The sequence below is a fragment of the Protopterus annectens genome, chromosome 1.part2 (genome assembly GCF_019279795.1).
Source record: "Protopterus annectens isolate FY-2018-M chromosome 1.part2, PAN1.0, whole genome shotgun sequence".
Lineage (NCBI taxonomy): Eukaryota > Metazoa > Chordata > Ceratodontiformes > Protopteridae > Protopterus > Protopterus annectens.
In genome coordinates, this window is record NC_056727.1 from 282659382 (window position 1) to 282803560 (window position 144179).

The 144179-nt window shown below is 39.6% G+C and overlaps 1 protein-coding gene across 1 annotated transcript; it reads left to right on the top strand.

Moving 5' to 3' along the window:
• The first annotated feature begins 6774 nt into the window (after positions 1 to 6774).
• Positions 6775 to 117102, top strand: OTOR (otoraplin). The gene is made up of 4 exons (XM_044060146.1): positions 6775 to 6974; positions 44755 to 44894; positions 104919 to 105033; positions 117026 to 117102. Exons 1-4 carry the CDS (start codon positions 6851 to 6853, stop codon positions 117100 to 117102), a joined length of 456 nt encoding a protein of 151 aa, XP_043916081.1. The 5' UTR covers positions 6775 to 6850.
• The last annotated feature ends 27077 nt before the right edge of the window (positions 117103 to 144179 follow it).

A 144179-nucleotide genomic window follows, 5' to 3' on the forward strand; every position in this document is an offset into this window, starting at 1 on the left:
TGGGCATGTCTTGACCACATGCAGGTGAACCGGGACATATTTTGACTATTGCCCTCTTAAACCTTTGGTGAGTTGAACAATGACAGGTTTGTTTTCATTGACATTTTCCAAATATGTACAGGTCTGACAGTCAGTTATATGACATGAAATGCTGCCTACATGTTAACTGGACATTCTGGACAATTGTGTACACTTGTGGAGTATGATTCTGCATGCAGCTTACTACCACTCCCAGGATTCAAACCATGGCTGTGTCTGCTAAAAATAAAACAGTGTCCATCACAGTTGAGTGTGCTATATAGATATTTCTGTGTATCTCTTCTCTGATTTCTGTCTATAAGTCTCCTGTGGTTTTACAATCTGATCTTTCAATTACAACACTCTTATACAGGATTTCCTAGACAGTTTTATTGTGTAGCACAGTGTGGGTGACAGTGATGAGTAATACCTTATTATTCAGAGCAACTGCAACACTAACAATGCCATACAATACCAGAGTAAATGGTGCCAGTACAGGATATCAATCTTTTATTTCTAGGCACATTTTTCATATCTGACAGACCTGTGGGGGCAATGTTTGTTAGCACTACCTAAATGTTGCCACACATAGTACCAGATCCCACATCAGTATTATGCACATACGTCTCACTCTGTTACTGCATACACTCTGGTCACAGCTTCACAACATGGGGGTGAAAATAAGACATACTTGGCTTATTACTGTCATAACATTTTGGGGAGTTACTAGAGTGACAGGTTTGTTCTTATAGATGTCTGACAATCAGTTGCATTTCTTATTTGCTGCCTAAATGTCTGGGATCATCCCACTGATTTTCCAGGGGGACAGGGTGACAGGCAGCGGATATGGGCCAATTAACTGGACATTCTGGACATATCTGTACAGTTATGGTGTTGATTCTGCATACAGCCTACTACCACTCTCAGGATTCAAACCATGGCTGTGTGTGCTAAAAATACAACAGTTCATGTCTCAATTGAGTATGCTATTTGGATTATGTTGTTTATCTTTTCACTGTTTTCTGTTTAAGTCTCTCTCAGTTGGACTATATGACCTCTTGTGATTGCAACAGTCATATATAGACATTCCTACACATTTTATTGATGTAGCACAGTGTGAGTAACAATGCTTAATACAAAAGTACTATTAAGAGATCGCAACTCTACATTACCATATGATAAAAGAGTAAACACATGCCGTCCAGCAGTTAGACATTTATTGTCAGGCTATTATGCTTTTATTTACATACGACCTATATGAGACTCTTCCTGCCATATTGTCTGTGTATGCAGTACATGCATTAAACAATACAGGTTTTATACAGGTGATTAACTTACTACTACTTTTAAATTTATTTTGTATGACAGTACATGCAAGAGTATTACTAATCTGCCTCATGACACAACCGCTGCAATCTACAGGCATGGGCTTTCTGGTTTGCAGCCCGCTCATCTGCCACTGTGAAAGACATAAGAGGAATATTTAGCCATACCTCTCCATAATATACATGAGTTGACAATTATTAAAAAGGTAGTGGACTGATACTTACACACAGCTGGGACATCCCCCATCCTCCTAGCCTCTTGGATCCACTGATACAAGAGATCCCTCTTTCTCTGATTCAGGTCGGCATAGTGATACCTGACCTGCTCACCAGTTTGAGGTATGCCAGTGGCACTGGTGAGGTCATGAGCAAGATGGTCCCAGGCATCTGCTTTGTATTGGGAACCCTGGTACTGGCCCTGCAGCAGTCTCTGGTCATGGTCTTTCACAAGGAGTCCTGCCATGACTCTGGACTCCTGGATGCCCCAGTGCTGCACCCGAAAGTGCACACCCTCTCTCATACCAGTCATAGTGCCTACAAGAGAAAGCTGTAACCAGTTATGAGATGTATTTCAGCCTGTTGGGTTTAAATAGGGCTGATTTCCAACACTTTGCCATGATTGGACAGTTTTGAAAATACTAAGCTACGGGCAAACCTGCTTACTTAAGGTTGACATTGCTTAAAGGGGTATACCAATGGGCAAAATGATTTAGCTGGCCTACACATTGCTTACACCTACTAAGCTGGACTGTGCAATGCTTAGCGTTGCTTAATATTTAATTTGCATACTATTTGCTGTTTGGCATTGCTTTCTTATTCATTATATGTTATATATGTGTTTGGTATCCATGATTCATGTGTACATACACTGTATGGGGTCCTGGTGTTTATTAGGGGATTTCAACACTTTATTACAATGACACCTCACATCTGGGCTTAATGCAGTACTCCAGTTCACATATTTATGTTATGTAGTGGACTATACAAAACAAAAACTGTATATAGATTCTTTTCACATGTTAAGTTTGATTTTCCTATAGTGAGGATCTGTTTGGGGATACCTTAATCTTATGAACTGTTGTGATGGCTTAGTGGTTAACTAATGTGACTATAGTGTACAGGGTCCTGGGTCCAAGACCTACAAAGGTTATTTATTTTGTTTCTGGCCAGAACAGTTGCATACAGAGTGATTAAGGCACTTTTAAGCAATTGTAAGCGGGTTTGCGCAAGTTTGTGCAAAGGTAATCAACGCTAACTTCCGGTTAAATATGCTTACAGAGAGTTAGCTTCAATATTGCTTAACTTGTGTGCACATTGCTTACCCCTGCAAAAACAGGCTTAAACCCACTTACTACTGCTTGAATATGCTTACTCATGCTTAATAATGCTTACTCCCGCTTATCCCCGCTCTAATTTAGACTAATGTAAAATGGTTCTTGGGGGAATGTGGTGGATTTGGACACTCTATGGATTCATCATTCATTACACATTTTATTTTCGATTTGTATCCCTGATTCCTGTTTACATATACTGTATGAGGCACTTGTGATTATCTGTGGATTTTACAACATTATGGCAATAACACCTCACATCTGCATTTAATGCAGTACTCCAGTTCACAAATATATGTTATTTAGTAGGTTATGCAACAAAAAGTATTGTTCATAAAGTGATTTGACATGAAAAATGGAATGTACTGGAGTAAGACTTGAACCAGGAATGACTGCTTGTAAGGCGAATGCTCTGCCCACTACACTATTGCAGTACTGCTTCATTTGCATATATATTGATTTTTATCCACTTATGCCATTTAAGCTGCAGTAAACCTAGCTAAGCAATGGACAAACCCACGCACCTACGGTTGCATTTTATCTGTTTGATAAAAAAAAGGTTGTTTATATTTTATATTTTAACTGTTGCTCTTATAAACTTGAGGGGATGTTGCTGGGGGTATGTGAACACCTATGAGCAGTCTCACTCATTCATATTGCTAATCTGCTATTTTTGCTTGTAGGGGTGTGTATATTCTGAGAGCTCTGCTCTCAGACATGCCCCCCCTGCACTCGTACATGTTCCGTGTCCATTTAGTAGCTCAGGCAGCGTGCCTTCATTAATATGCCTGGCACGCTGCTATTTTGCTCCTAAACGGCTGCTTCCGTGCATGACTAAGCTAGTCCTGCATGTATGAATAGTGAATCCAGAGGAGAGCTAATTACAGCAGTACAAAGTATAATTGTAAATAATATTTTTATTATTTATTTATTTGATTATCAAGGTAGTAGACTGATTTAGTAGACCAGTTTTAGCCAGTGGCTATAAGATAATGGATTTGACATAAATAATAAGAGAACAGTAATATTAGATTTAAATAATGATATAAAAATCATTATATCTGTATGGCCAAGAAATCAGCATAAACTTTGCTTAATTCATTATTGGACAGTAGAATGTGGCAAGGAATACAACACATAAGGATAGACAAATCAAGGAGATTCATGTGTCATCTTTTGGAGATGCACATACTAGGTATATGATAGTACAGCCCCCTTTTATAAGAAAGAAGATGTTCTCTGTATTTATAAAAGACTATTTACAAGTAGTCTGGAGTTTGAGTAATGACTAGGTTGTGTTTTGCACTAATTATTAGAGACTTTAATGAATCTTTGTGAGTGTGTGTGTGTGTGTGTGTGTGTGTGTGTGTGTGTGTGTGTGTGTGTTCGTGTATGCATGCGTTTTCTTATTCTATGCCTCCACGTGCCTACCTGATGTGTTTGTTAACAAGGCTGTTGTACATGGAACATAGCACAGGGCTGCAGGATGAAGCTTAGGATGAAGCTTAGCAGCATTTCATAAATAATGCACCATGTCTGCACAGAAATATATAAATATATATATATATATATATATATATATATGTGTGTGTGTGTGTGTGTGTGTGTGTGTGTGTGTGTGTGTGTGTGTGTGTGTGTAGATAGATACGGTTCCCCTGCATTTGGCTGAATACTGTTTCTTCGACAAATACAGGGTGTGTGATTAAATGTCAATGGTATGGCTAGTCAAGCTGTGGAAATGATGATGTGAAATGTCAAAACAGGTCATTGGGGTTGGAGGGGTAAGAGTGTTTGTACATATGTATTTGAGTTAAGGTTAGGGTCAGGTATGGATGAAAGACAAGTGTTGTATGCTTGTGTGCAAGGTTGTGTAATTTGGGGTTAGGATCAGGGTTTGGTTGGGGGATAGATGTAGTTTTATTTGTGTTTTTGTGAATGTTTGTGTGTCTGAGTGTGTCTTGTGTAATGGCAGTGTTACAGAAAGCTTTTTAAGAAGGTAAGGTGTAGGGTTCAGGTTGAGGGAAGCGGCAGAATTAGGCTTAGGATTAGTACCCATTACTAAGGTGGTGCAGGATGTCAGAGCCTCCCTTTCCCTTTTTAGTAATGGATGCTAACTCTAACACTAATGCTGCCACTTTCCTCAACCATAATCCTACCCCTTACCTTATTAAAAAGCTTCCCATAACACTGCCACTATTCAGATGAATTTGAGGCTAGTGTTATCGGGGGGTTTAGTGTTAATACTAGGAGAGGAAATAGTCTTCCTTTTTTGATATCATTGCACTCAGTGAATTTGCTTTTTGGTATTTTGCATGTTCAAATTATTTTGGTTAGCATTTTTAATTCGACATTAAAGTAGTTTGATCACACACAATAGAACCATATATATATATATATATATATATATATATATATATATATATATATATACACACACACACACACACACACACACACACATATATATATATATATATATATATATATATATATATATATATATGTAGATACACACACACACACACACACACACACACACACACACACACACACACACACACGCGCCCAACCTCAGCCTGACAATTATATGACACTATCTCAACATAATATACCAGGGTTCAATCCTGCTGGTGGTGCATAACAGCTGTGCTGTTGCTGTGCCAGGCAGTCATAAGAAGTTCTTCTTTGTGCACAACAAAAAGGCTGTGTAACAGTGGCACATCAGTCACTACAAAACAAAATTTTAATGAGATTGGTGAGAGGCTAATTCGGAGTATGTGTTCTATGTGCAGGGAGACTGCACCAAATGTTATTCTTCCACAGAACCCACACCATGCTGTCGCAGCTACACAGGATGCCATGCTGTCTAACCTTATTGCTATGTGGACTTGTTTCACTTCACTTAAAGTGCTGGTAGCAGTACTGGAGGTGTAGCATGGCATGTGTGCAGCAGAGGTATCAGTGTTTGTGGTTTATCGATATATTAGCTGCCTATTAGTGTGACCCTGTTCTGTGGGCACCCCTATCTGTGCATTCCAAAGGGAGGGATATATACCTATCAGATATGTGCCTGTGTTTGTTACTCATGCTGCCCAGGGAGCACACTGCTGCTGTAGCAGTTTCAGTGCTATATCACTATACAGTGCACAGGCTACCATGCTGTTTTCCCTTGCATATACTTCGATGCCTGCCACAGTCAGACTCACTGTTCTGCACTGGTGGTCCATTTGGTGCTGAGGACATGGAAAGTATACTGTCCTTACTACTTCAGTGTAGCACAACTTTGCAGGAGTGCTCTAACTGAATGATGACACAAGGTTCATTCTGCGATTCCTGTTTATCATGGTGTGAACTGGGCAGACCTTGCACTGCTTATGGCATACAGTGTGGATGTGTTTTTTACATCTTACTCAGTGCTCTTGGTTTAACCTTTTCTTCAAAGTGTTTGCTTTTGTTCCAGGACTGCTTTGATGAATTGTTGCTGTTACTATTACTCTTAGTGATTTTTGATGTTTCTCTGATTTCTTTATGTGCTGCTTTTATTACTGCTACTACTGATGTGCTGTTATTATGACCATCTCCAGTAATTATATTACTATTACTGCTATGTTACTGTTAGTATTGCTTTAGATAAAACTAGTTTTATTACAATATAAATCAAACCACAGAGTTGAGACAGCTATATTAAAATAGAAGTACTTATGCCATTACAACTGCTACTGCTTCATGTGACAGACTTTAACACAAACTAGTATAAGCATTCTGCTAGTAATCCTTTAAAAATGTTACTAGGAAGGCACCATAGAACCAAATATGTGTATAAACACTAAAGACAGATGTCTAATTCATGAATCTGATATGTTTACCATGTGTCAGATATATTCTGAATATGAAAAAAAAAGCTTCATACACAGTGATGTGCTATTTGTCTGCTTAGTTTATCAAAGTGCACTGGTGAAAGTTAGAATACCTCTTAGTCCATAAAGTAAACATTGTTCAGCCTTTTCAGTCCCTGGAGTCTGTGTGAAAAAATAACTACAAAGCCTTCTTTATCTTTTTCTATTGGCTTGTGATGTGTTCCCAGATGTTAGGCTTCTACATAAAAGACTGAGTACTGCAGGGGCTAGCAGACATTTGAAAAATCACAGAAGCTAAATCCATTGCAGAAAAGTAAAAATGGGACATCTTACCTTTCATATTGTGTGTCTTTTGATCCTAGCTTCTGCATTTCATGTCATTTATGGGAATTTTATGGACAAACTTGCTCAAAAGAAACTTTGTGTTGATGACGAATGCTCCTGTAAGTAAAAAAAAAAAAAGACTTTGCTTTTCCAATATATCACAAGGGTAGTGACTTTATATGCCTGTTTAATCATTTTGAGGAAATGAATTTGGCTCTTTTAAAAGTATGTATTGTGCAGCATAATATTTGTAAAGCTCTAAGCATCTAGAATGCTTAGATAATGTTGATTTAAAACAGTGCAGGCATTCACTGCAATTTGCACCCAAAGCATTTTTGTATTTTAAAACTGCTGTTTCTCCTGCATGTCAAATATTTTTATTTTAAGTTTCTTTTTTTCTCAGATTAATATAAGGATTGTTCCTTGAATTACTGTTTTCTCATGTTTTTGTCAGGGTATTACAAAGATTCAAAATCTGGTTAATTCCTTGCTGAATGCTTGCTTTTCTTAGACAGGGAACAGAACTTTGAGTCAGTTTTTAAGCTCTCTGTATTTAAACTACTGTTCATTAATGACTTGAAAATTGTAAAAAGATATAGTGGAACTGAATATGAAAGTGGGTAAGGATGCCACTTTTTCAAATAACAAAACGTAGTGTGTTACTATGTAAGTAAACAAAGACAATCTTAAGCAACACAAATATTTCCAGAGTAGGCATTACACTTATAACTTAACAGGTTATATGTTTTTTTTTTTTTTTTTTTGACAAAGCACAAAGGGACAACCTACATATCCTTTACTCAGTCTAATATGGTGGGGGGGTTCTTATGGCAAACTGGATAAATCTACCCTAGTCTGGTTGAGCAAGTAGCATTTTTGTGAACTGGAATATATGGACAGGTCATTGAAAACATCTGAAAATGAACATGTACCATACTTGACAGTAGAAAAGGCAGTAGTGATTTCATTTCTATGCATTTTATGCAGTACAGACCACTATGAAATACAAATACTCTTGAAAATGCATGTAGGCATTAATGTTTGGGGTAAAGATTGAGCCTTGGTATGGAGACTTAAGGTCACAACATTGTGGTTTAGGTGTGCACATTTAGATATGGATGTTCTTTTCCTAGAAAGTGTTTTGTATCTACAATTATGTGCTACAGATTTCTTCTGTCATCTTGTGATGTTTAGATTATGATGCCATTTTCACCAGAGTGGCTCATAACATAGTTTTGGAGCCATTTGTCAATACTGATATGCAGTGTGCCTCTGCATATAGTTTACTTGTGAAGAACAGCCTAAGCAATGTAATCAGCCTCCTCATTACAGACAGAATTCTCATTTTCTAGAATTTTCAACTTAGACAAAGTCTGTCCTACTTTGACAAATTGTCATTATTAGTGTTTCCTACATGAGACATTAGCAAGTCAGCAGAATAGCTATATAGTATGTGATATGATAAAGGTGAATGTGCCAAAAATACAAGGCCATGTACAAAGCTGTTATTACATGTTCTTATTGGTATGTTGCCTTTGGCCTGGATCATCACGGACAAAATGCTCAGTAGGATGCAACCACTTAATGATCAACAAGACAGTTGAAATAAAGAACCTTAGTGACATTCACCTATTGGCCTAGATTTCAAGGTACTTTTACACTGGCTTTTTGTCTACATCTTTTTTTAATCCAAATGCTCCTTAGCCACTTGGCCATTTAGATTTCAGTCCTTCATATGTCGGAGCTGGAGTTTTCTGGGGCTCCACTTCTCTGTGTTGTGGAACTGGTCCTAGTCGCACAGTGGCCTAAAATCTGGTATATGTAATCATGGTGCTTGAGAGTTTAATACACAAATCTTTGAGGTAATACGGCCCCATAGAAAAAAGAGGGCAGCATATGTTATATCCAACAATCAGCTTAACACAGAACAGTTCCAATTTGCAGACATCTGCTGTTACGACTGAAATGACAGAAAACAAGAAGGGTGAGTCAGATAAAGCCTGTCAGTCTTTCTCTGGGTCACTGATAAGCAACAAGTAGTCATCTCTAAATAATAGCAAGACAGGGAAGATTATATTCACCTGCCATCCACATACCATAGTATCTCCCTTATAATGATGTTTATGGAGTCCATATTATCATGATTAAAAGATGGAAAGGAGCATATAGCATTGCTTGATATCATTGGACAAGATAAAAGACTTGAGAGTCACACAATCACAGTCTTGCTTGGGAGCACTGTTTTGTAAACATTGTATGAACATTGTATAGTCCTATGTGTTCCAGTAGTCCCACTCTATCAAGCTGAAAGCCTTTCCAGGTCAATAAACATGCTCATGGATGTCTACTTTGCTTTCAGTCTATGCCAATGTAATAAGTTTGTCAAAAGTCTTATGTACTATGGGTTAAACCTACTATTAACAAATCCAGATTAAGACTGATGTTTAAGTAATGGGATAGGAAGCTAACATCTGACTAGTGAAGCTTTGAAAAAATGATTGACTTCACTGCTACCCAAAGAGATGTGTCTGTAGCTGCTTATAGGTTCATAGGTTCATAGGTAGATACTAGGCTATCTGCCCTAGGGCATTTATAAGCCTAGCCAGAGTGTATTTGGCTTCCGCCTCCCTATTAGATTAGCCTACTGTGCCTCTGTAAAGTAGGTCACAGAAGGTACCCTTTTAAGTTTAGTTTACTGTGCCTCTGTCTAGCAGGGACACAGAAGAGATCCCAGGGGTGAATTTGCGATTTCCCATCCACGCGCCCAGATTTCGCTTGAAGAGGGTCAGCGAGGGGCTATGTCTAACATGAATTGGGATTCTATTCCAGAGTGAGGGGAGCCTCTGGGAAATGAATCTGTCCCTCCAGCATGTCCTATTTATTTTTGAGCTGAGGTTTAGGTCCCTGGAGCATGTAGCTCTAAGGGACTTGGATTTTTTGAGGTGGAGCATGTCCATTAATTCTGGGTTTGACATGGCTTTGTACGTCAGGCATAGATCGCCTCTGAGTAGGCGGTAAGCAACTGAGTAGAGCTGGAGTTTCTTTAGTCGAGCTGCATAGGACATCTGTTTGTAGCCCATGATCCTCTTGGTGAGGTACTTTTGGGGTCTCTCCAGTTGCTGCAGGTGTCAGGTAAGGTACATCCCAAAAGGGGCATTGTATTCAATTATGGGCCTGATGAGTGACGAGTAGAGGGGCGCAATGACTTCTCTTGATCTAGATGCGAACCCTTACGTGATAAGGTGGGCTATATAGAAGGTCTTTCTAACCACTTTGGCAACGTGATTATCAAAGGAGAGATTACTATCTACGTTGGTCCCTAAATCTCTAATTACTTCTTCCAGATTAATGGATTACCACCTATGTGGTAATTTGTGGGCACCTTGTTTTTCCCAAAGGGGATGACTATGCACTTTTTAGCATTTAGCTTGAGGCCGTGGCTCTGCCACCAAGCATCTGTCTCTGTGAGACCCTTTTGGAGGATGCTTGTGTCAGCTGGCGATTCGATTATGGCCCCCAGTTTGCTGTCATCTGCGAACTTTGTCAGCCATAATCCCCCCGTGTTAGCCTGAACCTCAGAGAAGTATATACCGAACAAGAGAGGTCCCAGAACTGAGCCCTGTGGGACCCACTTGTAACTGGTTTGGATTCGGACATGGCACCTGCGATTCTGACCATGTGGGTTCTATCTCTGAGCCAGTTTGCAACCCATCTTGTGATATAGGGGTTGATATTTAAGCTGAGGGTGAGATCCTTCTTACTGTCAGGCAGAACCCTTGTAAGCAAAGGATTAAATATTGGTGAGACATGTTTTGAACATATTATTTTTGTGACCAAAGAAAGAAGTGCTAAGACAGGAGTCATTTTATAACTTCACTAGTACATCAAAACATTTTCTAATCCTCTGAGTGATATAATTGGATCTTATACAATGTTTACTACTTGTAAAATTTGCTAGGAAAGGTTCAGCTGTTGATGTTGACATGAGAACTGCTTATGCAAGGAGCTGAAGAAGTTCTACCGTAACAGGCGCTCACTGTTAGCAATATACAGTTTCTCATAGTGCTTCACAAAAACCTTACTAGCCTGTTCCCTGGAGTGTGCCTCAGAACTCCTTCAGAATCTCAGTGTTCCAGGATGTCAATATTCTTTTTCATTTGTATTATGCCAAAGGCAAGCAAGTAGCTAATATTTTCATCCCAAGACCATGCCTTCATTGCTATCTTTTAAAGGTATGTTAAGGCTCTGTCCTTCAGTCGCCTGCTAACATCTGGCCTAAGCTGTTTGTATTCCATCAGCCTTCTGATATTTAAATCTAATTGCTCTGTACCTGTGTAACGCTGACCAGACTTGGTCCTCAGCAGACAAATCTCTAGTTCTCTGGGCTTGCCTCCTTCTAGCAGTTGCTACCATGCAAATGAATAGGATCTCTACTTTTGGAAAGTCTCAACAAATGCAATGAGCACATAAGGTTAAACACTGGGAATTTTGTTACAGTGTTTTTTTGTGAAATGGACACTTTCCTCATTGAAGTCGAGGCGATGAGCTCTCCAGTGTGCAGGTTTGAAGTTTAGGTAAAGTAACTTTATCTATTAGGACCAATGTATAGTCTGAATATTTTAATTGATAAATTACTTAATTTAGCACTCAAGAAGAGGATCTGAAAGATATTTAACACAGCTGAGGCCTTTACCTTCAAGGGGTAAGAGTAATAGCATGTATGGGCCTTAATCAGACATAATCTTCTCACTCACATTTTCCTTTCATCCTATTAACAATTGAGAGAGACTGACAAGTGGTTGAAATAAATTCCCATTTATGGGAAGGCTGGATCAGGTGGTCTTCGTCTCACATTTGTCAGTGTTGTCAGTGCAAACAGCATATTCATTACCCATCTACTTAGTTCCTTGAACATGGAGGGCTGTCATCATAGCTGTCTTACCTATTATATTAGAACCATTTGTCAAGATTGCATCTAATAAACCAATCACACTTCATCTTACCAAAGTGCTTGAAAAGCTGCAGTTTCCAGTTCAGAAGGCATGTAGAAACACAGGATTCCTTTGCAAGTTCCAGCACAGATTAAGTAAGGGATATAGCACCACCACCACAGCATTGATGTCTCTCTTTAGTATGATTTGTAGACATATAGAGGTAGAGCAATTCAGTTGTGCTACTTTCATTAAGTTGACTAAAACCTTTAACTGCAGCAAATCACATATTTTTCACTGAATTTTGTCTTTATGGCCTTAAGTAAAATGGGGCAATGTGGTTCACCAGCTGCTTGCAGTAGAATTTCTTTGGGGTGCAAGTAGACCAGTCAGTATCATGTCCCATCCCAGTAACATGCATCATCATCATCATCCTCAGGAACGTCTACTTGCTATTTTATAAATGCACTCTACATCTGTGTATCAAACATTATTTTTTTGTTTTACGGCAAGGATCTCACAGTCTGGTTTCTTAGCTACCCATCTCTTATCATCATTTAGTCTCTAACCTTCAGTATAACCTGCATTTTTAAATTTTTGAGGATAATTAGGCCTGGCTATTAACTTAAAAAAACACACACCATGCATTTCAGCAACCTGGCAGAAAAGTTCAGTGCAAACTTTTCCCCCACTTCCCCCCAAAAGAGCAAATGTCTATCCCAACAGAGTGTAGCCTTCCTGAGATCACAGATGCAAAGGTGAGAGCTGCCCTCTCCAAAGCAAAAAACGCAGCATCAATGGGACCAGACGGAGTCCTGGGCTGTGTCTTACATGAGCTCCAAGAAGAACTAAACCCTCATATAATGTCACTGTTCAATCTCAGCCTTACTGCAGGATATGTTCCCAAGGAATGGTGTACAGCAACAGTGGTCCCACTCCACAAAGGTGGTGCCACAACAGACCCCGGAAACTATTGCCCTATAAGCCTGACTAGCCTGGTCTGCAAAGCTATGGAATGTATCATCATGGAAATCATAAACAAAGACATTGGGAACCTCCAGACACTGGATACTACCCAATTCAGCTTCGTTAAGGGCAGATCTTGCCTCTTGAACTTGGTCGACTTCTTTGAAACAGTTACCAAAGCCATAGATGAAGGGAAGATAGTCCACACAGCCTACCTGGACCTCGCAAAGGCCTTTGACACAATACCCCACTCGGGCATCATAAATAAGCTCACAAGCTTAAATATCAACCCCTATGTCACAAGATGGGTTGCAAACTAGCTCAGGGATAGAACCCACATGGTCAGATTAGCAGGTGCCATGTCAGACTTTAAATCAGTTACAAGTGGTGTCCCACAAGGCTCAGTCCTGGGACCTCTCTTGTTCGGTATATATTTCTCCGAGGTACAGGCTAACACGGGCGGACTATGGCTGACCAAGTTCGCAGATGACTGCCAACTGGGTGCTATAATTGACTCTCCGACTGACACAAGCATCCTCCAAAAGGGTCTCACAAAGATGGATAACTGGTGCCAGAGCCATGGCCTAAAGCTAAATGCCAAAAAGTGCATAGTCATCCCCTTTGGAAAAAAACAAAGTGCCCACAAATTACCACATAGGTGGTAATCCATTAAGTACGGAAGAAGTAATTAGGGACTTGGGGACCCAAGTAGCCAGCAATCTCTCCTTTGACAATCACATTGCCAAAGTGGTTAGAAAGACCTTCTATATAGCCCACCTTATCATGAAAGGGTTCACATCTAGATCAAGAGAGGTCATTGTGCCCCTCTACTCATCACTTATCAGGCCCATAATTGAGTACAATGCTCCGTTTGGGATGTACCTTACCTGACACCTTCAGCAACTGGAAAGACCCCAAAAGTATCTCACCAAGAGGATCAAGGGGCTCAAACAGATGCCCTATGCAGTTCGGCTAAAGAAACTCCAGCACTACTCAGTTGCGTATCACCTACTCAGAGGCGATCTGTGTCTGATGTATAAAGCCATGTCCAACCCAGAATTAATGGACATGCTTCACCTCAGGAAATCTAAATCCCTTAGAGCTACACGCTCCAGGGACATGAACCTCAGCACAGAAATAAATAGGACATGCTGGAGGGACAGATTCATATCCCAGAGGCTCCCCTCACTCTGGAACAAAATCCCAATCCATGTCACGCAGAGCCCCTCACTGACCCTCTTCAAGAGAAATCTTGACGAATGGATGGGAGATCGTAAGTTTACCCCTGGGATCTCTTCTGTGTCACTGCTTGACAGAGGTACAGTAAACAAACCTTAAAAGGGCTACCTTCTGTACAGAGGCACAGTCAACTAATCTAAAAGGGTGGTGAAAGCCAAACATACTCTGGCTAGGCTTATAAATGCCCTAGGGCAGATAGCCTAGTATCAGCCTATGAACCTATGAACCTATGAACCTCATAATACTAAACATGATGTCAACAGACTTGTTCATAAGCAGCACCAGTTGTAATGGACTAGAAACACTCAAAGAATTCAGGTACCTTTGCCAGCGTACCTTCTAGATATCAGAAAGCAGACATTCTGGACTTTTCAATGCTTGAATTCTGAGAAGAGCCAAACCAGTCTTAATTTCAGTGCAACATATGTCCTGTAGCTGTGATCTTAAATATAGGAGCATTGTTTTGCCATCAGTGACACTGGATAGTGGCAGATTTCAAAAGACAAGTTTCTATCCTTCATGATTTTTCAAAGCCCAGTGATAATTGATGGTTCATTTCCCTCTATCAGAATGCATAACTCTATTCCTGATATTGTAGGATCACAAGACAAGGAGAACTGTTTTGATGATGGACATTTCTATAGGAGAGGCATATCACCTGTCAGGGGTCCAAACCTTTTATTCTCAAGGATTGAGAAGCTGTCACACAGGGGGCTCTTGTTCATTGTGAGAATATAGAATTCAGAAAGCTCTGCTTTCTCAGTGATCAGCTTAAGTTCCTGAAGCCTTAGTGAAACTGCATAAAAGTGCTGCTGATTTGTCAGTACTAGTCTGGTGACAGGATATGAGAGGTCCAGTTAAGGTTAGATAACAATATGTCAGAGGTCATTTTAAGGTTTTGATTTGTGCTTGATGGAGAAAGCTTTGAAGCCTTAGCCGGGCAACTAAAATACAAATCACAAAGTACTGAATTTTGTCCAGTGCACGACTATACCTTTTGTATTTTTATGGCCAGTGCAGTAGTGCACTTGAACGAACTGTAAATATTATTGAGACCACACAAGTACATATGTTTAAACAAACATTCTGTGGGAGAGAAAAGGTGAGCAGCCTGAGTGAATCTGGAAAGGAACTTCTGACATAAGAATTTGTTTACTTCTTCTACCACCCATTAGGAAGGGCTCCATGTCTCTAAAGTTAAAGTAATTAAAATATCTGCTAGGTGAGGGACTAAGGGTCTGTGGTCTCTTTAAATGCAAAGAGGTCTAGAAAAATTCAGTATGGTTATGTGTACCAATACCTGCTACAGAAAAAGAACATCAACAGTGCCTTCAGTCTTGTCACGGATAACCATAATCCTTAAGTTGTTGCATCTAGATGTGTTCTTGAAGTAGGTCATCCAGTTTTTGGCATTTTTGATTTTATCCTGCTGCCCTCTGGCTAACCCCTGCACCTTAACTGCTCTACATGTTTTAGTATGAAACTTGTCAATGAACTGTGAATTTTTAGGAGTAGCTACCTTTATGTTTTTTTATATATGGCTAGCACCATAAAATAGTCTTGTTTGGTCATAATGTAATCCAGAAACCAATTATTTGTTCTGCTAACCTCTAAACCAGAATGCTATAAACATGGCAGATGAATACAACATCTGCTACCATATTCTTGGGTACCTTGTAGATCATACTTTAGAATATTTGGAATTGTTAGTACTGTCAGTTACTGCTTATATTCTTTACAGGTTCATAGATACATACCAGTCTATGGATCTATGAGAATCTTAAGAATCCTAGCCTTACATTCTCATGGTAGATTTTTAGTCCTTATATTTTGTATATGATCACTCCAGAAGCAGGCAGAAAAAGGATATGGTGGGACATTTACTTGTTGCCCATATCTATGAGGGACAAGGGGTGCTAAATCACGTGTGAAATTATGGTTTTCCATCCATTCATTCAATTTATGTTTGACTAGAGTAAGAGAAGTACTTTGCTTTATGTGGAGTGGAAGATGGTTTCATAGAAGTTGTATTTTCTGTGATACTTACCTATCCCTCTGACATTTCATTGCCTTGTAGCTCAGGGGTTAGACCACTGCTCTAGTAAATCAAGGGTCATGAGTTCAAATCCCATCAAACCCTCTACTTGTCCTTTATTTTTGACAGCAGATTGATGCAGCAGAAGCATGCTTGACCTGTAACCCTGAGGTCAATAGACTGAAACCATCCTCTGCTATGCTAAGAAAACATTTAACACTAGTTAAGTTTTGGAAGTTGGGGTTTGGCATAATGGTTAAGGTGTTTACCTCATAGACACAAGGTACAGGATTTGATTCTTACCCTTAATGGAAATTAGCTAGATTTAAAAAGACCCACAAGAGCAGTAAACCCAGTACTTACCTATGGACCTAGGTTGCAAAAGAGGTTGGGATTCCTTCAGCTAATGCTCACATTATCATTGCACTTGCTAAGATGTAATAAATCTGACAATATAGGGTCATTTGAGGCTCTATATGAAGAGGTTGATTTTTAGCAGCCTGTATATTACCCAAAAGAGGAACAAGGCTTTGAGATGATCTACATAATTTTTATAATTTAAGTTCTTGATGAGAGCCTGGTACAGCAGAACGATTATATTCCTGGACCTGGATGCTATATATATATATAGATATATATATATATTATATATATATATATATATATATATATATATATATATATATATATATATATATATATATATATATATATATCCACAGAAACCAATGAATCCCACACAAATATCACAAAACCACCAAAAGGAAGTAACAAGTCCAAGTAAAACAATAGCCAGTAGTAGCTGTTATTGATAGATGCTCAAAATACCAATTAAAGTTACAAACTTTCTTTAATACAAAATGTAAAACGTAAGCGCTTTCGCTTTTTATAATATGGCTCTAACACATCAATTGTTTAGTTAATTGATCAATTGTTTAATTGAAGCAAGGTATATATTTTACTGTGATTGTTTTAGTTTCTATCGTCTGATGAAGCGGGGAGTTACTCCGCAAAAGCGCTTACGTTTTACTTTTGTATTAAAGAAAGTTTTTAACTTTAATTGGTATTTTGAGCATCTATCAATAACAGCTATTACTGGCTATTGTTTTACTTGGACTTGCTACTTCCTTTTGGTGGTTTTGTGATATATATATATATATATATATATATATATATATATATATATATATATATATATATATATATATATCAGCTTTTCAATGAAAAAGGATTTCCCTACAATAATGGCCATGTGATGATCAAACAATAGCTTGTTATTAGCACTGGTTCCCAGAGTTCTGACTATAGAATCAACTTTCAGGAGTGTGTTGTCAATATGATAGTTACAAGGGAAGTCTTACTTGTAAAAGAATACCATTATACATTTCTTGGTATTTAGTCTTGCCATGGTTTTGTCAAAGGTTTTCTTGGAGGATCTTGGTATCCTCTAAGGAGTTTATGACGGCAGCAAGTTTACAGTCATCTACAAATATGGCCAGCCACAAACCAGCCACAAACCCTTAACATTTGTTTAGACCTCTGAGAAGTAAATGCCAAAGAGGAGAGAACCATGGACTGAACCCTGGGGTATACCCCTAGTGAGAGATGTTTCAAAGGAAGCAGAGATGTCCACCCTGATGTCCTGGGTTCTGGAGTGAGACAGTTTGTTTTCTAATGAGTTACACAGGGATTTACATTTATTTACAGCTTATCTATGATACCTGAGTGTGGGATGATATTAAATACCTTTGCAAGGTCTAGATATGTAGTGCTTACTGATTTGCCTTCATCCGTTGCTTCCGTTGCTTCACTAACCTTCCCATAGAAGTCAAATAAGTAGGCAGGATCTGTTCTTGGCAAATCCACATTGACTTGGGTCAAGACTTTGTAGGTTGTCTATAAACTTATTTATTAATTTCACAATGATCCTTTCCAGCATTATACAGATAACACTGGTCAGACTTATAGGTCTTGTAATTACCTGGGCCCATTGACACCCCACCTTTGTACAAAGGGATGACTGCTACTGCTGCTGTCCTTCATTCATCCATAATGAAGCCTGTTTGGAGACTGATATTGAATATCCTTTTAGGGAGCCTGACAGTAGGCAGCCTGTTATGTTATTCTACCCCATGGAGGTAATATTCTTGACCTTGTAAAGTGCCTTGAAGACTTGTTCTTGGGAAATTTGAGGGGGAGATGTAGATGCACACATGTGATCTGGAAATATAGCAGCAGAGAGGGGGGGTGAAGTTTGAGCTAAATTTGTTTGCTACTGAATTGGTTATGTCCTCTTGGTCCAAGTATATGATATAAATTACTAATTGCTCTTCACAGTGCTGCACATCCTTAATGAAGCTTCTAGCACAATTAAAGATGGCTTTGGTTACTATTTTTGCCTCATATCTGACTTTGGTTGATTTGATCGTGGTCCAGAGTTCCATGTTTCTTGTTGTTTTAGCAATGGCATTGTTAGCATCTTGAGTGTTACAAGAAGTTGAAGCACTTTATATTTTAAAACTTGTGGTCATGCTGTAGTAGTTGTTGCCCACTGATGTAGTCTTCCCTGATATGTTACTTTTGTTGCCATCTTCTTAAGCAGCCAAGCCATTTCTCCCTCTCAAATATTAAATCACTCCTCAATGTAAAACAAGCTTTGCTTGGTATAGTAAGAAAACATGCCATATTTACCTTATGTTCTAGCACTACGTAAGCATTTCACATAGAATATCTACTCTGGAAACTCTGAAAGTATCATACTGCTCTGTTGTATTCGCATAAGAGTGGAACTCTTAAGAAACAAAATCTGTAGAAATTAACCTTGTCTAATCAGTGCTCGTGTCATAATTAGTACCATTCCACATCAAAAGCCTATACGTGGTGCATTCTTTCCTATGAGAAATAAAACAGACCTGAAATGCTTAGTGTGTGTGTTTGTGTGTGTGTGTGTGTGTGTGTGTGTGTGTGTGTGTGTGTGTGTGTGTGTGTGTGTGTGTGTGTGTGTGTGACACACTCACACACACACACACACAAATATATATATATATATATATATATATACATTTATCTATGTTATTAATATACACAGTTCTACATGAGCGGTACTAGTCACCCTTAAGGAGATTATAAAGAAATCTTCCACCAGAGTTATAAGACCAAAATCCTCTCCAAGGATTCATATAATCCCTGGCAGATCATCTCCAAAGTTTAGTGGCGTGTATGTGCTTCAGAGATAAAGAGTATTATGGTTTACCCACTCCTTGATACTTCAACCTAAACTACACCATCCTATGTAAGCAATACATTAAGCTGATGAATACCCAGAAATGAAATTATATATTGTATATATTAGATATAGACCACGCTCTTACATAAGCAAGGATTTCAGCTGATGCATACCTGGGACTGCAACTATACATTGTATATATTATATAAAGGCCACACTTAAATAAACAAGGTTTTCTGCTGATGCATACCTAGGACTGAATTATACATTGTATATATTGAATAGCTAAAAGCAAATCATAGGGTTTAGTTGTTCAAAGTTTCAGGTTTAAACTGTCATAACCACTTAACTAATTATTTCAGTTTTCTATCTATCAATATGTTTTCCTTTATCAATTCAGAATTTGCCCAATGTTAGTTTTGCCTTTGTTTATACTGTCTGCCTAAACTTTCCCCAGTGATTTTGCTGATGTTGTTTTATCTAATCTGATCTTAGCTGCAATTGTATTAAGTAATATTGTGTAACTTATGCAAATGTAAAACTGTTACTGCCAATATGAAATCTCTATATTCCTGCCATTAAATGCCAACGTCTTAAGTATGGGTCTTTAGAACACCTCACCTACTTGGTCAACAAACATAAATAAATAATAAATAAACAAATAATTAATTACATACATTTACTCTGTGCTTCATTCAGCTATTGTGATGTTAAACATGCAAAGCAAAAATATCCAGTTCCATCCAAAACTCATTCACTTTCGAGGTAAAGTATAATATCGAAGCAGTGACATAATAAAAAATTAGCATCTGTGAAACAGTTTCTCAGTAAATTCCACAAAGCCATGCTAGGTAGGGAGTACTGAAACTCACACTTACGTAAGGGCCATACAATGAATGCATTTTATGCAGGCGACAAGAACAGCAGGATCATTATATACAGTTTATTTCTGAGAGCTACACTGGGTTACTCCATTTTCAGTGCTTTCTTGAAAATGTCTGCCTAGGGAGGAATGGGTGTGACTTCTCATAGAATCAAGAAATTATACAGGTATATTAATGCTTTAAATGCAAAAAAAAAAAAAAAAACACAGGGAAAGTGTGCATTCTGGAATTTTTTTTCTACAGTTTACTAAGCATGCTTATGATATGTCATTGCTTGTTCATATGAGCAGGCAGGTTTCATATAGCTAAAGTATGACTTTGAGTACATTAGAACTGAAGAATTACTAGTGAGCCCAGCTTCACTGTAAGGCTTGTAGATAAGTAGATTCAGTTTCACTTCATAGATGATTACTCATCGATGACGAAATACAGCCATTCAGAAGACATTATTATTTATTTAAGCAATAACAAATGAGTGGGAGTGGTTATATGAAGATTTACCCCACACCTGGAGTGATTAAACAAAGCCAGCCATAGGTAAATCCTCATATATCCACACCCACAAGTTGGTTAATGTTATTATACAATGATATCATTTAAGAAAGAAATTGCACACTTTTATTAAATAATGTCTTTGTGTAAAGCACCATAGTGTTCTTCCATGTTGTTTTCTGTTCTTCTGCATTTCTTGATGTACTGCGCCTATGTATGAGACTTACACCCCACACTTGCACAGTACATCAATGCTGTTCAATAAAAGCAACAGAGAAAAAAAAATTTCTGTTGCTTTGTTTTTCTTACTATAAAATCCGGACAATTGATGGCAGTGCAGAAATACAAGTAAAAGTAGGTACATTTTTGTTTCTTTAGTTTTGCAAAACTTACTGATTTTTCTTGGATTTGGTCTGCCCTCCCTTAACATACTTCTTAATGTCTTGGCTCAAGAAATGTGGAGAAAGTATTAAATAGCAGGAGATAAATATCCCCAAATATGGACAGATTGTAAATGTTGCTTTTATAAATGTAGAAAGCTACTAGAATAACCAGATTAGTGTTAGCATGCATTCACTGAAGAATATGAAGTCTGAAACTCAAATGTATATCATTATTTAGTAACTTCACTCCTCGGATTTGCCAGGAACAGACAACAAATATGAAACAAAAATCTGGACAGTTGGACAGGTATGCCTCCACAGCATGTATCAATAGAAAAAGTCTGGCCGCTCAGTGGTAATTTACCAGCCAAACTTTTTTCTGTTGGTATATGCTCGATTTACAATGTTCAACCAGCCTGCATGTTTTTGAACAGCAATGACCCATTATTGTATATTTATTCATTTATTTATTGCCTTTATGGTCTGACTGGACACTCAATCCCATTTTCAGAGGAGGCCCAGGGAGAAAAGCTCCATTTAAGCTACAAAAATTACAAACAATTTACAGAGAGAAAAGAATTTAAATTTTTTAACAGTAGAAATACAGTTTTAGAATCATGCAATGGGTAATACAGTCAAAACAGAGATTAATACAATTTGATTTCTGTAGGCGTGTTATACAATAATAGGTTGTATTTACATATACAGCAATATACACATTTCATTTACATAGGAGTGATGAGAATCTGTATATAGTTATAAATGTAAATAGTATTCATTTACATTGCCTACAGGATAAGATAGGAGAGCTGGTAAGTTAGGGGTTTATGATAGTCTAGACATCTGAGCGAGAGAGAAAGTTAATCAGGGTATGAATAAGAACACAGCCAGGAGGAGTTTAGGTGCTGTTTTAGGTTGTGCTTAAAGCTAGATGCACATTTGTCCTTTTTTAGTGGGATAGGCAGGGAGTTCCACTGTCTGGTGACATAGGACTAGTACAGTGAGTCTCCAGCTGTATTACGGGATTTGGAAGTTATTAATAAGCTCTAATTACCTGAGCAAAGGCAGTGTGGTAGGGAGTACCTGTTCTGATGTTCATTTTTGTAAAAAAGTATGATGTTCTTCATAATGATCACTGCTGCAAGAGCTGTATGAGTTATATCCTGCCAAGGATATAACTGCCAGCCAGCTTCCAAAGCTTCAGGACACCTTTCATGCCCTCAAACTGTGAAGCAGCTCAAGTTGGGCTGAGTAAAAGACAAGTTTAGGTCTAAAGCTCTTCAGAGCTTTGCTGTTCTTGAAGACCACACTCTTCTGAGGCTTTTGAGGTTCAACGGTCGCTTGTGATTTTCTTTTCTGGGCTAATGAGCTCTTTTTGGGAAAAACGCACTTACATTTTCTTAAATTTTGTTACTGTTTTATTTACTTTCCTCTTCAGGGAAGTTATTGTAAAGCTAAGAGCAATGTTTTTAATACACTGTCTCTAGCCTGTAATGTTCATTTAAATGGAACATTCATTTCTTTCTGTCAGTTCATCTTTATTCTCCCTGTAACTGCCCTGGCTGCTGTGTGTCCCTGGTTGCAGAGGGTTAGTGCTTATCTCTCTACCTTCTATCCTATACTAAGGGACCTGCTTGATATTTCAGGACCCCTCTCTGCTTTTTTGTCACAGCCATCCCAACGTCTGGCCAAGGAAATCTGTTGCCCCTGCACATATATTGTGTTCCCAGCTTCCAAAAGGACTAAGAAACTCTCTACCTTCTATCCTATACTAAGGGACCTGCTTGATATTTCAGGACCCCTCTCTGCTTTTTTTGTCACAGCCATCCCAACGTCTGGCCAAGGAAATCTGTTGCCCCTGCACATATATTGTGTTCCCAGCTTCCAAAAAGACTAAGAAACTCTCTACCTTCTATCCTATACTAAGGGACCTGCTTGATATTTCAGGACCTCTCTCTGCTTTTTTTGTCACAGCCATCCCAACGTCTGGCCAAGGAAATCTGTTGCCCCTGCACATATATTGTGTTCCCAGCTTCCAAAAGGACTAAGAAACTCTCTACCCTCTATCCTATAATAAGGAACCTGCTTGATATTTCAGGACCCCTCTCTGCTTTTTTGTCACAGCCATCCCAACGTCTGGCCAAGGAAATCTGTTGCCCCTGCACATATATTGTGCTCCCAGCTTCCAAAAGGACTAAAAAACTCTCTACCTTCTATCCTATACTAAGGGACCTGCTTGATATTTCAGGACCCCTCTCTGCTTTTTTGGTCACAGCCATCCCAATGTCAGGCCAAGGAAATCTGTTGCCCCTGCACATATATTGTGTTCCCAGCTTCCAAAAGGACTAAGAAAGTATGCTCCACCTTGGACCTACCTATTAAACTACATTATATATTTATTTATAACTACCTAGCAACAAGAAAAACTAAGCTAGCGAGCAGGGAAACCAGCAGCAAATATTTTCTCCTCTACACCCCAATAGCAATTTGCCTTTTTTCACCCCCTTACCTACTTTTATCTGTAACACCTTTCTCTAGCTGTATCAAATACTGTTACCTTCGTCTACTATACTTTCTGCCCACTAGGTGGCACCAAATTCCAATCTAGAGTTACACCTTGTACTCCGCATTCCCAACTATCTATTCTTAATACTTTTATAGCTCTTATCCCTTGACGAGCTGAAAATCCTCTTGCTACTTTCACTCTATTAGTACCTTTTCTTCTCCCCACTATCTAGCTGTACTCTGTTTTTCTTCCCTTTATTCCACAATCACTCACTGCCTCTCTCCTGCATTACCACACTCTACTCACCCAGTGACACCGAAGGAGTCTGCGGCTCCCTGATTGTCTCTGTAGACTCTCACTTGCCTTCTGTAACCCACTCTGTTCGCCCTGTGGGCTCACTCCGCTCCCCTACCCTACCCCCAATTCCCACACACCCCCAGTGGTCCTACCTTTATACTTACCAAGCCACTCCCCCTCACTCCTATCAAATAATCTTTCACCACTCTTTACAGACCTACCACTTACACAGCCACTCACATACTGATAATCACTCTCCCTTACCTCTTTCACACCTATTTAGTCAACACCCTCATTTACTCCAACCTCCTAATTCCCTATTACATTTTATCATCTCCTTCACCATGCCCTTTACTTATTCACTCATTTACATTAAACTACCACTCCTACTTTTACTATTATCTATCCTCTCTATTCCCTATACTCTCACTCATTACGAAAACCTACAATTCTCATCTTCTCACCAATCCCTTAAACAAACATTAATAACAAATCTTGAAATCCTTAGCCATTCTAACATAACATCCACCTCATCCTATCTATCACCTAAATACCACAGAGTAGCCCATTTTACATTTACACATTTTAGGAAAGTGCAACTTAACCACACTAAACCACTGAAGCATCCATATAGTCCTCTCAAATATCCTCTCCTTCACGGGGACATTCATCCCAACCCAGGACCTTATAACAACACCCTAAGACAGCTCACCCCCCCTTCACTCCCACTAATTCACTACTCATAGCTCATCTCAATATAAGGAGTGTTAACAATAAAGTAAGCCAACTGCACGCTCTACTAGATACTCACTCTTTTGATATCCTATGCTTAATTGAAACCTGGCTTAAACCTGTTACAAAAGACAATAAAATACTCCCACCTGGTTATAACATCCTGAGGTTAGACCGAACTACCAAAAAGGGTGGTGGGGTAGCAATATTGCACAAATCTCATTTACAGGTCACATCCATACGGGTACAACCCCCTCTAGAAACCAATGTGGAAATTCTTATTGCCAAACTCCAGCTCAATAATACTAAATCTATTAACATAATATGCTCCTACCTACCCCCAGGCAATAACATTAGCATCATAGAAAGTATCCTCTGCTGGTTTTCTACATCCTTCCCTCAAGAAACCATAGTACTCTGTGATTTTAATATAGACTGGAACTCCTGTACCACTCTAGAACCCACAACCCATATAAACCTCTACGGCTTCTCTCAAACTATTACCACCCCACTAGAATCCATAAACCCACCAGCAAAGAAAGTATATTAGACTGGATCTTAATAAACTGCCACTCTCACTCTTACAAAGTAGGTGTCCTTCCTGATGATATTAGTGACCATTCACTAACCTACCTATCTAGACAAAAATCCTATATTCCAAATCAACCTACCTTTAAAATCACCCGCAACAAAAAAAAAATTAATCCAGTCAATTTTCAGGCTGAGCTTCAAGCCTGTGATTGGTCACCCTTAAGGCACCTGCCAATTGATGAAGCAGTATCCCATTTTAACTCCAAATTACTACAAATTTTAGAATTCCATGCCCCCTCACGCTCCATAAGAACTAGATGTAAAGCAGCCCCATGGCTCACTAAAGAAACCAGACAACAAATCCTACAAAGAAATAAAATCTGGTCCAAACGGAGAACCACCAAAGACCCAATTAATCAGCAGCACTTTAGACAACTAAGAAATGCCACCAAAAAATCAGTACTTCAGGATAAAAAAACTATTTCTTCAAACTCCAACAAAATCACCATAGTCAACCCCAAAGCTTCTGGTCAGGCATAAATAAAGTCTTACATCCAGGACACTCCAAAACACCCACCCCATCTGGTCTCTCCCAAAACTCTCCAAATGAGATTGCTGATGCTTTCAACAGCTTTTTTACTGAAACTGTCCAATCTCTAGCTAACCCCCTACCACCTCTCAGCCCTACCCTATCATCCTCCCCCACTACCTTACCACCTACCTTTCACATAAAACCTATTTCTACAGCCCTCATCCATACTCTGCTTCATAAACTCAAACCCTGTACACTCTCAGCCGATCTCCTACCACCTGAATACCTTCAAACTGCTGCTAAAGCTCTTGCCTACCCCATCTCTATTCTAATTAACAGAACCGTAACTGAAGGCTCCATTCCTTCACTATGGAAAATCTCTCACATAATCCCACTTCACAAAGGAGGGAACTCAACTGAACTCTCCAACTTTCGGCCCATAGCCCTACTATCACCACTGGCCAAAATTATGGAAAAATGTATCCACCAACAAATTCTTGACCACATTCTCCAATATAACCTTCTAGCTGACTGTCAACATGGTTTTAGACCATTCCACAGTACCACCACTGCTCTCCTATCCTTTACAGACTGTATTAATAAACATTGTAACAATAATATGCTCTCCTCTGCTCTGTTCATTGATCTCTCTAAAGATTTTGATATGGTGAACCATCAATTACTACTCAATACACTCAACTCATTCTCACTTGACACACAGGCATTACAGTGGTTCAGTTCCTATATGCACAATAGACAGCAAGCTGTCCTTTGGGATAATAACCTATCCAAACATCTCCCTATTACCCTTGGTGTCCCACAGGGCTCTATCCTGGGACCTCCACTCTTCTCCATATTCATTAACGACCTTTCTACTAATCTACCTCTACCTACCTGCATACAATACGCAGATGACTCCACTTTGATTTGTAAAGCAACCACTTTATCTGAACTCCATGCCATCACCCAATCAGTATTCAACCAAGTAGAAAACTGGTTCCAACAACATCATCTCCTCCTTAACACCAAAAAACCCAAACTATTACTATTTACTCCAACTAACAAATCCACCCCACTAGACTTCTCTATTACCTCCATCGATGGTACAATCATAGCTCCTGACCCAACTACAAAACTCTTAGGTGTTTTGATTGACCACAACCTCAACTTTGACGCTCATATTAATGCCACCATCAAAACTGTAAACAGAAAACTTGGATCCTTATATAGGATAAAACCTTTTCTTACGCCAGAAGCCAGAACTACTATTGCCCAGACCCATCTGATCTCCACTCTCTTCTATGCCTCCCCAGTTTATACTAATCTTTCCAAAATCAATCTAAACAAACTGTCTACTTCTTATAACAATATTGCCAGGTTTGCTACTGGGACCTCATTTAGAACACATCACTGCCTAAACCTAAAACTTCTAGGAGGGCTTGAACTAAATAACCAGCTAAAATTTCAACAACTCTCCATTACTCATAAAATACTATACCAGCCTAGTAATACTCCTATTCTCAGTAGCCTCATCTCCCCCTACACAAACCTTTCTAACCTTCGCTCAGCAAATAAACTACTGGTTACCACCCAGAAATCCCACAACAAAGCAGGTGATTCTCTTTTCTCTAATTCTGTGGGGAAGATTTGGAACAAACTTCCCACTAAACTTACATCTCTTTCATTACCTCTCTTTAAAAATCAACAAAAAATTCACTTAAAAACACAATGGCTTTGTCCTTGTACTAACCCTGACTAACCCCCCTCCCCACCATAACCTTTTCTATATATCTCCTCCTTAACCCACTTGGAAGTATTTAGCAATTTCATCACTTTTCCCCATCCTAGTATCTTATTCCCATCATGCTATAACTGAGCATGCTCCTTACTACATATTCCTTCCTCAGTGAACTCTTATCTTCCCACCTCATACATAAACCAATCTATTTATTTCACTATGACTATAATTACTTCCTCATGTACTTATCCTCCATAATTTCTCCTACTTCCCTGTCCTCCATAATTTCTCCTACTTCCCTGTATTATACACCTTTCATAACCTTCTTATACACCTTTCATAACCTTTTTATATCATTTCAAAGGCACATTCATACCCATTATACTAATATTGAATGATCTATCTCTTTCCCATGGTCATAATACTGTATTTTACCTTATTAAACCCAGTACTCAAAATCTGTATATTTTTAGTTCTGTATAACTTAAGTTGATGAAGAAATTCTTATTTACTTTATATATTGCATGTATCTTTTTTGTATTGTCTTGATTTTATCTAGTTTAAAAGTGGAGCTTTTCTTCCTGGGCCTCTACTGAAAATGGACATGTATCCAGTTAGACTAGCCCGGTCAACAAATGTAAAATAAATAAATAATTAATTAAAAATAAAAGTTTAAAAGCAGTGTAAACTAAAAGAAAACATTTAATGTGGATAAATTGTGTTTATTTTTCCATTGTGGGGCTGTCATAATGTTTTAATATGCTTTTTACTGTGTTTTTTTTCTGTCAAAAAGTAATTTTTGTGGACTGATAGTTTTACTGGTATTTACTGCTTGTCTTCCCCAGGAAAGAGGCACAGTTGTCATTCTTCCAGCCACACAAAAAAAAGTTAAGCAAACAACCTTTGCCACCACAGCAGACTAGCAATTTGCCTCTGACAGATGGGTGACTGTTGTGGCCATTTGTTGTACCTCAGACCACTTATCTTTTATCTCAGATCCCTTTAGTGTAGAACCTATAATCACTATGGACAGGGGCTTAGCCACTTCCTCTGCACATGTTGGAGTCCCCTCAGTGGGTAAGAGAGAGAGAGAGAGAGAGAGACAGTCCTGGGACAGGGAACATTGAAGATTTCCCTGTTGTGTCAGAATGTTGTGCTAATTCCTTGGGAAGCAATTGCTGCCATTATTAGCACTGTTGGCCCCATTTTATCTATCAAAGTAAACAGAAAACCAAGCATGTATCTATCCCTCCTCAAATTTCTTTGGATAGGAGTAGTCTATTGTGATTGGTGCAGGGTTTAATTCAGGCTATTGATCCTTATTGTAAAATAATTTCTGGTAAAAGAAAGGGGGATTTCTCTTTTCCTGAAGAGATTTAAGATTCTGAATCTGAAGAGGAAGGTGCGGGAATGGATTTTGGGTTTTGTCCTCAGATTTCTTATTCAAACTCAGAGGAGAGCTCAGTTTCTGATTCTCCCTGTGAGGGTTTCTCCTAGACTATTGCAATAATGTCCTAGTGTTTTCGGTGGGAGAACACTGACATTTCTCAGTCCCTCAGAAAATACTGAGTTGCTACAGAAGGATTTTCAGATCCTACACCCATTCCTTCTGTCCTGTCTGCTTTAGAGGATGTATGTCTGACTGCCAGCAATTTTCCTGACAGTCAGCCAGTTGCCACTAAAAAGACCAATAGGATATATACAGTTCTTTAGTCTTTTAGATTTTTATACACTATTCCCAAACCTGACCTAGCAACTATAGCCTTAGTTGATTCCACTACCGTTAAGCACTTTGTTAATTCCAATCCTACTATTTCCAATAAGGATGGGGAAATTATTTATAGGTATGAAAAAAGTATATACTTCTGCAACTTTGAATTTCAGAATTTTGAATTGTCAGGCTCATATGTCAAAGTTTGTTCTGACAAATTGTAAACGTATGAGATATGTTTTGCATATAGTTTTTTCTTGTGAAGAAAAGTCTGCATTAAATAACTTATTTTTTTTTCTATTTCACAGGTCATTACTCATTGTTTGCAGTGTGTGCATGACACTGTTGATAATTCTTCTAGGGCTATGGCCACTGGTACTGTTTTAAGGAAGTTTGCTTGGCTGCATTCACAGAACCTCCCAGATGATGAAAAAATGAGATTTTAAATTTTCCTGTGGATAGAGATTTAGTGTTTGGCCCCTCTGCTGCAGAAGTGATGAAAACTTGTGATAAAACGGGCAAGCTGAAACAGAGAATCTGTAAGATTTTTCAGCCTTCCCTTTCCAAATTGTCCAATGGATTTTCTTTCTCCTCATCCAGGTCTGGCAAAACAAGCACCCCCCCCCCCCACACACCCAGAATAAATAGCCTCAACAGTATTCAGGTAAATTATAAGAAGAAATGGCAAGAGGATCCAGTAAAGAAGTCTCAAACCTCCCAAAACCAGGGACAGTCCAACAAGTCTGAATAACTATTTAAGAGACCTTGTAGCCCCCAACCACCGTGGCCCCTTTTCTCCTCCAGAAATTCTGTATCTACATTTTTCTCTTTGTTAACAGATTATTTCAGACAAATGGGTTCTGAAAATCATTCATCAAGGTTACAGATGGCAATGAGAGGAAATTCCTCATTTTCAGGGGGTCATTCCTTATCCTGTACACCAGATTCTTTTTTTCACCTATGCTTCATCACATGCTGTCCAAAGGAGTAATAGAACCAGTTCCTCCTTCCCAGGTGGGGAAGAGGTTTAATTCAAGGATGCTCCTACTGCCAAAGAAAGAAAATGCTTGGAGATCAGTTCTGAATCTTTCTTTCCTACACCTATTTGTGATAATGCCCAGATTCAAAATGATGTAATTTCACAACATGTTTTTATTTTACTTATTTAGCATTTGTTTACTGGGAAAGTCTGACATGGAACAAGCCAGTTTTCAGTGGAGGTCTGGGGAGAAATGCTCCAGATGCATGTCTTTGTAATGTGAGAGGAAACCACAGCACCTGGAGGAAACCTACATGAATGCAGGGAGGACAAACAGACTCCGCACAGAAGGCACTCCAGTTGAGAATTGAACCGGAGAACCTCTTGCTGGGAGGCAACAATGCTACCACTGCACCACTACGCTGTCTCTTCTTCCTCTTTCAAGTTTCCTGGTAACACTAGACGTAAGCAATGCTTATCATCCCATACCCATTCATCCAGAATTCAGACATTTCTTAAGGTTTTTGAGTGTCTATATCACATTATCAGATAACTTTCTTACCCTTTGGACTTTGGACTATCTAAAGCACCAAGAGTATTCACAAAAATCTGATTATAACTCATTACAGGCTACAAGGTATCCACATTTCCATATCTAGACAACTATCTTATCTTTGCAGCGTTTTTTTCGAGGTGTCAGAAATCTGTGTTTTGGGTGAGAGATCTCTTGCAAAAACTGGGATTCCAAGAAAACATTCAAAAGTCTTTCTTGACTCACTCACACAGTATTGTGTTCCTGGGATATCAATTAGACAACTCAGTTCAAAGACCTTTTCTTCCACATGAAAAATTTTATCTAGACCTATTTCTATAGATTTCCACTCAGACTTTAGTCACCGTGAGGGAATACCTCAGAAATTTAGTTCTCATGGCATCTATGATTCTCACAATAGCCTTGGAAAGATTCCATGTGAGAAAGACACAGTGGTATATGAAAATTTTTTGGTCCCAACAACAACGCTCTTTATCTTTTCAGATACCAGTGCTGGGGTTTGTCAAAAGAGAAATCTTTTGGTGGAGAAAACAGATATCCTTAAATCCAAGTCTCCCTTTCTCCCTCCATGCTCCAAAGCAATTACCACAGACACTTCAGACTTTGCTTGGGGAACAGTTTTTGGAGGGATAAAAGTGCAGTGGATGTGGGACAAGGACAGACACAAGCACATAAATATCAAGGAGATGCTTGTCCTATCAAGGTACTCAACTCTCTCACCAATCTTTGGTCCCCAGGACCTCTTCAAGTGGTTGCAGACAATACCGCAGTCATATGGTACATCAACAAGTAAGGGAGAACCAGGTCTTAACTCCTTTGCAGACTAGCCATGTTAGCTTGGGATAAAGCTTCACAGAATAATCTCACTCTACAGGCATTCTACATTCTGTCAGAACAAAACTGCTTGGCAGACAAGTTGAGCAGGACCAGGGATTGCCTCATGAATGGAAACTAGATCACAGAGTCTTCCAAGATTTGATACATCTGTGGGAAGTTCCTCAAGCAGACCTCTTTCTCCTGTCTGAACACTCTACTGGCAAAATTCTGTTCCAGGACTCCATACAAGAAGGCTTGTAAGACAGATGCCTTTTTGTTTCTTTTCTTTGGATAGGAATGTTCCTGTAAGCCTTTCCACCCTTTCAACTAGTTTCCAGGGTACTTCTGAAGATGCAGAAGGAATCCTCCAAGATTATTGTAATGACTCTGTTCTGGCCCAGGCAACTGTGCTTCTCCCTTCTTTTGGAAATGGCCAGGGGCAATTACCACATGCATCCTCACAGACTAGATCTACTCACACAACACCAAGGGTGTTTGTTACATGCTGACATCAATCATCTTCAATTAATTGCCTGGCAGATATGGTCTTAATTCCTTTTAGGCACCTATTTTCTGGTATATGCAGCAGGTACTAATGGGGACAAGAAAGCTTGTGACGAGAAAATCATATATTAACAAATTGGAAAAGTTTTCTAGTTGGTGCCAACAACATCACTGGCACCCATTCAGGGCTAGCTGTTCTCTGGTGTTACAATATTTGTGTGAGTTACTATCCTATGGCCTTTCTTACTCCTCCCTCAAGCTTCATTTAACAGCCATTTCACCATGTCTATCCATGGAGCCACCTGTTTCACTGCAGTCTCATGTCAAAATATTCTTGAAAGGGATTTTACATAAGACATCTCCAAGAAAACCTGTGGCCCCTCCTTGGGATCTTAATTTTGTATTAGGGAAGCTAACACTTGCTCCATTTGAACCAGTTAATCTGGCTGACTTGAGGCCCTTAACATGGAAAACACTTTTACTGATTGCTCTGACCTCTGCAAGAAGGGAATCTGAGTTGTAAGCTCTTATGGTGAGTCAACCATATCTTATTTTCCACAGGGATAGGGTTTCTTTGAGAACTAATCCTTCTTTTATGCCTAAAGTGCTATCCAAATTGACTTTAAGCCTAACTGTCCATCTCCTTGTTTTCTTTTCTGATCCTAAAAATGAGGGAGAAAGGATACTGTCTGCAGACAACTTAGATGCTATCTTGATAGAACTTAATCTTTCGAATCTTCCAATCAATTTTTCAGTTCTTATGAAGGTAAAAAGAAGAGACAACCTGTGTCAAAATTTTCCATATGGTTAAATTAGGCTATTACCTTTTGTTATATTCACCATAACAAATCTATTCCATGCAGGGTCAAGACCCACTCTACCAGGGCCTTGGCTTTATCTATGGCTTTTTAGATACAGTTGGATTCTAGAAGTATTCCAGAAGCTGCTACTTTGCCTACTGTGCCTACTTTTACAAAGTACTGTAAGTTGGATTCCATCTCTAGGTCTAGATCATGCTTTGCTAAGACCATTCTCCATGGACTCCTGGGCCTTCTCCTTCCACCTCCGAAATATAGTTAGCTTTGGTAATCTACCCACATAGCTAAGGGTACTGCACCAGTGATCAGTATGAAGAACATAGTACAGTTGTGTAACATAAACTTACCATAACAGTAGATGTTTGAATGATCAGTGATGCAATAGTTGCTCCCTCCCTCCATCCCCTTGTTTTTTTTTGTGTGCTTTTTATGCCAGGGTGTAGACATTTATTTATTTTTTGTTGTTCCTAGCATTGTTCTTTCAGGCTCAGCCCCCCTTTCTCTAATGGCAGGAAAGCTCTGAAGGGCTTTGCTCCCAAACACACTCCACTATACATTGCAGCCCTTCCCTGAAACTGAATACTTTATATTGAGACTATGTATGTCAATTTACACTATAATCTAGGAATGCCATATGATATGCATACTTCATTTGAGGTAGCCACTTGTATGTAAGTACAAAGCACTAAATAATATGCAATCAGACTTTGCAATAATTAGCAATAGTCTTTGCTGTCACAACATGTAATAAAACAAGTTATTTAGATAACATTTTAATTGATTTATTATATCTAGTTGTGTTACAGTTACCATTAGGTAATGATGATGTCATATTAGACTCGAGGCACATCCAGTTGCTGGACATCTAATGCAGTAGCACTGTTCCTTCCTGTAGATGGTGTAGTTGATACTAAAGTGTTTGATAAACTCAGGATACTTTGAGTTGTAGTTAGCACAGCTGAGGTACTGATTGTCTTTGTAATGAATCAAATCAGCAGCTAATTTACTTCATGGTCACACAAGAATTTCATGGGTTATCATATTGTCTTTAGTGCTGCTCTTGTGAAATAGTTTCATATATTTGACAGTTTTTGAGCATAAGTTCTATCAGATGACACATTCTAGGCTAAAACATTATGTCACACACTCTTTTTTTTTACTTTTGGTAATGTCCAGATGTGTTTCTTGGAAGTTTTTGTATGTGTATTGTGTGTTTTAACATTTTTATATTAAAGCCTGGTGGTTTGAAGGTCCCTTTGGATTTTGCGGTGGTACAGCGGTTGCGTTGTTGTCTCACAGCAAGAGGTTCTCCCGTTCGATTCTCAGCTAGTGTGTGGGGAGTGCCTTCTGTGTGGAGTCTGCATGTCCTCCCCGCAGTCAAGTGGCCACCGAAAGACATGGGTGAATGGGCGTGCCTTCGCTGAAGGTTGGGCATCGGGCTGGCAACTCGGCAACATAAAAATCGACTGCCAATCATTAGCGGACCGGAGTTCCGCTGTGGTGACCCCTAACAGGGAAAAGCCGAAAAGACAAACAGTTGATTTGACACAATTGTACTACTGGATTTGCGTTTTAGTCTTTATGAATTTCATCATGAAACAAGCAATAGACTTAAACCCATAATATAACTTTCTTTTCTCATCTGTCCATTGTATCTCTAAGTCATTTTCAGCATTATAAGTAAAGTTGCAAATGTTTATTTAAAGCAGTAAATAAATCAAAATACTGTGCAAAAATGTTAAATGAAACATTTGAAATCTTATTTTTGCTTATTCTCTAAAATGCTGTACCACTGCACACTGCAGTGCAGTTCTCAGGCATAACAAACCATACTACATGAATCTGCAAACTACTGCCTCTGCAAAGATGCACATTATATACTTCACGAACACACAAATAATGTTCACTATCAATCTGCAAAGCATTGACTTTGAGTCAATGCACATCATCCTAAATGAATGGAGTGTGATCTCTTATGTCCTACACTTGCATTTATACACTGTGGATTTGCTTTACATTCATAGTTCATTGATAGGTAATAGTCTAGTTGCCCTAGTAGGCCATTTTAAGCCTAGCTAGTTTTCCTTGTAAAGGTGAGACACAAACCCTGTACTTGTGTGGTAAGAACCTTAACCATTATACCAAACCCAACACCTTGTATGCCCAGCTGTTCACAAGCAGATCTTTCCAATATAATGAGACAATGTTCTTGGATCATCCTTAAAAAGAGGATTTTACTTAGTGCGTTTATCCAGTTAACAAATGAATGAAATAAAAAAAAGCGTAATGATTGCTGAGCTGAATGTTTTTTTTTTGTTTTGTTTTTTTACTGTGCAATCAGACTCATGCATTAAGTAACTTTTTTGTTATCTTGGGCTTTGCCTTCACAATATTATTCAGAACTTTAGCTTCATTTTAATTTTGCACACATCTAACCTTTCAACAAACTTTTACATCAGTGTACTGGTTTAACTCTGCTACTGTCCACATATTCATTTTAAATGTTGACAGACATTTACTTTTTACTTTGTCTTTTTAATGCCTCAAACATTTCTATCTCTCAATGCTAAATCATGCACAGTAAACACACAGAGTGATACATGGTACATGACTGAGCAGGGATTGGATGTAGCATTAACCATATATCTCTACACAATTCACATACATCTTTTATTACACTCTGGATAAATGAATTGTACATAGAAATTAGGAATGCAAATTATACCTTTCAGCAAATGCTGTAATTCCCAAACATGTAAACCCTGGAGTAATGTTAGTTCAGTCTACCCCAGAGTTATGACAGTAAACATGCTGACAGACCAGAAAAAAATGTGAAGTCTCTAACTGCCTATGCCATATGATTTTGTGTAGAGCAGAACATGGCTAGATGACAGCATGAATAGAATAATAGCACACAAGAAATGTTAGAAAACATTTTAAAATTATGAGTTGAAACCAAATCTCCATAAGTAGACATACCATGAAGAGTAGCATTGCTACAGCTATTGCTGGCAAATTCCACCCAGCACTGTAACCACATAATTTTGCAGAATTTCAACCAAGTGGAATTCCATCACTTCCTGCAACATTATTATTAGCAGGATATTTTCAAGGACACTTTTAACTTTATTCTCCAAAGTGTCTAGATGTAGATCAGAGAACATACCATTATGAGTCCCAGTGATGTGGGTTCCTTGTTATATTATTCTTCTGTATGTAAATGCAACTTCTTCTTAATATGTTCTGCTTCTGTATGGTCCCCCCAAACTTTGTCTTTTATCATGACCATTTTTCTCTTGGCATAGATGACGAATGCCTAAAGCAGCTTGTGAGAAGAGATAGCGGTATCTCATACTCTGTCAGTCATACAAAAGTGTGAGACAAAAGCTAGGATAAAACAAAGATATATAACAGGGATAGGAAAATGAAGATAAAATGAGTGACAAGATGAGGATATCAGATTTTTATCTTTAGTAAACAGGCTAATTGTGTGGCTCTGTCTGCTGAAAGTGCATGTGTGTGTTATATTTGTAGAATGGTTCATGATAAACTAAAGATGGTTATCTTACCTATAACTGTAAGGCCATCAGAAAAAAAAATATTAAGCTTGCAGTTAGCCACACTGGAGCAGTCTGCACTAATGTGTATCATATCAAGTCCTGAAATGTTTACATATTCCAGGTATCTAGCATTACAGCAAGGCAAAGTTATATAATGCATACAGATACTGAAGAAGCTCTTGAATAGAAATCTTCCCCTTTAAGACTGATGTATTATTCTACCTTATTTAATATAAACATTTATTTTGATAAACGTGGTAATTTCTGCTGTGGTGAAAGCTTGTAAATAAGAACTGAATAATAATTTCCTTCAAATTGGCTACCAGTCTCTTTGCTGTGGTTACTTTTAGCAAAGGATGTAACAAATCCATTCAAGGGATCGTTCTCTTCTGCCATCCTAGTCGCATGCACCTCACCTCCACATAGCATGCAAGTGCTCTTGTGATTCTTTCAACCTAGAAGCACTATTTATTTATTTATTTATTTTTATTTTATTTATTTGGTTCATAGGTTAGTAGTAGGCTAACTGCCCTTACAGGCCATTTTAAGCCTAGCCAATTACCCCATGTCAGAATCAAACCCTGCACCTTGTGTTTCTAAAGTAAGCACCTTAACCATTACGCCAACCTCCCACCTGTTAACTGGGCTTGTCTAACTGGATACATGTCTATTTTCAGTAGAGGGCCGGGGAGATAAGCTCCAAAACTATGCTAATATAACAGTAGTACAAAAAACGAAAAGAAACATCAAAATAATACTTTAAATACATTATTGCTGTAGGCTAACATTGTAAAAACAGCATGAAAAGAACCATGTGTACACGGTTTAGCAATACAGTAGTTCTAGAAGCAAATATCAATGGTTAAGGGGTTGACATTTGACATGTAGAAGAGTAGGAAAAGATAGACTAAAATGAATTATTACGTTTGTTCAGAATTATACACTCAAGTAAAACAATTGGTATACATTCAAAGCTGAAATACAGGTGCCTGGAGCAGGGGTCGTTTTCCAATTGTATGTACTACAGGGTAGTTTGCAGACAATAGAAAGCTTGAAAAATAGAGTAAAATGAGGCTTTGTAATCCTACTTAGTGGTTGAAGGAGGGTGAAAAACAGTAATGCTGTACAATTAGTGTTAATCTGGGTTAATGCATGGGCATATCCATTGTGTTTTAAGGAGTAATTTTAGTTATTTTTGAAGAGTGGTAATGATGAAAGTAATTGTAGGTTGCTGGGAAGCCTGTTCCAAATTTTACCAACAGAATTAGAGAAAAGGGAGTCTCCTGCTTTATTATAGTATTTCTGGATGGTTACTAGTAATTTATTTGCTGAGCAAAGGGTAGTAAGATTTCTATAGGGGCAGATTAGGCTACTGAGAATAGGAGTATTGTTGGGCTGATAAAGTATCTTATGGGTGATAGTAAGGTGTTGAAGTTGTAGCTGGTTTTTCAGTTCTAGCTATCCTAGCTGTTTGAGATTTAGACAATGATGGGTTCTAAATGGTGAGCCAGTGGCAAATCTGGCAATGTTGTTATAGGAGGTTGCCAGTTTATTAAGGTTACTTTTGGAAAGATTAGTATAAATGGGTGAGGCATAGAGGAGGTTAGAGATTAGGTGGTTATGGGCAATGGTGGTTCTGGCTTCAGGGATAAGGAAAGATTTTATTCTGTAGAGAGAGCCAAGTTTTCTGTTAACAGTTTTGATAGTCGTGTTAATATATGAGTCAAACTTAAGATGTTGATCAATTGTTATGCCTAATACTTTAGTAGTCGGGTCTGGTGCAATGACAGTACCATTATTGGACTTGACAGTGAGATCAATAGGAGAGGGCTTTAGTGTTGGGGTAAAAAGCAATAATTTAGTTTTTTTGTCATTTAGTAGGAGGCAACGTTGTAGGAACCATTTTTCAACTGAGTTAAATACAGTTTGAGTAATGGTTTGAAGCTAGCTGGCGAGGAGGCAGTACACACTAGTGTAGAATCGTCTGCATATTGAATGCAGGTGGCTTGAGTTAATGAATATTGATAAAAGGAGAGGTCCCAGGATAGAGCCTTGTGGGACCCCTAGAGTAATAGGAAGATGAGTGGAAAGGTTATTGTCCCAGAGGACAGCTTGCTGTCTATTTTCTAAATAGGACTTGAACCATTGTAGTACCTGTGAGCTGAATGAGAGTGATTTTAGTATGTCTAGAAGTATTTGATGGTTCACCATATCAAAGGCTTTAGAAAGGTCAAAAAAAGAGTGCAGCAGAGAGCTTATTATTGTTACGATGTTTGTTAATGCAATCAGAGAAGGATAAGAGAGCAGTAGTAGTATTATGGAAAAGCCTAAAACCATGCTGACAGTCTGCTAGTAGGTTATTTTGGAGAAGGTGATCAAGTAGTTGTTGGTGGATGCATTTTTCCATTACTTTAGCTAGAGGAGACAGTAGGGATATGGGGCAAATGTTAGAAAGTTCTGTAGAGTTACCACCCTTGTGAAGTGGGATTATGTGAGAAATTTTCCAAAGAGATGGGATGGAGCTTTCGGTAATGGTTCTATTGATAAGTATGGAAATAGGGTAGGACAGTACTTTTGCTGCAATTTGCAGATATTCAGCTGGTAGGAGATTGGCTGATGGGGTACATGGTTTAAGTTTGGTTAAGTAGGGTAAAGATGAGGGATGTAGGAACTGGCTTTAAATGAAAGGTAGGGGGTGTGCTAGTCGGCGGGATGGGAGGGTTGAGTTAACAGGAGGCAAGGAGTTAGCAAGAGATTGTACAGTTTCTGTAAAGAAGGTATTGAGGGTGTCAGCAATCTCATTGGGAGAGTTTAAGGAGAGACCAGCAGGGGTTGGAGTCTTGGTGTGGCCTGGGTGTAAAAGTCTATTTATAGCTGACCAGAAAGTTTGTGGTTTTTTGTTGATGCTTGTGCTGGAGTTTAAAGTAGTAGTTATTTTTATCAAGGCGTATTAATTTTTTAGTGGCATTTCTCAAATGATTATAGTTCTGTGGTCAGTTGGATTTTTAGTGTGTCTCCATTTAGACCAGATCTTATTTCTTACTAGGATTTTTTTGTCTAGTCTCTTTAGTGAGCCATGGAGCAGCTTTACTTCTAGTTCTTATAGATCGAGTAGGGGTGTGGTATTCCAGGATTTGTAGGAATTTGGAGTTAAAATAGTATACTGCTTCCTCAAGGGGGAGTTGTTTTATGGGAGACCAGTCACAGGCTTGCAGCTCAGCTTAGAAGCTAACTGGATTAAAATATGTTTTTGTTCCATGTAGTTTTAAAGATAGTTTGGTTGGGAATGAAGGTTTTTATTGGCCTGATTATATAAGTAAGGAAGTGATCACTAATATCATCAGGAAGGGTATCCGCTTTATAAGAGAGAGGATGTGTATTTACTAGTATACAGTCTATGGTACTTTCTTTGCTACTAGGCTTATGGATTCTGGTTGGGGTGGTGATAATTTGTGAGAAGCTATAGAAATTTATATGGACTGTAGGTTTGGATGAGGTACAGCTACTCCAGTCAATATTAAAATCACCAAGTACAATTTTTTTTGTGGGAAGGATGAAGAAAGCCAGCAGATGATAGTTTCAAGGATGTTGATGTTATTGCCTTGAGGTAGGTAGGAGCATATTATATAAATTGACTTGTTATCATTGACCTGAAGCTTAGAGATAAGGATTTCTGCATTACTATCTAAAGGTAGTTGTATATCTGCTGTGGAAACCTGTAGCCCAGATTTAAACAGAATTGCTACCCCACCACCCTTTTTGGTTGTACGGTCTAATCTTATTATATTATAACCTGGTTTGATGACTTTATTGCCCTTTGTCACTGATTTGATCAAAGTTTCTGTTAGACATAGGACATCAAAAGAATGGGTGTGTAGTAGAGCATGCAGTTGGCTAATTTTATTATTTAAGCTCTGTATGTTAAGATGACCTATGAGTAAAGAGTTAGGGAGTTTTAGTGAGTGTGAAAGTGGTGGTGGGCTGGGGTTGGTGGGGCTTGAGTGGAGTGTTGTTGTATGGTCCTGGGTTGGGATAAATATCACCATGAAGTAAAGGGTGTTGTTGAAAAGTAAGTAAGAACTTTAGGAGTTTGTAGTGACTATTTTGTGACTTTCTGGCTTGCTGGAAGGTAATATGGGCTTACCTATGATACTTTGGGGAGACGTAAGTTGAGGTAGAGGTGATGTTAGCATGGCTATGGGAGCTAGGTTGACTCAGAGGCAATGTTTGTTTTAGGGGATGGAGGTATTCAGTATAATGTAGGTTTTCATACAAGGTAAGGACAAAGGATATAGATAGAATCGGTGTTACAGCAAGTAAGAGAACAGGATTTGTTAGTCTTGGTTGGTGTGATAAGGGCATTTTAAGAAAGAAAGATAGAGTGACACCAAGAAATAATGGTAGTTAATGAGATAGATTGTAGTCAGAATAATATATTTGGGTAGGTAATATGAAGAGTATTAAGAGTGTAGGTGTGTATGTATGTGATGTTTCAGGAGAAATTAGTTTGGTAATTGGATAATTAGGGGAGGGGTGTGGCTTGTGATGTATAAATGTAGGATCACTGGGGGTGGGTGGGAACTGGAGGTAGGGTAGGGGAGTGGAGTGAGCCCTCAGGGCGAATGGAGCGGGTAGAGCCAGAGAGGGGAAAAAAATGTCAAGGAGAAGAATCAGTAAAGTGTGAAGGTCAGAAGGTAAGTCTGTAGAGTTGAGGAGGAAAGTAAAGATGGTTGCAGGGAGAGACTTTGGCTATTAGAAGAGTGCTGTGTGGGATAAGAATCTACTGGGACATGAATTAGAGGGTGAAAATAGAATGCAGAAAAGGCTAGGAGCTCAAATTATGGAGAGTCACTAAAGAAAAGGTAAAGAAATGCAGGGCAGTTAGCTGTTAGTAGAGTGCCACCTGATGGCCAGTCACGTAATTGCAGCAAAAGAAAAAGGTCCCCTAAGGGGGATATGAAGCTGGGGTAGATGAGGGAGATATCCTAGTTAGGAGTAGGAGGGTATAAATGGGAAGTAAGGGTTATTTTAAGGCTAAAAAGGAGGAGATTTGGCTGCTGGCTAACCTGGCATTGATGCTTGTTTGAACTAGCAGTATTATTCAGCTAAGCAATAGCATCATTATAAGACATACTTTCACTGTTTTCCTTTCGGGGAAAATAACTCTCAGAGGACAGGTCGATTATGTCACTATTCAGGACTCTATTCTTTGGCTTCCAGTAGGGCACATTCAGGTAGGCTAGTGCTGGGACAAGTAGGAACACAAAGCTGGTACATGTAGGAAGAAAGAAAAAAAGTGGTGAGGCTAACAGTTCAGAAATTAGGGATACAGTTCAGGAATTAGGGATACAAACACTGAAATTCCATAGACACAGGCTCAAGTCACCTCAGCAGATGATTCATAAATCTTACAATTTCTCACGATAATACTGCTTCCAGTCCTATTAAGGTACTATAGCAGTTCACAACTTACTTACTGAAGGTTGGATTAATGCCATTTCTCTTGTCTGCCTAGGCAACACTCCTTACCAGGTTATGCACATTCCACATTCTTTCAGGAGCTGTCAGTTTCCTAGCAATTCAGCACACATAATTGTCTCTGCAAGCTGCTAATGAGCTTCAGCTTGTAGTCCGTGGTTTGATTTCCTCAGTCTTGTTATGGCTATTTGAGTAAATTTGAGCTTGTCTTTCAATCAGACAGTACTCCTAGGTTACCCCCCTCAAAATGCACTGATGTCTCATGCATTTATTTGATTAAACAATTAAAATAAATAAACAAATAAATGCTTATATAAGTAAAACAACATAAAATGCGGTTGAGAACATCAGTCAAAGAAAAAAAGGGTTGCAGAAGCGCTCAGTTAAATTCTCTTCACTTCATTTTCAACGACAGCAAAGCTTTCAGGTTTCCCTTTCTTCAGTGCTAACATAACAAATCAATTATTCATTCAAATAAATAGTAGCAGCAATAAAACACGTGACACAGCCCATCCAATGTAAAATAAACTAAAAGCAATAATTAGTTAAAACACAATTAACACAATACAAGTATTTCAATTGTATAGTTAATGCAACTTTTGTTGCTTTTTGCATAGAACTGGTTTAATACTTATCGCATTATTAATGCCAGGATATATGTCTGCTTGTAGCCTTGTAATCCAAGCATATTCTATATTTTCAAGCATGTTATTAACATTACCCCCTCTTATACTCTTATATACTAACTTAATCACCCTAAATTTAAAAATATGGTCACTACCTTTCTCATTTACATGTTTAGCCAGTGCATTAGTGGGTATATTTCTTCTGATATCAGAGCTATGCTCAATTATACGTTCTTTCAACCTTCTAGTACTTTTTCCCAGTAAATTCACTCATCATTACTTCCATCTGACTTTGGAAGGTAAATTCTGTTGTATTTAGTCTGCTGACTCTACTCGGCTGACTTTTCACAATCCCCCTAAAAACATGGGGGGCATGCATACTATGCCGATGTGTGTATCTATTTGCATGCACCTCCTTTTATAAACGCTTTGTCGATGACTGCTTCCTGATTTGGAGAGGGAATGTTAATGAGCTGTTAGCATTCATTGCATATTTGGACAACACCACTAGTTTCTTGAAGTTTAAGCTATTTTATTCAAACCAATCAATCGCTTATCTAGATATCAACCTGATGAGAGATGAAAATGGCTTACATACAAGTGTCCATAGAAAGGAGGTGCATGCAAACAGATACACACATCGATGTAGTATGCACGCTCCCTATGTTTTTAGGGGGATTATGAAAAGTCAGCTGAATGAATTTACTGATAGAGGCTTTGATGGTTTGGATTTAAATAGTATAGCGGATGAAGTTAGGGATGAAAGGCAGACCAGCCTGACCCCCTATTTTAGTAACAGGACTAATGTAAGGACTGACAGTGGGAGAGGTGCTAATAAATTTAGATATATAATGAATTTTAATACTAAGTCTAAGGAAGTGGAAGCTATAATATGTAGAAACTGGAATGTTTAATGTCCATGCCAGAATTGAAGCATGTTATTGGGGAATCCCCCTTTTTTGCCTATAAAAATGAAATGAAAGGAATTTGAAACAGAGGCTGTTCTATAAAGACCTACATTTAGGAAAAATCAGGAATGAGATTGTATACTTAGCCATGTGCCAAAAATGTTCCTATTTTTATGTGGGAAAAAGTACTAGAAGGTTGAAAGATCATATAATTGAGCATTGATCTGATATCAGAAGAAAAATACCTACTAAGCATGTAAATGAGAAAGGTAGTGACCATATTTTTAAATTTAGGGTGATTAAGTTAGTATATAAGAGTATAAGAGGGGTGATGTTAATAACATGCTTGAAAATAAAGAATATGCTTGAATCACAAGGCTGCAAGTAGACATATATCCTGGCATTAATAATGTGATAAGTATTAAACCAGTTCTATGCAAAAAGCAACAAAAGTTGCATTAACTATATAACTGAAATACTTGTATTGTGTTAATTGTGTTTTAACTAATTATTGCTTTTAGTTTATTTTACATTGGATGGGCTGTGTCACATGTTTTATTGCTGCTACTATTTATTTGAATGGATAATTGATTTGTTATGTTAGCACTGAAGAAAGGGAAATCTGAAAGCTTTGCTGTCGTTGAAAAAGTGAAGAGAATTTAACTGAGCGCTTCTGCTACCCTTTTTTTCTTTGGTCTTGTGGTTCGTATTGGATGCAGTTTGCCACAGTAAAGCTATTTTTTGCTGCTTGTTGAGAACATCAGTCAAATGAGAAGAAATACATTTGTTTTTGCTCTGAAATTGCTTTCACTTTGGGAAATGGGGAATTCCCCTACCATGACTAGTTTATGATTTTCACCAACTGTGCACAACAAGTCATTGTACCAAAGCATTCCTCTTAATGTAATGTCTGAATCTGCCAGTACAAATCAGTTGACTCTGATGAAAATACGGAATGCATTAGTTATGTCTGTCAGGGAAAGACCTTGTAGAGAATCAGAAAGCACTTACACTAAGATTAATCATGCCACTGTAAAAGGCTACTTTGTAGATAGGCATTAATCTCATTGTTTAGACTAACTGTTTTACAATGTATTGACACGGTATGGTGTTACTTTATACTAAAAAAAAGAAAATGTATTTTATATATATATATATATATATATACACATATATACACACACACACACACATATATATATATATATATATATATATATATATATATTGTGAAATCCAAAAAATGTCTTTTATTTACAAAGTCCAAAAGTGATATCAGGTCAGATTAATCACTTTGGCTTTTTCATAATAATTATGAAGTTATCACAGACCTACAGGACTGAAATAGTTTTATACAGTGCTAAACAAACATGTTTCTAGGCAGTATACCTATGGTTATCTGTAAACAAAAGTGTGATAACCTTCAACTAATTTCATTTTTTGATTTGTTTCAGTACCCATCTCCCTTGTCAAGGCAGAGGAAGATTACACTGCACCTGACTGCAGATTCATTAACTTTAAGAAAGGGCAAACTATTTATGTTTACTCCAAACTGGTGAAGGAGAAGGGGGCAGGAGAATTTTGGTCTGGAAGTGTAAGTATTATTCTGATACAGTTTCAAAAGAAAGGAAATCATGCTTAATATTGTCTGTGATATTAATATCTGCTAACTTCTGGATTTCTAAATTAAGGAACACCTGATCAGCACAGTACATAACACATTGCCACAGATCTGCCCGCCACCATTTTGTTAGAAAGGATCATTCATACTCATTTTGACCACCTAGAATCTGAAATCTGAATATGTCTGAACTGTTACTCAAACATTAATGTGATCAGACATGGTTTTGTGTTGATTAATCTTTTGAACCAGAAATTAAGCAATGCAAATGTGTGCATCTTTAACATAATTTCTCTTTTTGTTCTCACTGCAGCTGCCTGCCTTCAGCCATGTCCTGAAGTCCCTCCTTGGTCTTCTGCTCCACTGTCCTTGTTACCTGTTTTACTTATCCCTTATGACTAAAGCCCCAGGCAGAGAAATCCTTAATGTTAGCATTCACAGAAAGCATGTGGAAAGATCAAGGAGTCCTGGTACAGTGCCATACTGATAGCTGCCGAGGGTTTTTTGATAAGCTCTAATCGCTGTCTATCCGCAGGTCCCTATGCGCATTACCTCTGCACATGCCTCTGGACTAGTATCACTGGCCTCTAGAAATTACCACTAGCCCTTGGCTATAAATCATTCCCCATCACTCAAGACAGGAGAGATAGCAAAAAAAATACTGCTCTATCCTTTCACCAACCATCTTCTCAGTGATCATGTTCTCTTACTGAGCCCGAGTCACTGGGTGCAGTTAGAGTCCCATTGCTTATGTTATGAAGCTGGTCTTACATGTGCATCTTTTAAAACAGTAATTAGACACTCAAACATAAAAATGTAAATGAAGTATAACAAAGGTCTACAAATTCTATTCACTGACAAAACCTTCACTACTACTCCTTTTTTTCTCAGTCCTACTCCCTCCTAACCATTTGCTCTATTACTTGTTAAACTCATATGTTGTCCTACTCTGTATCACTTATTCTGTTAAATGATTATGTGAGCTTCTGCTGACTCACTCACTTACTCAACTCACTCACCAAAATAGTATTTTGTTGTGTCAGACTTAAGAAATGTTCTTCATTCAAATACCACTCGTTTTTTTTTTCTTAACTCCTGTCATGCGTTCTCAGATACATTCATATTACTTGTCATTTGAAAAGTCTGTTTCCATATCATTCCTTCTGTACTCCACTGTGGGCATGCCCAGCACAATCAGCCTTTCCTCATACTGTAGATCTGCTATCTTTACTTACTGTCTTGATTACTCACTCAACGGGTTTACATCCTTCTTCAGATATAAAATCCAAAAGCTTAACACAGATTTCAAAACTAGTCCTGTAGTGTTGGAAGTAAGAAAAATAACCCTTGTGTTTCAGTAATCAGTTCCTCTTACTATGTTCCTCAGCATTTTGATATCTGCAGCCACTCCCATCTCACAGCATGACAAGTAGAACAGCATCAGGGTGAAAATGGCTCTTATATCATTCCTCCCTTCCACCATTATAAGTGATAATGGTTCCCAGATCATTCAGCCCTTCTACCATTACAGGGTGGAAATGGCTCCAAGATCATTCATCCCTTCCACCATTATAAGTGATAATGGCTCCCAGATCATTCAGCCCTTCTACCATTACAGGGTGAAAATTGCTCCAAGATCATTCATCCCTTCCACCATTATAGGGTAAAAATGACTTTTAGATCATTCTTCCCTTCCATGAGTCCGTCATCTACCTCATGTAGCATGTATTTTCGTCTATGATTTTTATGAACTTAGATGCATTAGCTATTATTCCTATTAATTCCAGTTCTCTCTTTTGCCCATGCAACCAACCTTACCAGGTTGTGCCAGCAACTATCCCCCAACTCCACCTGCAATCAGTGACTGTCACACCAGTCCTTGCATCATTAGTGCAAGAGTCTATTTCATTCTTCAGCTGTCTTTTTGTACTTGACCCAAACAGACCAAATGATCCCATTTAAAAAAAACAAACTTTTGTGTCACCCCAAATTGTCGCCAATATGTCACTGAACATGCATTTATGTATTTATGGACTATTAATGTACTGTTAATAAAATGGAGTGCATCTAAAACAAAAGTTATATTTGCATCTGTGTCTGTCTTACCCAAATGTATGTAGCATATTTTTTTCTTCTAAGACATACTACTTAGATAGATCCCCCTTAACATCTCAAGCTCTGTACATCACACAATAATGTATTCATTTTGGGTGCCTACCACTTCCTGTCAGCTTGCAGTTACCATCTCACATCATGATGCATTATCTACTCTTCTTGGGATATTAGTCTCAGTATTGGAATAATGTTAATATTAATACTCTGTGCCTCAGATAAATAATTTATGTCTTGCTACATTTCTGTTATCCAAGTGTATCATTTTCTTTCAACACCCACTGCTAATTTTTAATTTATTAACACAAACATGGAAATGTTATTTTTGTAACCTTTTGCGATTGACTCAAACCCTATGCATCCCATAGTGGTTGAAAATCCTTTGTGCCAAAATGTAACATCTAAGAAAAGGGTGACTAAATGTGGGCAATGTGATAAAACCCTTACATACTAGAAGAAGACTTCATTATTCTGTATGAGAATAAAATGAGAATTAATTTGTCTGGTCCAAGCAATTGTCTTTCAGTGGGTGGTAGTATACATTGCTGTTTGCAACCCCTGTGGTGCATTCTATATAGACTGAGAAGTCATTGAACAAACAGATATATGAATATAACTATGATATTCAAAAGAAAAACTTGAATAATACACTATTTAAGCATACAATTGATTGTAAAAGACACCAGATATTTAAATTTGGGGCTTTAGAAAAAGTGACACTGAACCCAAGGGAGGTCCTTGGGATACTATTCTTGGAACAAAGGAATTGCATTGGCAGCTAGATTTAAATTCACTAGACACCCTGGGTTTGAATGAAAATGTCTGTATTGCAAGTATACTCAAGCTAAAGGCTATGGAATTATAAGCTTACTTAGTAGTCATGCAAAGATTTTGTTAGCCTTTTATTCATATATTTATAGATTTTAAGAAAGGAAAAAACTCTACAAGGTTTTAATTTTTTTACAAAACTTTGAATAATTCACATATTTATGTGCTTTACAAACTATTGATGGTGCATAATGTGTTATTTTATTTTATTATATATATATATATATATATGTTTTTGGTAGTGTGCCTTTAAGAGAATGGTATGATATCACCATAAGGTAGTTTTTAAAAAAGAGGGTGGTTCTGTTTTTTTTACATTTGGTTCAGAAGATGTCCTTAACACAACACAAGGACGAAAGTGCTTAACCATTTTTGAATAAAAGTTTATCTTCTGGTTACAGGACATGGGCAGCAGGTTGTTTTTTTATATATTTGCAGGTTTTGTCTGCCGTTTTGCTATGTTTAGATTTTATAATTAAATTGATTCTTTCATGCCATATAGCCCATATAACATAAAATAACTATGTACCTATTCTTTTAACTTATTCTTTACTTCTATTCTTATAATATTCATAATTAATCATATCCATGTATGACGCCCGTGCCCTGGCCCAGCAATCAAGGAACCTCAATCCTCATCACTAACACCAGAGAGGGCATCTCATATAAGAGGAAAAGATAACAAATATACACAGTAAAGTACAATTTCCCTTAAGTGCACACAGAGATCATAGTCATTCTGGGGCCGGTTGCTCCCTTGCTCCCCAGGTTCCCAATAAGACTCCCCACTGGCACAGCTATAGGGTCCAGATCTCAGCCTAGCTGGCAAGCTAACCTCCAGTACCCTCTCTTTCTAACCAGTGCTTCATTTCCCTGCCCAAGTAGCTGACACACACACACACACACACACACACACACACACACACACACACACACACACACACACACACACACACTTTGAGATAAGTATTTATACAACTTCACAGACACTCCTGAGAAAGGTTGACACAGATTCTCCAGCTGTGCCCCTTTACCCAGACTATATGGTAGTAATTACTGCCACCACCAGCTAATAATTATCAGCTACGCAAAGGCCATTAAAAGGGTGTCCAATTATTACTGTGCAATATTATTATCCAATAGTAGTGTCACTTAAGCAATCAAGGCTTATTGGAAGGGCTTATTACAGGATCACTTATAAGCATGCAATGTACTCTAGAGCTTAATTTATATCTACATAAACCATCCACAGTTAAAATGTTTTAAAATATTTAATAATAAATAATTAAAACCACAAGACAATACTACTACACCACGGTGCTAGTCAAGAGTTCAGAGATTACACAGAAACTTAAGACAATACAGTAGGAAAGTTCTGATATAACAGAAAAACATTTAGTCTAATCTTTTCTAATTTCCTAACTATTGCTACAAGAAAATACACTTCTAAGTTAACTTACTTAAGAGCATAGGCAGTGTTGAGCTGGATAGTCAAGATCAAAATGCTTAACAGTCTCTAGTTCTCACTGTTTAAATTGCTATTGCAGTTCTGATAAAACATTACATCATCTTTTTACACTTCCTGGAGTTCTCAGGCTGACACATTAACTACATTTATATTCTTAACATCTCCCTTTTGTTATCTTGCAGCTGGTCAGGAACAGAGCAAAAATACATTTGCATGTTTAAGTCTAGCAATTTAACTCTTGGTTAAAACAATAGAAAGAATTTCTTCATCTAGACTATTCGGCACCACTGTTCCCTTGAAAGGGTCACCACATGCTTTTACGGGGTCAGTAGAGAGCACTGTTGCCACATTTTTGTAAAATCATTTCTTTACATTTAAAACAACAAGCCTGTAGTTTACATTTATATTTACAAATGATAGAATTATGTATCAAATTCTATTTGACTAGGCTGGCAGCCTTCACCCATCTCTACCCAATCTTCACACCATGTTTATTTTATCCACTTCTTTTATATCTTTGAAAAAAATCTTCTTTACATAGTTTTCCCCATAACTTTTTTATTCTTTCTAACTTTTCAAAAACACATGTTCTGTAGTTTCTTCTTCTTGACAATGTAAACATATTCTACCACTTTTCTTTTTATATGATATATTTCCTTTTACTGGCAATTTATCTATTACCAGTCTCCACAAAAACTATTTATATTCTACTTTCTGATTACACTATTTGCTTTTTATTTTTATAGCTTTAATTGTTTTGTCTGTTAGATTTTCCCATGGTTTATATAGTAATATTTTATCATGATATACTTATACCATATGTTTCTATCTTTTTCTTTATCATCAATTTTTATTTTCCACAAAAAATATTATTTTCTGGTAATATTTTATTTCTTTATACACTTTTTTCTATTTTATTTTTTTTTACCATACCCCAACATTTATAATACTTACATTTATACAATTTTACTACTATTTTTTCATCTTTTTCATTTATCCAATTTAACACTTTGTACAAATTTAATGAAGCAGCATATGCAACTGGGTTAATTAACCCTGAACCTCCTTCTTCTTTATTTACATACAAAACTCCTCTTTTGACCTGGGTTTAATCTAGTACCCTATATAAATAACAACAAAAAAACTGCAATAATTCCTTTTCAAATACTGTTGGTGACATAAATACACTTGCTAAGTTTGCTATTTTTTGTATCAGTAATGAATTTATCAAATATGCAATTTTTCTGAATGATAGCTTACATGTTCTCCAGAAAAGACAGGTTTTATTTCTTCTATTGTTTTTTCCAATTGAATTCTACTTAGATCTTTATTTCCAAAATGTATACCTAACACAAAAATTTCACTCATTGCAAAATATAGAGCCCCTATCTTTATTACATCACCTAAGCTCTTGCTTTTCTCTTTATTTAAAGCCATCTGTTTCACCTGTAGACAGTCATTTGTGCGAATTATCACTTCTTTTATCCAAATTGTGTTTTTTTGCAATGATTATAATGTTGTCTGCATTTGTTAACAGACCTGGAATTCTTAACCCTTCAGGCATTATATACCTTGCCTCCTTCATTTTGTAATTTAGTTTACATAGTATCATATTCAAAGCTAATGCAAAGACTATACAACTCATTGGACATCCCTCTCTTATACCACTCTTAATATGTACCTCTTGGCTTAACCAGCCATCTACAAGTATTTTTACTTTCTTATTATCACGCACTGACATAAATAATTTCCTAACTATCTCACTTATATCATATTCTTTCATTACTACCAATAGGTTTTCATGTCAGATTGTGTCAAATGTCTTATTAAGGTCTCCTATCATGATTTTTGCTTTTTCTTTATTCTAATATCATCCATAGTATCTCTAGCTATCATTACTAAGTCATGATAACCCTTCCGCTTTATACTATACATACTATCTTCCATAATATTTTCCATTTTAGTTTCAAATCTCTTTCGTATTATGTTCATAAAGATCTTATAATCATTGTTATTCAATACTAGCAGTCTCCAGTTTTTTTATTGTTTTCTATCTTCCTTCTTCCATATGAATTTTAAGTATTCCACCACATAATTCTTTATACATAAAAACTTCAGTTAACCATTTATTCAAAATCTTTAAAAAATATTTTTTGGCCAATCCCTTAAATTTTTATACATTTAATACCCTATTCCATCTGGTCCTGCAACGGAATCGATATATACTTGTCCTAATACTTTATCTAGCTCATTTAAAGAAATTTCCTTTTCTGACTCTATATTCTCTTTTCTGTTAACTGTTGTACTTTCCATGGTTTTTTCCCACTGCCTTCTTTTTTCTTTAAAAATCTATTCTAAATATTGTACTACACTATTCATATTTTTTCCTGAGTTCCTTCTATTTCTCTTTTTACATTTGTATTTCTCTCATTACACTGCCATCTTCCTTTACTAATCTGCTGAAGTAACTCCATACTTCTCTTTTTCCTTGTAAAATATCTTTGATTATATAACAGTTCTTGTATTTTTTTATTTCTTTCATGTAATTATTTTTCTTTGTCAAAGTACTTTCTATCACTATGCTCTAATCTTCCAATACATCATTAAATCTTCTTTTATATTTTTCTATTTCTACTATTCTCATATCAAACTGTCACTGTAAAAAATATTTTTTTTATATTTTCCTTAGATATCATTCACCATTCAGACCATTTTTTATAAAATGTTCTCATAGTAATATGATATATCTATAACTGTATTACTAATCTCTTTCCTTCTTCATTCCATGCTTTATCATTTATCCTTGTTATTCCTTTACCTATTAATATATTCTTTGTTTTCCTTTACCTCTAGCCATATCACAAGATGATTAGAAAATCTTGTTTCAACTACCTCTTCTTCTACTATAACTAAATCTTCTGATACTATAAAATAATTTATGTCAGTTCTATACATACCCCTTTTGTAAGTCCATGAATATTTGTCCCAAAGTTTTAACTTACTACATCTTATATTATATAAGTTCTAAATTTTTTCTTATATCATTTCTGTTCTTTTTACGTTTGCCTCTTAAAACACATTTAAGGTGTCCTGTTATTATAATATTCATATTTATTACTACATAGTCTAAAATCTGATGAAATAAGCTTACCCTTTTTTACAATTAGTATAAGCATGAAACATTGTAATTATATATACTTGTTCTTTCCATTTTAAATCTACAAAGGTTAATCTTCCCATTTTGCTAAAGTTACATCTAATAACTTTATTGTATTTCTACAGAATATGGCTACTCCAGAACATCTGTTATTTCCCAAATTTCAGATTATCTTTTTTCCCCATAATTTTTCTGTTTGTAATCTTTCTTCATTTATTAAAAAATCATGTGTCTTCTAATATAATAACATCTGCATCACAATGTATTACACAACTCCAAAATCCTCATTCTTATTACTATATTTTTAATACTATTAGCAATTACAGAAAGTACTCCAAAATTTTCATTTTATCTTTTCTTTAAATTCATGGTTTTATAAGTTCAGAGCTAATTACTAGGCTAGCTTTTTAAATAGGCTCTTCTAAACTTAGACAATTTCCCTCTCAAAGGTGATAATCACACACTGTACCTTGTGTCTGTGAATCAAACACTTTAACCATTATAACAACCTCTATCATTAGCCATATATATTCTTTTTCATCAATTTCCTTTCTTATTTTGTACTTATTTCTTTAAATGTTCTTTTTCTATCTTTTATTGTTTTACCAATTGATTTTTTTTCTTTTACTACCTCCCAATTTATGTACTCTTATCGATTATTTCAGAACCTTCTTCTATGTCCTCTTTATTATTTTTTTCTCATCTGATTTTTCTTCTGTTTTTATTACTTCTTAAATTTCTTCTCTTTGTTTATTTTCTTCTCTTTTTTTTCTTTTTTCCTACTCATATTTTCATTTTTGAACTCCATCCATAATTGTCCAGTTTTGTTACATCAATTCACATTTTTGCATTGTGTCCCATTTCCTCACAAATATAATATTTTCTTTTGTTATAGTTACTTATGTTTTGGGTTGTCCCCAGTGTTTTCCAACATCCCTATTCCCCTCCACATTTATCATACTTGGTATAGGTATATTTTTTCCTTTCTATTTTTAGCACAACATTACTTCCAGCCACCAGCCCATAAAGCCATTTTGTCATAACCTTTTGCAATCTCTAGTACTTCTTTACATAAAGTTTTCAGATGTCCTTTCAAAATTTTCTCTTTCTACCCCTCTTCAAAATTGTACATTAATTTTCTTTTTTTGTTTCCCTGTTAAATGCTTGTATCACATAAAGATTCCATGGGTTACAATCTTTATTTTTTTTTTTTCGTATTTTAAAAAAAAAATTTGCCATTGAAAAAACAGTCTCAAATATAATGTCACAAAATGTTTCTCTGTTAATAAGAGTAAATGCTCTTACCACATGTGCTGTTATACCAAATAGAGCTATTAAATTGCCCCACACTTCATACCTGTCCATTTCTTTGTCTTCTTTTTTTTTAAATCTTTACCATGTACTTCTGTTTTTTATTTTGTTCTGCCTTCTTTTCTGCTAGTCCATGTTTGCCTTCTTTTACTTTCTCTGCATATGTTTTCTTTCCATCTCACCACTATTCTTCAGGATTGACTCTGCGTCCTCCTTTTGTATTTTCTTCATAATGTCCCCTCAGGAAACATCCCCTACATTTTCTGGCTCACTCTCTACCACTCTTTCTTTAAGTAAATCATGTCGCAACCCTCCCAACTAGAGGGTTGTAATTATACATCCATCATTTGCTGACTCATCTCCATCAAACAGATTTCTTTGAACCATTTCCTCTGAATTCTGCATACATTCTCCAGTCTTGATAGTTGCTTTCTCCTCCATTTGTTTCACCACTCCATCATCTCCTTCTTTCTCTCTTTCTCACTGATTCTCTGTTTTTCCAGGCCAACTCTGCCACTGGAACACAAACAGGAAGTGCTTCTCCAAAATATATCCCAATAACGAGTACAGAAAACTGTCTGATGCTTTGTCCAAATTTTCCCTAGTAGTATAAACACCACCTCAGGCCTCCTCTGAAAAGAGGCTAATAGCCCAGTGGCACTAACCTAGTTAACAAAGGATAAGCAAATAAATGTACTCTCCTCAGGAAACAATTTGACCTTACTGGAAAATTCCCTTTCCTGACTATGTAATATTATCTCGAATGAGTAAATAATACTAAGAGACATCAATAGTGGCGAACTTTTAGCTTAGACTTCCCTCTCTCCAGAAGCATGGTTCTCTCTGGTTTCATACAACAAATAACTACTCCCACTAGATATAACAAAAATAATGATAATGGCACAATACTAGATTGGATAATGTTATCTAATCCCACCAAATATATTTCTTATGGTACTCTAACTGATACCCACAGTGAACAGACTTATTACCCAGCAACCTAAACAACATTCTTACAAAGTAGTTTGTAACCTCTCAAAATTTAACACTGACGCATTTACATCCACCTTAAAATCTCGTAACAGGCCCATCCCTAAAGCCCTAACTTTAAATAAGGCCATTTAAGAATTTAATACAGTATTTCTAAATATTCTCAATTATCATGTACTATTAAGAAGGAATATAATAAAAGCTAACCATGCTCACTGACTAAGCAAAAATACTGAACTGCTCACGCAAAACAGACAAAGCCTGGAAAGCATGGTTAAGGGATAACACATGCCAAAATCTGCAAAATGTCAAAGAGCTATTTAATCTTACCAAAAACAGGTTAATAGCGATAAATAACAATACTATACCCATCATCAAAAAAACAGAAAAAAATAAATGCATTCTAGTCTTCTGTATGGGAAATATTACACCCTGGAATTAAAAGTCAGTCAAACCCTTCTCCCAAATTTTCTGCAGTAGAAATAGCATCCTAATTCAACTTGTATTTCATTGACAGCATAGCAAACCTTAGTAAGGTGAGTACCTCTATAACTCCTAATACACACCATCCCTACCCTACTAACTCATTCACTTTTACATTATAGCCTATCTCAACCTCTTCTATTAAAAAAAAAACTCTTGCTAAAACTAAAACACTGCTCACCATCAGCTGATACCATCTCAGAAGAACCTCAAAGCTGAAGCTGATGTTGATGCTCTAGTGGCATAGAGGGATAAAGTCCTAACTACTCCCCAGTTGACCTGCATTTGATTAGTGGCTTGGATGACTGATAGAGCAGCAGGGAAGGATGGGTGTGCCTGTCCCATGTGGGAAGTTATTCATTGATGATGCTCCCTTAGAGGAGGTATGGTCAAAAGTGTGTGAGGCAGGGCAAGGAGTGGGTAGAATATCTAAAGGACCCCCTCCCAGGAAAGAAGCAGAAATGTCCAAGCCCCCAAGACACCCTTAGAATTGACAACCATCATCAGTGATACCAAAATAAGTCCTAGGGGGTAGCAGACAAGCTGGTAGATCCAGCATGGAGATGGGGCACTGGGGGCTGGGATGATGAAAATGATGTGCCGTAGATGACGTTAAAAAAAAAAGAGTTGCAGCTGATGTTTTAGCCTCCCTCATCTCTATTCTTATAAACAGGGCAATATAAGAATCCTGTGTTCTGTCCTTTTTAGACTTATAGCTATGGTGTCCCTACTGTTAGAACACTGGAAAAAATGAATTCACAAGCAACCATTCCACGATCTCATTCATGAACAACTCCTCACTCCCACACAGGTGACTTTCATCCTGACCACTGCACAACCCCTATCCTACTAACCTTTACAAACACAGTCATTTAAGCCAAGGGCAGTGGAAAACACATCTCCTCTTTATTCCTTGACTTGTCAAAAGCCTTTGACACTGTTTCACATATCAAGCTCTTGCAACAAATTTCTTCTATGGGTAATTTAATTCAAATATACCAAATCCAGGACACCATGTTGCAATAAATATTTAATGAAAGAGTAACAAACTTTTCACTTTCACGTCATCAGGTTAGTGTGTATTCAAATGATTTATATACTTTAAATAGTATCGCAGTTTAAACGTAATGACATCATCCCTTCAATTTAATGACATAATTAAATAATATAATTAAATAATTCAATTAAATCAAGAAATTAATTTCTCAAGCCTCTATCTTTTAAAACTAGCTTTAAAAAGACCATATCATTTAAAGCCATAAAAGAGGGCACTAGGATGCACCAGATGAAAGGAGACACTACTTCCAAAGTTATAAAGTTGTAAAAACAATCCTTATTTATTATTTATTAAAAGATCGTTTTTACAACTTTATAACTCTGGAGGTGGTGTGTCCTTCCATCTGTTGCTTCTTATACAGTTATAGTGGTTGCTGTCTTTGGGCATTTCATTCCTTTTGTTTCTTCTTGCATTTTGGTGGACCATATCATTTAAACTAGGGTATTTATCTGCCCCAAGTTCTAAAATCTAATGCAACTCTTAAGACATCAGTGCATGCTATTAAATTATTTCCATGCTGATTTAATTTTGCCAATTGTAATACCTGAAATTTAAACCAATGCTCTTCAGTGGATCGTATCACATATCTTGCTAGGGCATTTGTTGTCTTTTTTTCTCTTTGTATTTTTGCTAATCTGAACTTTAAAATGGTGGATTATTTTCTGGGTGTTTGGTTACTCTAGGCATATCCCAGACTAATCTTTAGTGGCTCAGTAGCTACTTTTCCAACAGATATCAATTTGTAAAGTAGCAGAACACTCTCTTCCTTCGTCCCAGTAATTGCTGGGATACCCCAAGGCTCTGATCTTGGCCCTCTCCTCTTTAATGTTTTCATTAACAATTTGTATACATTTTGAAAGCAAGCCTTCTTAATCCATTATGCGAGTCATTCCTTACTAGTTCTACAGACAGCCTAAGCCATCTTAAAAATATGACACAAGAAGCTTTTACGTCCATCAAAATCTAGCTCCCTAATACACAACTCCTTTTAATCCCCCCAATAACTAAGTTACTCCTTTTCTCCCCTAAATCCCACAAACATCACAAAACTAACTTTAAAATTACCTCCTTAGAGAATACAGCAATAGAAGTGGTTCCACACACTAAACTAATAGGCATTAATGGATGACAACATTAAATTTAATCTTCACATTCAACACGCAATGAAAAAACTCACCAAAAACTAGAAATCTTATAACGAGCAAAAAAACTTTTTTACTAGCACTGCAAAACAACCCTGGCTACTACATTCCTCTTACCATCACTCTTATATGGGGTACAAGTCTTCACTAATCTTCAGGCTATACTAAGAATTAAACTAGATCAATCGTACAACAAAACTGCAAAACTCACTGCTTAGAAACCTTATAAAACCCACCTATGTCAAACCCTAAATCAATCACATTAGTCTAAATGACCCCATTATCTTACATAGCTCACTGTGACTCATAACATAATATATACATAAACAAACTGGAAACTAAAGACCACAGAGCAAAAGAAAACCAGACACCAAGCTAGGACTTTTTTTCACTTTAATATAAACTGAACTTCATCAGAAATGAACTTATCCATCCAAAAAGCCAGTATATATAGAAAAATGTAAGTGTCACATGACATAGAACCACTTATTAGAAATTAAAGAAACAACCAAAGTAAAAAATATGTATACACACAAACATATACGTGTCCAAACCATATATACATATATCAAAGATGAAACATTTGAAACATTTAAAACATTTAAAATGTACTTTCATCTAACAAAATATACTATATAAAATAAGAAAGTAATGGTTTTTAAGGTCTTTGTGCTTGTAAAAAGCACTTAATGTTAACCATCTTGTTAAGACCAGGTGGCTGATCTGCTGCCAAAAAAATCTGCCAAAGACATTCCCGACACACTAAAATAATCTTGTAATCTCCACTAAATGAACTTGTGTCAACCTGCTCTAATACAAAAAAAACATTTCTTAAAGTCTCCACAAACTACAGAGTATCTGGCTAAAGCATTGGAAACATAATTTTTCTTTATAGCTAAAGTGAGCTTGTAAATTCTCTGCTTGAGAGCCCTAATCATTTTACCAACATAAAACCTGGTGCAGGAATTACAAGTAGCCACATAAACTACAGTTTTTGTATTACAAGTGTAGTGGCCCCTTGCCAAAATATTCTGTTGATGTGTCTAAATTCTATAGAAGAGCAACCCATGATAAATCTGCATTGTTGGCACTGACCACAAGGAAATGTACCAAAATTGCTGGCCGTTCTCCTATAATCACTTCTGATACCCCTTTCTAAAATGATTTTAATGTTCACAGTCCTTTTGTAAGTGAAAAGTGGCCTATTACCAAGGACCTTAACCAATTCTGGATTCCCTAAGATAACTTTCCAATTGTCCAAAAGTGTACACCTAATCAAACTCATTTCATTAGAAATGGGAATAGGGAAAGCAAACCTGTAATTGATTGACTGTGCATCCTCCAAAATTGAGGAAGTGGTGGTCATGGCTGAGGTCGAAACACTGAGATCCAAAGATGCATTGCCCAAAATAGGAGGTGCAATGCCATTTCTAAGCCCCATGACTTCAAAAATAATGTTGTGTAACCACCCTGAGTCATAACTCCTCTGTATGAAAAAACTAAATAGTTTCCTGGCCTCCAAAAGAAAAACATCTTGGTCACTAGTCAACCTACTCAGTCTTATAAACTGACCCTTGTCTACACCACGTTTCATATGAGTGGGGTGTAGACTATCTTTGTGCAAATACTGGTTGACAAATCTAGATTTTCTAAAGATGTTACTTGTGAATCTATAGTTGGAAAAATCAATAACTAAATGAACATCCAAGAAATCAAGTTTGTTACCAAAATGCCCAATGGTAAACTTAAGAAAATCAGTAGAATTGTTCAAGTCAAGAACAAAAGATGAAAAAGAATCAAAATCATCACTCCATAAAAAGAACAGGTCATCAATATAATGTCTATAAAAGACTATTTTACCAGCCATAGCATGTGTGATAATGTATTTTGACTAAAAAATCAAGCGGAGCCAGCAAACTGTGATCTAAGATGCTATTTAATTCTTATAGTGGCATAAGAACAGATAACCAGACCGGTTTCGGCTGGCAACAATACACAGCCTTCTTCAGTGTAAAGCAAAACAGTCAAATGCTACAGTTTATATATATACAAATGTCATGCTATTGGCTCATCTTCAGAATTGCTCATTAAGACCAGGTGGGAACAATCCACCTAGCTTTACAATCCATTTCTTTTCTTTGGAGTCTAAAATATAGTGCCATCCGGTTTTATTAGATTTATTACCCTTGACCATGTCAATAACCATAAAAGTGAATTTAGCAGTTTTGTGTATCTGACTGTGTTTATACACAGCATTATTAATTTTCTTGTTTTTAATGTTGCTTACGTGTTCAGAAATTCTTAGCCTGAGAGGGCGAGACGTCTGTCCAATGTAAAAGGACCCACAACTGCATGTTGCCAAATAGACTAGCCAATCACTACTGCAGTTGGCAAAAAATTGAATGTCATACACCCTGGAACAATTCCTGATCGTGAATTGTTTAGATTTCATAATTTTGTCACAATTGATGCAATGGTCACAGGGGTAGCAGCCAACAAGAGGTTCCCCGGTCAAGGTGGTTTGTAATGAATTAATATACCCTGTGTCATGTGTGTGCTTATAGTGGTTAAAACATGATGCCAGATTTTTACCTTTACGAAATAAAAATAGGCATCTGTCCGGTATTAGGTTGACTAATTCTGGATCGCATTGTAAAATGTTCCAGTGTCTGTTAATGCTGTTGATTAGTAAATCAGAGTTCCTGGCGTAAGTTGTTACAAATCTGATGGGCTGTGGTTCGTCATGGTTACGTGATTTATAGGATAACAAATTCTCCCTCGGTAATGTATTAGCCCAATTGCTGGCTTGCAGAACATGTCCCATGTGATATCCCCTGGCTCTGAATCTGTTTGTAAGGTCCCTTCTGTGTTCTTGAAAAGTTTCTTCATGGGAACAAATACGCCTCATATGTATGAATTGAGATTTCGGGATGTTCCTGGTGATATGGGGAGGATGAAAGTTTGATGCATGGAGGACCGTGTTGTATTCGGGGTACTTCCTGAAGACCTGTGTACTTAAAGTGTGGTCAGGTTGTCTGTTGATCAAAACATCAAGAAAAGTGATTGTACTTACATGGTAGTTAACTGTAAACTGTAGACCCCATTTGTTGTCATTCAAATAGATGAATTTGATTAGATACTCAACATAGGCCCTCCATACCATCCAGCAGTCATCCAGATAATGTCTCCAGATGTCGATTTCTTCCAGATATATGTTGTGACTGCTGTTGTAAATAATTTGATCCGCAATAAAGGCCATAAAGAGATCAGCATATATGGGGGCAAAAGATGCCCCCATTGCTGCACCCTTGGTCTGACAAAAACAAGTATCCTGGTAAAAGAAGACATTATTAGTAAGAACATGTTCTGCAAGACCAACCAGAAAAGAATTGAAGTCTGGTTCATATAGATGTGCCATATTAAGCCAATGCGTCAAAGCTTCCAAACCTACCTTGTGTGGTATGTTGGTATATAGGGCACTGACATCAAGTGTACACATTTCTCCCTGGGCCTCTGCTGAAAATTGGCTCCTTCCAAGTCGGACTTTCCCAGTTAACAAATGTAAAATAAATAAATGTAATGAAACTGTCCTGATAGCCAGTTTGTCTAATCTAAAAATCTCATTTTTACAGCTGTTTAAATTATTGTTGAAACTCTCAGCATTTTGTGCACTTAATTGGGCATCAGATGAAACCCTCGTTTCCCCTTGAAAAGGGTTAGCAGCTTCTCCAAAAATACTGTGAACCAAATTGTTGTCCCCATTCACATTATTCTGGTTGAAAACTCCTTTGTTAGCATTGCTCAAAATGACTGCTGCCAGAGATTCATATGTAGAGGTTCCAGAGACATTAGAGTGACATGAAACATCATCATGTGGCCTCTCTTTACCGCCCCAGTAACCAAGGTGATGAGAAAATCCTTCCTTAATGGCCCCATGATAACTGAAGTAATCTGTTCACTGAACACTGAAAAGTGTTCTGAAACTGCATGAATACTCAGGTTCAAGTGTGTGTCTTGTGTGGAATTCTCCGCTGCCATCGCCACACAATAACACACAGGGGTTGGGAGGGTGGCCTAATGGTTAAGGTGTTTGCCTTACAAACACAAGGTGCAGGGTTTGAGTCTTACAAGGGATAATTGGCTAGACTTAAAATGGCTTGCAAGGGCAGTTAGCTTAGTACTAATCTATGAACCTATGAACCTATGAACAAACACAAACCACTTGAAAAGCAAGCCTGCAGGAACAAAGTAAAACACACTATAAACTGAAGACCAAGGAGGAAATGAAAAGTTGAGCAACACTAATGAAGGAGTTTTCAACCAAAATAATGTAAATGGGGACAACAATTGTACTGGGAAAATAGTCTTTTATAGACATTATATTGACAACCTGTTCTTTTTGTAGAGTGGTGATTTTGATTCTTTTTCATCTTTTGTTCATGACTTGAACAATTCTACTGGCTTCCTTAAGTTTACCATTGGGCATTTTGGAAACAAAATTGTTTTCTTGGATGTTCATTTAGGCACTGATTTTTCCAACTATAGATGCACAAGTAACATCTTTAGAAAATCTAGTTTTTTCAACCACTATTTGCACAAAGATAGTCTACACCCCAGTCATATGAAGTGTGGTGTAAAAGGTCAGTTTATAAGACTGAGTAGGTTGACAGTCATATGAAGTGTGGTGTAGTCAAGGGTCAGTTTATAAGACTGAGTAGGTTGACTAGTGATCAAGATGTTTTTCTTTTGGAGGCCAGGAAACTATTTAGTATTTTCGTACAGAGGGGTTACGACTCAGGGTGGTTAGACAACATTATTTTTTGAAGTCGTGGAGCTTAGAAATGGCATTGCACGCCCACATTATTTTTGAAGTTGTGGGGCTTAGAAATGGCATTGCACGCCCTATTTTGGGCAATGCATCTTTAGATCCTAGTGTTTTGACCTCAGCCATAACCACCACTTCCTCAAGTTTGGAGGATGCGCAGTCAATCAATTACAGGTTAGCTTTCCCTATTCCCATTTCTAATGAAATAAGTTTGAATAGGTGTACACGTTTGGACAATTGGAAAATTATCTTAGGGAATCCAGAATTGGTTAAGGTCCTTGGTAATAGACCACTTTTCACTTACAAAAGGATTGTGAACATTAAAACCATTTTAGAAAGGGGTACCAGAAGTGATTACAGGAGAACGGCCAGCAGTTTTGGTACTTTTCCTTGTGGTCAGTGCCGACAGTACAGATTTATCATGGGTTGCTCTTCTATAGAATTTAGACGGGTCTATATCATAACCGCAAAACCTCACATATGCAAATACGGAAACGTTGACACATATTGAGCGAACTGCGAAAACACCCAACAGCCTGAACCATGAAATTCAAAATGTCGACTCAGCATAGTTGGCCAACCCCACCGCCCGCTATGTACTACCTACCCAAACAAAATAAATAATCCACATACATACACTTAACAAAACCCTACTTCTAACCCTAAACTAAAGCTCACATATATTACTGTGTATGCACTTACCTTAACCTGCACCCTAACCCTAATGTCTGTAACTATTGCACAACTACATTAAAGAGCTATACCCAAACAAAATAAATAATCCACATACATACACTTAACAAAACCCTACTTCTAACCCTAAACTAAAGTTTACATATATTACTATGTATGCACTTACCTTAACCTGCACTCTAACCCTAAGGTCTGTAACTATTGCTCACTTGCCTTAAGGAGCTATACCGGAGAAGGGCCAACTATGACGATTCGACATTTTGAATTTCTCGCTTCAGGAAGTTCAGTGTTTTTGCGGTTCACTCAGTATGTGTCGATGCTTCCGTATTCACGCAATTGTGGTTTCACAGTTGTAATAGGTAACCAATTTAGACACATCAACAGAATATTTTGGGCAAGAGGCCACTACACTTGTAATACAAAAACTGTGGTTTATGTGGCTAATTGTGATTCCTGCATCAAGTTTTATGTTGATAAAACGATTAGGGCTCTCAAGCAGAGAATTTACGAGCACACTTTAGCCATAAAGAAAAAAGATGCTTCCAATGCTTTAGCTAGACACTATGTAGTTTGTGAAGACTTTTAGAAATTTTCCTTATTTGTGTTAGAGCAGCTTGACACAAGTTTATTTAGCGGAGATTATAACATTATTTTAGAGTGTTGGGAGAGTCTTTGGCAGATTTTGTTGGCAGCAAACCAGCCAGACAGGACAAAGACCTTAATAGCCATTACTTTCTTATTTTCTATAGTATATTTTGTTAGATGAAAGTACATTTTAAATGTTTTAAATGTTTGAAATGTTTCATCTTTGATATATGTATATATGGTTTGAACACGTATATGTTTGTGTGTATACATATTTTTTACTTTGATTGTTTCTTTAATTTCTAATGAGTGGTTCTACGTCATGTGACACTTGCATTTTTCTATATATATTGGCTTTTTGGATGGATAAGTTCATTTCTGACGAAGTTCAGTTTATATTAAAGTGAATGAAAGCACTAGTTTGGTGTCTGGTTTTCTTTTGCTCCGTGGTCTTCAGTTTACAGTGTGTTTATTTACCTTTTTCCTGTAGGCATGCTTTTCAAATAATATATACATACTCAAAATGAACAAACAACATTCTCCACAACTACTATCCCAACAAACCACTACACTCATGTAATAAAAAGACTTCTCTCCTACAAAGTTGAGATATTTGCAGTAAGTGCCCTGTACTCTAACTGCAATGCCAAATCCTGGAACAAAACCCCACTTGCCCCGAGGTCTATATCTAACTTCCCCATATTTAAATCTATTCTACAGGAATTTTTAGCAGAATCCTGGATTTGTTCCTCCTCTTCACCTGGCTAAACACTTTCTACACTCTCTTCCAGCTTCTCCAGCTAACTTCATTAACAAAACTCTAAGCCCTCCACTTAATATAATATAGACACATTTTTGTATTCCGTTTTGCACACATTGTAAATACCTACCCCATTTTGCATTCCTCATCTCCAGTGGAGCATCATCTGCTTATATATATACATATATATATATATATATATATATATATATATATACATACACACACACACACACACACACACACACACACACACACACACACACACACACATACACACACACACACACACACACACACACATACATACATGCATACATACACACATTACTAGTCTCCACTCATACCCACCACTCCTGAGTTTATTTAATTTAATTTATCTATTATTTCCTTATTGCTTCTTTGTCTACACTCTTCTATCAGCTTTCTCTCTTACATCTTCTATAACATCCTGTCTGCGTGCCATATTCTCCTATAATCTTCATGTCTGATTCACCTGTATTTTTCTTTCCCACAGCATCAATCATTTTATACAGTATTCTCAACGTGTCCTGCAATTTTAATGTTATGTCTTTGCCACTTAATCATTCTCTTTAGTTTTTTTTTTCCTGTAACAACTATGTTATTCTGTTGCATGTCTTTTCCAGTAAACCATTGTCTTTAATTTTCTGTAGCAGCTATAGTACGTTGATTATATTACTTATTCATCTTATGTGTTACTTATGTCTGTTCTTGTCTGCATATTGTCTTTACTACAGCCTTTTTTTCCTGTGGCTTCCACTGAAAATGGATATGATTGCTCAGTCAGACTTTCCTGATAAAGAAATGTCAATAAACAGATAAATAAATACATTTTTTTCAAATGATCTTTAATAATTCAAGCCCTACAAATATCATGTTTGACATTTCACTGTGCATTATTACTAAAACATGTGAGCCTATACATCTCAACTTGCTTGTTAACACTTGACCTACAATTCCAGAGATATTACACTTAATATTATAATATTGTTAATATCAATAAAGTGTACCTCAAACAAACAATTATATCTCAGTCATATTTGTGGCTGTGTTTCTCCTAACCAAATGTGCATAATGGAATTCTTTTTCTAACACCCATTGCCTTCATAGGCCTCCTTAACATGACAGTATTGCACTTCCTTTTTGCCTTATTAATGTAAATGCAGAAAACAGCAGTAAGTGAAGCCTCATACACCGCACAGTGATTTCTTTACTGTGGATCCCTAGAATAATGTCATTATCAATACAGTGAACTTAAAATAAATAGTTATATATCTTACTGTGTTTCTGTTACCAGCTGTGTTTAGCATATTTTTCTAACATTCAATGATTTCATAGCTTCCCCAGTGTGACAGTATTACCCTCCATTTTAATGTATTAATGCAGATATGAAAATATTACAAATGTTTCATAACCTTCAGTAACCCAAGCTCTGTATATCCCACTGTGATGTTTTCACTGTGCAAGCCTACCAGATCATGTCAACATGCAGATGCCACATTGCTCCATAATACACAATCTGCCATCCTGCTATATTAGTCTTAAAAGAGGATTATTGCTAATATTAAAATGTATCCCTCCAACAACTAGTTATACGTGTGGGTGTGTCTGTGTTGCCTTAGCATGTTTTACAGACTTTTTTAATAACATCCATTACTTGCATAGCTCCTTCCCCCAAAATGAAAATATCAAACTCTCTATTTTTGTATTAGTAATGTAAAATGGAAATATGCCATGTTTTTCTTAACGTTTTGCAAATGATTTCCAAAAACAGGTCATACCTCTGTAACTATATCAAATATAACAGCAAATATATCTGATTAATATATCAAAATCTCAACAATGAAAATGTGCTTATTTGATAATTACAGGTGTAAACAAATATGCACAACTTTAGTTCATGTATTGTGATTCACTGCACGAGTCTAAAGGAAGTATAAATAATTCCAGTGACAATAAACTTCTGTTATCAGGCAATATGTATAGGATTTTTACTTCTGCTATAAACACAACTCAGTAAGGAAGCATTCAGAGCAGAAGTTCAACACACCACCACAAGAAGAAAATCATGCAAAATGCATAATGCATAATGAGATATTGTGGCACTGAACATTTTTGAGCAAATGAATCTATACATAAGAAGTCATATGAAAGTTTTCTTGAGACAGTTTACAAAAAAATTCAAGAAATCCTAGTAGAAGCTTTGGATACATTCAGTAATCCCATTCTACCACCAAGGATTTCACAGTATCTAACTCTTGCTTTTTAAGGCAACACAGTTGGTAAACGTAACGGCCACAGAAATATATTTCAGTATGCTGCTGATGTAACTCACTATACTGTGCTCCTATCCACACCAACCATCATCTTACTTTGTTGTTTCTTAATTTCATACAGACTACCTCATAAGAAAATGTACATAATATGCTATAATTATTACATAGATGTGTGTTGACATAAACAAGCATTGACATTCCATTAATCAGTCCCACCTCATCAACAAATCTCCATAAAATCACATCCTGACAACATAAAAATGCATTCAGTAAAAGACATAGTGGTAATACATGACTGATTTAGTTCTTGTTCTTCCAAACTAAAACAATTCCAATTATTTATGCATTATTTAATTCACATATGACCATAAACTACCCCACCAACGTAAATCTACTAAAGGGACACAATGACATAAAAGTAACCACTTACATGAACTGCAACAGAAGTAAATGACAAATGCCATTACTGAAGCATTATCCCACCTTTAACTCCATTACATTTTACAATCCTACTAATTCTAGTACCATTCAACAAACTGAATAAAATACAGTAGCTATTCAGGGCACCGCCCCATACACTCATACACCTGGTGCACATAACTGGATACCTCCTTTATGTTTCATCACTCCTCTACCAAACAAAACAAATGTATCTCTGATTGAGATCCAAGTAATCCAGGCTTGATTAGCTACCCTGGCACTGGAGAAGCCATACAAGAAGGAGGAAGAGTGAAGTAGCATAACTCATTAACCTCTTTTGGGGGTATGAGAGGGGTTTGTATCGACTTAAGGATACACCTGATGGTGTGATTTCCATGGTGGATACTGGGGAAACCACCATTCATGTCATGCAAGGAAGGACAGGGCTGCCTGGAAAGAATTCTTCTTGTGCAAGTGAGGGAAATTGCTCTGCAGATAGTCCATTGTGCATTCCTCCGTAACGCCTTTCTGGCTGCATGTGGTTAGGACTGGAAGAAGAATAAGAAAAATCTTTAAACCAACCCTGTCAGCTGTCTGAATGATGGCTCCTCTCAAATAAACTTCATCCTGGTGACGGGGAATGAATGAGCTGATTGACCAAGGAGAAGGACAGTGATCAACAGGTAACAGAGGCAATGAATGCGGAAAAAATCTAGCAAACAAATGGAAAACACTACAGCTGCTGATCAAAAGTCATACAAAAGTATCTCTAATAATCACACATAAAATTTAAACAAAAAATGTTCTGAATTATCACTCACTAACTCACTAGTATATTTAATTCTCTGCTGGAACACAAACTACAAAGAAATGTATAGAACATCTTAGCTTTTATGAATGTATGTCTATTTATTAAAATGTCCAAGCATCAAAACACAGGTGATGAATGCCAAACAAAAAGATTGAAACAAAAAATAATTTCAAAAGGAAAATAAACAGTTTACTTTTGCATTTGATTAACAAAACCCTACGGATAAGTTCAGACATACTTTATCTGAATAGTGGTAGTGTTAGTGAAACGTTTTTTTTATGGCCGGGTATGGAGTTGAGGTTAGGGAGCAGAGAAGGGCAAAGTTAAAGGGGGTAGCACATGATGTCTTTACCCCTTGCACCACCTTACTAATGCTTTATAACCCTAAGCCCCTCTCCTTACTAATGCATGATAACCCTCACCCTAATCTTGCCTCTGTCCCTAACCCTACCCACCTTACTTTAGAAAAACCCTTTCTGTAACTATAGCTGAACAACACACTCAAATGCCCACCGCATACAGTAACACACGTACAACACTAACCCTGTTTCATTCACTTGCCCTTACTTTAAACTTAACTGGAAAACACTTGCATGCATTCTTTAAGCCCTAGTATCAAAACTTTTGGTATATCCAAAAGTTTCAGCATTAAAATCCCAAACCCATACATACCTGATCAACATGCACTCAGTCCTCCTTCGGACATTTCCAGCACTAGATAATGAACAATGTTGATGAATTTTCGAAACACTTCATTCTGTAGACAAACTGATAATATGACAGAGTGAACTGTGAACTGTACCCATTATTATATATCATTATATTATTATTATATTATTATATATCATTATATTATTATCAATATATCATTTTGCAAATAATGTCACTAAACATAAAAGTAAAACAGGTATTCTATATAAGAGACTTTATTCCCCACACACCTCTACATGAACATCAGCCATAAACCCCTAACTTATATGTTCACTTCAAGGTCCTACAACCATAAACCAGGGACATGCCACTGCAATACTATAGCTGAGTAGACAAAGGCTGATTATAGCACAGATTAATACTCTGTGAATTCGACTGGTAGGGATACCACCCTTACCACCTACAAATGGATCACTCAATAAGAAGTTCTACCTCTATAACATATACTCTGACAGCTAATACTGCTTTTGTGAAAAAAATATTATTTTTGATTCTCATTTCAAAAGAACACACTGAAGTTATGAATCAAAGAGGCACAGTGTTTGTTGGTCTGAAAAAATGCAAAAGGTACACATTTGTTGTTTACTAAACAGCAGACAAGACCCTACTGGATATATATAACTATTGCTGGTACAGAACAATAATGCGCAATGGCTGGAATTCAGAAAGGGCTACTATGAGTGGTAAGCCTTACCACAAGTGACTTAGCCCTCACTATACCCCCTTTCAATTTAAAGACCACTCCACCACAGTGATTTTCCACTAGTAGCAGCACCAATATGCAGAACAGTCCTGATGGCCATAATAGATAGTAATGACCAAACCTGGGGAGCAGCTAATGGTAGAAAAAAATCTGTGGAGCGTCTAATGCTAATTAGCCATGTGGTCTTCCCCCTAGAAATGCCTGCTGCTACTGACGTTATGCTGCTGAATGATTCATAGAATTGCTTGGCTATGTAAATTACCATGGATGGCCAAAGAATTTAACACTGTCAAATGACAGTGATCAACCAATAAGTTCAAAGGAAGATGTTGCTATGCAAATCAGCTCAGCAGAGACATAGGAGTGGGGTGTGTATGAGTGTGTACATATGTGTGTGTGTGTGTGTGTGTGTGTGTGTGTGTGTGTGTGTGTGTGTGTGTGTGTGTGTGTGTGTGTGTGCACGCTTCTGTCTGTATATGTCTGTCTGCATGTTTTTTTGTGTAGGCTAGTAGTGAAAACATGGCAGGTGATCTGACCCAGCAGTCAGAACAGACCTTCAGTGCCTCTTATATTAACGGTCTTGTTCTACAGGTGGGGTATTCCAGAAGTGGACCTGTTTTACTTCTCCAAAATACAAACAATTCAAGAAATGCTGCACCAAGATGCCAGCTCTTGGGGGCCTGAGCAACAGGTGCCCTCTCCATAACTTAGGAAAGTCAATTTCTGTGTGCCTTTTTCCTAATGCCCTTAAATCCTCAGAATCTCCTTTGGATGGGCATAGGTAAATTAGATTTTACCAAGACAGAACTAAGCAAGTTAGAAGGTGTATTTGCTAAAGGCAAAAATGCTGCCCATAGCAGCCTTTTGACCCAGGCAACATTAATTCTCCCTAGTCTCTATCACGCTTAGAACAGACAGAACCAGTCCAGTTGCTTCAGTGTATGGGCCATTTGAATCAGACAAGGGTTACTTTACCCCCATCCTAAGGACATTAAAGCTAAAAGCTTGGATGATTTAGCTCTTATCCAATTTATGCACTTATACAGAGGATGTACTGTTTATACTGAGGAAGGCTATGAAATAAAAAATACAAGATAATCATGCTTAACTAAATAAAACTTTCTGTTTTGGCATCTCAGAAGAGATTAGGACCCAAATGTACCACAGATGCTTATGATCCTCACATACCTGTCATAACTTTATAGGTTCATAGGATTTTATTAGGCTAATGACCACAAGGGTCTTTTTAAGCCTCGCCATGCATCCCAAATCTCTGACTAGTTCTGATACCCTTGATAAATGTAAGCATGAGCCTTGGAGATGAACCATTTACAGGTTACCTGTGCCCATTAGAGACATAGGTACCAAACCAGGGATGAATTTCCAGTTTTCCATCCAATTGTCCAAGTTGCACTTAAATTGGGTTAGGGAGGAACTCTGCTTCACATGGATGGGGGAGCCTGTTCCATAGACGGGGTAGTCTCTGGGATACATATCTATCTCACCAGCAGGTCCTATTTATATCATAGGCAAGGTTTATGTCTTTAGAATGGGTAATTCTGGTGATGTTTGTTTTGTGAATATGCAGGAGGTCCATCAGAGTGGGGTCTGACAATGCCCTGTAAGCCAGGCATAGATCTCTCCTCAAAAGCCTGTAGGAGACAGAATACAGGGATAGGGCCTTGAGGTAGTCTGCATAGGACATATTACTTATGCCCTGTATTCATTTAATGAGGAACCTCTGTGGACATTCCAATTGTTGGATATGCCTGGTTAGGTACATACCAAAGGGAGTATTGTACTCAGTGGTAGGTCTGATGAATGCCGAATACAGTGGAGCAATGACTTCCTTGGACTTAGATGCCATACCTTTGTTTACAAGTTGCTCAACATAGAATGATTTCCTCATCACTGTAAACACATGATGATCAAAGGCTAGATTACTATCTATGTCCCTAAGTTCCTGATTACTGGGTCATCTCTAAGGGGTGTGTTGTCAATATGATAGTTACCAGGGATGGATGACTTCCCTAAGGATACTATTATGCATTTCTTGGCATTTAGTTTTAGTCCATGGCTCTGGCACCAGTTGTTTGTCTGTGTCAGCCCCTCCAGGAGAACATTTGTGTCATTGTGAGATTCAATGACAGCTCCTAGTTTGCAATCATCTGCAAATTTAGTCAGCCAGAGGCCACTGACATTGGCCTTGACTTCTGAGAAGTAAATGCCAAAAAGGAGGAGTCCAATGACTGATCCCTGAGGAACTCCACTTGTGACTGGTCTCTTTGGAGGGGTGGACACCCCAATTCTAACTTCCTAGGTCCTATCTGTGAGCCAGTTGGCTATCCACCGGGTGACATACGGGTTTGTACCTGACCTGATGAATTTGTCAACAATGCCCAAGTGGGGTATTGTGTCAAATGCCTTTGCCAGGTCAAGGTAGGCCATGTGAACGATTTTGCCCTCATCCATTACTTTGGCGACCTTCTCAAAGAAGTTCACCAGGTTGAGTAGATGTGATCTGCCCGTGACAAAACCAAACTGGGTTGGGTCCAGTTTCTTTCCATGGCTTTACATGTAAGACTACTGAGACTTATGAGTCCAGGGTCTATAGATGGCCCACCTCTGTGCAGAAAGATGACTGTTACATTTCTCCATTCATGAGGCATGAAGCCTGTTTGGAGGTTATAGTTAAATAGTAATTCCAGAGGCCCTGATAGGTCATGTCTCATGCTATTTAGAAGGCATCCTGGGATATTGTCTGGGTCCAGAACTGGATTATTTGACATCTTGTTCTCAATCAAGATACATAGTTCAGCCAACTCTGCTTGTTGGCCATGGGACCCCCCCACACTCTACTCCTTGTTCTCAGGTCAGCAGTTTGTCAAGGATGTCCTGCAATATGAGCCCCCCCAAGAGACAGATTAGCCCACCATGGGACCTCAGATATATTTTAGATAATCTTACATTGGTCCCATTTGAACCAGCTGTTTCGACAACCCTTACATCTCTCTTCTTAAAGACTATTTTCTTGGTGGTAATTATGTCTACCAGAAAAATCTCTGAGTTTTAAGTCCTCGTGTGTAAAGAACCTCTTCTCATTTCTGCAATGATAGGTTCATCCTATGTACTAATTCAACCTTCATGCCCAAGCTAACAGCAGAACTATGAGTGAACCAGGCTATCCACCACTCTGAATTTTTCCATCACTTTGGAACAGACGATAAATTAACTTAACATCATTTGAATGTGCACAGGCAAATTAGATTTTTACCAAGACAGAACTAACAAAATTAGAAAATCGGATCAGTTGTTCACTTAATTTGCTAAGATCAAGGATGAGTGACCAGTTTGCAAATAGATTGTATCCAAATGACTAGCCCACTGTACCTGCTTTGTACCTGCTTCTGCTATTCCTTTCATGGCAAGACTATTCCTTGGCAAGTCAAAACCAATTCCAGTAGGGCCACTGTAGCCACTATTGCCTTCCTTAGAGGGATAAAATTTCATTCCATCCGGGAAGCAGCCTCTACATTATCTGTCTACACTTCAATGCATTATAATTTTGGTATTCTATCCAAGGCCAAGGCAGGGTTTATCACAGCAATTCTGCAATGATTCCTGCCATCATAAGCTCTGACAATCTTCCCAAGAATCATTAATGCAACAGAGAAATAATATAACAAAATGCAGTTGTATCAGGAACATAACATAATTGAAAATGTTTGATTCATTTAGAACCTGTGTCTTCTGGTTAGACTGCTTCTCTAGGATCTCTGCAACCAGAAAAAACAGTGCTGTGGCACTACACTGGTATGATTTGGCCTGCCAGGGCAAGAAAGACATAAACATGGTGTGGACCCTTATATTTCTGATGTACTAACTTCAAGGTTGGAGGAAATCCACCTCACCAGGAGGCAGAAGGGTATAAAACTCTGGATGTCAAGCCAGCCTTTGGACCTTCTGTGGTAATGTTTGCAGGAGTCATTAATGTAGCAGTTAATATACTAGAACATTTACTGTCATGGTAAGTTCCTGAAAATACTGTACTTTCTTTTTGAATTTGTCTTGAGCATGAACTTTGCGCTTCTTACATAGGTTCATAGGTTCATAGGTTCATACTAGGCTATCTGCCCTAGGGCATTTATAAGCCTAGCCAGAGTGTGTTTGGCTTTCGCCACCCATTTTAAATTAATTTTGCTATGCCTTTTTTTGAGGTTAGTATACTGTGCCTCTGTCTAACAGTGACACAGAAGTGATAGCCGGGGTAAACCTACGATCTCCCATCCACTCATCAAGATTCCTCTTGAAGAGAGTCAATGTGGGACTCTGCCTAACCTGGACTGGGATTTTATTCCAGAGTGAAGGGAGCCTCTGGGTTATGAATCTGTCCCTCCAGCATGTCCTATTTATTTCAGTGCTGAGGTTCAAATCTCTGGAGTGCGTAGCTCGATGGGATTTGGATTTTCTGAGGTGCAGCATGTCCATTAATTCCGGGTTGGACATGGCTTTATACGTCAGGCACAGATCGCCTCTGAGCAGGCGGTATGCCACTGAGTAGAGCTGGAGTTTCTTTAACCGGGCAGCATATGGCATCTGTTTGAGCCCTTTGATCCTCTTGGTGTGGTACTTTTGGGGTCTTTCCAGTTGCTGCAGGTGTCTGGTAAGGTACATCCCAAAAGGGGCATTGTACTCAATTATGGGCCTGATGAGGGATGAGTAAAGAGGTACGATGACCTCCCCTGATCTAGATGTGAATCCCTTCATCTACATCTAGATTAAATGTAGTTTTGCAAAACACCCTTACATTTTTGCTTGCTCTTATACTATAAAATCACAGCCTTTGACGGGTTTAAAATGTTCACAACTTCCATTTTTAATATTCTATCATGAAATGTTTTAAGGTAAGTTTTGGAAGCTATAAGACAATATGTAATATGGTCAAGGCAAGCTGTCAAATAACTTATTTCTCAATATTTTCATACAAAGGAGTCAACATTGACATTTACTTGTGCATGATATTTTATTTACCTTGGTTTTGTACTTTAATGTCATTTTAGATGAACAAACTGAATTTTTGCATTCCCTATATAGAGTCCACACTTGCTGCAGTAAAATTACTTCCAGTCCAGACACACAATATGTTTACAACCAACGAATGCAAAACAGAAATGGAAAAGGGTGGCTTATGATGCAAGTCTGCTGGGGCTGCAGTACCTGCAAATTGACATTAAACAGTTTCTTATTTATTTTATTTTTAACTTCTGCCAGATAGTTGACTTTTCCATTTAGGGACATGGAATTCATGTGGCTGCAAACTGTGCATCCATAGAGTTTTGATTTCTATTAAAATGTCAGGTTATTTGAAACAGCCCCAACAATCAGGTGTACTCTGCCATAGTGAACAAGGCAATTTTGCATTATTAGTCATATTCTTGCTAGTTCTGTGATATAGAAACAGACCTTCAATGGGGACTATTTGGCCTGCTAAACTAAGCAGTGAATAGTTATTTCCCTTTGGCTCAGGATGAGCCTGATGACAGGTACCTGAGACAGCCTGGAAATCAAAAGTAAACGAACATTCAACATGTGAACAGATGGAGCAGTATGAAGGTGATAAAAAAGATTTTTTATAAAATATTTTTTAATAAACATCCGCTGTACTTCACAATCTGTGCTGGTGATGGCTGTGGGTTTTATTGAACTGTCTCTACCAGATGGATGTTGAACTTGACGGATGTTATGAATTTTTATACAAATGAGTTAATATTTGTGAATGGGTTACAGTGGATTACTGGATTTGTATCTGACAGCAATGAGCTGATATACTGTACTGTATCATGATTTATTATTTGTCCATTCATTAATTCATTTGATGACATTCAGACATCTGAGATGTACACAGTAAACTGGCTATAATTTTTGGACACATCTGTGTATGCATTTGTGAGTGCATGTGTGAGCATGCATGTGCATGTGCAAGGGATTACAATAGAATGCATTAAATGTGGCTGACTGGGGTCCATATCATAAGATCAACATCCGAAAATGTCGAATCACCTTTTGTCAACAGGGAAATGTCGAACTCACAGTTTGTTGAATGGCCAAATCACTGATTTCTTTCCAAGGGAAAGAAATCAGTTGGCTGTTCTGTTAACCTGCCCTTTCCCCGACTGTAGTGCAGTCTCGGAGTTATAATATTTAGTTGGGGGGTGTGGGGGGCACAACCCCCATGGTGGGGGGTGTGTGGGGTGAAGCCCCCCACTTAAATATGTTTGTTTTTATGTGGTATTGTTTGTTGATTTGGCCATTTGAGAAACTGGGAGTTTGACATTTCCATGTCGAAGAAAGGTGAGTCAACATTTTTGGATGTCGATCTTATGATATAGACCCCGGCTAGCTGCAATGAGCTGAAATAAATTACTTTAGTCATTATTCATTCAGCCTGTCATTCATTTAATCACAATCAAATCAAACTAAGGGTAATACTGCTCAATGCCAGAAGTCTAAACCTCAAGATGTACGCCCTCGAAGCCCTCCTCAGTATGGAGAACATCGATGTTTGTGCTGTGACTGAAACCTGGTTCAAGGCTCCTGAGAGCACCCCAGCACTATCAGGTTATACCTCATATCATGCGTTCCGGCCCCAAAATCCGGACCGAACCACAAAAGGAGGGGGAGTATCCATATTCATAAAGGATACCCACACCTCCAGGTTAGTGGCAACGCATCTAAGCATCGGAGACCATCCAGGTGCAATTAACCATAGGTAAAACTGCCCTACAGTTTGTAACATGCTACAGACCACCTTCTCAAACTCAGGAAACCCACACAGCCTTCCTGAAGACACTGGAGAGTATAAATGTCTCTCCAAACACCATCATATTGGGTGACTTCAACTACCCAAACATAGACTGGGAACATTACTCAAGCCCCAACACCCTAGCCCAAAGGTTCCTTGAGTTCATAAACTCAAATGCTATGGAACAGCTAGTCACCATTCCCACAAGAGGAGAAAATATACTAGACCTGATCATCACAAACATGGGGACAAAATGCTCCACTCCGGAAGTATATCCCTCATTGGTGAGATCAGACCATAAATTAATCTCACTGGAGATCCACATCCCGCCCCCACCCCCAGCAAAAAGACCACAGTGAAGAACTTCTCAAAAGCAAACTTTACACTTCTTAAGACTGGAGTGGTATCCTTCAAGGCCCCCAAGCCAGTGGAAACCACAACCCACACTGCTGAAACCCTTACAAATGCCTTCTACGAGCACCTCCAGGAATGTATGGATCAAGCAATCCCTAATAAAATCAAGACCCTTTCCACCAAAGGCAGGCACCCGGTCTGGTGGACTCCAGCCATAAACAAACTCTACAACAAGAGGAGAAAGCTACTACATGACAGAGCAAAATCCTTAAATGGGAAGGCATCTCTGATCAATACTAGCAAAAAACTACGATCACTCATAAAATCATCCAAGGCCAACTTTGAGAGAAAAATCACTAATGACACAAAAGACAATCATAAAGCCTTCTTTAGCTATGTTAGAAACCTGGGTGGAAACTCCCAGATATGCTCAGAATTAGTCCAAAATGATACAAAAATCACTGAACCCACAGACATTGCCAACATACTGGCAGACAGGTTCAGTGCAAATTTCTCCCCTCCCCCCCCCAAAAGGAGAAATATCTATCCCACCAGAGTCTAGCCTCCCAAACATCTCAGATGCCCAGGTGAGAGCTGCTCTCTCTAAAGCAAAAACACAGCATCAATGGGACCGGACGGTGTCCCCGGATGTGTGCTACACGAACTCAATGAGGAACTAAACCCAAACATAAGGCTGCTGTTTAATCTTAGCCTTACTACAGGATAGGGACCCAAAGAATGGCGGACGGCAACTGTGGTCCCACTCCACAAAGGCAGTGCTTCTACGGACCCTGGAAATTACCGCCCCATAAGCTTGACGAGCCTTGTCTGCAAAGCTATGGAGAGGATCATAATGGAACTCATAAATAAAGACATTGGGGACCTACAGACACTGGATCCTACCCAATTTGGCTTTGTCAAGGGCAGATCCTGCCTCTTGAACTTGGTCGACTTTTGAAACAGTCACTAAGGCCATTGATGAGGGTAAGGCAGTTCACACAGCCTACCTTGACCTAGCAAAGCGTTCGACACAATACCCCACTCGGGCATCATAGAAAAGCTCACCAGCTTAGATGTAAACCCATATGTCACAAGATGGGTTGCAAACTGGCTCAAGGACAGAACACACAGGGTTAGAGTTGCTGGTGCCATGTCAGACTCTAAGCCAGTCACGAGTGGTGTCCCACAGGGCTCAGTCCTGGGCCCCCTCTTGTTCGGCATTTATTTTTCTGAAGTGCAGGCAAACATAGGGGGATTGTGGTTGGCAAAATTTGCAGATGACTGCAAACTGGGCACCATAATTGACACTCCATCAGACACAGACATCCTTCAGAAAGGTCTCATAGAAATGGATAACTGGTGCCAGAGCCATGGCCTTAAGCTAAATGCCAAAAAATGTATAGTCATACCCTTTGGGAAAAACAAGGTAACCCCTAATTACCACATAGGTGGTAATCCATTAAACACGGAAGAAGTTATCAGGGACCTGGGGACCCAAGTTGACAGTAACCTCTCTTTTGACACTCACATTGCCAAAGAGGTTAGGAAGACCTTCTACATTGCCCACCTGATCATGAAGGGATTCACATCCAGATCAGGAGAGGTCATTGTACCCCTGTACTCTTCACTTATCAGACCAATGATTGAGTACAACGCCCCATTGAATGTACCTTACCCGACACCTGCAGCAGTTGGAAAGACCCCAAAAGTTCCTCACCAAAAGGATAAAGGCTCAAACATATGTCATACGATGCCCGACTGAAGAAACTCCAGCTCTATTCAGTCGCATACCGTCTGCTCAGAGGTGATCTGTGCCTGACATACAAGGCCATGTCCAACCCGGAATTAATGGACATGCTCCACTTAAAAAATCCAAATCCACCAGAGCCACGAGAGCAAGAGACTTAAACCTCAACACGGATATAAATAGGACGTGCTGGAGGGACAGATTCATCACCCAGAGACTCCCTACACTATGGAACAGAATCCCAGTCCATGTGAGGCAGAGCCCCTCACTGACTCTGTTCAAGAGAAATCTTGACGAGTGGATGGGAGATCGTAGGTTTACCCCGGGAATCATCTCTGTATCACTGCTGGACAGAGGCACAGCAAATTAATGGGTATAGTATTCTCATCCTAAGGGGTGGTGAAAGCCACACACACTCTGGCTAGGCTTATAAATGCCCTAGGGCAGATAGCCTAGTATGAACCTATGAACCTATGAACCTATGAACCTATCATACATCTGAGATGTATACATTTAATAAAGTAAACATTACTGGTGGGCAAATTTTCTTGTGTGTATCCATGTACATGTCTGTATGCAGGTAGGTTGCAATGGATTGCACTACAGTCTAATAGTAACAAGCTGAAATCCAATGCTGTGCCCAAACCTCTAAATCTCTTATCACCAGAAATCTAGACAAAACCATAAATAATGGGGGACAAAGGTGCAAATATGGGGAAAAATAAATATTGCTCTTATAAACTTAAAAATTAATAGGTTTTGCATTAGCATGAATTTTCTAAAGGGTACAAAGTCTGAAACCAAAATGTCTGTCATTATTTTCTGACTTCAATACTGAATTATTTGGCAGAAAACTAAACACCTGTGAGGAATAGACCAAAAATATGAGACAAAGAAATCCTGACAGTTGAGAGCTATGGCTGTGACAAGTATGTATTTATTTATTTAATTATGTATTTATTTATTCATTCTTTCAGTCGTTTGATCATTACAGTTATCTGAGGTGAAGGCAGTCAATAAAATGGCTGTATGTGATGGGCACATGCATGTGCTGTGTATTCAGGAGAGTTGCAGTGAGTTGATCTGTATGTGTCTAATTGTAAATAGTTGAAATATATTTCTTTGGCCATTATTTATTTATTCATCTAATCATTCACTCATGCAAAGATATATGAACTGTAGACTGTTAATAATGTAACTGTAATTGTGGAGCATGGAGGCAGTCTGTGGATGAAACTAAATGACCCTTGCTGTCATTTAACCATAGTTAAACAGCCATTTATCTGTCTTGGTTGGGGTAGTATGTGCTTGAGTGAAACACATTGCTATGAATATATAAGAAATAACATGTTATATAAAAACTACTTCATCAGTGTTATTGGTGAATAAGTATCCTTTAGCTCTATGACCTCAAGGTATTAAAACAGTAAACAGCACATATGCTGCCTGTCCTTGAAAATAAATAAAGCTTAAGCAAACTTATTTTGTTGATCAGGCCAGAATTTTGTGTGATGCCACTGTATTTTTGGAGTTGCATTTGTAGTATATGTTACAGATTTGATGGGGGCGGGTTTTGCCATGAATTCAATCTTGCTGTATATTCTTAGCTAAAATATAATTTTATCCATCATTTTTTTTACATTCAGCCATTCCCAAATGTGATTTATATATTCACTTTAACATGAGATTATGTTGCTAGTTTGGCACACTCTTTTATGTTTGAACAGCAGTCACTGTGATTCATGAATTTCAGCATGATTGGTGAAGGGACTTGAACTGGTAATGAAACTTTTTTGTCACTTAGTTGTCTTGTCGGCATCATCATAGTTTTGAATAAATGCTGCTGTAAGCCATTTTAGTATAATTAATGCAGTGAAAGAACTCAATGTGTTATGAGCTCAGCCATGATGGTTTACCTACAAAATTTGTAGATCAATTTTTCAGCTCACTGTTCATTGCAAATTACATACAAAAAATGATGAGCTGAAAACCTTAAAAAGCAGAAAAAATATTTTCTTTGAAGGGAGCAAGCCCCTCCTGCACCCCTCAATTTTGGAGGAACCCTCCACACCCTCCAATGTTGTATATACCAGCTTCATGGTCATACTACATAGAAGAAAAGGATTAGTAAAAACTACAAGAAAAACCTACCCAAGCTAGAGTTTTCACTGTGTGATACCTTGAACCTCCTGCAACTGAGGCCCATGGGATATATGAAAATGACCTCTTAAGGACATCAAGTGTTTCAGCTATTTGCCTTCTGAATGTCCATGACTTTTTTTATTTTTACTTTTTAAGTCTTTATAGATACATTCAGGCCAATAAATCTAAACCGCACTAACTGTGGACATGCATGTTTTGGCCTTCTTATGACCTTATCAGCACAGCATAAGTAGAGAGTTTGGCTATACTTTAGAAACACAGGGTCTTTAAACCCAGCTTATGTCCATAACCCTTAAGTTGTCTACAACATTCAAACCTTTATTTTTTGGTATAGAGAAGAAAATGGGAAAACCCCATGAAAAGGGCATTGCCAGCTCACACAATACAATATATTGCAATGAAATTCACCACAATTTTAAATTCCTGAACTTCCTCCACTCAGCCAGTGTAAATGTGTAAGTAAGCCCAAATGTGATGCTCATTTGGCTCCAACATATTTTTCTGACAAAGCCTTTCCCAGAGTTGAAGTAACCTTGAACTGAAAGTAATAAAGTTAGAGAGTATAGCGGGTTGCCCTTTTAGTTTAGTTTTCATGCTTCATTGTTGTGTGAAACTCACTTATGTGAAAGTAGTGCACATGTGTTAACATCACATGTCTACTTGAATAATTGATTCATGTAATCAGGGCCAACCAATTTTATGTTTAGAGGTGTTGGATTTCATAGTATTATAGCAGAGCCTATTTGAATACCTCATACATCTAAAATGAAGTCTCTTTCACAAAGTAGCACTGGAATGTAAGCCGAGGAGGAACACTGCTGCTAAAAGACTATTTGTCATGTTCACTAGTGTATGACTAATTATTTAAGCAGAACTGTAATCATGTTCAAAGCTGAGCCTGCTGTAATATGGTCCCACCCCATTCTATCAAGCCATGTCCATTCAGTTGATTTCAACAGCTCTCCTTGTTTTGAAGTCACCAGCCCCCATTGAAAGTGTATAATTTAAATTGCAACTGTTGGAATACACCATCATTCTGAGCATGCTTTTATTTTTAACAGAACAAATTATATAACTGGAGTCAAATCCAATTGCCTCTTGTTAAATATTCATTTATAGCCCATGTAATATATCTTCATTTACATATGCTGCAAGATATACTGTTTTACCATAACGGATGATCGTTTTCCTAGACCCTGTGCAGCCAAGATATTTACTGTCTTAATTTTCACATCTTTGCTGTTTTATATCTCCCTATTTTATCCATCATCATTAGTTACTGCTCCAGCCAAGGATTGTTGTAAGCCAGCATTAGTCATTAAGAAATATTCATGTTAACTTTATGCAGTAAGAAACTTGAAGATATTCCACAAGTTGTACAGTTCTTTTTAACTGCTTTTTGTGTTTTAGCCAACCATAGATTTGGTCTAGGCAGGTAGAAGGCATTTTTTTCTTTTTACCTATAACAGAGATGATGCAGTCAAATATTGAAGGAGAAATATAGGGAAGAAGAGGAAAAGAAAAAAACTATTAAAGAGGTTAACTATTGCTGTAGTAGATGTGCTGGTATTACGGATTTTAAACTAAGCAAATAAACAATCTGTAATTTATGTCACCATCTAGCAGACTAACCAAGTGAAATCAGTGAATTTACATTAGAATATCAACAGTTTAAAACGCAGGCACTCAAAATACCAGAACAAAAATGCTGACAGTTCAACAAATCAAAATACAGACTGTTCATAATACCAACATATCAAAATAAAGAACTCAAAATAGTAATAAAAAACACCCAAACACCACAGTAAATACATTACAAAAACAGGTAAACTAAACTAAAATAAAACAAGCAACATAAAATTCAAAACCATAACAATACCACTGGACATTGTTTTTCTGAATAATGGCAATGTTACAGAAAGGGTTTTTCTTAAATAAGTTGCAGGGTTAGGGTTATAGTTAGTGGAACTGGCAGAGTTAGAGTTACAGTTAGGGTTAGCATGCATTAACATCTTACTAATGCGTGCTAACTCTTAATCCTGCACCTTACCTTTGAAAAACCTTTTTCATAACACTACGTTACCACCAAACATGACAGACTTAGACACTGAAACACATACCAACAAACACGCTCTAATGCTATTACCCTAGTTATCCCTGACTCTAATCCTAACTCACCAAAATTTGATAAGACACTTACCTGTGCCTGCATTCGGAGCTGTCAGACAAACTGTCAGTATCCTGCTACTGCCGTTTACACTGATTGCAATCTGAACAGTCAATATTTTGAACTGCAACCAAATCAGCAACTACAAAAAACAAAGCAACAACGACTGATATAAATTTCCAAATAACTAATATCAATCATGCAAAATAAACTACTATATGTCAGTGTAGAAGAGAACATTAATTCAGTCTACTTCCAAAATTACAGTATTGTTAAAGATAGGCCCACCTCACAAGGTCCTCATGATTTAACAAACACAAATACAACCTCTCCCATCTTGTTAGCTGAAATCACTGTCATTGCTTCCATGGAACCTTACCAAATCATTTTTAGTTTACTAGAATGATTACTCTGTTAAATTTTCTCACAGAATTCCAATAACTATGCTACACTGGACAAAGGACAAGTAAACATGAAAGTTACAGTGGCTGTTTAAAACAGTTAGAGTCATGCTTTTTCTGAATATGTCTACCTTTGTACTCATATGCACAAGACACTGTTCACCTCTCATCAAGAGGCTTGAACGTGCCACTCAGCATTACCCACTGAGTTCCTCAAAGCAAGGGTATTATTTAAAGATCACCATTTGACCTGATGACTAGATAAAGGGCCTTCAGTAATGTTATCCCTGCCAGCTGGAATGGTGAGCTGCCAGGGATAAAGCCCCTTCCCTAGTCATCAAGCTGAATGGTGATCTTTTATGTTATGCTGAAGAAACGTCTCACTGATTCTTATGATAACTGTTACTTTAGGAGAAATGCTTAGATAGTTGGAATTTCATAGTATATATGTGTTGGGAGATTGTTTTTAATACCTAAGCTGACATTTTGGAATCTAAATAATATACAGGTGTTTGTATGCTTTGAAGTTCGGGCTATATGGGAAGGGGTCTTCTCCATCTCTCTTGTATTGTATTTTGCTGACATATGTTATATATGCTACTGATCTCCTTTATATACATTTCATTTTTGACTTAATAAGTATGACAAACCTGTGTCTGCATTTTTGTAAGGTTTGTTTTCTGCTTTCTCTGCTAATCTAGTATTTATTTGGATTTCTGTTTAGCTCCATGTTTTAATTTGGTGTAATATTTGTTTTAGGATTTTTGCAATTTTCTTCCTGGTAGTAGATATCAGCACAGTTTGTTTCTCATGCATTCACTCATTCATTTTTCACTTGCCTGTCCTCCTTAATCCAGTGCATGGTCATGGAAGAGACAGCCTTTTTCAGCACTCACTAAACACAAGGCATAAAAACTCACCCTGAACAAGACCCCAGCCCAGAGCCCACCACAAAGTGCATATACCCTCATTCTCACACTACACAAACACATATGGAAAATGCCAGTTTCTTTATGATAGACCTTTAGCATGTACTAGGAAACCCATTGCAAAAACCCAAAAGTTTATAAGGGAGATATGCAAATTCTGTTCAGGCTTATATCATTTTCTGCAGACATATGTCTGTTATTAGTTCACTGGTAGGATGTTAAAATATGTATTGTGCTGTTATACTGTTACCATGTCTTTTTTTTGTGACCTAGGTTGTGTCCGTGGGCCAGTCCACTTGTCTGATTATCAAATAAATAAATAAAATTGGTTATGAAGGCAAGTGTAAATGTCCACAGACAGTCTAATCTTTCATTAATACTATCTCTTCAGTGAGAGATAATAAGAAACTTGTTTCCTGTCTATTCCTGGACCTATCAAAAGGTTTGACACTGTGTCTCACCCTCTTCTCCTTAGTAATCTAACTGACCTCAACTTCTCTACCTCTACTGTGGCCTGGTTTTCTAGCTATCTTTCTGACCGGCTTCAATCTGTGAGATGGCAATCTGCTCTCTGCCCTCATCTCCCAGTCAAAATGGGTGTCCCCCAAGGATCCATTCTTGGCCCATTGCTTTTCAATATCTTTACTAATCACCTTTTACTTCCTGTCCTCTATCACCCCTTATTCAATATGCAAATGACTCTACAGTTATCACTACTGCTGATACCCCCCACTGACCTCCTCAATGCCACACAGACATCCTTCAACTCAGTAGAAACTTGGCTCACTAACAACCAGCTTATCCTAAACCCTAAGAAAACTAAGCTTTTACTTTTTCTTCTCAAAAATGTTATCCATCTTAAATCAGCGTTCTCTATATTATCTCTAAATAACACTCTTATTGATGTTGAAACAAGTACACAACTCCTAGGTGTCATCATTGCTGACCATCTTAAGTTTGAATTGCATGTAATTAACTGTGTAAGGAAGACTCACCAAAAACTCGGCTTCCTTTACAGGAACAATAAGCCCCTTACAAATAAAGCTAAGGTAACCCTCTCTCAAGCCTGCCTCCTACCTAACCTATTATATGCCTCACATATTCTAACCAGTCTCAACTTCTCTCTCTTATCAAAGCTTGAATCAACCTACAAGGTGGCTAGATTTGCAGCCCATCAAATATACAAATCTCATCATTGTCTCTCTCTCTCTTAAACACCTAAACTGGCTAGAATTCCCCCCATCTGCTTCTTTTCAATCGGCTCCAGATTATTCATACCATCTTATATCAGCCATCTTACTGTCCTAATCTATCTTCTCTCATCTCCCTATACACTCCTAATAGGCCTCTCTGCAGCGCAGACCAGGATCTACTGCAAATTTACAAACGTAATTCAAAAACTGTCTGCAACCTATATAGCTTCAATCCTGCCATTTCCTGGAACAAACTGCCATTGGCAATTAGGTCTATTATACAACCAAATTATACTGAGTTATTCTTTATTTGGACTAGAATTCTATATACTATTTGAGATGTTTTAGAGTTATTGTTTACGCAATTTGAAATGTATCTTCTATGGAGCTTTTCTCCCTGGGCCTCCGCTGAAAAAGGACTATCAGCTGACTTGGACTAACCCAGTCAACAAATATAAAATAATAATAATAAAAAAATAAAACAGGTAACAGAAATTACTTCAGTTGTATCAGTGGATAATAGGTCTTTGAATACCTAAATCTGAGCTGTGTGCCAACATTGACTTGAGGCTTTGCTTTAAAGAAAGGTATCTTAAGTAGTTGTACATGTCAAGGGAAGTAGTTCTTAAACTGCATGCAAACTGAGATTGTTTAGCTAGTTTAAGACTTAGTAAAGGCCTGTTTCTAACCATCTTCTCATATGTAAATATTTCTGAATCAAGAGATTGCAGTTTCAGAATGAAACACTGATTTCTTAATGTAGCATATAATTTTGGGCTTCATTGGTCTGTGTGTCCAAGACCTTGTTCAAGAATAAATCAATCGGCTGGATTCATGAACATAAAATCTCTGTGCAAAACCGGTGTAGCCACCCCTGCACGGAATATGGCCGCCGAGCGATCCAGGAACATGCTGTATTGATGTGCATGAGCGAGCCAACTTTGTTCCTGCATGGAAACCGATGTGGGATGCTAATTACCTCATTTTCTGGTGAAAAACATGCAACTGAGGTAAAATAGCAATCCAGGAAGCAGGTAGGTAACCGTGCAGGAACAGTGTAAGCTGCAGAAATGTATTCGGCTACTAGCTAAATGCATTTCTGTAAAAATGAAAATGGAGCCATGACAGCTCCAATAAAAGCATGTACTCTAATCTGTAGGCATGCCAATGGCCATTGGCATGTTAAAGTGTTTATTTTTTAAAAAATAAAAGTTTATTATTTTTTGACTGATCTCGGCTGTTTAAGCATAGGGAAGTACTGCACAAAAGGAATCATGGGGAAAATAAAAAAAAATTAAGTTGAAAATTCCATTTTAATCTGCATTTTGCCATTATACTCAGTGACAAGCAGAATCAAAACAATGGCAGGGAACAGTGGTTGCTAAGGGGGAAGGCTCTTGTGTAGTGCAGTAACTACAGATTAAGGCAGTGGGGTATGTTAATGAGGGGACTTATACTGAATCACAGAATTCTTCTAAGTGTCACACTGCACCTAACTGTGTAGGTGCTGTAACACCATCGTGTAGGCAGGAGGAGCAACTAACTTGAAAAGGGGGGGTGTCATGCTTGCTGTAAGTACATTGGAGCTCTGTTGCCTGGGTTTGTGCTTAGCTAAGCACAGCTAAGCAAGGAGATGTGTCTGAGGCTGTATACCCTTATTCCATGAACTGAGGAGCAGGTTCGCAGCTAGGGGAGGGCCATTTCTTGCTGTTTACACTAGCTAAATGGGTCTGCGCCGCATGGTGGGGCTTAAGCAGGAAGGATTTAGGGGGAAAAAAGGAAATAGCAGAACAAGGGAAATGCAGTACAAATCAGCAATATGGGATTTTGCAACTTACAATGGGTCATTGAAAGCACTCAGTAATACAGCTGGCAGCTGGCTGCATAGCTGAAAATGGGAGGAGATGTAAAAAAATAAATAAATAAATAAAGGGCAACAGCACAATAAGGGTGAAATGAAGTAGAAATCACTAATATGGGACTCTTGCAACTCACAATGGGCCATGCAAAGCACACAATAATACAGCTGGCAGGTGGCTGCATAGCTGAAAATGGGAGGAGATGTAAGTAAAAAATAATTAAAAAAGGGCAACAGCCGAAGAAAGGCAATCATGCACAAATTAGCAGTAATGCCTCTAACACTCACAGAGGCCAAATTAAAGCGATGAGTAATAAAGTGGCAGCTGGAATGTATCATAGTCAGATACAGGCAGCATCCAAGGAGAAGGAGAAAAGTGTTCAGACCCAGGGTAACCTACCAGGGGCTACATGATCTGGAGATAGTAGAGCACTACAGGGTGGACAGAGACATACTTCAGAAAATCACCGAGCTGTGCCGGCCTCAACTCAGAGCTAGAACCAACAGAGGTGAACCCATCCCAGTGGATACCAAGGTATGTGTAGCTTTAAAAATTCTAGCTACAGGTACTTTCCAAAGACGTTCTAGGGACATGATGGAAGTCTCACAGGCATCTGCATCCAGGGTACTCCACCAGTTCCTGGATGTCATGCTACCACATGCCGGTGAGCACATTTACTTCCCCAACACCCGTGAGGAGAGGACCAGCAATATGCTTCTCTTTCACCATGTAACAGAATACCTGGAGGTACTAGGTGCCATAGACTGCACGCACATCCACATCAAAGCACCACCCTGTGAACAGGGTAGGGGCTACATAAACTGCCAGGTCGTATGTAATGCCCAGGGTAATTATCATGAATGTGTGCACTGGCAGCCCTGAAAGCTATCACAACTCCCACATCTGGCATTCATCACAGCTGTACCAGGCATTTTTCAGTGGGGGCATCCTATATGGCCATCTGGTGGGGGATGCTGCCATGGATGATGACACCCATCAGAAATGCCCACGCACCCACACAAGAATGACATAATGAGGCACACGCACAAACCAGGATCATTATAGAGCATGTGTTTGGGATGATCAAGTCACAGCTCCACTGCCTTGTCATATCTGGTGGAGCCTTGCAGTACTCTCCAGCCACATGTGCACACATGTTCATAGTATGTGCCATGCAACAAAATATGATCCTGTGGAAAAAGCTGCAGCAGGAACAACATGGGGATGGGCCACACAGCCCACCACCATTGCCAAGGTTCCCACAGCCACAAAGGGACTCACAGGAGGAGGCCCCTGAGCCTTTTCCTATAGGCAGATGGAGGCATGCCCAGTATGCTCAATCCTTGGCAAAGAGCCAGTGCATAGCACACACCCTGACACTGTAGGAACCCCAGGGACTGACACCTCTCTCTGACTCGCACACACAGTAAAATGGATGACACACACATCACATTACCTGTAATTTACCATGTATAGGCAGTGTACTGTGTGCATCCAACATAGGTGGCCCTCAGGTACAGTCCTCACAATTGCTGCAAGCACAAGTTAAGTCAGTCTTCTTACAATAAATGAATGAAATAGTATGTTCTGCTAGCATACCTATGGTAATGCTTCATGCGTGCATACAAGGGAATGGGGTGGCCTACTGGGATAGCAGCACACAACTGACAGCTATGTGGGACACTAGGAAATGTCTGGCCAAAACTGGCCTCCACACACTATGCAGTAGTTCCCAAGGTGGCAAATTCCACTGCAGTATATGTGTGGGGACAAGTAACTCGGAGGTCATAGGTCACAGGCATGGATGTCAGGATGGGGGTCCCATAACCACCCCTCACACCCACACAGCAAGTCACCTGTAGAAAACCACAGAGAAATGTCTGGTAAAGGCACACAAATGGCGGCAATGTTGAATTAACCCCCAACAGACTCACACAGTGATAGCACAGCAGGACCAGCAGTCGCAGTAAGGCTATGAAGGGTAAGAAGTCTGAAACTCAAATGTATGCCAGTACAATCTGACCTGGGATCTTTGCTGATATGCCTCCAGTCCCCAAGACAGGGCATAATAGTATGGTAAATGGAACCAAAATGTAAAGCAAATATCAGCACGGTCTGTGGAAATGTGCACAGTTGATAGGTGTGCACCCCCCCATATACCCACACAAATGCAGTAACATATATGTTTACATAGATATAGCAGCATAGCACACATTGGAAGGGCTGTACCAATACACATAAAAACATGTTGCCTGTCCACAATATGTAGGGGTCAATGAGCTATGTGTATATGTGATTAATACTGTCTGGATCTGGCCAACATGTTCTCCTGGCAGTCGTCTTGTACTGCCCTAGGTACAGTGCTGCCTTTGACAGGCCATGTGCAGATAACTGCAGTGCCAACTGTTATGCATGTCAGTGAGACCCCTGTTCTGCCACTGACATACCTGGAAGTCACAGTGCTATGTGGAATATGCTATACATATTCGTGACATCTTGAAGGACATGTAGCAGAGGTGCCAAGGCTTTTGTGAATATAAATGCTTTGTGGTACTGTTGCCAGTGGCCATTCTCAATAATCCTTTTTCTTATGTTTGCTTTTAGAAATAATGGACATGCCTGAACAGTTGAATTCACTCTGTACCCACACCCATAACTCCCAACCTTTGACAGCAAGATGTCTGGATAAGGGCAGAAAGAAAATTGGAACAAAGGCACAATGATAGGCATGTGTTGTAAATATCACCCTTACATACTGAAAAAGCAGTTGCAGGAATTCTCTGAAGGTTATGTATACAGAAACAGTAGTGTCTGTATTATTTTGTAACATCACACTTCAATTATATGTAACTAACTTGCCATAAAAACACATGTTTACTTTGAAAGGATGAAATCTCTAGCCAAACACCTGGACAACCTGCCAAAACATGTACAGGTCAAAGGTATGCCCACACAAGGATATGACATCTCAGGTTAGAAAGATACCACATAAGCAGGAGATCCCAGTCAGTATACCACCGGGTAGCTGGACTGTTTACGCAGCTGTGTGTCATTACTATACTGGCTGTAGCTGCACATCACAAATGGCCTTGTTGGGCAAGAATTTACATAGCTGCCCTCATAATATTGATCTATGCATCATACAACTAGTATTCCTCTGGTAAAGCACTGTGTTGATCTGAGGATGTCTGGCACTAGGTAATGATACAATACATTGCGGTTTCAGACTACAGATATGTCAGAAAATGTCTGCTAAACAAAGCAAGTACCAAAAGAAAACTTCTGTGTACTCCTGAGAGGTATGGCTGTAGCACACAAAACCCTGGACTGGAGTACACCTATCTCTGGAATGGAGTCCCACCCAAACTATAGAAGGTCAGACTGGGCATGCGTCTATAGTTAGAGAATCACAGGACATTTTGGAACCCATATCGGAATACTGTATTGTGTATATATGTCTATGCATACAGATAGCTATGTACACCTCAACTGTCACCACACACACACATCAGACAGGATTACCCTCAGCTACCTGTAGGTGGCCCATATGTAGTATATCTGCATCTGTTGCATGAAATACACACACATATATATGGGCAACAGATAACATATGTCAAGCATACACACACAATAGATGTGGGAAACTGAGAGACAGACAGTGACAAAGAGAGAGAAACAGGGGTACACAGAGTGAGTCACACACATGAATACCCTGAATGGTATACAGTGATGTCCTGCTGTGGACAGTGGCATACCAGTTGCAAACAGTCGCACATGCCAGGATAAAAGGTGAGCTCCATTGCCTAAGAGTACTGAGGTTGAGTTTATACTATCATATCACCTGCCTATGTGTGTGTGTGTGTATGTGTGTGTGTGTGTGTGTGTGTGTGTGTGTGTGTGTGTGTGTGTGTGTGTGTGTGTGTGTGTGTGTGTCTAAGTGTATGTGAAAGTGTGTATGTTTGTAGGGAGAAGTATTACAGTAAGCTCTGTAGCGCGTGTGATAATTGTGTAACACTATAGTACAAATAACTAGATAGACAGGCGTTCTACTCTCAGATCTGGCAAATTCATATGTGTATGTGTGTGTGTGTGTGTGTGTGTGTGTGTGTGTGTGTGTGTGTGTGTGTGTGTGTGTGTGTGTGTGTGTCTAAGTATGTGTGAAAGTGTGTATGTTTGTAGGGAGAAGTATTTTGATAAGTTTCCCACCCACTGGCATACTTTATAAGTCCTGCTGATGTCATTCCCCTTATCAGCACCTTTGGCCAGTTGTCAGTCCAGTAAGCTCTGTAGCACATGCAATAACTGTGTAACACTATAGTACAAATGACTAGATACGTAGGGGTTCTACTCTCAGATCTGGCACATGTGTGTGTGGGTATATAAGTGTGTGTGTAACTGTGTATGTTTGTAGGAAGAAGTATTTTGATAAGTTACCCACCCACTGGCCTACTTTATCAGTCATGCCGATGCCACTCCTCTTATAGGTTCATAGGTGTGTACTAGGCTAATAGCCCTGAAGCCATTACAAGCCTAGCCCATAGATGTGCCCTGCCATTGTGCCATCCAATGTTAGTTCCCAGTGACCCCATCAAGTAGAGCCACTGGAGTGATACCTGGGGTGAACTTTCTATTACCCATCCACTCATAAAGCTAGATATTCTTTATAATCTTAACAAGTTTTATTTTTCACAAATAGTTGGTTGTGAGTTAATATCCTTAGACTGTAAATATCTTCTCCACCCCCCCCCCCCGATAAACCACCCTCTGTAAAGGTAGCCTTTATTTTCTGTTTGGAAATATTTAGCTCATAACTTCCAACTACAGCCTTTAAACTGCTCTTTGCTGATACTTTTTCTGCCATACTCACCTCTAGTGTTCTTTCCCGCTCCGTTCGCCCTATGGACTCACTCCGCTCCCCTACCCTGCCCCCAATTCCCACCCACCCCCAGTACTCATAGTTTATTTCTATCTTACCCCACCCTCTCAGCCTAATTACCCAATACCAGCTCCCCCTCATTACTCCTCCCACCTATAGACATCCTTCTTAAACAATGTAATCTGTACTCCACCCAATAATTATAGTCCCCTCCTCTTTCCTTAAATCTCTAGAATACCTCCATCACTTTTTAAACCCTTTCTTCTACATAGCCTTCTCTATTTTCCTAACCACTCATACCACTCTCTATTTGCTCCAACATGCTCTCCTCAAGTTATCACACCCTCCAGTCCTCCAGCCTCCTCTTTATGTTCCTACGTCCCTTATACTATGCTACCTCATATTCCACCTATGCTTGTCCAATACCACCTACACAGACAACTACCATACAAACACACCTTCTCCCTCACTCTTACTCCCATTTCCACTCTATCTCCTCTTATCTCATTTAGCCCAACCCTCTGCACCTATTTCACCCTAAACTCCTCTCCTCTAAAGTCAAAACACTGTCACCTGCTCCAATCTACACTCTACCAAAATTCATGCCTGACAGACCAATATGGCTAAATGATATCTCCTTCAACAATCTAGTCCAAGCTGGTGATATCCATCCTAACCCTGCTCCTACATCCTGTATTAACAACACTCATCACTTACCCTCTTCCTCCAATCTCAACACCCTAAAGATTTTTACAATTAATGCACAAAGTCTAAACAACAAAGTACTCCAATTTCAGGTTTGGTTAAGTCATAACCAACCAGATATCTTAGCCATCTCCAAAACTTGGCTCAAGCCCTTTATCTCCAACTCTTAGATTCTGCCCCCAGGATGTCATTGTCTCAGAAATGACCAACTAAATAAAAAAGGTGGAGGCACTGACCTAGTCTACTCCAACCTTCTTATCTTAATTCCCCTCCAAATTCCAATTCCTCAATTCCAGAACACTAAACTAACAGCTGGAATTCTAAAACTAAATAAACATAAAAATATCTGTATCATTACCCTATATTTCTCACCTGGTATCAATATCTCTACACACGAAAATATTCTCCTATGGATCTCTACTGAAATTAACTATGAAACGTATATCCTTGGTGATGTGAATATTAACTGGAATAAAATCAATTGCCCCTCTCCCTCCCTATCCATTAACCTTTATAACTTCACTCAAATAATCCTCTGCATCACTCGACCTAACAAAATAAACCCTCCTGTATCCACTATAGATTGGATTCTAGTCTCAGATCCAAATAAAATAACCAATTCTAGCACAATTCCTGATACCTTTAGTGACCACTGCTCAGCCTTTATGCATCACTCAGCTAGTTCCTCCCCACACCAGCATTAATACATTCAAACTCGTAACCTCAGTAGCTTCAACCCAACTACTTTCTCAAATACCTTCAAACAAATGAACTAGTGAATTCTAAACATCCTTCCTCTTGACAAGGCTATAGAATACTTCAACTAGTCTTCCTTGATACTTTAAACTCACTAGCCCCACTAAGAAACAAAAGAATAAAAACTAAAACTGCTCCTTGGCTATCCAAAGAGACAAAACAGATTATGCACCACAGAAACAAACTAGGGAAGCTTTACCAAAACAATCTTTCAGCTTTTCCCAGTTAGGGGTGGCCACAGCGGAACTTCGGTCCGCTAATGATTGGCAGTAGATTTTTTACAGGTGCCGAGGTGCCAGCTCGACGCCCAACATTCAACGAAGGCACGCCCATTCTATGCATGTCTTTCAAACGCCACTCAACTGCGGGGAGGACATGCAGACACTACACAGAAGGTGCTCCCACCGAGAATCAAATGGGAGAACCTCAAAACAATAAACCGGCCAATACCTTGCTCCAATATAAACAGCTCCACAACCACGCAAATGACTAATCACCAAAGACAAAAAATCCTACTATATCAAACTTCAGTCCAATAACAATAAAAACCCTCAGAAATTCTGGAACTCAATAAACTCACTCCTCAAATCAGGTTCCAAGAATAATCCCTGTCCTGACCCAAGTAAATCTAACCTCAAACTAGGATCTGAATTTGACTAATTTTTCATAGAAACTACTACTACTACCCTCACCAAGACATTTCCCAATAATAACCCAACTGCTTTACACTCTCCCCCTTCTAACTCACCTCATCTGTTTGAACTCAAACCCATCTCCATTAAATTTATAAAAAAACTTCTGTCCAAACTTAAACCTTGCTCTAATGCTCCCAACAATATTCCCTCTTCCTTCCTAAAATGCGTTGCTGATGGCATTGCTTTCCCAATCAGCATCATTATTAACCAATTTAAAAGAATCATACATCCCCAAACTCTGGTGCTCAGCTTATATTCTTCCTCTTCATAAATGAGGCAAAAATACCAGCATCTCAAACTTTCAACCCATTGCTTTGCTCTCACCAAGCTCCAAAACCCTAGAAAAATGCATCCACCTCCAACTTATGCCTTTCCTGACCCAAAACAATCTTCTCACTCCTACCCAGCATGGCTTCCATCCAGGCCATAGCAAAATAACCGCTCTACTCTCTTTCCTAGAAACTGTCAATCAAGCCCAAAATTCAGAACACTTAGTTTCTACTGTTTTACCCGATCTGTCTAAAGCCTTTGATACTGTTTCCCGCAAGCACCTTCTCTGTCATCTCTCAAACCTTAATCTCTGACATAATGCTTTATCCTTGTTCTCCAGCTATCTGTCAGACAGATCACAGGCAGTCAAATGGAAGAACTTCATCTCTTCCTTCCTACCTGCCCCAACTGGCGTACCACAGGGATCCATCCTTGGGCCAATGCTTTTTAACATCTTCATCAATAACTTTCACACTGCTATTCCTGATGCTAAAATCATTCAATATGCAGATGATTCAACCTTAGTCTGCTCTGCCTCAGACCTCTCTGAATTGCTGACTAAAACCCAAACTGCCTTCTCAACAACTGAAAACTGGATGCTGCAAAACCACCTCTCTCTCAATGCAAATAAATCAAAGATTCTACTATTCCCTCCCACAAAGACCCTCTCCTATGATAAAAACAACTTCAAAGTCTATAGTCACACCAACTCACCTATAGAAGTGGTCCCCTCTGCCAAACTACTTGGCATTACTGTAGGTGAACACCTCAAGTTTGATATTCATATTCAACAAAATATTAAGAAAACCCACCAAAAGCTAGGTATGCTGTATAGGAATAATCACTTTCTCTCCAACTCTACCAAGCAAACTCTGGCCTCGACTTGTCTTCTTCCTTCCTTATAATATGGAGCCCCTCTCTTAACCAACCTGTCCTCGTCTATCACCTCTAAACTAGAAAACTGCTACAACACAATCTCTAAATTTGCCTCTAAATCTAAAAACACCACCCATCACTACCTAACCCTACAATCCCTGAATTGGCTTGAACTCCCAAACTACCCAGACTATCTCCAACTCACTACTGCATATAGACTCATATTTCACCCAACAAAATGTCCTGCTCTAACTAGCATCCTTCCCCCTTATACACCCAACAGAGCTCTCAGATTTGAAAATCAGAACTTAATTACTATCTATAAACCTAAACGCCCTGTTGGCCAACTTCTCCTATCTTTCTTACTAGGCAAAAAATGGAATTCCCTTCCCCCCACACTAAGAACCATACCAAACTCAGAAAACTTCAAAACCCAACTATTCAAACACCTTCTCCACTAAATGGAAATGTACCTGCCTTCACCCAACCTAATCAAAGGGGGTTCTCTTTCTGGTTCCCAAGCTCTACAACTCTCATAGTCATCTTCCTATGAGCCTATCTAAGCTCTCAACAATTTCTATACCTTCTCTCTAAGCTCTCAACAACTCCTACAGCTACCCTCACGCAGCCCAACCTTGTAAATATTGTAAATAGCATTCTACTGTTGATGTGTGTATGTAAAGCGTATTTACATTTTCTTAAAAGGTTTGTATGTAAACTGTTTCCACACCTAACACATATCTTTTTTCCTCAAAAGAAACTGTATGATCTCTACCTGATATTGAATGCATTTATGAGTAACTATTCTACATAACATTATCTTTATTATTAACTATCAGTTGTATCTAAATTGTATAATACATCTTGAAGCTTTTCTCCCTGAGCCTCCACTGAAAATGGGTCAATTCGGCCCAGTGGACTTCTCCGGTAACCAAACTGCAAATTAAATAAATAAATAAATAAATTGTCTGATGAAGTCTCCTTTGGAAGTGTGATAAGTTGGGGAGACGAAAGCGCTTACCTTGTGGCTATTAAATTTGTTTTTCCTGAAGCTTCTGCTTTTTACTGTATTTGTAACATTCTAAATTTATAAGAGTGATATTTGAAATATGTCCTTAGTTTTGTCCCATTGTCCCCTCATTTGGACAGCCTTGGGCCAGATTTCTTGCAGTAAGGGTTTGATAGGTATGGTTCTGAGGTATGACTCCACTACATGTTATGAGCATATTCATATATATATATATATATATATATATATATATATATATATATATATATATATATATGTGTGTGTGTGTGTGTGTGTGTGTGTTTGTATTTTATATGTATATCACTATTTATATTATATATATTTGTCTATATATATATATATATATATATATATATATATATATATATGCATCTTCATACATATATACATGTGTATATGTATAAATACAAAATCTGACTGATTCTACAGAATATTTTCCTTACTGTTGAATGAGCATATGTTGGAAAAAGCATCAGCAATCCCTATAGCTCAAATGGTGCAGTGGTACACTGCTCTGACTATGGTGCACAGTGCCTTGGTTTCAAGACCTGACAGGGCTGGTAGTTTTGTTTCTCTTACTCACGGTTACACCCTCACTAATTCTTTAAAAGAAAATAGAAAGGGGTGATAGGAAAGTGCTGGAAAAGGGGCACGCAGAGGGAAGGCAGAACAATATGACAGATAGCTATAGATGTGCAGGACTGGTGTACGGAAGGTCCATAGCTGTCCATTTGAACTCTGAACTACAAAATGAAGTGGCACCTCACCTAAGTGTCATGTTTAATCATAGCCTCACCTTAGGCTTCATGCCCACTGAGTGGCACACAACTATAGTTATCCCACTCCACAAGGGGGATCCACCTTGGACCCTGGAAACTACCACCCCATCAGTCTGATGAGCCTGATCTGCAAGGCCATGGAATGTATTATCATGGAGCTTATAAACAAAGACATTGGCAACCTTCAAACACTGGAACCCACCCAGTTTGGGTTCATGAAGGGCAAATCTTATCTCATGAACCTGATTGACTTTTTTGAATCAGTCTCCAGAGCCGTGGACGAGGGTAAGGCAGTCCACACAGCCTATCTGGACCTTGCCAAGGCCTTTGACACTATCCCCCACTCTGGAATCATAGATAGACTTATTAAGCTGGGCTTTAATCCCTACATCACTCGATAGGTTGCCAATTGGCTTACTGACAGAACCCACACTGTAAAGGTAGCCGACTCCAAATCCAGTTCCAGACAAGTGACAAGTGGAGTACCTCATGGTTCAGTTCTGGGACTGCTCTTGTTTGACATCTACTTCTCTGAAGTACAGGCCAACACTAAGGGAGTCTAGCCAACAAAGTTTGAAGATGACTGCAAACTGGGAGCCATTATTGAATCCTCAAATAATGTGGATACTCTACAAAAGGGCCTTACAGAAATAGATGCTTGGAGCCAGAACCATGGGCTCAAGCTCATTGCCAAGAAATGTATAGTTATCCCCTTTGGGAAAAAACATGTACCCGTGAATTACCACATAGGTGGCAGTACACTAAACACCGAAAGTGTGATAAGAGACTTAGGGACACAGCTGGATAGTGGTCTCACCTTCGATAACCACATCACCACAACAGTCAGGAAATCCTTCTATGTGGCACACCACATCACTAAGGGCTTTTCATCCAGAAAAAAGGAGGTCATTATCCCACTGTACTCATCCCTCATTAGACCCATTATAGAATACAATGCCCCATTTGGTATGTACCTCTCAAGACATCTGCAACAACTGGAAAGGCCGCAGAAATGCCTCACTAAAAGAATCACAGGCCTAAAGCAGATGCCATAAACTGACTGCCTTAAAATCTCTGCTTAACATACAAGGCCATGTCAAACTCAGAGCTGTTGGACATGCTACACTTAAATAAATCCCAATCCCTCAGAGCCACACACCCCAGGGATCTAAACCTTGTCATCACAATAAACAAAACATGCTGGAGAGATAGGTTCCTGACCCAGAGACTCCTCAGACTCTGGAACAGGCTGCCCATACATGTAAAGCAGAGTGCCTCTTTGGCCCTCTTCAAAAGAAACCTTGATGACTGGATGGGAGAAAGGAAATTCACCCCGGAGATCACGTCAGTCACCCTGCTAGACAGGGGTCCAGTGAAGTAAATAATGTGGGAAGAAATAGCCAGGGAATTGTTATGGCTAGGCTTGTATAGGCAGTTGGGCCTATAGCCTAGTACCAACCTATGAAGCTATGAACCTATTTCTTATACAGCAGCAGCTGTGCATTTGTACAGAATTTGGAGGTGAATTTGGACACTCCAACCCCAGAGAGAGGATGAGGACATTAGAAATGTGTTGTTAAACCTGCTAAGTATAGTTGAGCAATGCTAACCATTGCTCACAGTTCATTCGCATAATATACAACACTAATGATTTCATTTAGTAAGTGTATATGATTTCCACTACATGACATGGCTTTATGTGCTTTCATTACAGTAGCAAGTGGTTTAACTATACTGTATGGGACACGTATATACATGGGTGTTTTCACATGTTATATGCACTCACACATCCATTTTACACCAGCTACACTACCTTGGGTGACAAAAATAACTTACCACATATTTTAATATGAACATAGCACTTTTAATATTGCTTTCCCATGTAAATTTGGATTGCCTGTTGTATTACTTGAACCATGTATGCCTGCATGCAAAGCTGGGGCTCTGACCACTACACTATCTTGATTTGTGGATTTGAGCTGTATATTTGTATTTCTCATTTATTGGATATTAATATTATTATATTAAACGGAAAGTATTGAGGTTTTCGACCATGTCATTGAGGAGTGCTGTCATGACATAATGGCATACATTTCAGTTTCAGACTTGTATCCTTCTGAACATTAATCCAAATGCATAACCTGTTTTCTATCGATGTTCTGTCTCTCCTCTGTGCATATGGGATGACACTGGTGCTCAGGCTGGGGTTGACTACACTGCAGAATGGGTCTGAGAGCCCATGTTTGTTTTCATGTTGGATGCGGCCAGGAATTGTATCAGGCCTATGGAGACATCTATGTGTTGCCTTTGAGAGGGCATTACAGACCTGCTTCCTGATCATGAGGGGAGGGAAGCAGGTGCTGTATATGAACATGTGTACCTATGGGGGGACAGGGGGGCGATGTTTACACTTAAGCTGTCTGCAGCCGGTTGCCTATATCCATGGCATATGTGTATCTGGTATTACTGACCACCACTACAAAGCGGATATGTGTGTTGCCTCTGGAATTGCAGACACATGTCTGGAAGGCCTAATGATTGGCCTTGGTGGATGTCTCCAGTTTGCACTCAAAGAACCCCTTAGGGTACATCACCTGTGACCTTATTTGCTTATGCAGAACAAGGTGACATGGCTTCCATTGAGGCACCTGTTCCTTCTTGGCCTGTCTTGTGATTATTTCCACCTATGATGGTAGTTGTGTATTGCTGCTGTCCACCACAGGCATTCAGCCTACCTTGAGGGGGTTAATGTTGTGCTGTCGGGTATTGCTGAGGCCATAAAGCTATGTATGTGCCCACACAGTATTGTGGTATGGACCTGGACACTGCTGCTAGCTCCAACATATGGGACGCCCTTCATGTGGGCCTTGCCCATTTTCCTTGCCTGCGCAGGGGACATTACCGAGGTGTGGTGGCTACAGCTTCACAGACAGTAGGTAGAAATACCTCATAGGACAGGACATGTGGAGACAGCCCAATAACATGGGAGGACAAAGCTCCAGGTTGGTTACAGATTGTATGCCATTAGTGCTGGTATACACATGGAGGGTTGTTAGATTGACAGGGTTCATCTAGACATACATTTACTGGGTGACTTGACATTTGACAGTGATATGCCTCTGACATACCTCTCCACTGACATGTTCTTACAGATTGGCCAGATGTTTGCCTGTTATGCTTGGTCTGTTCCTTAAACAATGTCTGTTTTTGTGGGGTTGGTAGGATAATGTGAGGAATGTAGTCAGTAACTGCTGACATCCATTGGTGTTCCAGATATCATATCCTTCAGGCATGTTATGTTACAACAACGCATGTAACACCAGCTACTGTTTCAGTTTGTAACACCATTAGGTGTGATATGTCCCTCTTTCCAACCCCCTGTCACACAAGTACAGCATGTGTTGTCCAGATGTCATGCACTACGAGATGCAGAGGTATGGTATATCATTAATTACTGACTGTACTTCAGTTATCATGCCAATGACCTGGCAGACGCCTGGCCATGGTATGCAGTGGTGGCCAGGATTATGGTTCCACACCATGATAATTCTGTGGAAATCTGTACATATGACATTTATGTATGTCTGGCCATTGTGTACAGACTGTCAAGATTGTGTAGCAGTGGTGTGTGTAGATGTTTGTTGGGCTGGGTAGGGAGAGTAGCAGATGTGAGTGCCATACATCCTTTACCTATCTGAGTCTGCATGCTGCTAACGCTGCTGGTGGTCTATCAGGTCTGTATGCTTGTAAGGGCTGACTGTGCAATGTCCTGTAACATCTCAGGATTCCCAGTACACTGTGAATTGGGCCAGTATATGTTGGTGTAGTGTGTGACTGGCAGTCAGGATATGTTTGTTCAGACAGTCTTTCTACTCTAGAGTTTATTTTGGGTACTGGTATGTTGCTGTGACTATGGTGCAAATGTTTTTGGGTGGACATTGTTGCACCACTCTCTGCTTTTCACTACAGTTCCATCCCTGTAGTGCATGCTATATTTGAATATACATGGGTAATTGCTCAGAGGTGATGTGGGGGGGGGTGTCATGTTGGTCTTACTGCACTTCATAAAGTGCTGGGTGACATGTTTGGCAGCTGTCAGAGGATTTCTATTCTGTTACATCACTGCGGTCATACCTCTAAACTGTTCAGATGCCTAGACACGGTGCAGATGCATGGCTCATATGTTTGGTCTGTTCTCCAAACAGTTGTTGTACTTGGCTAATCAGTAGGATACTCTGGGGAATGCAGTCAGTAAATGCTAACATCCATTGCAGTTACTGACTTCATATCCCTCAGAAAAGATATCTTACAACAAAGCCGGTAACACCAGCAACTGTCTACATTTATGACAGCAATATCTCCAATATACCCCTGTGTTTGGGCCTCTGTCCCCCAATTATGTCAGGCTTTGTGCAGATTTCCTGCACTAAGAGGTTCAGAGGTATTGCATTCTTTTCTGCTACCATCCCAGTGATGTCATAGACCCCCAAACATGTAACAAGGAAGTGGCCGTAGATAGGAGTCTTGTGCCTATACATTCTGTGGGAAACTGTACATTTGAAAGGTCTCTGTATGTCTGCCCATTGTTAAAAAAACTGTCAGGATTATGTAGCAGTGCAGTGTGTACATGTTATTTGGGCTGTGTAGGGAGGGTGTACATGTGAGTGTCATGGGCCCTTTCTATCTGACTGTGCATGCTGCTCCAGTTTCTGGTTCTCTATCACTTGTACATGTTTGTACATGCAGACCATAACATGCCCCGTAACACCTCAGGATTCCCACTACACTGTGACTTGGGGCAGTATATGTAGGGGTAATGTGTGAGTGGCAAACAGGATTTTGTTGCTCACATAGTTATTATACTGTAGTGTTTGCTTACTGGTATGTCGCTGTGACTGTGGTGCAATTGTTTGGGGGTATGCACTTGCACACCAGTGTCTGTTTTCCACTAGTGTTACATCCCTATAGTGCCTGTTATATTTGCTAATGCATGTGTACAGCCCCAGAGCTGGACTTGATTAGTGTTATGTCAGTCGGATTGTAGTTTGGACATTGCTCTGTAGCTCGGTGTAGTTTCCCTAATGTGTTATGTCCACATATTCATAGGATGTCCAGTTGTCTGGCCAATATCTTTGGTCCGGTCCCCATAACTGTTGTGTATTCCTGACACATCAGTGGGGATGATGTGGGGATTGAGGGCACTAACTAATGAGAAGCAACTGAATCCTGGAATTGTGATATTTCAGTCAATATATGTTAGGTATACAGTGTTACTACATCAACTTTCTCAGCTTACCTACACATGTATTTTGGATATGTCCCTATTTTTCAGGCCTATGTCTCTCCACTTTGTCAGCCTTGGTCCAGATTCATTGCACTGAGGGGTTCTGGGCGTATCTCTCCATTGCCAGGATTTTCACAGAATGTCCAGATGTTTGGCCCATACTTTTGTTCAGTTCCTCAATTTATTTATATTTGTGTGGTAAATCACAGTGATGAGCCAAGGATTTATGTCAGTAAATAATGACATAACATTTCAATTTCCATCCTCATATCCTTCAGTAATTGTCTGCTGAAATGCACCCTGCTGCTGTAGCAAATGGCTTCATTTGTAACAGCTATATTTGAAATATGTCCCTATATGTGGCCCATCCCCCCCCTTTTACAGCCTTTGTACAGGTTTCTTGTACTAACAGGTTGAGAGGAATGTTTCTGAGGTATAACTGCACTGCATGTTATACACACACACACACACACACACACACACACACATGCTTTTTTCCTTTCTTTATATTTTTATATATGTGTGTCTATTTTATGAATCTACTTTTTCATATACATGTTACATCAGATATATATATATATATATATATATATATATATATATATATGTGTGTGTGTGTGTGTATGTGTGTGTATGTATGTGTGTGTGTGTGTGTGTGTGTGTGTGTGTGTGTGTGTGTGTGTGTGTGTGTGTTTATGTCTATATACAACACATGAATGATTCCACAAAGCTTTCTCCCCAATATTGTATGCCTCTATTGCATGATATGTTTGAAAAAGCAACATTAATTCTTGCAGCTCAGGTGGTGTAGTGGTATATTCCTCTGACTATAGTGTTCAAGGTCATGGGTTTGATACTTGGGCTGCTGTTTTTTTTTTTTTTCCATTAACGTTAAATGACCAGAATGCAGGATATGTTTGTTAAAGCATTGTAAAATCTCATTGTTCAGATGGTGTATTTATATTTTGCTGTGATCCCAGGTTCAAGAGCTGGCAGGGTTGACTATTTTGTTGTTGGGCAGAACAAGTTCTGATGGATACAGAGTGATTAAGGCACATTTAAGCATATTATACTTATAATTTTATATTATAAAATAATATTTATATACACATTATAATTTTACATTTACCTTCCATGACATCCCTCTATGTGCTTTCATTACATTATATTCTTCTGTGACTATACTGTATGGGGCACTTGTGCTAATATGGGGGTTTCACATGTTTTCTACACTGATATCTCACTTTTGGAACTGCTATACTACAGTGGTTGACAAAAAAGTTGCTACATAATTTAAGTTTACTAAAATAATTTTAATACTACTTTCACATAGGAAAATAAGTTACCTGTCTTGTGACTCAAACCATGAATGCCTGCATACAAAGCCGCAACTCTAAACACTACATTACCTCAGCTTGGAAATTTCACCTATTTGCATTTAGCTCCTATTGGATGTTAACACTATGCTAAGCAGGCAGCCATAATGTGCATACCCACTTAGCTACACTTAAACATTCCTTAGGCAAGTGAAAAAATGCTTATATATTATTATTATTATTATATTATTAGGTTATATAGGTTCATAGGTAGGTAGGTTCATAGGTAGGTACTAGGCTATCTGCCCAAGGGCCTACATAAGCCTAACCAACAAGGTTCCCTGGCTTACGCCACCCAAGAAAGTTATTTTCCTGTGCCACTGTCAAGCAGAGACACAGAAGTGATCCCTGAGGTGTATTTCCTATAGGTTCATAAGTAGGTACTAGACTATTGGCCCAAAGGCCTGCATAAGCCTAACCAACAAGGTTGTGGTGTTCTGATAACTACTTGGGACTGCAATCGTGAAATACTGGCATTGATTTGGCTTTCAGGCTTCTATCCTTCAGGGACTCCTGCTAATACATATCCTGTTATCTAGCAACTTTCTAAGTGTGTGAGGGCAATTTTTCAGGTGTGCCCATAATGTAGTTTTTATTCCCCCCATCATTTGTCCCTTTGTTAACATGCACTGCTGTAAGGGGATATTGGTATACATTTGCTTTCAGACTTCTACCCTTATGTAATTCATGGTAATGCATGACCTGTTTTCTATCAACGTTCTATGTTTGTGGGGCTATGTTTGTGCTTTTTCACTTTTAGGGGATTTATCCCCTGTTATGTGTGCATTTGCATAAATTTCCTGCTTTAGCAGGTTACAAAAGTGTCATATAGCACTTTAGCAATGCATGGGGTGTGTCACAGAACCTGTCACAGACCCCCTGAATTGCTTTCTTGTTGCTGTTTTTATTTCAGTGTTCGCAAAGCTCTAATATTATGCCAGTTAGGCATAGAAAGTGCCGTACAGCACTTTCTGAGTGCAGGGGGCATGTTTAGTGTCCGTGCACTACTTGGACAAACCCTCTGCACTCGTTCACATTTCATGTCCGTGTAGTTTAAACAGCAGTGTGCCTTCATGAATGTGCAAGGCACGCTGCTGTTCCAAATGGACACAAACCACTCCATGCAAGAATAGTCTTATTCTTGCATGAAGCTTCGTGAATCTGGGGGAATGAGTTTATATACCATCAGGTTAAGTTAAATTTAAGTATATTGTAGCAGCTTAATTTAACTGTATTTTGATTTTCTGTTATGTAGTAAATAGTAACTGCTGATTAACTATTGCTGTCAAAAATAACAAACATATCAAATGGCTAATTCTAATGTGCACATAACGTATGTAAAAGCAAAGAGAAGCTACTTAAATGTTTCTCAATCTTGGCAGGCATACAATGAACAGCAGGCTGATGAAGTGCTCCTGTATGGATATTTCCCAAGCAATATAGTTAACGAACAACATGTCTTCCAGAAAGCTGAGAAAGAACTCCTTACTACTGTAAGTAATGCATTACATTATTCCCTGCTCTGTATGCTTTAAATGTAAGACAGCACAAACAATCATGCTTTATCATACTTGAAGAATGCTGTTTAATATTTGTCATGTTTTGGAATTTCACAGCATTAACACACTTCTAAACAAGAATAATGGTAAACATGACACTGACAGTTTAAAAAAGGATGTTCTAATTACTTATTATTCACCAGTATGCCTCCTTTTTCCTCACCCAAATTTCCATTGACTATTGCGGTCTTGCATCCACAATTGTCTTATTTGTCCTCACCTTTCCGAGCATCCAGGAACACTGGATATAGCAGGTGACAGACAAGCATCATGGATCATTATCCTGCAAAAGAACAAAGAGATAATTTTCCTTTTCTCCCAACTCTCCTGCCCATGTTGGTCTGATGTGTACACAGCCAAAACAAGGTTTGTAGTGCCAGCCCAGTGATACCTTATTGCTTCCTTACATGCTCTGAATTGGACCATCTCACATTCCCCCAGGATGGCCATGAATCAGTCTGCTAGTGAGTCTACACTGGCTACTGATTCCCACCCCTCCCAACCAGGTCTTCCAGTTCCTTGATGACTGGTTGAGCCCAGATTATCTAGGTAGTCATGGCTTTATCCCTCTATGCTACATAGCTGCTCAAAAATAACAATGTAATTTCTTGTACCAATCTAGGAAAGATCTGCTGATCTAAAACAAACTTTTTAAGGATAATTTGCCACACAGACTGCTTCCTTCTTTGCATTTTATTATATAGTTGCACTGCAGATGCATATTTTGAATTTCTGAGAACATTTTTAGCAGTCCTTAAACAGAATTGAATAAATGAGCAACTGACCTGTTCAAGAAAGCAGGCAGTAATGAAATGTCTAATGGTTTATAGAAATGTTCACTAGAAATATGTTACATGACCATTTATCTGATACAGAAACTGTGTCTTACAATATCTTACAAGGTACTTGTCTTGGGCACTGTTTTAACATAGTAAAAGAAGTATGTAAAAAATGAAAATTATAAGTGAGGATTTGCCTGAAATATGGCTCTGCAGAAGTAGTACTGATTAATGTACTGAAAATATATGGTTGTGTAATACGGATCATTTGTAAAGTAGGGACATGCTTGGTAAATCCATTTGTAATGAATAAAATATTAATTCAGGGTTTGCTACCCAAACAGAGAAGTGATGACCATTAATTAAACATTGCATACAAACACAATGCAGATTATATTTTGGAATGTAATTTGTCATATAATTTATTACTGATAATTGTTTTTATAATCACAGCATTTGTAATACTTGGGGGTGAAAGATCTTAGCTTTGTACTCACCTGTACCTCTCAACTGTCCAGATTTTCACAGAATGTCCAGACTTTTGGCTCTTATTTTTGGTTTGTCCATCATAAAATTTGTTGTTTAATGTCAAATCACTAATCATTGATGTTGCAAAATGATAACAAACATTCAAGTTTCAGACTTCATATCCTTAAGAAAATGCATGCTAATGCAAAACATTTTAGTTTATCCACTTGATAAGTTTATAAGAGCAATATTTAAAAAAATTGTCCCTATTTTGGGCCTTTGTCTCCTCGTTATTTTTGGCTTTGTCCAGACTTTTTGGGCTAACAGGATGAGAAGTATATACTCGCCACAAATACAAATTCATGTTTCAGTAACTCATTTTCTGATTAGTTGCATCCAACGCCATTAGTAGCAATACAAATGCTGGCATACCCACATATAATAATATATATGAATGCTATATGTAATTGAAATTTCCAGTGTGTAGAACAGGGGTTTAAGAATTAGATAGTCGGGAGGATTCAAAAAAGCCTACATGGTCATTTTTCACCATGTGCGCGTCAATGTGGATACGGCCACAGCAAGTTTTAGATTCAGTAAGAACAGCGTAGAGGCATACACACAGGCACCGGAATCATAGAGCAAAGGGGAGGGAGCACCCCCCACCTTTACAGACAAAATGGAGGACTTGTACGTGATTCACACGCTAACATGAATTTTTAAACTCGAAAGTGCATGGAAAATGCTCCCAATAACATCATTGCTGCTAGCACACACTAAGCCTGCTGCCAGAGTCACCCACAGTAAGGAGAAATGCTCCGCTTACATCTAGTAAGGGTATGGTGCTGTAGAAATGCTGTGTGTGTGTGTGTGTGTGTGTGTGTGTGTGTGTGTGTGTGTGTGTGTGTGTGTGTGTGTGTGTGTGTGTGTGTGTGTGTTTGTGTGTGTATGCATGTGTTCAGAGTTTGTGCAGCATGTCAGAAAGCTGTGTGTTTTCAGTGTATGGATGCATGGTAATAATTTCAGTAAGGATTCAGTGAAAGTATCAGTCGAAAGATAGCTACTATTTCCATTTAATTAGCATGTTTCTGTCTTTACTTGAAGTAATTCAATGTGTTAGATATCATTAAGTGCAATTATATAACTGTATAAGACAGTTCTGCAATGGTAGTGCTCATGAACACATATTTGTTTAAAGTTCTGGACAACAAAGCAATTATTCAATACAGACTCACAAGTTTCAGATGGACATCAATCACATATTTCATCCCCCCCGTGGGTGGCCTACCCACCTCCCTTGTGGGGTCTCCATCTTTTACACAGCTGCCGGCTTAATCCATCCTGAGGTCACCACATCTTGGAAAAAATAAAAACCTATTCAGGTTGTGGTGATCTCAGACAGTAAGGGCTGTTTAAAATCTAGGTACAGACAAGTAACTCTCACCTCCATTTGCTTGAGTTTGGTATAACTATTTTCAAAGAAACTGTATTTGCAGTGGGCAATGGTTTAAAATTCAGTCACTCGAGAATTTCAGCGGTCAAGCATTTGAACTTCGTTGATAAGGGCCAGATTGAGTTGTCAGCCTAATGAAACTGCACGATTGTTGACACCATTTTAATAATATGCACAAAGCCTACAGATCGTGTGGATAGGGAATATTAAATTACAATTTGCAGTAGACCAGCAACATTTCAATGAGGGGAGGGGGCAGTGTGTATTTTTGCAGAGGGGAATGACGCAATTTTACACTGTTATATTTACATTCAGTGCTGAGATTTTTTTTTAAATATTAACAGTTTAACAACAAATACTGAGACTGGTGTTCTGTGGATTGTAAACATTGCGGTGGAAATCATGTACAGTCCCATCCTCAGCCGTCAATACCGCATACAAATTTGTTTCCTTACTGTCACAATAGGTGAAATTCTGAGGTGATTAGAATGAGACCATCTATACATGAACATCTTCAACACCTTCGGTCACTTGAAAAGTCAAAATGGACACAAATACAGAAAAGAAAAGATCACCTAAGTGTTCCCAAAATGTACCCCCACAAGTTAGTTCTGTGTCCCAAATGTTCAGATTCAGACTGCCTACATCCGGCCACATGTGTATGTTCTGTCCTTTATTGAAGGGTTATAGTTAATGACCTGAGGATTACCAATACATTAATGCCTGCACTTTTCCTCACCAGCCCTTTAAAGGAAGTGTTCCATTCCACGTTGTTTTACTCTTACTTTAGTCCATTAATTTAGTGTGACCTTTGGTTGGGTTACAGCATGTCATCTTCTAGTGGGTGATATAATTTTGCACACATTCTATAAACCCTCCAGAGATGGACATAGAAAATGTTTGATTGTTATCATCTGGTCAATCAGTCAGGGCAATAAGTGTAACTGTTGCTCCTAGGAGCTGCCCGACTTGTTAAAGGAAGTAATTTAAAACGTGAACCCTGGTTTTGGCCCGTTGCCCCTCCTCCAAATAAATTTTGTCTTTTTCCAGATTTCTTCTGCTGTGAAATTGAGCAATTTAGTTGCATCAAGTGGATGGTGCTGTGGTAGCATTGCTGCTTCACAGCAAAAGGTTCGCTGGTTTGATTCTTGGCTGGGGTGGAGTCTATATGTTTGTGTGGGTTTCTCCTAAGTGCTCTGTTTTCCTCTTACATTATAAAGACATGCATCTGGAACATTTCTTCCTGGGCCTCTGCTGAAAATTAGCTTTGCTCCAAGTTGGACTTTCCTGTTAAATAAATAAAAAAATTGTACAAAGAGCTGAGAGCTTCAGGGGAAGAGAACGTTAGTGCTTCTTATTGCAAACCTGTTTGCATTGTTAGTAGTACAACAGGTAATATACTTGCTTTTGATGCATGTTGTGGGTTCTACTACCAGAGTATGCAGATGGATTGCTAATACTATACTGTGTTGTACTTTAAAGGGAGTGGATGCTGCAGTCCTGTGAATGTCCTCCTTTGGAGGAGTTACCTAGTAACTATGAACCTGTTATCAGTTTACCATCAATTCCCTATTACAATATTACTAGCTTATCACTTTTTAATGTAACATAGGTAATTTATTCTTCAAGGGCAACAACCACTTTATTTGTAGATGAAACAATGAAATATAAAGTTGTTTCCTAGCAGCAACCTCTTCATTAGTTAGAGAATTATTTAGATGACTTACTTCAATCTGCAGACATTTTGCATATTTACTGATACTGGTGGATTGTAATGACAGAAGTTTGAGTTGCCTTTTATGGTTGAAATTTTCTGAAATGGGTAGTTTTGTCATTATTGGTTCATACATTTTGTTTCATTGCTTACTAGAAAACTGTTCAAAACTACACATTTAAAACGCATTCTAAAAACTGGTGCTGTATTATACAAGGAACATAATTTAATACACTCAGGAAAGTGAATCAAAGAATGCATACATGTATGCATGGCCCTAAAAATGTGTTTAAAAACAGCCCAGATGAAAGTGTGAAAGGCTCAAAATCATGGGCAAATTTTAAGCTCTACTTTTGGTACCAAAGCAATGAATGAAAGTAAAACAGTTCACACCTCATTACCTTGACCTGGCCAAGACTTTTGACACAATCCCCTACTCAGGTGTAGTACAAAAGATGAATAATGTAGGAGCAAACACATGCATCACTAGCTGGACTGTAAACTTGCTCACAGGATGCAGGAGATCAAAATAGGAGAAGAGACCAGTCACCAAGGGAGTCTCCCAGAGTTTGGTGCTGAGACTTTTTCTGTTTGGCATATACATCTCAAAAGTAAAAGGAAATACCAAAGGGCTTTGGCCGGCTATGTTTGAGATGACTGCAACGTAGGAGCAGTTATTGAATCCCCAAATGACTTAACCATCATGCAGGAAGGTTTGTCCCAAATAATAACTGGTGTCAAAATCATGACAATGCCTTCTGAGAAATTACCCAATTGTTTGGCATTTGGAAACTAGTGTGTACAGTGACCTAACTTTTGACCAACATGTGCCCAGAGTCACAAGAAAGCATTTCTATATTGTACAGCTTATAAACAAATTGTGACTAGATCTAGAGATGTTGTTGTCCCCCTTTACAAAGCTCTCATTAGGTCAATCATTTTGTAAAGTGCCCACTTTGGCATGTGTGTGCCCCATGCAATAATTGGAATACCTTCAGAGATACCTTACTAAAAGAATACAAGCCCTAAACAATAGGTCTTGCATGGACCACCTCAAAGATTTATTACTATACTCAGTATCCTACTGAGTGCTTAGGAGTGACATGTCTGGTATACAAGGCATCCTCCAACCTTATACAGATGGACCTACTGCACATCAGCAAGTCAAATGGCATCAGAAATACTCAGTCCAGGTATCTAAACTGAATGTTGTGCAGAGATGTATATATATATATATATATATATATATATATATATATATATATATATATATATACATATAAACAAAGGCTATCACTGTTCCTGAACAGACTATCCATAAAAATAAAACAAAGCTCATCCATCCATATTCAAATGCAGCTTGGATCTAAGGATGGGTAATAAAAAATGTACTCCAGGATTGCCTCTCATGCCACTAATGGATAGAAGCAGTTCCTAAATGCTGCATCCCTTACATGGGTCCCCTCAAATTATCTATGGTATGGTCACAGTTATTCCCACTAGGGCTAATATACAATTATCAGCCATGGGATAGGTAAGACCAATCAGAAAATGTTAATTCAAGCACCAGAAGGGAATTGGCTAAGCTTAAAATGCCCTCCAAGTGAACCCATGTTATGGTAGTAAATAGTTATAAAAAATTGTCCTTTTCAGATCACTAAGTGCCCCTCTCACCCTCCACCCCCCTAGTCTTCAACAGATTCTGGTGCCTATGCTGCACACACTCCCGCGCAAACAAGTTAAACACCATAGCATGCTAATTACAGCTTAAGCAGCTGAATGGCATGCTAATCAGCCAATCCAACATGGTAGAGCTATTCAACAAGCTATAAAGCATCCATGTAGACTCTGTGCTGATTTTTCCTGTGAATTCCAAAACTTTTGGAATACAGCCATGGAAAGGAGTTTACATGGACAGAATGTTAGGGGCTGCTGCTGCATTAATTAATTTGTATGTGCTACAGGCTGAAGCCAATGCTGCTGGTGCTGCTAATAGGCTTAGGCTGAGAAAGAGAAGAGTTTTCAGCTCCTGTTTAACTTTTCACAACCTACGTGATGTGGAAATTGTAGAGTGCTACAGGTGGACAGGGACACACTACAGAAACTCTGCCACCTCTGCGGTCCTCAACTCAGAGCCAGAGCCAACTGAGGGCAACCCATTCCAGTGGAGACAAAGTTATGTGTAGCCCTTAGAATTTAGCTACAGGTACCTTTCAGAGACCAACAGGGGACATACTGGTGCTGTCACAGGCATCAGCATCCAGCATCCTCCACCAACTCCTGAATGCTGTGGTCCAACATGCCAGAGACCACATATGTTTTTTCCATAGTTCTGAGGAGAGGGCCAGAAATATGCAGGAGTTCTACCATGTAACACACTACCCTGAAGTAGTAGGTGCCATAGATTGCACACATATAGAAATGAAGGCACCACCCAGGGAAAACGGTAGGCTCTACATAAACAGAAAGGCTACCACCCTATCAACTGCCAAGTCATGTGTAATGCCAAGGAAATCTTCTTGAATGTGTGTGCTGGCAACCCTGGCAGTTACCACAACTCACATATCTGGCACACCTCCCAACTGTCCTAGATGTTTCCTAGGGTGATATCTGTTAGGGTCATTTACTGGGAGTTGCAAGCTATGCACTAGAACCATGGCTGATGACACCCATTAGAAATGCACACACACCCATGGAAGAACACCATAATGAGGCACACGCTCAAACCAGAAATATCACTGAACATGTGTTTGGGCTGTTGAAGTCACGATTCCAGTGCCTAGATACACCTGGGGGAGCCATGCAGTACAATCCATGAACATGTACAGAAATATGCTACACAACATCATCCTGAGGAAACAGCTTCAACAGGATCAGCAAGGGTGATGGGCACCCATCCCACCACCAGTGCCAAGGTCACCACAGCCACAGGCAGATGAGGAGTCAGAGGGGAAATCACCAGCTGCTATGGGTATAGGCAGATGTAGGCGTGCTCGGTATGTTCTTGTATTGGCTATGAGACAACACATAACATACTCACTCACCACCTAAAGGGCTAAAACCTTCCTCCTACACACATACATAGTAACACTGATGCCAGGCAGCTCTCACAACCTTTACCTCCCCATGTATTGGCTGTGTACTGCTAGCATCAGACAGAGACAGCCCTGAACTAACACTGTGGCAACTGTGGCAACTGCTGCATTTACAAGATAAGTCCTGAACCTGGAGTGTATTGTTCAATAATAGGAATATGTGGCATATCCTTGTATTTTATTACTTTGTCCACTAAGTAAGTAAAATGTGGGAGATTTGTACACAAATGACCTTAACATGTGACAGCAGAGACTTATTTGACTTATATGTGTCCATTACTAAGTAGTAGGCCTCAGGCATCAAAGAATCACACACAGTCATACATCTCAAAAGTACAGATGATCACTGCATGCCCTCAGTTTAGCACCATATGTTCGTACTGGAAAATCATTAAAGAAAGAAGTTATAAAATAGCAATACACATTGCAATTTCTGATTTCACAGCCCTCAAAAGATCATTCACTATAAAGTTGGCCAATTTTGATGCTATCGACTGTCTAACTTTCCAAGGCCAATAAAAGTCAAAGCTACAATTACCAATTCAACACCACAAATGCAGATATACTAAGCCTTAGGTTAGCTATGCATCCTGAACATCAGACATAAAGCTTATGCATCTCTGAATCAAAAAGATAGAAAACAGGGATATGGCACAGTTATCACTTGCACAGGGTGTTGTTTGTGTGTGTGTGTGTTGGGGGGGGGGAGCTAGGCTAACATAAAAGGTCAGTGAGTGTATGTGAGTAAGAAAGAGAAGCAGGCAGACATTTTGGATAAACCAGAAAATGGCCAGTGAGACAAAATGAGTAGCTGTTTTGTGTGTGTGTGTGTGTGTGTGTGTGTGTGTGTGTGTGTGTGTGTGTGTGTGTGTGTGTGTGTGTGTGTGTGTGTGTGTCTGTAGGGGTCCACCAGGTGAAATTCGTGTGTGAGTGTTTGCATGAATGCAGCCAAGTTCTGTGCTGGTTCTACATCTTGGTATGTCAAACAGGTGTGAGCCATGCATGATAGCGGTGGCAACTTATCGTTGTCGACCTCGACCATCAGAACTGGCTCTGCCAGGTGTTGAACTGGCACATCCACACTCACGGTCAGATGAACTGCTGCTACCTGAAAATGACTGATGTCTGCTGGATGAGTCCCCATCACAGGGATGCCCAGGACTATGACCCCATGACCTGCCATGTCTGGATGTGAACAGCACACTCACTGATGGAGCACTGGAAGTACTGCTACTATGGGAACATGATCAGTCACAGCCACATTGGTCGACAGCAGATGATGTGGCTGATCTACGGCCATGAGGATGCTGTCCCTCTCCCAGCAGACGTTCCATCACAAACAATGCTCATTCCATGACAGACACACCTCAGTCTATCACAGACACCCCTCGTTTAAAAGTGCCATTCATCCAATCCATTGAATTGGCAACATGGTGGAGGCAGTCACTTATGTCAGACTCTGCCATATGTACAACCCTGAGCATTTGTCTGGAGCACCCATGGAAATATGCCCATGCCTCCATAATGGCCCTAAACATACATTAAGTGGCACAGGAAGAGACAACTGCACCAGGTGGAGGTGGGACAAGCCCCCCCCCTTTGAGTGCCCCATCAACCCTCCTGCTCAAGGTATGACTCAACAGGCACCGAAGTCACAGTAGCTATACTTCCCTGATCAATGGCCTCATCCTCCACCTGTCCAATATCTGAGGGCTCACTGGAATGGGTAGGTGTAGGCCTACTTGCTGTATCCGATGGAACTGCATGGAATAGCTGTATGTCAACCTCAGTGTTAGATTCAACCTCTGCACCCCCTGACTGTGCCTCCATTTGGCCACTATCATCATCAGAGTCTGTGAATACACTGCCATCAGGTGACAGAGTACCCACACTCCCACTGTCATAATCACCTGTGATAAAAACCAACAAACACAGGTGAAAATTAGTACCTACACTACTATAGTGCAATATATGCTAACAAAGTAACAGTGCTACCACTATCACAGACAGTATAGCAATATACACAACAGGCTTGACATGAACATTACACACTAAAATATTTATTTAAATTGTGCAGCAGTATTGACATAAAAATATTTGGCTTACCATATTACCATGTGCAGGTTTTAGTACCCTCTGCAAGCCAGATGGTCCTGGAAGAGCAAGAGGTAAGGGCAATGTCATCACAACTGACAGCAACACAGGGGTAATACTTTTACGCCTTTATATGTCCATTAACTTTACTTTCAACAAGGACATGGCTGACAACTCCAACCTAAGCTAATAACTGTAGGAATCTTCACCCCCACCCCCCCCACAGACATGCATAGATGTAAATTATTGATTTCAGTTGTTTTACTATATAACAGTTTTCAACTGTTGAGATACCAAAGCCTATCTGGAAGCTCATCCTGGGATGTGCTTTCTGTCTCTAAAACTGTTGCTCTGACATCCAGCACATGCTGTACTGCACTCTCCTGGGAGCTGTGTGGATTCCTGATATTGGCCAGTAAATCTTCATTGGGTGTTAGTGGTGGTTCCTTAGCAGGTCCTCCCTTGGTAACTATCTGGTCACAGCCCACTGCAGCTGCTCTCCTCTTTGCATATGTTATAATTTCAGTGGCCCTGTGGCACACCTGCTCATATGTCCTGCTGTGGCCACCCATGGCATTTACATCATCAACTATCTAGTGCCATATTTGCATCCTACATGCCATATATCCCCATCCCCTTTCCAGCAGAAAAACACCATGTCACCTAAAGGCATCCACAGTCACCTGGTTCTCAGCATCGGTGAAGCAGGATCTCTGAGGACTGACATGCCTTGGTGGCACACTCCTAGGTGTCCTAAAAGACAACAGAAGGATAATACACCTAAGTATCACATAACTACAAAATAACTGTTTCCAGATAATACAGAAAAGGTGGCAAGTCAGTATTACCCGCTGGAGAAACATAAAACAGTCTAGAGATGTGAAATATGAACAACAGGCAGGATGCAAAACAAGAAGAGTAACAAGAGCAACATATCCTTGTTTGTGCCATAGCAGTAACTGACCTTTGCCCCCCCCCCAAAAGAACAGTATACCCTTGTCTGTACCATAAGAGTAACTCACATTTGCTCTCCCCAAAAAGAACATGAATATGGCATATTTTGCTAACAAACCATAGTCAAAATGCTATCAAAGGAACCATCCCTGAAACATTTGTACATATTTATCACACAGCATTCTAGTTTTATGTATTGGCAGTCATGTGTACCTCTGATATAGCTTGACAAACATGACCATGCTATCAGTGCACTTCTAACTAATGCATACAGATAAAAGTGTAAAAGACTTTGCTTCAGATTTTTCTTAAATACATTCTAGCATATGTAGTATGTAGCTGACAAAATGGAAGCATACCTTATTAAGATCAGTACTCCTCTGTACAGATATATCCTGAAGAAATAGCTTATGTGCAGTCTTCCCAACATAAGTAAGTCTCCTTACCATCAGTTTGCCTAGATACATGGTTGCCTTTTTATATGGTTTAGATTCAGGGCTGGTGAAGGTGCAAATGTGATGTGAATTCATTAGAATTGCTGAATCCCAAATAATTGGATCTGTGTATGAGATGTAAACATAGTGCAGGCATTCCCTCAGTATTTGTTTTTAATGGATTGCAACTGTGAACGATTAGTGGTTGGGAGAAGGAAAGCACAACAACATTGCAGGCTGCTTTACTTCCACTGGGTGTATCAGGTTAGATCTACAAGTATTAGAAGTAAGGTTGGAAATGTAACGTCTCCTACATGTTGTAATACACGTCCTTTAAGTTTTTTATTGGTCTTACCTATGTAGAATGAATCACATTCTACACATTTAGTCAAATACACTAAATTATCTAACTTACAATCTGCATGCAAGCTAAAGGGAGATGGTCAGATGAATAAAAACATTGTCCTGCAGTTTTATGTTTTGTAACAATGTTTTTATTCATCCGACCACCGCTAGATGTTATACCTTTAGCTTGCATGCAGATTGTAAGTCAGATAACTCAGTGTATTTGGCCAAATGTGTAGAATATGATTCATTCTACATAGGTAAGACCAATAAAAAACTTAAAGAACGTGTATTACAACATGTAGGATACATTAAAAGGAAAAACTGTCTTAATGCTCTCTACAAACACATTAAAATCAATACTGGACATTCATTTACATTTACTGCGGAAACTGTAAGAAATGGTCTTAGTGGTAGTGATATTGTCAACAAAGCAGAATTATTGGAAATGAAATGGATAGCAGCCCTACAGGCACATAGATCACCAGGACTTAATTTTACTATACCTTTAAAGCCAGCCTTGAAGGCTTGGCCTTTACATAATCAATTGTTTGTGTTTTCTGATTGTTTTTTTTTTTTTTTAATTTTAAATAGGAGTTACCTATCTTTTTAGTTTTATAGGATATGATGAAGCACATTCTGTAAAAGCGCTAATCCTTCTTGTATATTAAACCTTTGTTTTATCATATGCTTGTCTGCTTGGATTTTATGCCTGCAGCCTTGGTGGCCAGACTGTTATTTTATTTGTTTGTTGGTTTCTTTGTTGTAGTTCACCCTTTAGTTGTTAGTATTATTTTGTTTTTCACATTTTGTACTGTTTTGATAATACTATGACCCATGGCTGAGGGGAACACTACTGAACTTGAATATCAAGCTCTTGACAAACAGCCACAACAATGTCATTTTGAACACCTAGTGCATTTTGAGAATAATCCTCTACTCAATGTAGATTTGAATAGTGCAGCTCATACTCAAGAAGAAGTCACTGATATGGATACATTTGTTATTATCCTGAAGGATTTTGAGAACACTCTTTATAAGCGTTCATACTTTGAAGCATGTCTGTACTATGGTGTAGTACTTCGTGGGCTTTGAGTGTTGCATATGCCTACTTATGGCAATACATATCCAGAGTTATTGTGTAAGTGGCAGAGTTTGAATTTAGAATTCAGCTTTAACTATTTGCGTTTGCTCAATGATTTCTTTGCACCTGCTGAGAAGACTTACTAGATTAAAACAGTTAAGCTACAAGAAGAAGTTTATTCTAAATATAAAGGAGACATGTATGTGGATAGAATTGAAACTGTTTACATCAATGTAGCTGCCTATGATGAATGACCATCTATAATTAAAAAGAAAAAAAACTTGAGCGGGATCTCAACGATTTTAGAAATGGCCACATTTTTGTGTGGTCATGGACTATTAATAGAGGTATGAACACCAGTGAATCGGCAGCTACACAAGAGACATCTTCCACCAATGATAGTTCAGTATTGTCAGAAATGGCTGTTCCATCCGCCCCTTCTGATGTCACAAATTCATTTGTAGTGGGTGGTGCTACTGCTAGCACTTCAGCAATTGAGACTGTGAATATAGCACTGAATAGATATTCCTTTCAACAAATGGTGGGAGGAGCTAGACCTAAACATCCTGCCATTGGAGCTTCAACTTTTCCGATGGCTTTATCAAAGCTACCAGCTCCATTGAAGCTGCCTATCAATCCAATGACAACATGCTCCCCCAGTCGAAGACACAAACGACGGAGACCCTCAGCAGAACAGAGAGGCTCGACATGTGGCAGAAACAGCAGAAACACTAGTCATTAATATTTCATCTGTCATGTTAATGAATATTCAACTTGATGTTTTAAACAAAGGTTTATCATTTGTCCCTGCCAGATCATCCCAAGTTAGTGATGTCTTGATTGATTTACGTAAATTTGCAAGAGAAGTGGCCTTAAAGACTATGTTTCAAGGGAATGAACAACCACCATTGGTAACTTTAAAGAAACCGAGTTTATTTAATCCTCAACTACCTCCAACTGTTGAGGCTTCTGTAAAAGTCTGTGAAAGTGATCTGTATGCTACACTGAATATGTCTGGCAACAAGACTTTTTTTTAATTTGACTAAAGAAGAGAATATAGCACTCAAGCAAATAAGTGTTAATACTGAAATTTGTATATGCCCTGCCGATAAAGATGGAGCAATTGTTTTGATGGACACTATTAGGTTCATAGGTTCATAGGTTCATACTAGGCTATCTGCCCTAGGGCATTTATAAGCCTTGCCAGAGTGTGTTTGGCTTTCGCCACCCATTTTAAATTAATTTTGCTATGCCTTTTTTTGAGGTTAGTATACTGTGCCTCTGTCTAACAGTGACACAGAAGTGATAGCCGGGGTAAACCTACGATCTCCCATCCACTCATCAAGATTCCTCTTGAAGAGAGTCAATGTGGGACTCTGCCTAACCTGGACTGGGATTTTATTCCAGAGTGAAGGGAGCCTCTGGGTTATGAATCTGTCCCTCCAGCCTGTCCTATTTATTTCAGTGCTGACGTTCAAGTCTCTCGAGCACGTAGCTCGATGGGATTTGGATTTTCTTTTTTTTTTTACTCAACAAATTTTTATTTTGTTTTTTGAGAAGAAAATAAAAAAACAGTAAAATTAGATTACAATTCAATAATAGTAAAAGGATTTGGATTTTCTGAGGTGCAGCATGTCCATTAATTCCGGGTTGGGCATGGCTTTATACATCAGGCACAGATCGCCTCTGAGCAGGCGGTATGCCACTGAGTAGAGCTGGAGTTTCTTTAACCGGGCAGCATATGGCATCTGTTTGAGCCCTTTGATCCTCTTGGTGAGGTACTTTTGGGGTCTTTCCAGTTGCTGCAGGTGTCTGGTAAGGTACATCCCAAAAGGGGCATTGTACTCAATTATGGGCCTGATGAGGGATGAGTAAAGAGGCACGATGACCTCCCCTGTTCTAGATGTGAATCCCTTCATGATTTGGTGGGCTATATAAAATGTTTTTCTAACCACTTTGGCCACGTGGTTGTCAAATGAGAGATTGCTATCAACTTGGGTCCCTAATGACTTCTTCTGTACTTAATGGATTACCACCTATGTGGTAATTTGTGGGCACTTTGTTTTTGTCAAAGGGGATGACTATACACTTTTTGGTGTTTAGCTTGAGGCCATGGCTCTGGCACCAGTTGTCTGTTTCTATGAGGCCCTTTTGGAGGATGCTTGTGTTGGCTGGAGAGTTGATTATGGCACCCAGTTTGCAGTCATCTGCGAACATGGTCAGCCACAGTCCTTCTGTGTTGGCCTGTACCGCCGAGAAATATATACCGAACAAGAGAGGTCCCAGGACTGAGCCTTGTGGGACGCCACTTGTAACTGGTTTGGAGTCTGACATGGCTCCAGCAATTCTAACCATGTGGGTTCTGTCCTTGAGCCAGTTTGCAACCCATCTAGTGACATAGGGGTTTATATTTAAGCTGGTGAGCTTATCTATAATGCCCAAGTGGGGTATTGTATCGAAGGCTTTTGCGAGGTCCAGGTAGGCTGTGTGGACCACCTTCCCCTCGTCAATGGCCTTGGTGACTGTTTCAAAGAAATCGACCAGGTTTAAGAGGCAGGATCTGCCCTTAACAAAGCCAAACTGGGTAGGATCCAGTGTCTGTAGGTCCCCAATATCTTTATTTATGAGGTCCATGATGATCCTTTCCATAGCTTTGCAGACCAAGCTAGTCAGGCTTATGCGGCGATAGTTTCCAGGATCCGTTGAGGCACCACCTTTGTGGAGAGGGACCACTGTTGCTGTACACCACTCTCTGGGTACATATCCTGTAGTAAGGCTAAGATTGAACAGTAGTTTTATGTTTGGGTTTAGCTCTTCTTGGAGTTCATGTAGGACGCAGCCCGGGACACCACCTGGTCCCATTGATGCTGTGTTTTTTGCTTTGGAGAGGGCGGCTCTTACCTGAGCATCTGAGATGTCAGGGGGGCAGCACTCTGTTGGGATAGATATTTGCCCTTTTGTTGGGGAGGGGGGGAGAAGTTTGCACTGAATCTGTCAGCTAGGATGTTGGCAATGTCTGTGGGCTCGGTGTATTTTTTGTCATTTTGGACTAATTCTGAGCATATCTGGGAATTCCCACCCAGGTTCCTAACATAACTAAAGAATGCCTTGTGATTATCCTTAGTGTCCTGTGCAATTTTTCTCTCGAAGCTGGCCTTAGACGATTTTATGAGTGCCCGTAGTTTTTTGCTAATACTGATCAGAGATGCCTTCCCTTTTTGGGATTTTGCTTTATCATGTAGTAGCTTCCTCCTTCTGTTGTATAGTTTGTTTATGGCTGGGGTCCACCAGTCAGGACGTCTGCCTTTGGAGGATTGGTTCTTGGTTTTATTTGGGATTGCATGATCCATGCATTCCTGAAGGTGTTCATAGAATGCGTTTATAAAGGATTCTGCGGTCTGGGCCGTATTTTCCACAGGCCCAGGGGCTTTGAAGGATTTCGCCTCGGTTTTTAGGCATGTGAAATTTGCTTTATAGAAGTTTTTCACTGTGGTTTTCTGGGCAGGGAGTGGGGTCAGGATGTGAATATCCAGTGAGATTAGTTTATGGTCTGATCTTACCAGTGAGGGATACACTTCCGGTCTGGAGCATAGTGTCCCCATGTTGGTGATGATCAGGTCCAGTATGTTTTCCCCTCTTGTGGGAGTGGTATTGACTATTTAAATAGTTTGTTGGAACTTTTAGGTGATTCTAATACATATCTACCTATAATTAAAGATGATGTTAATCATTTTATACAGGAAGTATATGTTTCCTTATATGATTTATTGCTTACTAATATGATGACAAAGGACTTGTATGATTTTATGTTTGTTGAACATCCTGTGATACCTCCCTACATGGTCTTCCTAAAATGCATAAAAGGAAAGTTAATCCTCCTATATGACCTATTGTAGCTGGAAAGAGATGGGTCACTGTGCCTTGTCTATTTTTGTTGAACAACAACTAAAGTCATTTTTAATGAGAGCTCCTTCAGTATTAAAAGACATGGAAGACTTTCTTCAGACCTTTGGGGAGTGCATACGAGAATTAGACTTGTAAACAGGAATTTTATTTTTGTCACACTAGATATTAACTCTATTTACTATTATACCGAATGATTTGGGGGTTAATTCTATATGCGCTTTTTTGAATATGTCAAGTGATTTGACCCATGAATGCATTGAATTAATTTGTGTTTTATTATAATTAATTCTGAAGTATAATATTTTTATGTTTGATGGCAAAATTTATTTGTGGCAGCAGGGTGTTGCTATGGGCACACCCTGCACAAATAGTTATGCCAATTTGGTTCTAGCTGATTGGGACACCACTGTTGTCTTCTCTAATCATGCAATAGGGGTCATCTCATTTATTATAAGTGCTTTGTTGGTGACATCTTTATTTTGTGGGATGGGACATGTCTTGTGTTGTGTGATTTTGTCAGTTATTTGGAAAACAATAGTTCTTGCTTTAGATTTACTATGCATTGTTTCAGTGAAAGTATTGATTTTCTTGACACTACTTTGGTACTTAAAGATGATGTCTGTATAGATTATTTGATGTTTATAAAATAATGTAGAAAGAAACAGTCTTCTCTTCAGAAATAGTATGCATCATATTATGCATCCTTGTAGGATTTTTAAGAACATATTGAAGGGACAGTTCTTACAGGTGTCCAGACTTCACACTGGAGATGATTAAATACAAGTTACTAGTATCTTAACAGATTAATTTGTCAATACAGAATATAGGCTGATTGATGTAAATAATAAGCTAGAAGAAGTGAATAGTTTGAGAAACACTATAGGTAAACCATACTTACATAGACAGAATACTAATATTCATAACTATACTTCCAATAGACCTAGATGTGTGAATTTCTTTATTTTTATATAATTAACCTGTCTTCTCTTTTGACTTTAGTCCTTCTTTTTATGTACTATACCTGCATATTGTATAGTATAAGTATTCTTGCACTATAAGTACTTCATTTTTGTCCTCACAGAATTTTCTGTTGTAACCTGTAATATGCATTGTATATAATGAATGTTGCTATTTAGACATTTTTTTCTGTTGTATCTGGAATCTGCATTGTTTATTATGAATATTTTTATTTAGTCATTTTTTGTTTATTGATTACTAAGTTTTTCATTTATCTGTCTTGGAGCTTATCTCCCTGGGCCTCTATTGAAAATGGACATATATCCAGCTAGACTAGCCCGGTCAACAAATGTAAAATAAAATAAAATAATAAATAAATAAATGTGTTTTCTCTCTGAAATACAGCTATAATATGCAGTCAGTTTGTGATGTTATAAAGTGGAATTGGTCTATTTTATGCTCAGATGATAGAATTAGGGAGGTTGTTGGAGACACACCTAGCTTTATTTTTAGAAATAATTTGTCACTTAAAAGACAACTTTGTTCTAAACTTTTTAGGATGGAATGCAATGAAATAGCTAGGTTTGGTACGTTTCCCAGCAGGTCGTGTAAGGCCTGCAGTTTTATGTCTTGTAACAATGTTTTTATTCATCTGACCACCTCTAGATATTATACCTTTAGTTTGCATGCAGATTGTAAGTCAGATAACTTAGTGTATTTGGCCAAATGTGTAGAATGTGATTCATTCTACATAGGTAAGACCAATAAAAAAGTTAAATAATGTGTATTACAACATGTAGGAGACATTAGAAGGAAGAACTGTCTTAATGCTCTCTACAAACACATTAAAATCAATGCTGGACATTCATTTAAATTTACTGTTGTGAAAACTGTAAGAAATGGTCTTAGGGGTGGTGATATCAACAAAACAGTGTTATTGGAAATGAAATGGATAGCAGCCCTAAAGGTACATACATCACCAGGACTTAATTTTACTTTACCTTTAAAGCCAGCCTTGAAGGCTTGGCATTTACATCTTAAATAAGAGTTACCTATCAGTTTGGTTTTATAGGATCTGATGAAGTACATTCTGTGAAAGTGCTAATCCTTCTTGTATATTAAACCTGTGTTTTATCATACGCTTGTCTGCTTGGATTTTATGCCTACAGCCTTGGTGGCCGGACTGTTATTTTATTTGTTTGTTGGTTTCTTTGTTGCAGTTCGCCCTTTAGTCATTAGTATTATTTTGTTTTTCACAAATCCAGATCTATGCAGACATATCTGATGTAAGCCATCAGTTACTTGTGTGTATTTCATACATTGATTGTCCTCATTTCAACTACTTGCCCCTATTTTTTTTATTTTTCTCCTTTTCTGTCTTTGTGTATTTTTTGAGAGGCGGCAGTGTTTGCATGATGTGGCTCTTATTGCAATCACAAGAATGGAGAAAATGAATGCTGGGTTTGGCTGTGCTTATCTCGTTTTCAGGAAATGTGGCAGTGCGCAAACTGGCCATCTGGACACCGCAGTAAGCAGACAGAACCCAGACAGACAAAAATAGAAATCGGATGCATTCAATTAATGCTATTGGGCATCAGACAAACCCACTAAGCAGCATTGGGCTGCAATTAACAGTGATACCTTAAGAATGATTAGTAAAATAGGGAATGTCATGTAACTACTCCTGTAGCAGCAGATGTAAGTGTAAGGCTGGAGTACAGATGTCCCAGGGTTCTAGTACAGCGTGTGCAACCTTTTATTCACTGTCATGACATTGCAGTCCATAGCAATGGACTAAAAGATGGAGACATGTTATTTTAACCATCTTATGGCAACAGCTGTAAGTGTAGGACTGCCATACACATGGCCCTGGGTTTGAATACAGGATATTCCATATTTTTTTTACTGTTGTTCCACTTACAATTATAGTCACTCTCACTTGAAACACTTGAGATAGTGGAGCTGATATTAATTATACGTTTGAGGGCTGAGAGTGTAGTATTGTGTCACTTATTTATTTATTTCTGTATGCATTATCACATGTATTATCAGATGTATGACTGTGGGTACACTGTGTACTATATTCTTGTAAGTATTTGCAAACTACTTCACTGAAGCACAGGGTATCATAGATTTCCTGTGGTTTACCATGTTTGCAGATGACTTGAAACTGGATGCAATAATATAGAGTCCCCCAGTGATGGTAACATATTACAGAAGGGGCTATTACATACAAATTATTTGTGCCAAACTCACTGACTTAACCTTAAAGTATACAATTGCTCAATGGCCCTTTTGGCAGTGACGTATCCCTGTTAATTATGATACACATAGCACCCCTCCCAAAGCTGAAACACAGTGCTGAGAAACTTTTGAACACATGTTGATAGCAATCTACAGTTTCATCACTATGTAACCATAGTGGTGACACACACATTCTACATTGCACACATCATACATATGGACATCACATCCAAGACCAGGGTGGTCATACCTCTGCTGTACTGTACCCTTATCAGACCACTAATTGAGTACAATGTTCCCATCTGTCTGTACCTCATCAGACACCTGCAGCAACTGGAGAAAACTCAGGGCTGTGCCTGGAAGACTCCAGGGCCTCCAAGCATGACATACATGGAAAGACTGAAAGACCTGTCACTGTACTCAGTATCATGCAGACTACTGAGAGATGAGTTATGCCTGCCCTACAGATCAGTCTCAGACCCTGCCCTACTGAAAATGCTGGACATCTGCAAATCAAATGAGACAAGAATAATTTGGCCCAGGGTTGTCAACCTAGTCTGTGACATAAACAGAACATGCTGGGGAGACAGATATATAATCCAATGACTCACAATCCTCTGTAATAGGCTCCAACTGTGTGTGAAGAAATGCTCCTCAGTGACCTTGTTCAAGTGCAACCTTGACTACTGGTTGGGTGATTGTAAAGTCACGTCTCGGTCGGCAGCTATGTCCTTCATGGACACGGCCAGTTCGTGCTGCTCACAAAATAGATCTGCTTTACAATGACCATCCAACTAGGCTCAATAAGGGTACTTGTGTTTTTATACACCTAGGCTTGTAACAATTGTAGGGCCATTAGGATAGTAGCCTTTTATGAACATATTAAGCTATAAGCCTATGTAGGCCTCCCAATATTTCGTCTCTCACATGGCTTGCTGATGTCATCTACTATAAGTTCACCTGCACTGTTAGAAAAGTCAGACTTGTGCTGCTTGTGTAAAGTACTGTGCTCTTTAGCCTGTGTACTTAGGTAGGGGTTCTATTCCCACTGCAGTCAACTTTGTGAGTGAGCTCATACTTGACATTACAGACAACATTTTACTCCAGCATGTGGGACACTTTTATCTTCTCCTCAACAGACACTGTTGATGTCATCAGCTATAAAGCATTGTGTGACACACTCCTAGTCAGCCTTGTGCTGTGGCACTTGTGTAAAGTACTGAGTTCTGTAGTCTATATACTTAGATAGGTAGGAATTCTGTTCTCACTGCAGTCAAGTGGGCATTTATGTGTGTGCCTCTAGACAAAAAGAGCAGAAGTGTGCATCCTACAGTTACTGCCCCAACACCATAGCTTGACAGTATTATGATTCTTGCAGATGCCTACACATCCATTTCATGAAACCCACTCAACATCCTGTCCCCCACATGGCCTGCTAATGTCATCTACTATAAGTTCTCCTGCAGTCTTATAAAACTCAGACTTGTGATGTGGAGCTTGAGTAAAGTACTGTGCTCTGTAGTTTGGGTACTTTGTTAGGGGTTTTGTTCTCACTGCAGTCAAGTGTGTGTGTGTGTGTGTGTGTGTGTGTGTGTGTGTGTGTGTGTGTGTGTGTGTGTGTGTGTGTGTGTGTGCGCATGTGTGTGTGTGTCTAGACAGAAGATCAAAAGTGTGCATCTCACAGTTGTAGATCGTGTGCCGTTGTCCTCATTCATTTGTCTGTGGTAGCTCCTCCTGTACTATGTTATCATCATTGGTGGGCTCAATTATTGCATCCAATTTGCAAGAATTAACAAACTTGTTAAGGCAATGGCCATATACTTTATCCTGAACTGTCCAGGAAAGAGGCAGTGAAAGGCCAAGCACAAGTCCCTGGGGTTTTCTAGTGTTGACAGCTCTACTGGTACAGGCGGATTCATCAACTTCCACAGTATGTGTTCTGTTGGTGACCCAATTGGTTATCTATCTACTGACATAAGGTTTAATCCCCAGCTGGGAGCATTTCTCAATGATACCTGCATGGGGATTGTGGCAAAAGCCTAGGCCAGATCATGATAGGCAGTATGCACTGTCTTACCTTCCTCCACACCTATCACATGGAAGCAATGGCCTGTGACAACATCACAGATTGCCTATGGCATGACTCAGCGCATACACCTTCCTGATACAGTGGAATACACACACACCCTTCACATGGGCTATATTTCCATACAAGGGTGTACATCAACATGTATCCATCTGAGCAGTAGGCACAGCACCTGATGCATGCATGAATACAGAAATCCTGACTCTCCTCGACTGTGAGGTGGACCAATGTATGATGGACCTCTTCTACATGTACACTAGTCATATTCTGGATGTGTGCAACAGACCTGTGTGACTTGTTAATCCTACACCATGTCTGTTACATCTGATACATGTCCTCAAATAGGTAACTGAGGCCATGCATGATGACAACAGTATCATCTTATGGAACTTGAGCAGGTCAAGGCATTTGATACAAATCCACACTGAGGTATTCACTCAAAACTGTCATATGTGGCCATAAACAGCTACATCATCAAATGGATAGACCAGTGTATCACATATGTGGCATCTCACTATGTTGACATGTATGAATTGACCTATATCTCAGGTCCAGTGATCTGTACATCATGACTGTCTGCTAGGCCCTTTCCTCTCCATTAGTTAAATGATAGGCATCACAGATGACATACACATACGGTGTCCACACAGCTGCATAAAGGACTACAGAATGTGGTAATCATTGACTCCATCTATGATGTTAGTATAATACAGACAGTAGCAACACATAAACACTGCTGCCAGATGCATGACAACACCTACATTGACAAGACACATGGGGGGATTTGTTAATTCAGGAAACAAACACACCACTCAAGTTTAATGTGGACATCACACACTATAATCAAACCAATAGGTATATGACCCATGTGCTAGAGTAGATGTTAAGTGGTACATCCATCAGTATGTGGTCAAAGTGATGACTACTCCCTTGAATGTGACACAATTACTAGGTATGTGAAGGACATCCACATCAGAAGCCATAATACCTTAATGGCTCCCAGCCTTCATCACACCAGTAACTGTGTACAATGCACCCTTCTTCATGTGCCTCCTGACACATATTCCAGTGATGTATAATTGAAGTTTATCACCTTTGTCACAGTGAGCAGTCACACAGCTTATTGGAAATACCTAGGTATGCTTTCTGTGGAATATACATGACTGTCTGATGCTGCAGAACACCAATCAGGTTGTCATACCAGATGCATGTCTGGTACCTGTTCTGCTGATGCACACACTACAAACATAGGTGTTTAACAACATTAATGGCATGTATATAATTCATGAAAGCATGGATTGTGCCATATATATATTTGCCATGCACACAAGGCAACAAGCCTGTATTCCCCATACTGTCACATACAGGTATAGCAGTGTCCCTCCTAACACCTCTTACAGTGCCAGGACAGTGTGCGTGGTTACCCTCATAGAGTGTGTATGTATCACAATTGTTGTTCAAGTCTGTGCATGCAAACTCATCTCTTATCACTGTGAATCATATATGTTATGTTAGAGGCATGGGATTATTGGTGTTATTATTCTGCTATTGTCCATGATTGTGGATGGTTCTTGTAATGTTTTCCATGAGCTTTTACTTTTGTCCACCTTGCTGGAGACCTCTGCTAAGAGTACACTCATATTCAGGCATTTAATTACAATTAATTCAAAGAGTTTAAATTGGAGCATTTTAAGAACACGTGATATCAGCAAGCCTATCATACATTTTCCTTTAACCTATCCCCCATTTCTAAGACACAAAGCTTTAAAAGATCCTTAATATACATTATGTAGAAAAAGCAACAGATATAAAAAATACTAAAACAATTATCAAAAATATTAGGCTAATATTTTTATATTTTTATATTTTAATATGTATAACATAGCAGATCAAAGGTTTTCCGTCTGTCTTTTTATTAATATTGGTTTTATGCTGACAGCTTTAGACCTGGTTTTAAATCTTCCTGTAGTCTTACTATCCATTCATATTCTTTTGTTTCTAAAATATTATTCATATCACCACCTCTGTTTCCTATAAACACATCTGTCACTCTAAATTTAAAATGATGTTCCTGACCATTGTCTGTTATATGCTTACTTAGAGCACGTGTAATAATATTTTTTCTAATATCTGATTTATGTTCCACTATCCGCTTTCTCAATTTTCTAATAGTTTTTCCTACATAAAACGATGAACATGCCACACAAGTAGCTAAATATACCACATATGTGGTGTTACAGTTTGCCGAACAGTGGAACATAAACTCTTTATTTGTTAATGGGTGTTTAAAAGTATTTCCATCTTCATAAATATCATTACAACAACTACAGTTGAAACATTTTGAAGTAACTAGTTTTCTAATCTGGTTTTTCTTAATTCCTAATCTAAAATCTTTATAACACAATTTCCTTTTCAAACTTTGTGAGTTTCTATAGGCAAAGTAAGGTCTTTCACCTATAATATTCTGCAGTTCCGGCATGGCCATCAAGATCATCTAGTTCTACTCTATAATTTTCTTTACCTCCCTAGTCTTTATATTAAAGGTAGTAATGTACCTAATTATACTATCCCTCTTTTTCCTAATTTTGCTTCATGTACTTTACTTGTTTCAAAAATTGGTCTGCAGTTATCATATCTCTCCTTGCATACTTCCTCATAAACTTCCTTTATAATGTCCACAATATAACCACTTTCATAAAATTCTTTCATCATGATCTTTATTTGTTCATTAAATATTACATCTTCTGTATTCAACATACTTCCCCTAGTCAGCTGAGCTTTCAGTATGCCTTTAAACGTATGTGGTGCATCCATACTACATACATCTATTCACATAGCGGTTTACATGCACTTCTTTTTTATGTATATTGGTTTCTATTTTCCCTTTTCTATTGGCTAGTTCAACATCTAAAAATACAATTTTTTCTCTTGAGCTTGTCATTTTAAATTTTAAAAAATCTGTAGTTGAATTTAAATAGACTATATAATCATCCAGCTCTTGTATACTGCCATCCCAAATTAGGAAGCAGTCATCCACAAACCTTTAATAAAAATTAACCTTACTATTCAAAATATTATGTTGACTACAAACAAATTGCTTTTCCCATTCATATAATACCAAGTTTGCATAGCTATTTGACACCGGGGTGCCCATGGCCACCCTGGCTAACTGTAAGTAGGGTTCATTATCAAAAAGAAAAATGTTCTTAGTTAGTTCTAGCTCCATTGGTGTACAAATGTTTTCAATTTGCCTAGCTTGCAATTTTATTTCAGTATTTAAGAAATCACGTATCGCTTCTATACCATAATGGTTTGGTATGACTATGAACAGAGATGTAATGTCCAAAGTAACGAATAAAAAATCTTTAATTTGCTGTTGGAAATACCGATTTTGTAACTTGCATAAAAACTCAGTTGTATCCTTCAGAATGCTAGGACATCTTTGCAAATAAACACTTCGATACCTTTGCAAGTACTTAGAAATAGGTTCAGTTATCCATCCATCCCTTGAGATAATGGGTCTCGGGTGGGATTCACTAAAGATTTATGTATCTTTGGGACACCATATATTCAGGGAATTTTTGGGCAAGGGACCGTGAAGTAGCTGAACTGTTCAATCGTTATGTCATTCAATACCTGCAGATCATAGATAGCTATATTAATATCAGAAATACATATTTTAACATCATGAAAAGTTATCCCTTGGGATTCATGAAGCTTGCGCCAGGCGCCAGCATAGCGTCGGCGTTATAACGCCAAATATGGCTGCTGAGCGATTCAGGTATGAATCAATTCCACGTGCACTACAGGCGTGCGCCGGACCTGCTCCGCCCCCGGCGTAGGTATGCAAAACACACTGTGTGCGGTATTGCACCATGCAAATGAAGGGAAATAGCAATCCACGAAGTAGCGCAGGCGTAGCGTAAGGGCACGGCAATGTAAACCAAAAAAAACGGTTTACATTTACCCAAACATGGCCGAGGAGTAACGGAAGGCTGTCAAAGTCAGGTATCATACAGGTGCAATATGCCAATGGGGAAAGGCACCGAGAATGTCCAAAGAAAATATGCACAAAATGTAAAAAATGACATAAATGGCATGTACGTAGAAAGCACAGCAGAACCCCTGGATATGTGCACAGAAGTTGCAAAGCAATGAAATAATATGACAATGTCCTAAAAGAGCAGTATAACACACATCAGCTGCACAGCCACCACACACCATAGTATGTATGTAAAGCTTCAACCCCAGCGCAATGGTTGTCAAGGAGTGGCGGCAGTGTTCGGCGCCGTAACCATTTATTAACAGTCAATGCCATGCAAATGAGGCAGATAATAGTGAATCGCAAAACGGCGCCGGTGTAAGGATGGAGCAAACGGCGAGCGGTAGTACACCGAGGAGTGGCCACACGGGATACATGTCAATCTCAGAGGGGTGTGCCACTGTAGGAGGAAGCACATTGGAGGCCAGCAAACATGGGCTGTACAATGCACATCACAGCAGCAGGACCGGCGTGAGGAAATAGATGCGCTGAGAGTACATAATGCGCGCACAGATGCATGTGCACGAGGCTGACTACCCCCAAGCCAGTCATGTGACGGCCTCCCCGTCAACAAACACGGATATAGGAAGGTAATGCGGAGAATATGAGGAAATGCGGAAGCAGTGTAATTGGAGCCGCAATGAGCAATCAACACCAATGAATGCAGGAAGGGCAAACGGCGGCAGCTGATAACTCTGCATGCAGACCCCTGCAAAACGGGAAAGGGGAGGCATAGGAATGTAAAGATAGTAGGGGATGTAGTTGAAATGCAAAGAGCAAAGAACCGAAATAGCACAGGCAAGTACAGAGGTAGGATAACGGCGGCGGCAGACAAAGTGCAACAGATGCCATGTGCCTGCAGGATGCACTGCAGGCAATAGTAGGTGCAACATGCAGAAACAGTAAGGTAAGATGCAAAGCCAAGCCAATGCAGGCAAGGGCAATGTAACAGCAAAGGCAACAGCGTTGCAGTTGCAACGGTAAACCACGGAAGATAATCCACAGATACGCACAGACACACCCAATGACATCACCGGGTGTACAGCACAACAGTATAAAGTGTGAATGCACATAACACACAGCGCGATTTCCCAAACGCCGCACCGTAGGGTGTAAACAGACGGGGAACTTTTAATATGTATATGTTGGGTGCCGCCGTGGCCGTGATGCATCGGTATGTGTCAGAGACAGACGGAGTTGCGGAGGACGGTGCCGACAACTACCATAGGCCTCACAGGAGAAGGAGAGTGTTCAGACCAAGGGTGACCTACCAGGGGCTGCAAGACCTGGAGATAGTAGAGTGCTACAGGGTGGACAGGGACACGTTACAGCAAATAGTGGAGCTGTGCCGGCCACGCCTGAGAACAAGAGACAACAGAGGGGAGCCCATCCCAGTGGACACAAAGGTATGTGTGAGCTTGTGAATACTGGCTACAGGTACCTTTCAAAGGCCAACCGGAGATATAATGGGCATCTCACAGGCATCAGCATCCAGGGTACTACACCAGTTCCTGGATGCCATGTTACGACATGCCCATGAGTACATAAACTTCCCCAGATCTCAGGAGGAGTTGGCTAGCAATATCCGCCGCTTCCACCGTGTGGCACAATACCCGGAGGTACTGGGTGCGATAGACTGTGCGCACATAGAAATCAAGTCACCACCCGGGGAGCAGGGTAGACGCTACATAAACCGCAAGGGATACCCCTCCATCAATTGCCAGGTCGTGTGCAATGCGCAGGGCATTATCATGGATGTGTGTGCTGGCAGCCCTGGAAGCTACCACGACTCCCATATCTGGCATGCCTCACAGCTGTATCAGGTATTCGCCAGGGGGGACATCACACAAGGTCACCTTGTGGGTGATGCTGGCTACGCACTGGAGCCGTGGTTGATGACACCCATCAGAAATGCACACACACACATGCAAGAACGCCATAATGAGGCACAGCAACAAACGAGAATAATGATAGAGCGTGTCTTCGGGATGTTGAAATCTCGGTTCCGCTCCTTGGATACAGCCGGTCGAGCCTTGCAGTACTCTCCAGGCACATGTGCCCACATATTCATAGTATGTTGTATGCTACACAATATGATTCTGCGGAAACAGCTGCTGCAGGGACATAATGCTGGAGGGCCACCAAGCCCGCCACAACTGCCAAGGCAAGCACAGGCACAGGGCGTTCAGCGCCATGAACACACTGTGCCAGCCCCAGTAGGTAGACGGAGGCGTATCAATATGCCTACGCCCTGGCAAAGAGGGAACGCATAGCACATACTTTGACAGTGTAGGCCCCATGGACTGACACCTCCTTACCTGCACACACAGTAAAATGGACGCCACACAAACATGTCCGCCCGTAATGTACCGTATGCGGGCCTATGTGAGTCCAACAAAGGCACCACCCAAACACTGCACACCCAATAGCCAGCAGAGCATGGAACGCCAACACCTCGACAGCACGCCGGCTCCACAGCAGACGGCGTAGCGCGATGCTGCCACTTTCGCCGCAAGTCGACCACATATGTACTTATGTGCATACACAGATATGGAAATAGATATCAGTACACACGTAGAAATATATGTACACATACACAGATATAAAGTACAACAGGTTAATATGGAACCCAGGGATGCAAGTCGACAGATAAGTAAGACGTGATATCTCCATATAGTAAACGGAGTGAACGACAACCCGATCATCCGGGAGGGTGGCCAGAGCAGGGAACGCCAGCCATGGAAATGTCAACCTGCATCAATGTATATCCACGGGTCGGGATGATGATCACCGCCACGTACAGTAACGGATATATGCGTGTCATATCCATAGGATATGACTGCGGAGGTACACGGCCGCCGGCGATGCGGCCAACGTAGGTATTGTGTTCAACCATCGGTGCGAAAGCGGCAATCATACCTGTCAAGTGTACGTCATTATGAGGAACGTACCTCAGTTGGGGTCTAAAATAGTTCATGTTCCAAGTTCCTCAAAGTTCCACATTGAAATAGTCTGTCACACACTCAATGTTAGGAATATATTTAAATGAAGCCTGGTAAATATAAATTAAACATATGAATTCATTAAAGGTTCTTCCTTGTACGTAAACCAGCATATTTCAACCACCCTATGACCTTCTTAGCTGAAGTTGTTAGTAAGCCATTAGTATGTGTTTCACATTTTGCCCATTTGTTACACATTATGAAGGTGTGTGTTCCTCATCTAGGAAATGGAAGGTTGAGAGCTACGTATGGAATATGTGTATGTGTGAGGTGAGTTTGTCGTGTCTCCCATGCGTGTGTGTAATGTGTGTGCCACTGTAAATTGTGTATGTAGGTGACATGTCACAGGTGGAGTGGAATAGCATGCGTAGGCATACAGTACCGGAACCATAGGCGTATGTATAGCAGTGCCCACAAAGTAGTATTGACAGCCCCTCAGTGGCTAGGCGCGTGCGGCGAAAACGATGCTAAGCGGAAATGTCCCAGAATGTACCACAGGACCATAGCCAACAGGAGACGCAAAGGACGCATGTACAAACTATGACCGCATGTATGGCGGCCATATGGTAGACTTAACAAGACATGTCGGCAACGTTACACAGCATCAAGCATGTATGGCGAAGACACGCTTGTGTCATCCCGGCACCGATCGTGGCCACGTACCGACACGTAAATACCGCAGTGTGTTCCACGACTGTTAAGTAAGCAAGCGCCACACGAATAGGAGGCAACTGGTAGCATACAGGCCGTTCCAAGTACAGGACCACAATCACCGTAACTATCAGTGATAAAATGCCACTGGATAGTAGGCACGCACAACATCCGCCGATATATAGCCGATGTGAAGGAGGAATACGCAGGAAGCACACATGCAGGCGATACGGACACCACCGACATCAACAAAACAAACACTCCCAGAACAACAGACAGGTAACCTGCAGCTCCCCAAGCAGGGATGGAGCACACACACAAGCATACCGTATGTATAAATGCAAGACCCACACCGCATCTGGCCACCCACATCCGCAGATATACCCCATCGCACATATCAAAGGGATACCAGCCAAACCGTAGCAAACACATACAGGCAGTCAATGACAGCGGCATACCCGCAACAAGCCGCGTGGGAAACACTAGCAGCAGCCGATGCTTCCCTGCATCCGTTGTGTACAGGGATATAACAGCTTTGTTACACATCTAAATGCACAACGACATCGACAGACGCCGCCAGGACACGGACACCCACGTCGAACAAAATATCATACCCAACACACACAATCTACGGCTAACAACACAGCGATATGTACCTGACACCACACATAGCGGATGTAGTCACACAAACATGATACAATACATACCATCCCCAATGGTAGTGCAAATAACCAACGGCCACACGAGGAATGGACCATGGCCTAGTTTGGCGTAATGTACGAATGGAGGAGGATCACCGGTGATATGCATAAGTACACACCGAGGAACCGCTATTGGCGTGATGAACCCACATGCCTCAGGTGACGATTTAATAAAAGGAGGACTCCCTGGATATTCAAACCGTATGTTCATACCGAACACATACTGAATCCAAAGCAGGCAAGCAAGCAAGCAAGCAGAAGATATTTACGCATACAGAAGCAAAGGCCGGAAAGGTATGTTGAACCCACGATATGTACTGTTGTGTAACGCATGATACGTATGACAAATCTGCACTGTATGTGAACGATGTGTGTAAGTAAAGATACCTGTCCATCAGGCAGACAGTGGTGAAAGGTGGTTATGTAATGCTAAGCCGCGGAGCATACCAACGTCTGTGGACAACGTGTGCACAGCAGTGGGACAACATGTACACAGCCGGGATAACCCAAGGTCCCCAATAGGGATTTCAAACACAGAACAATGACACCACCCATGCTGATGCTGTCAGTGGATATCGAACAATGAAGTGCCACAGCAGGGGATAGGACATGTATGTATAGTGTCACAGCACACATGTGCATGGGCATATACCATCGATGCCATACGGAATGTGCACACGACGTGCACGTATCCCTCGCAGTAGGGGTGACGATGTCAATTATGTGTAATGCAAAGCTGACATGATGGATATGTTCAGAAATCATAGACAGTATCACAGGCATAGCATGCATGATGGAGGGATGGACTAATGTTATGTACATAACCAGGATATGTATGGCCTGCACATGTGGGACAGAGTAGTAGCAGAATAGGTACCCGAAATGGAGTGAACAGCAAGTAACCATGTGCAAACGTTCTCCAGAGCAGGTGCAATGTGTGCAACAATGATGTCCGCAGGGCCGTGTAAACATATGTGCAATGTACACAGTAGTGTCAACCCCCCCCCATGGTAGTGTCCACTGAACGGCAGAGGTGGATGTCATCTGTATGTTTATACAGTACTTCCGCTGTGGTGGTAGCATGGGTCTGTGTCACCCTACCTGTAAGGGAGCTATCACATGAGTAGTGACACAGTGTGTCCCTGTAGGATGTGCACAGGACCTATGTCCCACAGCATGGTGTGTGTCCAGTCTGTGGAGGTCACACAGATGCCCAGGCTGAGCAATGTGGCATGTGTGCACACATGCAGGAGTGGCCCTCACACACTGCCCACTGTAAACGCCATGTAGTAGTACTACATGCATCGGTAATGTGGAGAACATGGCCCATGGCAGAGTAGAGGACACCGCTGTGTTAGTGGTATGCAGCTGAGCACAGATGTGTCACGACTGTCATTTGTGTAAACAGTCTGAGCCGGGCAGACATCACGGCATGACTATACTGAGACATGTAAAGGTGTATCCATTGTGTAAGGTACACCACATATGTGGTATTGTAACACTGCCCGCGTGTACATGTGTATGGCACAGGTACAAGGGCAACCAATGTATCAGCCACACATACGGTCCAGAAATGCGTGGCCCTGCACATGTGTACCCACGCCATAGTGGAATATGGCAACCACAGCACCATGTGGGGCATGTGTGTGTACAGCAACCATGTACAATGTGTTAGGCATGTATAGGGACAGTATCCATGAGATACACAGTGCATGACTGTCACTATGCAAAGGTGATGTGTATGCACTATGTGTGATGTAACTGATGCAATGATATCCACATGATATATCTGCCACACCGACACCTGTATGGTTGTTAGCAATATGACTAGGATGAGCTAGAATGCTGCCAGGTATGTAGATGTGGTATATGTAGGCATGGACAATACTCTGTGACAGCATGTAGTGTATGTAAGTAAATAGTGAGCATGAGGGGCCACATGACTGAGGACTGTGCAATGTCACATGTACCTGACTTGTTGTAGTTAGCATGATATGCCTGCACCACTGTGTGACCTGTACAGGAGGCACATGGCGTAACATCCTGAGACATGGTGATGTGATGCTGGATGCGTACATTGGCAATACCATAAAGTGGAATGGCACTGAAGGGCAAAGAGCGGATAATGCCTGATTTGATACCATCTGTACCACACCAACCACCCATGCAATGGTATGACAGGTGGCCAGCATGTGGATGTGGTGTGCTGTGGTGCACAGAAGCCCAACAAGGGCGCCAGTAAAGGCATGGAGGTCGTCAATGAGTGTGTGAAGCATGTATGTGAGGATGTGGCCCAGTGCCATACTGAATGGCCCAGTCATGGTACAAATGCAGCCCCGGCGCAATGCAGTACCACCCATGTGTAGTGTGATAGATGTGGTAATGTGGTGGTCAGGGTATGCAACGCATATGAACGGCTAGCAGTCAATGCAGTGTGCTGCTGCAGAGACATGTAACAGCCAGGTTGGCGGGATACAACTACTACGGAGATTGGAGGTGACATTGGGACCGTGTTCTAGGACATAATGTGTGCATGGCAGTACTATGTATGTGTCCACAGGGCTAACACAATGTCCAGCCATGGATTGGAACCCTGTAGTGAGTGAGACTGTGTATTGTTGGTAGGTACCCCACTGGCAGGCACGATGCCAGCAACATCTGAGTCGGCAATGCCTGCATGAGTGTTGTATGCTGCAGTAACGGATGCGTGTCATATCCATAGGATATGATGCGGAGGTACACACGCACCGGCGCGCCAACGAGGTATTGTGTTCAACCATCGCGAAAGCTAATCATAGTGAAGTGTACATTATGAGGAACGACGTTGGGGTGTAAAACAGTTCATGTTCCTCGCAGTTCCTCAAAGTTCCACATTGAAATAGTCTGTCAAACATCCATTGTTAGGAATATATTTAAATGACATCCTGGTAAATATAAAACATAGTAATTCATTAAAGGTTCTTCACTGTGTAAACCAGCATATTTCAACCATGACCTTCTTAGCTGAAGTTGTTAGTAAGCCATTAGTATGTGTTCACATTATGCCCATTTGTTACACATTATGAAGGTGTGTGTTCCTCATCAGGAAATAGGTTGAGAGCCATGGCGGAATATGTGTATGTGAGGTTGTCGGTGTTCCGCTGTGTGTGTAATGTGTGTGCCACTGTAAAATGTGTATGTAGACATGTCACAGGTGAGGAACATGCGAGGCATACCAGGAACCATAGGCATGTAGCAGTGCCCACAAAGTAGTTGACAGCCCCTCAGTGGCTAGGGCGCGCACGAAAACGGGCGAAATGTCCCAGAATGTACCACAGGACCATAGCCAACAGGAGATGCAAAGGACGATGTACAAACCATGACCGCATGTATGGTAGACTAATAAGATATGTCGCAACGCGTACAGCATCAGCATGGCAAGACCATGTCATCCGGCACCGATCGGCCATGGTCCAGAATACCGCGTGTGTTCCAGACTGTTAAGTAAGCAAGCCACACAATAGGAGGCAACCGGTAGCATACAGGCCGCCCAAGAGACCACAATAACCGAACTATCAGTGATAAAATGCCAATGGATAGTAGGCACGCATAACATCCGCAGATATATAAATGTGAAGGAGGAATATGCAGGAAGCACACATGCAGGCGATACGACACCACACGACATCAACAAAACAAACACTCCCAGAACAACAGACAGGTAACCTGCAGCTCCCCAAGCAGGGATGGAGCACACACACAAGCATACCGTATGTATAAATGCAAGACCCAACCCCCACCGGCCACCCACATCCGCAGATATACCCCATCGCACATATCAAAGGGATACCAGCCAAACCGTAGTAGCACACATACAGGCAGTCAATGACAGCGGCATACCCGCAAACAAGCCGCGGGAAACACTAGCAGCAGCCGATGCTTCCCTGCATCCACAGGATACAATACATGTTACACATCTAAATGCACAAACGACATCGACAGACGCCGCCAGGACACGGACACCTGTAACAAAATATCATACCCAACACACACAATCACGGCTAACAACACAGCGATATGTACCTGACACCACACATAGCGGATGTAGTCACACAAATGATACAATACATACCATCCCACGGGTAGTGTAAATAACCAACGGCCACACGAGGAATGGACCATGGCCTAGTTTACAGAATGCAATGGAGGAGATGATATGCACACCGAGGAACAGCTACGTGATGAACCCACATCTCAGGTGACGAAATAAAAGGAGGACTCCTGGATATTCAAACCGTATGTTCATACCAACATACTGAATCCAGCAGGCAACAAGCAAGCAAGCAGAAGATATTTACGCAAAAGCAAAGGCCGAAAGGTATGTTGAACCCAATATGTGGTGTAACGATGATACATGACAAATCTGCACTGTATGTGAACGGTGTGTAAGTAAAGATACCTGTCCATCAGGCAGACAGTGGTGAAAGGTGGTTATGTAATGCTAATCAGGACATACCAACTGTGGACAACGTGTGCACAGCAGTGGGACAACATGTACACAGCCGATAACCCAAGGTCTGCCATAGGGATTTCAAACACAGAACAATGCCACCACCCATGATGCTGGCAGTGGATATCCAACAATGAAGTGCCACAGCAGGGATAGGACATGTATGTAGTGTCACAGCACACATGTGCATGGGCATATACCATCGATGTCATACGGAATGTGCACACGACGCGTACGATCCCGCAGTAGGGTGACTATGTCAATTATGTGTAATGCAAAGCTGTCATGATGGATATGTTCAGAAATCATAGACAGTATCACAGGCATAGCATGCATGATGGAGGGATGGCCTAATGTTATGTACACCAGGATATGTATGGCCTGCACATGGGACAGAGTAGCAGAATAGGTACCAAATGGAGGAACAGCAAGTAACCATGTCCAAACGTAGCAGGTGCAAAAACAATGATGTCCGCAGGGCCGTGTAAACATGTGCAATGTACACAGTCAACCCCCATGGTAGTGTGCAGTGAACGGCAGAGGTGGATGTCAACTGTATGTCTATACAGTACTCCGCTGTGGTGGTACCATCGGTCTGTGTGACCCTACCAGCAAGGGAGCTATCACATGAGTAGTGACACAGTGTGTCCCTGTGGATGTGCACAGGACCTATGTCCCACAGCAGGAGGGGTGTCCAGTCTGTGGATGGCACACAGACGCCTGGGCTGAGCAATATGGCATGTGAGCACACATGCAGGAGTGCTCACACTGCCCACAAACGCCATGTAGTAGTACTACATGCATCAGTAATGTGGAGAACATGGCCCATGGCAGAGTAGAGGACACCCTGTGTTAGTGGTATGCAGGTGAGCACAGATGTGTTACGACTGTCATTTGCATGTGTAAACTGTCTGAGCCGGCAGACATCACGCATGACTATACTGAGACATGTAAAGGTATCCATTGTGTAAGGTACACCACATATGTGGTATTGTAACACTGCCCGCGTACATGTGTGTATGGCACAGGTACAAGGGCACCAATGTATCAGCCACATACACGGTCCAGAAATGCGTCCTGCACATGTGTACCCACCATAGTGGAATATGGCAACCACAGCACCATGTGGGCATGTGTGTACAGCAACCATGTACAATGTGATATGCCTGTATAGGGACAGTATCCATGTGATACACAGTGCATGACTGTCACTATGCAAAGGTGATGTGTATGCACTATGTGTGATGTAACTGATGCAATGATATCCACATGATATATCTGCCACACTGACACCTGTATGGTTGTTAGCAATATGACTAGGATGAGCTAGAATGCTGCCAGGTATGTAGATGTGGTATATGTAGGCATGGACAATACTCTGTGACAGCATGTAGTGTATGTTAACAGTGAGCATACATGACTGAGGACTGTGCAATGTCACATGTACCTGACTTGTTGTAGTTAGCATGATATGCCTGCACCACTGTGTGACCTGTACAGGAGGCACATGGCGTAACATCCTGAGACATATGATGTGATGCTGGATGTACATTGGCAATACCATAAAGTGGAATGGTGCTGAAGGGCAAAGAGCGGATAATGTCTGATTTGATACCTCTGTACCACACCAACCACCCATGCAATGGTATGACAGGTGGCCAGCATGTGGATGTGGTGTGCTGTGGCACAGAAGCCCAACATGGGTGCCAGTAAAGCCATGCACGTAGTCAATGAGTGTGAAGCATGTATGTGAGGATGTGGCCCAGTGCCATACTGAATGGCCCAGTCATGGGTGTACAAATGCAGCCCATACGTGCAATGCAGTACCACCCATGTGTAGTGTGATAGATGTGGTAATGTGGTGGTCAGGCACAACGCATGAACGGGCTAGCAGTCAATGCAGTGTGCTGCTGCAGAGACATGTAACAGCCAGGTTGGTGGGATACAACTACTACGGAGATTGGAGGTGACATTGGGACTGTGTTCTAGGACATAATGTGTGCATGGCAGTACTATGTATGTGTCCACAGGGCTAACACAATGTCCAGCCATGGATTGGAACCCTGTAGTGAGTGAGACTGTGTATTGTTGGTAGGTACCCCATTGGCAGGCACGATGCCAGCAACATCTGAGTCGTCAATGCCTGCATGAGTGTTGTATGCTGCATTGAATGTGCTGGTCATATCCATAGGATATGACTGCGGAGGTACACACGTCACGCGATGCGCCAACGAGGTATTGTGTTCAACCATCGCGCGAAAGCGGCAATCATACCTGTCAAGTGTACGTCATTATGAGGAACGTACCTCATCTGGGGTCTAAAATAGTTCATGTTCCGCGAAGTTCCTCAAAGTTCAACATTGAAATAGTCTGTCACACACTCATTGTTAGGAATATATATAAATGAAACCTGGTAAATAGAAAGTAATCATATGAATTCATCAAAGGTTCTTCCTTGTACGTAAACCAGCATATTTCAACCACCCTATGACCTTCTTAGCTGAAGTTGTTAGTAAGCCATTAGTATGTGTCTCACATTTTGCCCATTTGTTACACATTATGAAGGTGTGTGTTCCTCATCTAGGAAATGGAAGGTTGAGAGCTACGGCGGGAATATGTGTATGTGTGAGGTGAGTTTGTCGTGTCTCCCGCTGTGTGTGTGTAATGTGTGTGCCACTGTAAATTGTGTATGTAGGTGACATGTCACAGGTGGAGTGGAATAGCATGCGTAGGCATACAGTACAGGAACCATAGGCGTATGTATAGCAGTGCCCACAAAGTAGTATTGACAGCCCCTCAGTGGCTAGGCGCTGCGACGTGAAACGATGCTAAGCGGAAATGTCCCAGAATGTACCACAGGACCATAGCCAACAGGAGACGCAAAGGACGATGTACAAACTATGACCGCATGTATGGCGCCATATGGTAGACTTAACAAGACATGTCGGCAACGTTACACAGCATCAGGCATGTACGGCGAAGACACGCTTTGTGTCATCCCGGCACCGATCGTGGCCACGCATCGACATCGTAAATACCGCAGTGTGTTCCACGACTGTTAAGCAAGCAAGCGCCACACGAATAGGAGGCAACTGGTAGCATACAGGCCGCTCCAAGTACAGGACCACAATCACCGTGAACTATCAGTGATAAAATGCCACTGGATAGTAGGCACGCACGTAACATCCGCCGATATATAGCCGATGTGAAGGAGGAATACGCAGGAAGCACACATGCAGGCGATACGACACCACACGACATCAACAAAACAAACACTCCCAGAACAACAGACAGGTAACCTGCAGCTCCCCAAGCAGGGATGGAGCACACACAAGCATACCGTATGTATAAATGCAAGACCCACACCCCGCACTGCCACCCACATCCGCAGATATACCCCATCGCACATATCAAAGGGATACCAGCCAAACCGTAGCAAACACATACAGGCAGTCAATGACAGCGGCATACCCGCAACAAGCCGCTGGGAAACACTAGCAGCAGCCGATGCTTCCCTGCATCCGCTGTGTACAGGGATATAACAGCTATGTTACACATCTAAATGCACAACGACATCGACAGACGCCGCCAGGACACGGACACCCACATGTCGAACAAAATATCATACCCAACACACACAATCTACGGCTAACAACACAGCGATATGTACCTGACACCACACATAGCGGATGTAGTCACACAAACATGATACAATACATACCATCCCCACGAAGGTAGTGCAAATAACCAACGCCACACGAGGAATGGACCATGGCCTAGTTTCACAGTAATGTACCTAATGGAGGAGGATCACCGTGATATGCGCATAAGTACACACCGAGGAACAGCTATTGGCGTGATGAACCCACATGCCTCAGGTGACGCATTTAATAAAAGGAGGACTCCCTGGATATTCAAACGGTATGTTCATACCGAACAAATACTGAATCCAAAGCAGGCAAGCAAGCAAGCAAGCAGAAGATATTTACGCATACAGAAGCAAAGGCCGGAAAGGTATGTTGAACCCACGATATGTACTGTTGTGTAACGCATGATACGTATGACAAATCTGCACTGTATGTGAACGATGTGTGTAAGTAAAGATACCTGTCCATCAGGCAGACAGTGGTGAAAGGTGGTTATGTAATGCTAAGCCGCGGAGCATACCAACGCCTGTGGACAACGTGTGCACAGCAGTGGGACAACATGTACACAGCCGGATAACCCAAGGTCCCCAATAGGGATTTCAAACACAGAACAATGACACCACCCACGCTGATGCTGTCAGTGGATATCGAACAATGAAGTGCCACAGCAGGGGATAGGACATGTATGTATAGTGTCACAGCACACATGTGCATGGGCATATACCGTCGATGCCATACGGAATGTGCGCACGACGCACGTATCCCTCGCAGTAGGGGTGACGATGTCAATTATGTGTAATGCAAAGCTGACATGATGGATATGTTCAGAAATCATAGACAGTATCACAGGCATAGCATGCATGATGGAGGGATGGACTAATGTTATGTACATAAACAGGATATGTATGGCCTGCACATGTGGGACAGAGTAGTAGCAGA

What these genes read in the sequence shown, in the direction of transcription:
- OTOR (XM_044060146.1), top strand. Translation starts at nt 6,851, where the DNA reads ATGGGACATCTTACCTTTCATATTGTGTGTCTTTTGATCCTAGCTTCT. An exon ending in TGTTGATGACGAATGCTCCT is followed by an intron (nt 6,975 to 44,754) that starts GTAAGTAAAAAA and finishes GATTTGTTTCAG; the next exon opens with TACCCATCTCCCTTGTCAAG. An exon ending in GAGAATTTTGGTCTGGAAGT is followed by an intron (nt 44,895 to 104,918) that starts GTAAGTATTATT and finishes CAATCTTGGCAG; the next exon opens with GCATACAATGAACAGCAGGC.